The sequence below is a fragment of the Dendropsophus ebraccatus genome, chromosome 2 (genome assembly GCF_027789765.1).
Source record: "Dendropsophus ebraccatus isolate aDenEbr1 chromosome 2, aDenEbr1.pat, whole genome shotgun sequence".
Classification (NCBI taxonomy): Eukaryota; Metazoa; Chordata; class Amphibia; order Anura; family Hylidae; genus Dendropsophus; species Dendropsophus ebraccatus.
The window spans coordinates 1,244,135-1,376,206 of NC_091455.1; the positions used below are offsets into that span (position 1 = coordinate 1,244,135).

The 132,072-nt window shown below is 54.5% G+C and overlaps 3 protein-coding genes across 7 annotated transcripts; 1 reads left to right on the forward strand and 2 right to left on the reverse strand.

Moving 5' to 3' along the window:
* Positions 1 to 41,155: 41,155 nt before the first annotated feature.
* Positions 41,156 to 60,912, reverse strand: HSF1 (heat shock transcription factor 1). Of its 4 annotated transcripts, none has more exons than XM_069956855.1 (15): positions 60,595 to 60,907; positions 59,387 to 59,531; positions 54,866 to 54,974; positions 53,701 to 53,837; positions 52,353 to 52,477; positions 51,793 to 51,868; positions 48,011 to 48,072; positions 47,469 to 47,565; positions 46,702 to 46,832; positions 46,379 to 46,642; positions 45,247 to 45,324; positions 42,767 to 42,872; positions 42,625 to 42,690; positions 42,451 to 42,520; positions 41,156 to 42,371 (listed from the first exon to the last, which is right to left on the reverse strand). In XM_069956855.1, exons 2-15 carry the CDS (start codon positions 59,492 to 59,494, stop codon positions 42,193 to 42,195), a joined length of 1,608 nt encoding a protein of 535 aa, XP_069812956.1. In that variant the 5' UTR covers positions 59,495 to 59,531; positions 60,595 to 60,907; the 3' UTR covers positions 41,156 to 42,192. The 4 variants fall into 4 exon arrangements, with proteins under 4 accessions (XP_069812956.1, XP_069812957.1, XP_069812958.1 ...); XM_069956856.1 differs by having other exon boundaries at positions 46,379 to 46,624; positions 60,595 to 60,903; XM_069956857.1 differs by lacking the exon at positions 45,247 to 45,324 and having other exon boundaries at positions 60,595 to 60,912.
* On the forward strand, positions 60,848 to 115,559 carry BOP1 (BOP1 ribosomal biogenesis factor). 2 transcript variants are annotated; one of them, XM_069956853.1, is made up of 16 exons: positions 60,848 to 61,044; positions 67,660 to 67,803; positions 69,485 to 69,550; positions 110,041 to 110,195; positions 110,320 to 110,437; positions 110,581 to 110,682; positions 110,773 to 110,985; positions 111,086 to 111,247; positions 111,322 to 111,402; positions 112,785 to 112,854; positions 113,007 to 113,139; positions 113,416 to 113,596; positions 113,670 to 113,958; positions 114,826 to 114,910; positions 115,038 to 115,145; positions 115,223 to 115,559. In XM_069956853.1, the coding sequence occupies exons 1-16, from the start codon at positions 61,012 to 61,014 to the stop codon at positions 115,374 to 115,376; spliced, it is 2,094 nt and encodes a 697-aa protein (XP_069812954.1). In that variant the 5' UTR covers positions 60,848 to 61,011; the 3' UTR covers positions 115,377 to 115,559. The 2 variants fall into 2 exon arrangements, with proteins under 2 accessions (XP_069812954.1, XP_069812955.1); XM_069956854.1 differs by lacking the exon at positions 60,848 to 61,044 and adding an exon at positions 61,583 to 61,604.
* SCX (scleraxis bHLH transcription factor) lies at positions 97,926 to 109,098 on the reverse strand. The gene is made up of 2 exons (XM_069956859.1): positions 106,694 to 109,098; positions 97,926 to 98,646 (listed from the first exon to the last, which is right to left on the reverse strand). Exons 1-2 carry the CDS (start codon positions 107,201 to 107,203, stop codon positions 98,608 to 98,610), a joined length of 549 nt encoding a protein of 182 aa, XP_069812960.1. The 5' UTR covers positions 107,204 to 109,098; the 3' UTR covers positions 97,926 to 98,607.
* Positions 115,560 to 132,072: the final 16,513 nt, after the last annotated feature.

The following is a 132,072-nucleotide window of genomic DNA, read 5'->3' on the forward strand; positions in this document are numbered from 1 at the left end:
ATGATACTGTGTAGAGGAGGTGGTGATACTGTGTAGAGGAGGCGGTGATACTGTGTAGAGGAGGCGGTGATACTGTGTAGAGGTGGCGGTGATACTGTGTAGAGGTAGCGGTGATACTGTGTAGAGGTGGCGGTGATACTGTGTAGAGGTGGCGGTGATACTGTGCAGCAGGTAGCGGTGATACTGTGTACAGGTGGCGGTGATACTGTGTAGAGGCAGCGGTGATACTGTGTAGAGGAGGCGGTGATACTGTGTAGAGGAGGCGGTGATATTGTGTAGAGGTGGCGGTGATACTGTGTAGAGGAGGTGGTGATACTGTGTAGAGGCGGCGGTGATACTGTGTAGAGGAGGTGGTGATACTGTGTAGAGGCGGCGGTGATACTGTGTAGAGGTGGCGGTGATACTGTGTAGAGGTGGCGGTGATACTGTGTAGAGGAGGCGGTGATACTGTGTAGAGGAGGCGGTGATACTGTGCAGCAGGTAGCGGTGATACTGTGTACAGGTGGCGGTGATACTGTGTAGAGGCAGCGGTGATACTGTGTAGAGGAGGCGGTGATACTGTGTAGAGGAGGCGGTGATATTGTGTAGAGGTGGCGGTGATACTGTGTAGAGGCGGCGGTGATACTGTGTAGAGGAGGTGGTGATACTGTGTAGAGGCGGCGGTGATACTGTGTAGAGGTGGCGGTGATACTGTGTAGAGGTGGCGGTGATACTGTGTAGAGGAGGCGGGGATACTGTGTAGAGGAGGCGGTGATACTGTGCAGCAGGTAGCGGTGATACTGTGTAGAGGAGGCGGTGATACTGTGTAGAGGAGGCGGTGATACTGTGTAGAGGTGGCAGTGATACTGTGTAGCAGGTAGTGATGATACTGTGTAGAGGTGGCGGTGATACTGTGTAGAGGTAGTGATGATACTGTGTAGAGGTGGCGGTGATACTGTGTAGAGGTGGCGGTGATACTGTGTAGCAGGTAGTGATGATACTGTGTAGAGGAGGTGGTGATACTGTGTAGAGGAGGCGGTGATACTGTGTAGAGGTGGTAGTGATACTGTGTAGAGGTGGTAGTGATGATACTGTGTAGAGGAGGCGGTGATACTGTGTAGAGGAGGCGGTGATACTGTGCAGCAGGTAGCGGTGATACTGTGTAGAGGTGGCAGTGATACTGTGTAGCAGGTAGTGATGATACTGTGTAGAGGTGGCGGTGATACTGTGTAGAGGTAGCGGTGATACTGTGTAGAGGTGGCGGTGATACTGTGCAGCAGGTAGCGGTGATACTGTGTACAGGTGGCGGTGATACTGTGTAGAGGCAGCGGTGATACTGTGTAGAGGAGGCGGTGATACTGTGTAGAGGAGGCGGTGATATTGTGTAGAGGTGGCGGTGATACTGTGTAGAGGCGGCGGTGATACTGTGTAGAGGAGGTGGTGATACTGTGTAGAGGCGGCGGTGATACTGTGTAGAGGTGGCGGTGATACTGTGTAGAGGTGGCGGTGATACTGTGTAGAGGAGGCGGTGATACTGTGTAGAGATGGCGGTGATACTGTGCAGCAGGTAGCGGTGATACTGTGTAGAGGAGGCGGTGATACTGTGTAGAGGAGGCGGTGATACTGTGTAGAGGAGGCGGTGATACTGTGTAGAGGAGGCGGTGATACTGTGTAGAGGAGGCGGTGATACTGTGTAGAGGTGGCAGTGATACTGTGTAGCAGGTAGTGATGATACTGTGTAGAGGTGGCGGTGATACTGTGTAGAGGTAGTGATGATACTGTGTAGAGGTGGCGGTGATACTGTGTAGAGGTGGCGGTGATACTGTGTAGCAGGTAGTGATGATACTGTGTAGAGGAGGTGGTGATACTGTGTAGAGGAGGCGGTGATACTGTGTAGAGGTGGTAGTGATGATACTGTGTAGAGGAGGCGGTGATACTGTGTAGCAGGTAGCGGTGATACTGTGTAGAGGAGATGGTGATACTGTGTAGAGGTGGCGATGATACTGTGTAGAGGTGGCGATGATACTGTGTAGAAGAGGCGGTGATACTGTGTAGAGGAGGCGGTGATACTGTGTAGAGGTGGCGGTGATACTGTGTAGAGGTGGCGGTGATACTGTGTAGAGGTAATGGTGATACTGTGTAGAGGAGGCGGTGATACTGTGTAGAGGAGGCGGTGATACTGCGTAGAGGTGGCAGTGATACTGTGTAGCAGGTAGTGATGATACTGTGTAGAGGTGGCGGTGATACTGTGTAGAGGTAGCGGTGATACTGTGTAGAGGTGGTAGTGATACTGTGTAGAGGTGGTAGTGATGATACTGTGTAGAGGAGGCGGTGATACTGTGTAGAGGTGGCGGTGATACTGTGTAGAGGTGGTAGTGATGATACTGTGTAGAGGAGGCGGTGATACTGTGTAGCAGGTAGCGGTGATACTGTGTAGAGGAGATGGTGATACTGTGCAGCAGGTAGTGCTGATACTGTGTAGAGGTGGCGATGATACTGTGTAGAGGAGGCGGTGATACTGTGTAGAGGAGATAGTGATACTGTGCAGCAGGTAGTGCTGATACTGTGTAGAGGAGGTGGTGATACTGTGTAGAGGTGGCGGTGATACTGTGTAGAGGTGGCGGTGATACTGTGTAGAGGTAATGGTGATACTGTGTAGAGGAGGCGGTGATACTGTGCAGCAGGTAGTGGTGATACTGTGTAGAGGTAGCGGTGATACTGTGTAGAGGTAGCGGTGATACTGTGTAGAGGAGGCGGTGATACTGTGTAAAGGTAGCGGTGATACTGTGTAGAGGTAGCGGTGATACTGTGTAAAGGTAGCGGTGATACTGTGTAGAGGTAGCGGTGATACTGTGTAGAGGTGGCGGTGATACTGTGTAGAGGTGGCGGTGATACTGTGTAGAGGTGGTGGTGATACTGTGTAGAGGAAGCGGTGATACTGTGTAGCAGGTAGCGGTGATACTGTGTAGAGGAGGTGGTGATACTGTGTAGAGGTGGCGGTGATACTGTGTAGAGGTAGCGGTGATACTGTGTAGAGGAGGCGGTGATACTGTGTAGAGGTGGCGGTGATACTGTGTAGAGGAGGTGGTGATACTGTGTAGAGGTGGCGGTGATACTGTGTAGAGGTAGCGGTGATACTGTGTAGAGGAGGCGGTGATACTGTGCAGCAGGTAGTGGTGATACTGTGTAGAGGTAGCGGTGATACTGTGTAGAGGTAGCGGTGATACTGTGTAGAGGAGGCGGTGATACTGTGTAAAGGTAGCGGTGATACTGTGTAGAGGTAGCGGTGATACTGTGTAAAGGTAGCGGTGATACTGTGTAGAGGTAGCGGTGATACTGTGTAGAGGTGGCGGTGATACTGTGTAGAGGTGGCGGTGATACTGTGTAGAGGTGGTGGTGATACTGTGTAGAGGAAGCGGTGATACTGTGTAGCAGGTAGCGGTGATACTGTGTAGAGGAGGTGGTGATACTGTGTAGAGGTGGCGGTGATACTGTGTAGAGGTAGCGGTGATACTGTGTAGAGGAGGCGGTGATACTGTGTAGAGGTGGCGGTGATACTGTGTAGAGGAGGTGGTGATACTGTGTAGATGTAGCGGTAATACTGTGTAGAGGTGGCAGTGATACTGTGTAGAGGAGGCGATGATACTGTGTAGAGGAGGCGGTGATACTGTGTAGAGGAGGCGGTGATACTGTGTAGAGGAGGCGGTGATACTGTGCAGCAGGTAGCGGTGATACTGTGTAGAGGAGGCGGTGATACTGTGTAGAGGAGATGGTGATACTGTGTAGAGGTGGCAGTGATACTGTGTAGAGGAGGCGGTGATACTGTGTAGAGGAGATGGTGATACTGTGTAGAGGTGGCAGTGATACTGTGTAGAGGTAGCGGTGATACTGTGTAGAGGTAGCGGTGATACTGTGTAGAGGAGATGGTGATACTGTGTAGAGGTGGCAGTGATACTGTGTAGAAGAGGCGGTGATACTGTGTAGAGGAGGCGGTGATACTGTGCAGCAGGTAGTGGTGATACTGTGTAGAGGCAGCGGTAATACTGTGTAGAGGAGGCGATGATACTGTGTAGAAGAGGCGGTGATACTGTGTAGAGGAGGCGGTGATACTGTGTAGAGGTGGCGGTGATACTGTGTAGAGGTGGCGGTGATACTGTGTAGAGGTAATGGTGATACTGTGTAGAGGAGGCGGTGATACTGTGTAGAGGAGGCAGTGATACTGCGTAGAGGTGGCAGTGATACTGTGTAGCAGGTAGTGATGATACTGTGTAGAGGTGGCGGTGATACTGTGTAGAGGTAGCGGTGATACTGTGTAGAGGTGGTAGTGATACTGTGTAGAGGTGGTAGTGATGATACTGTGTAGAGGAGGCGGTGATACTGTGTAGAGGTGGCGGTGATACTGTGTAGAGGTGGTAGTGATGATACTGTGTAGAGGAGGCGGTGATACTGTGTAGCAGGTAGCGGTGATACTGTGTAGAGGAGATGGTGATACTGTGCAGCAGGTAGTGCTGATACTGTGTAGAGGTGGCGATGATACTGTGTAGAGGTGGCGGTGATACTGTGTAGAGGTAATGGTGATACTGTGTAGAGGAGGCGGTGATACTGTGTAGAGGTGGCGGTGATACTGTGTAGAGGTAATGGTGATACTGTGTAGAGGAGGCGGTGATACTATGCAGCAGGTAGTGGTGATACTGTGTAGAGGTAGCGGTGATACTGTGTAGAGGTAGCGGTGATACTGTGTAGAGGAGGCGGTGATACTGTGTAAAGGTAGCGGTGATACTGTGTAGAGGTAGCGGTGATACTGTGTAAAGGTAGCGGTGATACTGTGTAGAGGTAGCGGTGATACTGTGTAGAGGTGGCGGTGATACTGTGTAGAGGTGGCGGTGATACTGTGTAGAGGTGGTGGTGATACTGTGTAGAGGAAGCGGTGATACTGTGTAGCAGGTAGCGGTGATACTGTGTAGAGGAGGTGGTGATACTGTGTAGAGGTGGCGGTGATACTGTGTAGAGGTAGCGGTGATACTGTGTAGAGGAGGCGGTGATACTGTGTAGAGGTGGCGGTGATACTGTGTAGAGGAGGTGGTGATACTGTGTAGAGGTAGCGGTGATACTGTGTAGAGGTGGCAGTGATACTGTGTAGAGGAGGCGATGATACTGTGTAGAGGTAGCGGTAATACTGTGTAGAGGAGGCGTTGATACTGTGTAGAGGAGGCGGTGATACTGTGTAGAGGAGGCGGTGATACTGTGTAGAGGAGGCGGTGATACTGTGCAGCAGGTAGTGGTGATACTGTGTAGAGGTAGCGGTGATACTGTGTAGAGGAGGCGGTGATACTGTGTAGAGGAGATGGTGATACTGTGTAGAGGTGGCAGTGATACTGTGTAGAGGAGGCGGTGATACTGTGTAGAGGAGATGGTGATACTGTGTAGAGGTGGCAGTGATACTGTGTAGAGGAGGCGGTGATACTGTGTAGAGGAGATGGTGATACTGTGTAGAGGTGGCAGTGATACTGTGTAGAGGTAGCGGTGATACTGTGTAGAGGTAGCGGTGATACTGTGTAGAGGCAGCGGTGATACTGTGTAGAGGAGATGGTGATACTGTGTAGAGGTGGCAGTGATACTGTGTAGAAGAGGCGGTGATACTGTGTAGAGGAGGCGGTGATACTGTGCAGCAGGTAGTGGTGATACTGTGTAGAGGCAGCGGTAATACTGTGTAGAGGAGGCGTTGATACTGTGTAGAGGAGGCGTTGATACTGTGTAGAGGAGGCGGTGATACTGTGTAGAGGAGGCGGTGATACTGTGTAGAGGAGGCGGTGATACTGTGTAGAGGTAGCGGTGATACTGTGTAGAGGAGGCGGTGATACTGTGTAGAGGTAGCGGTGATACTGTGTAGAGGTGGCGGTGATACTGTGTAGAGGCAGCGGTGATACTGTGTAGAGGAGATGGTGATACTGTGTAGAGGCGGCAGTGATACTGTGTAGAGGTGGCGATGATACTGTGTAGAGGAGGCGGTGATACTGTGTAGAGGTAGCGGTGATACTGTGCAGCAGGTAGCGGTGATACTGTGTAGAGGAGGCGGTGATACTGTGCAGCAGGTAGCGGTGATACTGTGTAGAGGAGGCGGTGATACTGTGTAGAGGAGGCGGTGATACTGTGTAGAGGTGGCGGTGATACTTTGTAGAGGAGGCGGTGATACTGTGCAGCAGGTAGTGGTGATACTGTGTAGAGGCAGCGGTAATACTGTGTAGAGGTGGCGGTGATACTGTGTAGAGGTAGCGGTCATACTGTGTACAAGAGGCGGTGATACTGTGTAGAGGTGGCGGTGATACTGTGTAGAGGCAGCGGTGATACTGTGTAGAGGTGGCGGTGATACTGTGTAGAGGTAGCGGTCATACTGTGTACAAGAGGCGGTGATACTGTGTAGAGGTGGCGGTGATACTGTGTAGAGGTAGCGGTGATACTGTGTATAGGAGGCGGTGATACTGTGTAGAGGTAGCGGTGATACTGTGTAGAGGTGGCGGTGATACTGTGTAGAGGTGGCGGTGATACTGTGTAGAGGAGGCGGTGATACTGTGTAGAGGCGGCGGTGATACTGTGTAGAGGAGGCGGTGATACTGTGTAGAGGTGGTAGTGATGATACTATGTAGAGGAGATGGTGATACTGTGTAGAGGAGGTGGTGATACTGTGTAGAGGCGGCGGTGATACTGTGCAGCAGGTAGTGGTGATACTGTGTAGAGGAGGCGGTGATACTGTGTAGAGGAGGCGGTGATACTGTGTAGAGGAGGCGGTGATACTGTGTAGAGGAGGCGGTGATACTGTGTAGAGGAGGCGGTGATACTGTGTAGCAGGTAGCGGTGATACTGTGTAGAGGAGATGGTGATACTGTGCAGCAGGTAGTGGTGATACTGTGTAGAGGTAGCGGTGATACTGTGTAGAGGTAACGGTGATACTGTGTAGAGGTAGCGGTGATACTGTGTAGAGGAGGCGGTGATACTGTGTAGAGGAGGCGGTGATACTGTGTAGAGGAGGCGGTGATACTGTGTAGAGGTAGCGGTAATACTGTGTAGAGGTGGTAGTGATGATACTGTGTAGAGGTGGCGGTGATACTGTGTAGAGGTGATGGTGATACTGTGTAGAGGTGATGGTGATACTGTGTAGAGGAGGCGGTGATACTGTGTAGCAGGTAGCGGTGATACTGTGTAGAGGAGGTGGTGATACTGTGTAGAGGAGGTGGTGATACTGTGTAGAGGAGGCGATGATACTGTGTAGAGGAGGCGGTGATACTGTGTAAAGGTAGCGGTGATACTGTGTAGAGGAGGCGGTGATACTGTGTAGAGGAGGCGGTGATACTGTGTAGAGGAGGCGGTGATACTGTGTAGAGGAGGCGGTGATACTGTGTAGAGGTAGCGGTGATACTGTGCAGCAGGTAGCGGTGATACTGTGTAGAGGTAGCGGTGATACTGTGTAGAGGAGGCAGTGATACTGTGTAGAGGAGGCGGTGATACTGTGTAGAGGTAGCGGTGATACTGTGTAGAGGTGGTGGTGATACTGTGTAGAGGTTGTAGTGATGATACTGTGTAGAGGTAGTGGTGATACTGTGTAGAGGAGGCGGTGATACTGTGTAGCAGGTAGCGGTGATACTGTGTAGAGGAGATGGTGATACTGTGTAGAGGAGGTGGTGATACTGTGTAGAGGTAATGGTGATACTGTGTAGAGGCGGCGGAGATACTGTGTAGAGGCGGCGGTGATACTGTGTAGAGGAGGAGATGATACTGTGTAGAGGAGGCGGTGATACTGTGTAGAGGTGGCGGTGATACTGTGTAGAGGAGGCGGTGATACTGTGTAGAGGAGGAGATGATACTGTGTAGAGGAGGCGGTGATACTGTGTAGAGGTGGCGGTGATACTGTGTAGAGGAGGCGGTGATACTGTGTAGAGGTAGCGGTGATACTGTGTAGAGGCTGCGGTGATACTGTGTAGAGGAGGCGGTGATACTGTGTAGAGGAGGCGGTGATACTGTGTAGAGGCGGCAGTGATACTGTGTAGAGGCGGCAGTGATACTGTGTAGAGGTAGCGGTGATACTGTGTAGAGGCGGCGGTGATACTGTGTAGAGGTGGCGGTGATACTGTGTAGAGGTAGCGGTGATACTGTGTTGAGGCGGCGGTGATACTGTATAGAGGTGGCGGTGATACTGTGTAGAGGCAGCGGTGATACTGTGTAGAAGAGGCGGTGATACTGTGTAGAGGAGGCGGTGATACTGTGTAGAAGAGGCGGTGATACTGTGTAGAGGAGGCGGTGATACTGTGTAGAGGTAGCGGTGATACTGTGTAGAGGAGGCGGTGATACTGTGCAGCAGGTAGTGGTGATACTGTGTAGAGGAGGCGGTGATACTGTGTAGAGGAGACGGTGATACTGTGTTGAGGCGGCAGTGATACTGTGTAGAGGCGGCGGTGATACTGTGTAGAGGTGGCGGTGATACTGTGTAGAGGAGGCGGTGATACTGTGTAGAGGAGGCGGTGATACTGTGTAGAGGAGGCGGTGATACTGTGTAGAGGTAGCGGTGATACTGTGTAGAGGAGGCGGTGATACTGTGTAGAGGTGGCGGTGATACTGTGTAGAGGAGGCGGTGATACTGTGCAGCAGGTAGTGATGATACTGTGTAGAGGAGGCGGTGATACTGTGCAGCAGGTAGCGGTGATACTGTGTAGAGGTAGCGGTGATACTGTGTAGAGGAGGCGGTGATACTGTGCAGCAGGTAGTGGTGATACTGTGTAGAGGAGGCGGTGATACTGTGCAGCAGGTAGCGGTGATACTGTGTAGAGGTAGCGGTGATACTGTGTAGAGGTGGCGGTGATACTGTGTAGAGGAGGCGGTGATACTGTGCAGCAGGTAGCGGTGATACTGTGTAGAGGAGGCGGTGATACTGTGTAGAGGAGGTGGTGATACTGTGTAGAGGAGGCGGTGATACTGTGTAGAGGAGGCGGTGATACTGTGTAGAGGTAGCGGTGATACTGTGTAGAGGAGGCGGTGATACTGTGTAGAGGAGGCGGTGATACTGTGTAGAGGTAGCGGTGATACTGTGTAGTGGAGGCGGTGATACTGTGCAGCAGGTAGTGGTGATACTGTGTAGAGGTAGCGGTGATACTGTGTAGAGGAGACAGTGATACTGTGTAGAGGCAGCAGTGATACTGTGTAGAGGTTGCGGTGATACTGTGTAGAGGTGGCGGTGATACTGTGTAGAGGAGGCGGTGATACTGTGTAGAGGTGGCGGTGATACTGTGTAGAGGAGACGGTGATACTGTGTAGAGGAGGCGGTGATACTGTGTAGAGGTAGCGGTGATACTGTGTAGAGGAGGCGGTGATACTGTGCAGCAGGTAGTGGTGATACTGTGTAGAGGTAGCGGTGATACTGTGTAGAGGTGGCGGTGATACTGTGTAGAGGAGACAGTGATACTGTGTAGAGGTGGCGGTGATACTGTGTAGAGGTGGCGGTGATACTGTGTAGAGGAGGCGGTGATACTGTGTAGAGGAGGCGGTGATACTGTGCAGCAGGTAGTGGTGATACTGTGTAGAGGTAGCGGTGATACTGTGTAGAGGAGGCGGTGATACTGTGCAGCACGGAGTGGTGATACTGTGTAGAGGTAGTGGTGATACTGTGTAGAGGTGGCGGTGATACTGTGTAGAGGAGGCGGTGATACTGTGCAGCAGATAGTGGTGATACTGTGTAGAGGTAGCGGTGATACTGTGTAGAGGAGGCGGTGATACTGTGTAGAGGTGGCGGTGATACTGTGTAGAGGAGACGGTGATACTGTGTAGAGGAGGCGGTGATACTGTGTACAGGTAGCGGTGATACTGTGTAGAGGAGGCGGTGATACTGTGTAGAGGTGGCGGTGATACTGTGTAGAGGCGGCGGTGATACTGTGCAGCAGGTAGTGATGATACTGTGTAGAGGAGACAGTGATACTGTGTAGAGGTGGCGGTGATACTGTGTAGAGGTAGCGGTGATACTGTGTAGAGGAGACAGTGATACTGTGTAGAGGTGGCGGTGATACTGTGTAGAGGTGGCGATGATACTGTGTAGAGGTAGCGGTGATACTGTGTAGAGGTAGCGGTGATACTGTGTAGAGGAGACAGTGATACTGTGTAGAGGTGGCGGTGATACTGTGTAGAGGTGGCGATGATACTGTGTAGAGGTAGCGGTGATACTGTGTAGAGGAGGCGGTGATACTGTGTAGAGGAGGCGGTGATACTGTGCAGCACGGAGTGGTGATACTGTGTAGAGGTAGTGGTGATACTGTGTAGAGGCAGCAGTGATACTGTGTAGAGGTAGCGGTGATACTGTGTAGAGGTGGCGGTGATACTGTGTAGAGGAGGCGGTGATACTGTGTAGAGGTGGCGGTGATACTGTGTAGAGGAGACGGTGATACTGTGTAGAGGAGGCGGTGATACTGTGTAGAGGTAGCGGTGATACTGTGTAGAGGAGGCGGTGATACTGTGTAGAGGTGGCGGTGATACTGTGTAGAGGCGGCGGTGATACTGTGCAGCAGGTAGTGATGATACTGTGTAGAGGAGACGGTGATACTGTGTAGAGGAGGCGGTGATACTGTGCAGCTGGTAGCGGTGATACTGTGTAGAGGTGGCGGTGATACTGTGTAGAGGAGACGGTGATACTGTGTAGAGGTGGCGGTGATACTGTGTAGAGGAGGCGGGGATACTGTGCAGCAGGTAGCGGTGATACTGTGTAAAGGAGGCGGTGATACTGTGCAGCAGGTAGTGGTGATACTGTGTAGAGGAGGCGGTGATACTGTGTAGAAGAGGCGGTGATACTGTGTAGAGGTAGCGGTGATACTGTGTAGAGGAGGCGGTGATACTGTGTAGAGGTAGCGGTGATACTGTGTAGAGGTAGCGGTGATACTGTGTAGAGGAGGCGGTGATACTGTGTAGAGGTGGCGGTGATACTGTGTAGAGGCGGCGGTGATACTGTGCAGCAGGTCGTGATGATACTGTGTAGAGGTAGCGGTGATACTGTGCAGCAGGTAGCGGTGATACTGTGTAGAGGTAGCGGTGATACGGTGTAGAGGAGGCGGTGATACTGTGTAGAGGAGACGGTGATACTGTGTAGAGGCGGCGGTGATACTGTGCAGCAGGTAGTGGTGATACTGTGTAGAGGAGGCGGGGATACTGTGCAGCAGGTAGCGGTGATACTGTGTAGAGGAGGCGGTGATACTGTGCAGCAGGTAGTGATGATACTGTGTAGAGGTGGCGGTGATACTGTGTAGAGGAGGTGGTGATACTGTGTAGAGGTAGCGGTGATACTGTGTAGAGGTGGCGGTGATACTGTGTAGAGGTAGCGGTGATACTGTGTAGAGGAGGCGGTAATACTGTGTAGAGGTGGCGATGATACTGTGTAGAGGAGGCGGTGATACTGTGTAGAGGAGGCGGTGATACTGTGCAGCAGGTAGTGGTGATACTGTGTAGAGGAGGCGGTGATACTGTGCAGCAGGTAGTGGTGATACTGTGTAGAGGTAGCGGTGATGCTGTGTAGAGGTAGCGGTGATACTGTGTAGAGGTGGCGGTGATACTGTGTAGAGGAGGCGGTGATACTGTGTAGCAGGTAGCGGTGATACTGTGTAGAGGAGGTGGTGATACTGTGTAGAGGTGGCGGTGATACTGTGTAGAGGAGGCGGTGATACTGTGCAGCAGGTAGCGGTGATACTGTGTAGAGGTGGCGCTGATACTGTGTAGAGGTGGCGGTGATACTGTGTAGAGGAGACGGTGATACTGTGTAGAGGAGGCGGTGATACTGTGTAGAGGTAGCGGTGATACTGTGTAGAGGAGGCGGTGATACTGTGTAGAGGTGGCGGTGATACTGTGTAGAGGCGGCGGTGATACTGTGCAGCAGGTAGTGATGATACTGTGTAGAGGAGACAGTGATACTGTGTAGAGGTGGCGGTGATACTGTGTAGAGGTAGCGGTGATACTGTGTAGAGGAGACAGTGATACTGTGTAGAGGTGGCGGTGATACTGTGTAGAGGTGGCGGTGATACTGTGTAGAGGAGGCGGTGATACTGTGTAGAGGAGGCGGTGATACTGTGCAGCAGGTAGTGGTGATACTGTGTAGAGGTAGCGGTGATACTGTGTAGAGGCAGCAGTGATACTGTGTAGAGGTAGCGGTCATACTGTGTAGAGGAGGTGGTGATACTGTGTAGAGGCGGCGGTGATACTGTGTAGAGGTGGCGGTGATACTGTGTAGAGGAGGCGGTGATACTGTGCAGCAGGTAGTGGTGATACTGTGTAGAGGTAGCGGTGATACTGTGTAGAGGAGGTGGTGATACTGTGTAGAGGTGGCGGTGATACTGTGTAGAGGAGACGGTGATACTGTGTAGAGGAGGCGGTGATACTGTGTAGAGGTAGCGGTGATACTGTGTAGAGGAGGCGGTGATACTGTGTAGAGGTGGCGGTGATACTGTGTAGAGGAGACGGTGATACTGTGTAGAGGAGGCGATACTGTGCAGCTGGTAGCGGTGATACTGTGTAGAGGTAGCGGTGATACTGTGTAGAGGAGGCGGTGATACTGTGTAGAGGTGGCGGTGATACTGTGTAGAGGAGACGGTGATACTGTGTAGAGGTGGCGGTGATACTGTGTAGAGGAGGCGGGGATACTGTGCAGCAGGTAGCGGTGATACTGTGTAAAGGAGGCGGTGATACTGTGTAGAGGAGGCGGGGATACTGTGCAGCAGGTAGCGGTGATACTGTGTAGAGGAGGCGGTGATACTGTGCAGCAGGTAGTGGTGATACTGTGTAGAGGAGGCGGTGATACTGTGTAGAAGAGGCGGTGATACTGTGTAGAGGTAGCGGTGATACTGTGTAGAGGAGGCGGTGATACTGTGTAGAGGTGGCGGTGATACTGTGTAAAGGTGGCGGTGATACTGTGTAGAGGAGGCGGTGATACTGTGCAGCAGGTAGCGGTGATACTGTGTAGAGGAGGCGGTGATACTGTGTAGAGGAGGCGGTGATACTGTGTAGAGGTGGCGGTGATACTGTGTAGAGGCGGCGGTGATACTGTGCAGCAGGTAGTGATGATACTGTGTAGAGGTAGCGGTGATACTGTGCAGCAGGTAGTGATGATACTGTGTAGAGGTAGCGGTGATACTGTGTAGAGGAGGCGGTGATACTGTGTAGAGGTGGCAGTGATACTGTGTAGCACGTAGTGATGATACTGTGTAGAGGTGGCGGTGATACTGTGTAGAGGAGGTGGTGATACTGTGTAGAGGTAGCGGTGATACTGTGTAGAGGTGGCGGTGATACTGTGTAGAGGTAGCGGTGATACTGTGTAGAGGAGGCGGTAATACTGTGTAGAGGTGGCGATGATACTGTGTAGAGGAGGCGGTGATACTGTGTAGAGGAGGCGGTGATACTGTGCAGCAGGTAGTGGTGATACTGTGTAGAGGAGGCGGTGATACTGTGCAGCAGGTAGTGGTGATACTGTGTAGAGGTAGCGGTGATACTGTGTAGAGGTAGCGGTGATACTGTGTAGAGGTGGCGGTGATACTGTGTAGAGGAGGCGGTGATACTGTGTAGCAGGTCGCGGTGATACTGTGTAGAGGAAGTGGTGATACTGTGTAGAGGTGGCGGTGATACTGTGTAGAGGAGGCGGTGATACTGTGCAGCAGGTAGCGGTGATACTGGGTAGAGGTAGCGGTGATACTGTGCAGCAGGTAGTGGTGATAGTGTAGAGGAGACGGTGATACTGTGCAGCAGGGTAGCGGTGATACTGTGTAGAGGAGACGGTTGCTACTGTGTCGAGGAAGCGGTGATCCTGTGCAGCAGGTAGCGGTGATACTGTGTAGAGGAGGCGTGATACTGCAGCAGGTAGCGGTTGATAACTGTGTAGAGGAGGCGGTGATACTGTGCAGCAGGTAGCGGTGATACTGTGTAGAGGAGGCGGTGATACTGTGTAGCAGGTAGTGATGATACTGTGTAGAGGAGGCGGTGATACTGTGTAGAGGTGGCGGTGATACTGTGTAGCAGGTAGTGATGATACTGTGTAGAGGAGGCGGTGATACTGTGTAGAGGAGGCGGTGATACTGTGTAGAGGCGGCGGTGATACTGTGCAGCAGGTAGTGATGATACTGTGTAGAGGAGACAGTGATACTGTGTAGAGGTGGCGGTGATACTGTGTAGAGGTAGCGGTGATACTGTGTAGAGGAGACAGTGATACTGTGTAGAGGTGGCGGTGATACTGTGTAGAGGTGGCGGTGATACTGTGTAGAGGAGGCGGTGATACTGTGTAGAGGAGGCGGTGATACTGTGCAGCAGGTAGTGGTGATACTGTGTAGAGGTAGCGGTGATACTGTGTAGAGGTAGCGGTGATACTGTGTAGAGGAGGCGGTGATACTGTGTAGAGGTAGCGGTGATACTGTGTAGAGGCGGCGGTGATACTGTGCAGCAGGTAGTGATGATACTGTGTAGAGGAGACAGTGATACTGTGTAGAGGTGGCGGTGATACTGTGTAGAGGTAGCGGTGATACTGTGTAGAGGAGACAGTGATACTGTGTAGAGGTGGCGGTGATACTGTGTAGAGGTGGCGGTGATACTGTGTAGAGGAGGCGGTGATACTGTGTAGAGGAGGCGGTGATACTGTGCAGCAGGTAGTGGTGATACTGTGTAGAGGTAGCGGTGATACTGTGTAGAGGCAGCAGTGATACTGTGTAGAGGTAGCGGTGATACTGTGTAGAGGTGGCGGTGATACTGTGTAGAGGAGGCGGTGATACTGTGCAGCAGGTAGTGGTGATACTGTGTAGAGGTAGCGGTGATACTGTGTAGAGGAGGCGGTGATACTGTGTAGAGGTGGCGGTGATACTGTGTAGAGGAGACGGTGATACTGTGTAGAGGAGGCGGTGATACTGTGTAGAGGTAGCGGTGATACTGTGTAGAGGAGGCGGTGATACTGTGTAGAGGTGGCGGTGATACTGTGTAGAGGAGACGGTGATACTGTGTAGAGGTGGCGGTGATACTGTGTAGAGGAGGCGGGGATACTGTGCAGCAGGTAGCGGTGATACTGTGTAAAGGAGGCGGTGATACTGTGTAGAGGAGGCGGGGATACTGTGCAGCAGGTAGCGGTGATACTGTGTAGAGGAGGCGGTGATACTGTGCAGCAGGTAGTGGTGATACTGTGTAGAGGAGGCGGTGATACTGTGTAGAAGAGGCGGTGATTCTGTGTAGAGGTAGCGGTGATACTGTGTAGAGGAGGCGGTGATACTGTGTAGAGGTGGCGGTGATACTGTGTAGAGGTGGCGGTGATACTGTGTAGAGGAGGCGGTGATACTGTGTAGAGGTGGCGGTGATACTGTGTAGAGGCGGCGGTGATACTGTGCAGCAGGTAGTGATGATACTGTGTAGAGGTAGCGGTGATACTGTGCAGCAGGTAGTGATGATACTGTGTAGAGGTAGCGGTGATACTGTGTAGAGGTAGCGGTGATACTGTGTAGAGGAGGCGGTGATACTGTGTAGAGGAGACGGTGATACTGTGTAGAGGCGGCGGTGATACTGTGCAGCAGGTAGTGGTGATACTGTGTAGAGGTGGCGGTGATACTGTGTAGAGGTGGCGGTGATACTGTGTAGAGGAGGCGGTGATACTGTGTAGAGGAGGCGGTGATACTGTGTAGAGGTAGCGGTGATACTGTGTAGAGTTGGCGGTGATACTGTGTAGCAGGTAGTGATGATACTGTGTAGAGGTAGCGGTGATACTGTGTAGAGGTTGCGGTGATACTGTGTAGAGGAGGCGGTGATACTGTGTAGAGGAGGCGGTGATACTGTGTAGAGGTGGCAGTGATACTGTGTAGCACGTAGTGATGATACTGTGTAGAGGTGGCGGTGATACTGTGTAGAGGAGGTGGTGATACTGTGTAGAGGTAGCGGTGATACTGTGTAGAGGTGGCGGTGATACTGTGTAGAGGTAGCGGTGATACTGTGTAGAGGAGGCGGTAATACTGTGTAGAGGTGGCGGTGATACTGTGTAGAGGTGGCGGTGATACTGTGTAGAGGAGGCGGTGATACTGTGTAGAGGAGGCGGTGATACTGTGTAGAGGAGGCGGTGATACTGTGCAGCAGGTAGTGGTGATACTGTGTAGAGGAGGCGGTGATACTGTGCAGCAGGTAGTGGTGATACTGTGTAGAGGTAGCGGTGATACTGTGTAGAGGTAGCGGTGATACTGTGTAGAGGTGGCGGTGATACTGTGTAGAGGAGGCGGTGATACTGTGTAGCAGGTAGCGGTGATACTGTGTAGAGGAGGTGGTGATACTGTGTAGAGGTGGCGGTGATACTGTGTAGAGGAGGCGGTGATACTGTGCAGCAGGTAGCGGTGATACTGTGTAGAGGTAGCGGTGATACTGTGCAGCAGGTAGTGGTGATACTGTGTAGAGGAGACGGTGATACTGTGCAGCAGGTAGCGGTGATACTGTGTAGAGGAGACGGTGATACTGTGTAGAGGAAGCGGTGATACTGTGCAGCAGGTAGTGATGATACTGTGTAGAGGAGGCGGTGATACTGTGTAGAGGTGGCGGTGATACTGTGTAGAGGTAGCGGTGATACTGTGTAGAGGTGGCGGTGATACTGTGTAGAGGTGGCGGTGATACTGTGTAGAGGAGGCGGTGATACTGCAGCAGGTAGCGGTGATACTGTGTAGAGGAGGCGGTGATACTGTGCAGCAGGTAGCGGTGATACTGTGTAGAGGAGGCGGTGATACTGTGTAGCAGGTAGTGATGATACTGTGTAGAGGAGGCGGTGATACTGTGTAGAGGTGGCGGTGATACTGTGTAGCAGGTAGTGATGATACTGTGTAGAGGAGGCGGTGATACTGTGTAGAGGAGGCGGTGATACTGTGTAGAGGAGGCGGTGATACTGTGTAGAGGAGGCGGTGATACTGTGCAGCAGGTAGCGGTGATACTGTGTAGAGGAGGCGGTGATACTGTGCAGCAGGTAGTGGTGATACTGTGTAGAGGAGGCGGTGATACTGTGTAGAGGAGGCGGTGATACTGTGTAGAGGTGGCAGTGATACTGTGTAGCAGGTAGTGATGATACTGTGTAGAGGTGGCGGTGATACTGTGCAGCAGGTAGCGGTGATACTGTGTAGAGGTGGCGGTGATACTGTGCAGCAGGTAGCGGTGATACTGTGTAGAGGTGGCGGTGATACTGTGCAGCAGGTAGCGGTGATACTGTGTAGAGGTGGCGGTGATACTGTGCAGCAGGTAGCGGTGATACTGTGTAGAGGTGGCGGTGATACTGTGCAGCAGGTAGCGGTGATACTGTGTGTAGAGGTGGCGGTGATACTGTGCAGCAGGTAGCGGTGATACTGTGTAGAGGTGGCGGTGATACTGTGCAGCAGGTAGCGGTGATACTGTGTAGAGGTGGCGGTGATACTGTGCAGCAGGTAGCGGTGATACTGTGTGTAGAGGTGGCGGTGATACTGTGCAGCAGGTAGCGGTGATACTGTGTAGAGGTGGCGGTGATACTGTGCAGCAGGTAGCGGTGATACTGTGTAGAGGTGGCGGTGATACTGTGCAGCAGGTAGCGGTGATACTGTGTAGAGGTGGCGGTGATACTGTGCAGCAGGTAGCGGTGATACTGTGTAGAGGTGGCGGTGATACTGTGCAGCAGGTAGCGGTGATACTGTGTAGAGGAGGCGGTGATACTGTGTAGAGGAGGCGGTGATACTGTGTAGAGGAGGCGGTGATACTGTGCAGCAGGTAGCGGTGATACTGTGTAGAGGTAGCGGTGATACTGTGTAGAGGTGGCGGTGATACTGTGCAGCAGGTAGCGGTGATACTGTGTAGAGGTGGCGGTGATACTGTGCAGCAGGTAGCGGTGATACTGTGTAGAGGTGGCGGTGATACTGTGCAGCAGGTAGCGGTGATACTGTGTAGAGGTGGCGGTGATACTGTGCAGCAGGTGCACACACTCAGACAAAGCCTCTTTCATGCAGACACAGCAGCCATTGTCCCCGCAGGGAATGTCAGGAATGTGTTACTGGGCCCCTCACCTGTCATTACTGGGAACCAGTCTGTGATTACTGGGAGCGACAGGACCGGGAGCCCCCCCCCCCCCATCTTGCCCCGGACAGGTTCACGGGCCGCAGGGACGAGCTTTCGCCATTTCCTATCAGTCTCGGGTAGGGTCGGTCTGGGGTACCTGCGGCCCACCAAATAATCCCTGGGGCCCACCAAATGATCCCTGGGGCCCACCAAATCATCCCTGGGGCCCACCAAATCATCCCTGGGGCCCACCAAATGATCCCTGGGGCCCACCAAATGATCCCTGGGGCCTACCAAATAATCCCTGGGGCCCACCAAATGATCCCTGGGGCCCACCAAATCATCCCTGGGGCCCACCAAATCATCCCTGGGGCCCACCAAATCATCCCTGGGGCCCACCAAATGATCCCTGGGGCCCACCAAATGATCCCTGGGGCCCACCAAATAATCTCTGGGGCCCACCAAATGATCCCTGGGGCCTACCAAATTATCCCTGGGGCCCACCAAATCATCCCTGGGGCCCACCAAATAATCCCTGGGGCCTCCCAAATAATCCCTGGGGCCCACCAAATGATCCCTGGGGCCCACCAAATGATCCCTGGGGCCCACCAAATAATCCCTGGGGCCTCCCAAATAATCCCTGGGGCCCACCAAAGAAGAATCGGTAAAAAGCGACATACTGACCCGGCCCACTATCAGTAAATGCTGGGAGTTGTAGTGCCTGCAGCTGTTGTACCTGGAGCATTCTTGGTGTTAATAGCTGAAGCTGTCTGATTGGTGGCACCAATAGACTGACCCCGCGATATTACTGCCCGGGAACAGGGGGGAGGCGGGCAACAGCAGTCCCTGCTCCGGAGCGGTAACAGGCTGGTGTTATTATGCCAGGGAGGGATAATAATAGACAAAGGGGTGGAGCTACAGCCTATAGGGTTCCCCCTCTTCTCCATAACCAGCCAGATAAAACAGCAATCAGCAGCAGCCTAGTAGTACCAGGATATGAAGTCCCCCCCAGCCTAGTAATACCAGCCTGCTGCCACCCAACACCAGTGTATCTGACAATCTGAGACTGCTGCTACCCCGCTCTTCCTACTACCCCAGTGGTGGTGGCTCCTGGGGTAACAATAACGGGGTGAAGCGTGTACAGTAAGCCCCAGCATAGTCATGGATGCCGTCTATCAATGTGGATCCCACCTGTAAAGTGTATAATAAACTAACTCCAGAATATATAAAGGTTTCCATCATGTCCTCCCTTTCCCTTCTTCCTCCTGTAACATATATAAAGGTTTCCATCATGTCCCCCTTTTCCCTTCTTCCTCCTGTAACATATATAAAGGTTTCCATCATGTCCCCCCTTTCCCTTCTTCCCCCTGTAACATATATAAAGGGTTCCATCATGTCCCCCTTTCCCTTCTTCCTCCTGTAACATATATAAAGGTTTCCATCATGTCCCCCCTTTCCCTTCTTCCTCCTGTAACATATATAAAGGTTTCCATCATGTCCCTCCTTTCCCTTCTTCCCCCTGTAACATATATAAAGGTTTCCATCATGTCCCCCTTTCCCTTCTTCCTCCTGTAACATATATAAAGGTTTCCATCATTGCCCCCCTTTCCCTTCTTCCTCCTGTAACATATATAAAGGTTTCCATCATGTCCCCCCTTTCCCTTCTTCCTCCTGTAACATATATAAAGGTTTCCATCATGTCCCCTCCCCTTTCCCTTCTTCCTCCTGTAACATATATAAAGGTTTCCATCATGTCCTCCCTTTCCCTTCTTCCTCCTGTAACATATATAAAGGTTTCCATCATGTCCTCCCTTTCCCTTCTTCCTCCTGTAACATATATAAAGGTTTCCATCATGTCCTCCCTTTCCCTTCTTCCTCCTGTAACATATATAAAGGTTTCCATCATGTCCTCCCTTTCCCTTCTTCCTCCTGTAACATATATAAAGGTTTCCATCATGTCCTCCCTTTCCCTTCTTCCTCCTGTAACATATATAAAGGTTTCCATCATGTCCTCCCTTTCCCTTCTTCCTCCTGTAACATATATAAAGGTTTCCATCATGTCCTCCCTTTCCCTTCTTCCTCCTGTAACATATTTAAAGGTTTCCATCATGTCCTCCCTTTCCCTTCTTCCTCCTGTTACATATATGTAAAGGTTTCCATCATGTCCTCCCCTTTCCCTTCTTCCTCCTGTAACATATATAAAGGTTTCCATCATGCCCCTCCTTTCCCTTCTTCCTCCTGTAACATATATAAAGGTTTCCATCATGCCCTCCCTTTCCCTTCTTCCTCCTGTAACATATATAAAGGTTTCCATCATGTTCCCCTTTCCCTTCTTTCTCCTGTAACATATATATAGGTTTCCATCATGTCCTCCCTTTCCCTTCTTCCTCCTGTAACATATATAAAGGTTTCCATCATGTCTCCTCCCTTTCCCTTCTTCCTCCTGTAACATATATAAAGGTTTCCATCATGTCCTCCCTTTCCCTTCTTCCCTGCTGTAACATATATAAAGGTTTCCATCATGTCCCCTCTTTCCCTTCTTCCTCCTGTAACATATATAAAGGTTTCCATCATGCCCCCCCTTTTCCCTTCTTCCCTCCTGTAACATATATGAAGGTTTCCATCATGTTCCTCCCTTTCCCTTCTTCCCTCCTGTAACATATATAAAGGTTTCCATCATGTCCTCCCTTTCCCTTCTTCCCTCCTGTAACATATATAAAGGTTTCCATCATGTCCTCCCTTTCCCTTCTTCCTCCTGTAACATATATAAAGGTTTCCATCATGTCCTCCCTTTCCCTTCTTCCTCCTGTAACATATATAAAGGTTTCCATCATGTCCCCCCTTTCCCTTCTTCCCTCCTGTAACATATATAAAGGTTTCCATCATGTCCTCCTTTCCCTTCTTCCTCCTGTAACATATATAAAGGTTTCCATCATGTCCTCCCCTTTCCCTTCTTCCTCCTGTAACATATATAAAGGTTTCCATCATGTCCTCCCTTTCCCTTCTTCCTCCTGTAACATATATAAAGGTTTCCATCATGTCCTCCCTTTCCCTTCTTCCTCCTGTAACATATATAAAGGTTTCCATCATGTCCTCCTTTCCCTTCTTCCTCCTGTAACATATATAAAGGTTTCCATCATGTCCTCCCCTTTCCCTTCTTCCTCCTGTAACATATATAAAGGTTTCCATCATGTCCTCCCTTTCCCTTCTTCCCTGCTGTAACATATATAAAGGTTTCCATCATGTCCCCTCTTTCCCTTCTTCCTCCTGTAACATATATAAAGGTTTCCATCATGCCCCCCCTTTTCCCTTCTTCCCTCCTGTAACATATATGAAGGTTTCCATCATGTTCCTCCCTTTCCCTTCTTCCCTCCTGTAACATATATAAAGGTTTCCATCATGTCCCCTCTTTCCCTTCTTCCTCCTGTAACATATATAAAGGTTTCCATCATGCCCCCCCTTTTCCCTTCTTCCCTCCTGTAACATATATGAAGGTTTCCATCATGTTCCTCCCTTTCCCTTCTTCCCTCCTGTAACATATATAAAGGTTTCCATCATGTCCTCCCTTTCCCTTCTTCCCTCCTGTAACATATATAAAGGTTTCCATCATGCCCTCCCTTTCCCTTCTTCCTCCTGTAACATATATAAAGGTTTCCATCATGTCCCCCCTTTCCCTTCTTCCCTCCTGTAACATATATAAAGGTTTCCATCATGTCCTCCTTTCCCTTCTTCCTCCTGTAACATATATAAAGGTTTCCATCATGTCCTCCCCTTTCCCTTCTTCCTCCTGTAACATATATAAAGGTTTCCATCATGTCCTCCCTTTCCCTTCTTCCTCCTGTAACATATATAAAGGTTTCCATCATGTCCTCCCTTTCCCTTCTTCCTCCTGTAACATATATAAAGGTTTCCATCATGTCCTCCCTTTCCCTTCTTCCTCCTGTAACATATATAAAGGTTTCCATCATGTTCCCCTTTCCCTTCTTCCTCCTGTAACATATATAAAGGTTTCCATCATGTCCCCCCTTTCCCTTCTTCCTCTGTAACATATATAAAGGTTTCCATCATGTCCTCCCTTTCCCTTCTTCCTCCTGTAACATATATAAAGGTTTCCATCATGTCCTCCCTTTCCCTTCTTCCTCCTGTAACATATATAAAGGTTTCCATCATGTCCCTCCTTTCCCTTCTTCCTCCTGTAACATATATAAAGGTTTCCATCATGTCCCCCTTTTCCCTTCTTCCTCCTGTAACATATATAAAGGTTTCCATCATGTCCCCCCTTTCCCTTCTTCCTCCTGTAACATATGTAAAGGTTTCCATCATGCCCCCCCCCCTTTCCCTTCTTCCTCCTGTAACATATATAAAGGTTTCCATTATGTCCTCCTTTCCCTTCTTCCCCCTGTAACATATATAAAGGTTTCCATCATGTCCCCCCTTTCCCTTCTTCCTCCTGTAACATATATAAAGGTTTCCATCATGTCCCCTCTTTCCCTTCTTCCCTCCTGTAACATATATAAAGGTTTCCATCATGTCCCCCCTTTCCCTTCTTCCTCCTATAATATATAAAGGTTTCCATCATGTCCACCCTTTCCCTTCTTCCTCCTGTAACATATATAAAGGTTTCCATCATGTCCTCCCTTTCCCTTCTTCCCCCTGTAACATATATAAAGGTTTCCATCATGTCCTCCCTTTTCCTTCTTCCTCCTGTAACATATATAAAGGTTTCCATCATGTCCCTCCTTTCCCTTCTTCCTCCTGTAACATATATAAAGGTTTCCATCATGTCCCCCCTTTCCCTTCTTCCTCCTATAGTATATAAAGGTTTCCATCATGTCCACCCTTTCCCTTCTTCCTCCTGTAACATATATAAAGGTTTCCATCATGTCCTCCCCTTTCCCTTCTTCCTCCTGTAACATATATAAAGGTTTCCATCATGTCCTCCCTTTCCCTTCTTCCCTCCTGTAACATATATAAAGGTTTCCATCATGTCCCTCCTTTCCCTTCTTCCCCCTGTAACATATATAAAGGTTTCCATCATGTCCTCCCTTTCCCTTCTTCCTCCTGTAACATATATAAAGGTTTCCATCATGTCCTCCCTTTCCCTTCTTCCTCCTGTAACATATATAAAGGTTTCCATCATGTCCCCCCCTTTCCCTTCTTCCCTCCTGTAACATATATAAAGGTTTCCATCATGTCCTCCCTTTCCCTTCTTCCTCCTGTAACATATATAAAGGTTTCCATCATGTCCTCCCTTTCCCTTCTTCCTCCTGTAACATATATAAAGGTTTCCATCATGTCCCCCCCTTTCCCTTCTTCCCTCCTGTAACATATATAAAGGTTTTCATCATGTCCTCCTTTCCCTTCTTCCTCCTGTAACATATATAAAGGTTTCCATCATGTCCCCCCTTTCCCTTCTTCCTCCTGTAACATATATAAAGGTTTCCATCATGTCCTCCTTTCCCTTCTTCCTCCTGTAACATATATAAAGGTTTCCATCATGTCCTCCCTTTCCCTTCTTCCCCCTGTAACATATATAAAGGTTTCCATCATGTCCCTCCTTTCCCTTCTTCCTCCTGTAACATATATAAAGGTTTCCATCCTGTCCTCCCTTTCCCTTCTTCCTCCTGTAACATATATAAAGGTTTCCATCATGTCCCTCCTTTCCCTTCTTCCTCCTGTAACATATATAAAGGTTTCCATCATGTCCTCCTTTCCCTTCTTCCCCCTGTAACATATATAAAGGTTTCCATCATGTCCCCCCTTTCCCTTCTTCCTCCTTTAGCATAAATAATAGAATTCATGGTACGTTATCCAGGTTTTGTGTACAGGTGAGGTAACAGTAGAGTAGTAGTCACGGCCCCGCCCCCTGTATGAATCAGTGATATAATAGATATGATCAGCCATGTGGTAGTCACAGCCCCGCCCCCTGCTATCTGATCCATGCTCCAGCAGTGATGGGTGTATCCGCAGGTATCTGAGCTCAGGGTCAGTCCTGCAGGTGACACCACACAGGAGACTATTGTCCATTCATCATAAATCACAGGGTGTATGGGAGGGACCCCCACTATCACCCCCTCCCTGCCGCCTAAGGGGGGGCTCCAACCTCATGGACTATATCCAAGAACTGGGCCTGACTGCTGTATCTAATCCTACAATGTGTGATACTGCCTGCCGAGCTGTGTATCTAATCCTACAATGTGTGATACTGTCTGTAGGATTAGATACACAGACAGTATCACACATTGTAGGATTAGATACAAAGACAGTATCACACATTATAGGATTAGATACAGCAGCTCAGCACATAGTATCACACATTGTAGGATTAGATACACAGACAGTATCACACATCGTAGGTTTAGATACACAATGCGTGAAACTATGTGCGGAGCTGCTGTATCTAATCCTATAATGTGTGATGCTGTCTGTGTATCTAATCCTACAATTTGTGATACTATGTGCTGAACTGCTGTATCTAATCCTATAATGTGTGATACTGTCTTTGTATCTAATCCTACAATGTGTGTTACTGCCTAACGAGCTGAGTATCTAATCCTACAATGTGTGATACTGTCTGCTGAGGTGTGTATCTAATCCTACAATGTGTAATACTGTCTTTTGAGGTGTGTATCTAATGCTATCATGTGTGATACAGTCTGCTGAGTCGTGTATCTAATCCTACAATGTGTGATACTGTCTCCGGAGCTGATGTATCTAATCCTACAATGTGTGATACTGCCTGCCGAGCTGTGTATCTAATCCTACAATGTGTAATACTGTCTTTTGAGGTGTGTATCTAATGCTATCGTGTGATACAGTCTGCTGAGTCGTGTATCTAATCCTACAATGTGTGATACTGTCTCCGGAGCTGATGTATCTAATCCTACAATGTGTGATACTGTCTGCCGAGCTGTGTATCTAATCCTACAATGTGTAATACTGTCTTTTGAGGTGTGTATCTAATGCTATCATGTGTGATACAGTCTGCTGAGTCGTGTATCTAATCCTACAATGTGTGATACTGTCTTCGGAGCTGATGTATCTAATCCTATCCCATGATACTGTGTGTTGAAGCAGTGTATCTAACCATCTTGCCGGCCTGTGTATCTAAGCTTATCCTGTTATGCTGTCCATTCAGCTGCTGTATCTAAGCTTATCCTGTGTACAGCCTTCTGCCTGTGACCGATGTATCTAAGCCCCTGATGTGATACTTGTCAGTCACATGGTGTTGGATGATCTGATGTACATTGGGAGGCGCAGTGTCTGATGCTGCGTTTACACCAAACGATAATTCGCCCGATCGCACGATTAACGATGTCGGAGTAACGATTTTTTTTCCATAATGATCAGCGTTAAGACGGTACGATATATTGTACTGAAATTCGTTTTGCGATCGCTTAATCCTATCTCACACATAGGTTAAATCAGCGAACGAATGTTTACACGGAACGATCGGCTAATTTTTTGCGAACGACCAACAACGATTTGAGAACATGTTCAAAGATCAAAATGAACGATTTCTCGCTCGTCGCTTGATTGTTCGCTGTGTTTACACGTACGATTATCGTTCAAATTCGATCATTATCGTGCAAATTCGCACGATAATCGTTCCGTGTAAACGCAGCATTATCCTCCCCCAGCCCGGCCATACACATCACTCATCATAGTCATCATCATCACTCATCATAGTCATCATCATCATCATCACTCATCATAGTCATCATCATCACTCATCATCATCATCACTCATCATCGTCAGCATCATCACTCAACATCATCATCTCATCATCATTCGTCATCATCAGCATCACTAATCATCATCACTTTCCATCATCACTCGTCATTATCACTCATCATCGTCAGCATCAGTCATTATCATCACTCATCATCACTCGTCATCGTCAGCATCAGTCATTATCATCACTCATCATCGTCAGCATCAGTCATTATCATCACTCATCATCTTCAGCATCAGTCATTATCATCACTCATCATCGTCAGCATCACTCATTGTCATCATCATCATCACTCATCATCGTCAGCATCATCACTCAACATCATCATCTCATCATCATTCGTCATCATCAGCATCACTAATCATCATCACTTTCCATCATCACTCGTCATCATCACTCATCATCGTCAGCATCAGTCATTATCATCACTCGTCATCACTCGTCATCGTCAGCATCAGTCATTATCATCACTCATCATCGTCAGCATCACTCGTCATCATCACTCATCACTCATCATCGTCAGCATCAGTCATTATCATCACTCATCATCATCACTCATCATCGTCAGCATCAGTCATTATCATCACTCATCATCGTCAGCATCAGTCATTATCATCACTCATCATCGTCAGCATCAGTCATTATCATCACTCATCATCATCAGTCATTATCATCACTCATCATCATCACTCATCATCGTCAGCGTCAGTCATTATCATCACTCATCATCGTCAGCATCACTCATCATCGTCAGCATCACTCATTATCATCACTCATCATCGTCATCATCACTCATCATCGTCAGCATCAGTCATTATCATCACTCATCATCGTCAGCATCAGTCATTATCATCACCCATCATCACTCATCATCGTCAGCATCAGTCATCATCACTCATCATCATCACTCATCATTGTCAGCATCAGTCATTATCATCACTCATCATCGTCAGCATCAGTCATTATCATCACTCATCATCGTCAGCATCAGTCATTATCATCACTCATCATCGTCAGCATCACTCATTATCATCACTCATCATCGTCAGCATCACTCGTCATCATCACTCATCATCGTCAGCATCAGTCATTATCATCACTCATCATCACTCATCATCGTCAGCATCAGTCATCATCACTCATCATCATCACTCATCATCGTCAGCGTCAGTCATTATCATCACTCATCATTGTCAGCATCACTCATTATCATCACTCTTTATCATCACTCATCATCACTCGTCATCATCACTCATCATCGTCAGCATCAGTCATTATCATCACTCATCATCGTCACTCATCATCGTCAGCATCACAAAAACATTGAATGTCACTTGATAAATGATCATTCTGCATTAGGTTTATATGAGGAGACACCTGGAGTTCCAGCTCTGGCAGCTTCAGGGTTAACAGGTGTGCACGGTGGGGGCAGTAGTGGGCGGCTGACCGCTGGGCTGTGTAGTTATTGGCTGCAGGAGTGCGGGGCGTCCCCTGTATATCCAGTAACCTCTGGGTGGTCTCCTCATACAGATCCTCACCACAGACACTGCACAATGAAGACCCTCACCAGGTACGCACCTCCTGTCCTCTCACCTGCTGAGCCTCCCGTCTCTCCCGCCCGTCCTCTCACCTGCTGAGCCTCCCGTCTCTCCCGTCCGTCCTCTCACCTGCTGGGCCTCCCGTCTGCCCCATCTGTCCTCTCACCTGCTGAGCCTCCCGTCTGCCCCTTATCTCCTCTCACCTGCTGAGCCTCCTGTATACCCCATCTGTCCTCTCACCTGCTGAGCCTCCCGTCTCTCCCCTCCGTCCTCTCACCTGCTGAGCCTCCTGTATACCCCATCTGTCCTCTCACCTGCTGAGCCTCCCGTCTCTCCCCTCCGTCCTCTCACCTGCTGAGCCTCCCGTCTTCCCCGTCAGTCCTCTCACCTGCTGAGCCTCCTGTATACCCCGTCTGTCCTCTCACCTGCTGAGCCTCCTGTATACCCCATCTGTCCTCTCACCTGCTGAGCCTCCTGTATACCCCATCTGTCCTCTCACCTGCTGAGCCTCTCGTCTGCCCCGTCCGTCCTCTCACCTGCTGAGCCTCCCAACTGCCCCGCCCGTCCTCTCACCTGCTGAGCCTCTCGTCTGCCCCGTCTGTCCTCTCACCTGCTGAGCCTCCCAACTGCCCCGCCCGTCCTCTCACCTGCTGAGCCTCTCGTCTGCCCCGTCTGTCCTCTCACCTGCTGAGCCTCCCAACTGCCCCGCCCGTCCTCTCACCTGCTGAGCCTCCCGTCTGTCCCTTATCTCCTCCTGTATGTCCCGCCCGTCCTCTCACCTGCTGAGCCTCCCGTCTGCCCCGTCAGTCCTCTCACCTGCTGAGCCTCCCGTCTGTCCCTTATCTCCTCCTGTATGTCCCGCCCGTCCTCTCACCTGCTGAGCCTCCTGTATGCCCCGCCCGTCCTCTCACCTGCTGAGCCTCCCGTCTGCCCCGTCAGTCCTCTCACCTGCTGAGCCTCCCGTCTGCCCCGTCCGTCCTCTCACCTGCTGAGCCTCCCGTCTACTCGTCAGTCGTCTCACCTGCTGAGCCTCCCGTCTGCCCCTTATCTCCTCCTGTATGTCCCGTCAGTCCTCTCACCTGCTGAGCCTCCCGTCTGCCCCTTATCTCCTCACCTGCTGAGCCTCCCGTCTGTCCTCTCACCTGCTGAGCCTCCCATCTGCCCCGTCTCTCCTCACCTGCTGAGCCTCCCGTCTGTCCTCTCACCTGCTGAGCCTCCCATCTGCCCCGTCTCTCCTCACCTGCTGAGCCTCCCGTCTGCCCCGTCAGTCCTCTCACCTGCTGAGCCTCCCGTCTGCCCCGTCTCTCCTCACCTGCTGAGCCTCCCATCTGCCCCGTCTCTCCTCACCTGCTGAGCCTCCCGTCTGTCCTCTCACCTGCTGAGCCTCCCATCTGCCCCGTCTCTCCTCACCTGCTGAGTCTCCTGTCTGTCCTCTCACCTGCTGAGCCTCCCGTCTGCTCGTCAGTCGTCTCACCTGCTGAGCCTCCAGTCTGCCCCTTATCTCCTCCTGTATGTCCCGTCAGTCCTCTCACCTGCTGAGCCTCCCGTCTGCCTGGCCTCTCACTTGCTGAGCCTCTCATCTGCCTGGCCTCTCACCTGCTGAGCCTCCTGTATACCCCGTCCATCCTCTCACCTGCTGAGCCTCCCGTCTGCCCCGTCTGTCCTCTCACCTGCTAAACCTCCTGTCTGTCCTCTCACCTGCTGAGCCTCCTGTATGCCCCGTCTGTCCTCTCACCTGCTGAGCCTCCTGTCTGCCCCGTCCGTCCTCTCACCTGCTGAGCCTCCCGTCTGCCCCGTCCCTCCTCTCACCTGCTGAGCCTCCCGTCTGCCCCGTCCCTCCTCTCACCTGCTGAGCCTCCCGTCTGCCTGGCCTCTCAACTGCTGAGCCTCCCGTCTGCACCGTCCGTCCTCTCACCTGCTGAGCCTCCTGTCTGCCTGGCCTCTCAACTGCTGAGCCTCCCGTCTGCCCCGTCCGTCTTCTCACCTGCTGAGCCTCCCGTCTGTCCTCTCACCTGCTGAGCCTCCTGTCTGCCCCGTCCGTCTTCTCACCTGCTCAGCCTCCTGTATGCCCCGTCAGTCCTCTCACCTGCTGACCCTCCAGTCTGTCCTCTCACCTGATGAGCCTCCAGTCTGCCCCGCCCGTCCTCTCAACTGCTGAGCCTCCCATCTGCCCCGCCCGTCCTCTCACCTGATGAGCCTCCCGTCTGCCCCGTCTGTCCTCTCACCTGCTGGGCCTCCCGTCTGCCCCGTCTGTCCTTTCACATGCTGAGCCTCCTGTATGCCCCGCCCGTCCTCTCACCTGCTGGGCCTCCCGTCTGCCCCGTCAGTCCTCTCACCTGCTGAGCCTCCCGTCTGCCCCGTCAGTCCTCTCACCTGATGAGCCTCCCGTCTGCCCCGCCCGTCCTCTCACCTGCCCCGCCCGTCCTCTCACACATGATATAGAGGCTGCTTCCTTTCTTACTGTATATTGACCTCTGTAATGTTTTGGGCTTCTATGAGCGTTCCCACATGGGGCTCTTCTCTCCGTAGGATTGCTTTGCTGTTTTTGGCCGCTCTTCTGCTCCTCTCCATCGTGGCCGCTCAGGGTGAGTCTGGATTGTGGGGGCACATTAGTCTGGGGGGGTGTTATCTGGGTGGGATCCCATTATCTTATTCCTTGTGTATGAACCCTGTGAGGTGGTGCCCCTTGGGGGTTAGAGGATCCCCCTGGGGCACCAGGCTATGACCCACCGTGACTGCCCCTCATGATGTGGACAGTACAGGGGTCTCACTCTATTGTTGGTGAGGGGCCTGTGTTTAGGGTTATTTTTTTCATTACTGATGACTGTAAAGTTGATGATCCTGATCCACGTGGATCGGCACCTGTTTTGTGCAGCTTGAGGGTTGGCCAGAATACTTGTCATAGTGTCCCAATCTTAGAGATGTCATACTTGGGGTGACAGACATTGCGGAAACCTTGGTCCTCAAAGGGGATGATTCCATGGGCCCACCTGCTGTTACCCAGGACAGTTCTGCTAGATCCCACTGTAGCCCGGACCCATTGCCCAGTGCTAGTATCTTCCGTCACTAGAGCAGTCCTCAGATCTCTCAGCCCGGTGTTTTACCATTGTCTCCTTGTATTTTCTGTAGAGGAAGCTGTGACTGTTGTGGACACGACGCCACCTATAGAGAGCTCCATTGCAGGTAAGCCGGACACTACAGTCACAGGGTGGATAGGACGCACCCAGTGATGGAACTTTGGAGACCATTCCAGTATGTAGAGGTGGACGCCAGTCTCACTCATCTGATCTTCATTAATGGGAGTGAATGAACTGTAATTATTGTCCTGACGTAAACAGAGCTGAGGCCATGAGGGTGAGCAGGACTGAGACCCCAATGTCCCAGAGTCTCCTGCCATACAGCACATTGGTTGCCTATGCTTACCTGTAAGGACATTGATACCGGCAGCCCAATATCCTTGTATCCATCAGTTCTGACCAGCCATGTCGGCAGCAGATGGGGTTCTTGGTTACGATGGGTACTGATTTTCTGTAGTGAAGACCCTATCAGGGTAAAGCGTCTCTATAGTGAATTGGGTCACTGGCTGGGAGGGTATGGAAGCTCCTGGTTGCCAACTCTGGGCATCCACATCATCCATCAGTGGTTTCTCCAATGGGATTTTTTTGGATTTTTTCCATTTACCTTCTTCTTCTTCTTTTCAGAGAATGAGGAAATAACAGACGCCCCACAACAAAGTGAGACAACAATGTCACTGACACGTATTGCCATGTGCATGGACGGTAGACGGGGGGTCTGCGTGGTTGGGGCTGGTCCTGGGAGTGATATAATGGAACAGCCCCTAACATTGGGGGTGGTCATGCTGGGACGGGGGTTGCAATACTTGGTTCTTAATGGTTGCTTACTACTCTCGTAAAGAATACAGATTCTTCCTTCTTGTCTCTTCTTGTAGCGGAATCTACAACGAGCGAGACAACGGCGCCTCCTGCAGGTAAGTAGAATTGTGTAGCACTTGTCCAATTCCTATTAACCCTTTAAAAAAATACGTATCAAAATTCAGATTTTTATTTTTTTTAACGGGAAGTTTGCAGCTTCAGCCATGTTTGTATTCATGGGCACCGCAAGGGATTGTCCTATCTTTACGGACTATCCAAGAATTTACATTGGCGACCCTGTGATAGAGTAGTTGCAGCTGAAGAACAGAGTCCATGGCAGATCTAACTTTTATTTTCTACAGAGGATCCTGTTAGTTTCCAGGGAGGCCAGAGGCTGCAGACAGATGGGGCTGCCGAAAGTGCATCATCCAACAGCAACAGCGAGTCCGTCAACAGCGAGAACAATGACAGCATAAATGTGGAAACCATGCAAGGAGGTGAGGACGAAAAGATAGCGTGGGAGACTGGTGGTCTTCATCTTCGTTGTTACCCACCACTCATCTTCTATCAATCCCACATTGTTTAGTAGCTGGTCTCCTCTGTAGATGGGGTTATGTATCTGGGGGGCTTGTCCTTTGTTTTTATGGCATCTGTAGACCTCCTCCTGGGCCCCTTTATGGCATCTGTAGACCTCCTCCTGGGCCCCTTTATGGTATCTGTGGACCTTCTCCTGTGCCCCTTTATGGCATCTTTTGACCTCCTGGGCTCCTTTATGGCATCTATGGACCTCCTGGGCCCCTTTATGGCATCTGTGGACCTCCTGGGCCCCTTTATGGCATCTGTGGACCTCCTGGGCCTCTTTATGGCATCTGTGGACATCCTGGGCCACTTTATGGCATTTGTGGACCTTCTCATGTACTCTAGTCAGTGTTTTTCAAGTGTCTAGTCTTCGGGAGCATCTGGCTCTTCTGTGTGTCCTTCCCGTCTGTGGTGTTCCTCTGTGGCTTTGCCGCGCTTGTGGTTCTCCTCAGTGTGCCTTGCCTGTCTGGGGTTTTCTAAAGTGCAGATGTGGTTTAGCTTCTTTTTCCCACCTGTGGCCCCCTCAGTCTCTTGATATTCACCTCAATGTCTTTAGTACATGTGACACAAAAAGCAAACAAATAGCCAGCACTCCACTCACACTTGTTCACACTATGCAGGTTGCACGCTATCTTCTGTATTTTTTTTGGCGTCTGTGGTTCTGCTCTGTATCTTTTCGGCATTTAAGGTTATCGTCTGTATTTTTTTTTGGTGTCTGTGGTTGTCTTCTGTCTTTTCGCTGTTTGAGGTTTTGCTCTGTATCACTTCGGCGTTAGTGGTTCTTCTGTGTCTCCGGCATCTGTGGTTCTCTGTATCTTTTCGGTGTCAGCGGTTCTTCTGTGTCTCCGGCATCTGTGGTTCTCCTCTGTATCTTTTCGGCGTCAGCGGTTCTTCTGTGTCTCCAGCGTCTGTGGTTCTCCTCTGTATCTTTTCGGCGTCAGCGGTTCTTCTGTGTCTCCGGCATCTGTGGTTCTCCTCTGTATCTTTTCGGCGTCAGCGGTTCTTCTGTGTCTCCGGCGTCTGTGGTTCTCCTCTGTATCTTTTTGGCGTCAACAGTTCTTCTGTGTCTCCGGCATCTGTGGTTCTTCTCTGTATCTTTTCGGTATCAGTGGTTCTCCTCTGTATCTTTTTGCGTCAGAGGTTTTTCTGTGTCTCCAGCGTCTGTGGTTCTCCTCTGTAACTTTTCAATGTCAGAGGTTTTTCTGTGTCTCCAGCGTCTGTGGTTCTCCTCTGTAACTTTTCAATGTCAGAGGTTCTTCTGTGTCTCCGGCATCTGTGGTTCTCCTCTGTATCTTTTTGGTGTCAGCAGTTCTTCTGTGTCTCCGGCGTCTGTGGTTCTCCTCTGTATCTTTTTAATGTCAGAGGTTCTTCTGTGTCTTTGGCGTCAGTGGTTCTTCTGTGTCTCCGGCATCTGTGGTTCTCCTCTGTATCTTTTCGGCGTCAGCGGTTCTTCTGTGTCTCCGGCGTCTGTGGTTCTCCTCTGTATCTTTTTGGCGTCAACAGTTCTTCTGTGTCTCTGGCGTCAGTGGTTCTTCTGTGTCTCCGGCGTCTGTGGTTCTCCTCTGTATCTTTTTAATGTCAGAGGTTTTTCTGTGTCTCCGGCATCTGTGGTTCTTCTCTGTATCTTTTTAATGTCAGAGGTTCTTCTGTGTCTCCGGCATCTGTGGTTCTCCTCTGTATCTTTTTGGCGTCAACAGTTCTTCTGTGTCTCCGGCGTCTGTGGTTCTCCTCTGTATCTTTTTAATGTCAGAGGTTCTTCTGTGTCTCCGGCATCTGTGGTTCTCCTCTGTATCTTTTTGGCGTCAACAGTTCTTCTGTGTCTCTGGCGTCAGTGGTTCTTCTGTGTCTCCGGCGTCTGTGGTTCTCCTCTGTATCTTTTTAATGTCAGCAGTTCTTCTGTGTCTCCGGCGTCTGTGGTTCTGCTATGTATCTTTTCTTCTATATTTTTTCGGGATCTGTTGTTCTTCTGTATCTCAAGAGACTGTGGTTCCCTCCTTGGTATCTTTCCCACGTCATGGTCTCCTGCTGCTCCTGGCCATCACAAGTGGATGTGGGTCAATCTTGCTTTAATATAGTCTCTAAATTTTGGTGCCAGAAGATGTGGCCTTGTCACCAACGGTCACCCTGCTCCTCTTCCACTTTCCAGGCTACAGTCCTCCAGCACTGATGCTTTACGATGGTGGGAACTCTTCTTTATTGTTGGTCTACTCTTATCTAATCTTATTGGCATTAGATTTCTGGTGATAGCTGCCTCCTAGCTGCTTCGTGTGACCGTGGCCTTCACCGCATCTGGCTCTTCTGCATTAGCACATTTTTTACACTTGGTGGCACTATTCTCATATAACACACATCATTGTAGAAAGTAATAACTACCGTCTAAGAATGAGGAGATAAAATAAAACTGAACTCAAAAAGAAGAGGAGACAGTGAGAGGTTAGTTGGGGGAAAGATTAAAAGCAACAGGAGAAAATATAACTTTACTGAAAGAGTAGTAGATGTTTAGAACAAACTTCCAGCAGATGTGGTTGGTAAATGTACAATAACAGAATGTAACCTGCCTGGTATATAAGGTAATAAGAGGGGAAATATTAATAGGGGCACAATCTTCTGTTTGTGATATAATCATTGTATTAACTATAACCTCCCTGTCTATATTGGATGGTTTATATTAACCCTCAGCTCTGTGGGGACCAGGTCAGGAAAGCTTCTGGGTGTGAATGTTCCTTTTCCCTGACAGTGAGCGTTGAGATCCCCTCTGCCCATGGATGACCTTTCCTGGTTACCTTCACACTCTATTCTCCTCTCTCCAAGGTCCCGTCCTCGACATCCCGGCAGAGTCTGTGGAGTCCAAAGAAAGTAAGACCCATAGGGAGGTGACACATGGTGCAGGTCACTACTCCAGATCTACTAACCTCTATTTTCTTTCCAGATCAGGATGCAGAGTCGGAGGAAGCCTTCACATTGCCAGGTAACACTCACTCCTCCACCATGGAGGACCACTGCAGGCGCCAGCGATCATAGGCACCTGCCCCCTAATATATCTGCCCCAGCCTGACCAATGTCCAGACATGGAGCTCAGTCATCAGATCTCATCGTTCCTGTGCTTGACTCTGGTATTACAGCTCAACCTTACATTGTATATACTTCTATATAAAACACTGATGCTGTAATTCTCCTATACAGTGCTGGCCAAAAGTATTGGCCCCCCTGCAATTCTGTCAGATAATACGCAGTTTCTTCCAGAAAATGACTGCAATTACAGATGCTTTGGTAATAAGATATTCATTTTTGCTTGCAATAAAAAAACAGAAAAGAAAAAAAGTCAAATCATTGATCATTTTACACAAAACTCCAAAAATGGGCCGTACAGAAGTATTGGCGCCCTCAGCCTAATACTTGGTAGCACAACATTTAGACAAAATAACTGCAGCTTCTGGGAACCATCAATGAGTTTCTTACAATGCTCGGCTGGGATCTTACACCGTTCTTCTTTGGCAAATTGCTGGCGGTCCCTGAGATTTGAAGGCGCCTTCTCCAAACGGCCATTGTGAGATCTCTCTACAGGTGTCTATGGGATTCAGGTCTGGACTCATTGCTGCCACTTTACAAGTGTCCAGTGCTTTCTCTCACCGCCATTTCTAGGGCTTTTTGAAGTGTGTTTTGGGTCATTGTCCTGCTAGAAAAGCCATGACCTCTGAGGGAGACCCCTGACCTCTGAGGGAGACCCAGCTTTCTCACACTGGGCCCCACATTATGCTGCACAATGTGTTGGTGGTCTTCAGACTTCATAATGCCATGCACACGGTCAAGCAGTCCAGTGCCAGAGGCAGCAAAGCCACCCCAAACCATCAGAGAACCTCCGCCATGTCTGACTGTAGGGACCGGGTTCTTTTCTTTGAAGGCCTCTTTTCTTCCTGTAAACTCTATGTTGATGCCTTTTCCCAATAAGCTCCACTTTTCTCTCATCTGACCAGAGAACATTCTTCCAAAAAGTTTTTGGCTTTCTCAGGTAAGTTTTTGGCAAACTCTAGCCTGGCTTTTTTCTGTCTCTGGGTCAGAAGTGGGGTCTTCCTGGGTCTCCTACCATAAAGTCCCTTCTCATTCAGACGCTGATGGATAGTACGGGTTGACACTGTTGTATCCTTGGACTGCAGGGCAGCTAGAACTTGTTTGGATGTTAGTCAAGGTACTTTAGCCTCCATACGCACAATCTTTCGTTGAAATCTCGTCAATGTTTCTTTTCGGCCACATCTCGGGAGGTTAGCCGCAGTGCCCGCATCTAGGGAGGTTAGCCGCAGTGCCCGCATCTCGGGAGGTTAGCCGCAGCGCCCGCATCTCGGGAGGTGAGCCGCAGCGCCCGCATCTCGGGAGGTGAGCCGCAGCGCCCGCATCTCGGGAGGTGAGCCGCAGCGCCCGCATCTAGGGAGGTGAGCCGCAGCGCCCGCATCTAGGGAGGTGAGCCGCAGCACCCGCATCTAGGGAGGTGAGCCGCAGTGCCCGCATCTAGGGAGGTGAGCCGCAGTGCCCGCATCTAGGGAGGTTAGCCGCAGTGCCCGCATCTCGGGAGGTGAGCCGCAGTGCCCGCATCTAGGGAGGTTAGCCACAGTGCCATTGGCTTTACACTTCTTGATGACATTGCGCACAGTGGACACAGGAACATTAAGGTCTTTAGAGATGGACTAGTAGCCTTAACCTGCTTCCTCACAATTTAGCTTTTCGTATCCTCAGACAGTTCTTTGGTCTTCTTTCTTTTCTCCGTGCTCCATGTGGTCACACAGACAGAGGACAGAGGTTGCCACAACTATAATCCATTTCCACTGGCTGCAGGTGTGATGTAGTTATTGGCACCACCTGTTATGTGCCACAGGTAAGTGACAGCTGCCGGGAATTACACAAATTACAAAAGCATCACAGGATTTTTGAAGGGTGCCAATACTTTTGTCCACCCACTTTTTATGGTTGGTGTGGAATTATATCCAATTTGGCTTTTTGACAATTCTTTATGTGTTTTTTACCAAAGCATTTGTGATTGAAATCACTTTCTGGAAGAAATTGAGTATTATCTGACAGAATTGCAAGGGTGCCAATACTTTTGTCCAGCACTGTAGATACACATGGCTGGCCCCAGGCTGACCAATCTCCAGACATGGAAGGTGAAGAGCTCAGTCATGAGATCCATCAGATTTCATCGTCCCTGTGGTCATGTCTGGTATTACAGCTCAACCCTATATAAAACACTGATGCATACTACGATGCACCTATATATATATATATATATATGTATCCTGGTATTTACTAAATCGTTCTCTCCTGTAGCTGGAAAATGAGCCTTCAAGAACCTCACCCCCATCTCATGTGTACCTCATGCCTCCATGTCTGACTCCTGCACAGAGGCGACATAACCTCCAGTTGGGATCCCTGACCATAATGTTTACATCAGCAAACACCATTCACTACAGCTGGAAAGTGGCCACCATTGACCTCCTGATCTTCCCATCACGCTAGGACCTGACCCTCGCTGGGGAACTGCCACCATTGACCTCCTGATCTTTCCATCACGCTAGAACCTGACCACAGCTGGGGAACTGCCACCATTGACCTTCTGTTCTTCCCATCATGCTAGGACCTGACCACAGCTGGGGAACTGACACCATTGACCGCCTAATCTTCCCATCATGCTAGGACCTGACCACAGCTGGGGAACTGCCACCATTGACCTCCTAATCTTCCCATCATGCTAGGACCTGACCCCAGCTGGGGAACTGCCACCATTGACCTCCTAATCTTCCCATCACGCTAGGACCTGACCCCAGCTGGGGAACTGCCACCATTGACCGCCTAATCTTCCCATCATGCTAGGACCTGACCACAGCTGGGGAACTGCCACCATTGACCTCCTAATCTTCCCATCATGCTAGGACCTGACCCCAGCTGGTGCAAGTGTGGTCACATCTGAGAATAACACAAGGTCTATGAGCCACCAGGTCCCTCAGTGAGAAGCTTCTAGACACATCCAACACCACAAAGAATATGTATCGAGACCCTGAGACTTCTGTAGATTTCCTGCCAATAAGTGTAATGCCTGTGTCCTTTTCAAATTTCTCCCCTTCGGAGGGGCACTTGCTCGTTTTAGTAGGATATGTATGGATGTGACATCACTGGAGTTGACCACATCGCCAGACATTTAGATCGTCCATATGCAGCAGTTCTAGAGAAGGTCGTGGTACAGGTTCTTGCCAAAGACGCCAATGCAACCTTTGAGGCAGATCAGTTGTACGGACCTAAAATTGAGCCACAGCCATGACTTATAGAGCTACGGGCTGACTGTCCGCACCAAGCGTCTTCTCTACACCACTTCTCCATAACCCAGTCCACTGAGGAGGCCATGTCAGTGCTAATACAGTTGCCACCTCCTGTCCATCCCACTGATGCCCAGGGCTGACCAATAATCTGGGGTCTTATCCTGTGTGAGGTTGGGGGTCATCACTGTCCTCTGTAGATTATCATAGACTAAGCTTTGTCTTTTCTACTAATAAATGTTCTATCACAGCATCTTCCACATGACTGGTGACTTCTTAGGGGAAGGGGTGGGGGAGCTGACGTTATACCCGTGGCTGTCAGGATATGATGGTTATAATTTCCCAACAACTGGAAACCACTACAATGCACTGCTATAATACGGTCTCCATAGTATAGTATTTCCACAACGTTTACCTGGTGTTTATTTCAAATGTATGCAGAGGCCAAAAAGGTCCGAGCTGTAGACCTGGAGTCCTCGTGGCCTCCAGTTACCAAAGATCCAGACTCTCCAGTGCATAAAACTGTATTATCTGCAATACCAGAAATAGCCACAGGGGCCGCGCTCTGCTGAATACTGAGGTGAAGAGGCCGCTGAATACCAGTAAGCTTTCCCCGGCAGTCAGATCCCTCCCATACTCACCTCTCCCCAGCAGTCAGACCCCTCCCATGCTCACCTCTCCCCAGCAGTCAGACCCCTCCCATGCTCACCTCTCCCCAGCAGTCAGACCCCTCCCATGCTCACCTCTCCCCAGCAGTCAGACCCCTCCCATGCTCACCTCTCCCCAGCAGTCAGACCCCTCCCATGCTCACCTCTCCCCAGCAGTCAGACCCCTCCCATGCTCACCTCTCCCCGGCAGTCAGACCCCTCGCATGCTCACCTCTCCCCGGCAGTCAGACCCCTCCCATGCTCACCTCTCCCCGGCAGTCAGACCCCTCCCATGCTCACCTCTCCCCGGCAGTCAGACCCCTCCCATGCTCACCTCTCCCCAGCAGTCAGACCCCTCGCATGCTCACCTCTCCCCAGCAGTCAGACCCCCTCGCTCACCTCTCCCCAGCAGTCAGACCCCTCCCATGCTCACCTCTCCCCGGCAGTCAGACCCCTCCCATGCTCACCTCTCCCCGGCAGTCAGACCCCTCCCATGCTCACCTCTCCCCGGCAGTCAGACCCCTCGCATGCTCACCTCTCCCCAGCAGTCAGACCCCCTCGCTCACCTCTCCCCAGCAGTCAGACCCCTCCCATGCTCACCTCTCCCCAGCAGTCAGACCCCTCCCATGCTCACCTCTCCCCAGCAGTCAGACCCCTCCCATGCTCACCTCTCCCCAGCAGTCAGACCCCTCCCATGCTCACCTCTCCCCAGCAGTCAGACCCCTCCCATGCTCACCTCTCCCCAGCAGTCAGACCCCTCCCATGCTCACCTCTCCCCAGCAGTCAGACCCCTCCCATGCTCACCTCTCCCCAGCAGTCAGACCCCTCCCATGCTCACCTCTCCCCAGCAGTCAGACCCCTCCCATGCTCACCTCTCCCCAGCAGTCAGACCCCTCGCTCACCTCTCCCCAGCAGTCAGACCCCCTTGCCCACCTCTCCCCAGCAGTCAAACCCCTCGCTCATTCAGCTTACCCCGGCAGTCAGACCCCTCGCTCACCTCTCCCCAGCAGTCAGACCCCTCGCTCATTCAGCTTACCCCGGCAGTCAGACCCCTCGCTCACCTCTCCCCAGCAGTCAGACCCCTCGCTCATTCAGCTTACCCCGGCAGTCAGACCCCTCGCTCACCTCTCCCCAGCAGTCAGACCCCCTCGCCCACCTCTCCCCAGCAGTCAAACCCCTCGCTCATTCAGCTTACCCCAGCAGTCAGACCCCTCGCTCATTCAGCTTACCCCGGCAGTCAGACCCCTCGCTCATTCAGCTTACCCCGGCAGTCACATCCCTCGCTCATTCAGCTTACCCTGGTAGTCAGACCCCTCGCTCATTCAGCTTACCCTGGCAGTAAGACCCTTCTCTCTCAGCTTACCCTGGCAGTCAGACCCCTCGCTCATTCAGCTTACCCTGGCAGTCAGACCCCTCGCTCATTTAGCTTACCCTGGCAGTCAGACCCTTCTCTCTCAGCTGTCCATTGCAGTCAGTCCCTGGCGGATCCCTCGCTCATTCAGCTTACCCTAGCAGTCAGACCCCTCGCTCATTCAGCTTGCCCTGGCAGTCAGACCCCTCGCATGCTCACCTCTCCCCAGCAGTCAGACCCCTCGCATGCTCACCTCTCCCCAGCAGTCAGACCCCTCGCATGCTTACCTCTCCCCAGCAGTCAGACCCCTCGCATGCTCACCTCTCCACTGCAGTCAGACCCCTCGCATGCTCACCTCTCCCCAGCAGTCAGACCCCTCGCATGCTCACCTCTCCCCAGCAGTCAGACCCCTCGCATGCTTACCTCTCCCCAGCAGTCAGACCCCTCGCATGCTCACCTCTCCACAGCAGTCAGACCCCTCGCATGCTCACCTCTCCCCAGCAGTCAGACCCCTCGCATGCTCACCTCTCCCCAGCAGTCAGACCCCTCGCATGCTCACCTCTCCCCAGCAGTCAGACCCCTCGCTCATTCAGCTTACCCTAGCAGTCAGACCCCTCGCTCATTCAGCTTGCCCTGGCAGTCATTAAAACCCTTTGCTCATTCAGCTTACCCTGGCAGTCAGATCCCTCGCTCATTCAGCTTACCCCGGCAGTCAGACCCCTCGCTCATTCAGCTTGCCCTGGCAGTCACATCCCTCGCTCATTCAGCTTACCCTGGCAGTCAGACCCCTCGCTCATTCAGCTTACCCTGGCAGTCAGACCCCTCCCTTATTCAGCTTACCCTGGCAGTCAGACCCCTCGCTCATTCAGCTTACCCTGGCAGTCAGACCCCTCCCTTATTCAGCTTACCCTGGCAGTCAGACCCTTCTCTCTCAGCTCTCCATTGCAGTCGGTCTCTGGCGGACCCCTCGCTCTCTCTTGTATTGTCCAGGAAGATTTGCGGGTCTGAATCTTGTACTATGGCATGATACTTGGGGGCCCCCTCTACTTATTACAGGGATCCTGGGCCTGGTCATCACCCCACTTCCCACAGATGCCCCTAGTAAAGAGTCAGCACAGCAAGGGTTACTTTATACACTGCTTAATATATTTATAACAGAGAAGATTATACAGAAAGAATCAGCATAAAAATTCGAGAAAACAACTCACTATAAACAAGTCAAAGTGTCATATAGAAATCTCCGGGCTGGCCCCTTCTGTCTGCGCTGGGCCAATGATGCCCACCCTGCGGGATCTCACAGACCCCTTACTACACCACACTGCCCCCTGTGGGGTAACATATGACATGACAACCAAGCAGAGGAGTGTGGCCCTGGAGCAGGGTTCTATGTAGTGTTGGCCCCTAACTTTTCAATGACCCTCTGCAACACAAACTTCTAGTGACCCTCTAGTCAGCAACGTTAAAGACGCCACCCGGCAATGATCCCAGCGCGCTGCCAGCTTATTGCTTTGTACCTATCACTGCCTTAACCCCCCATATACATGGGCAACCCCAATGCTACGTAACCACTGCTCCCCAACCATTCCTTTACCAATGCCAAGGGCCAATGACTATCGCCAGCCACACTGGGTGGTGACGGTGGGAAGTGAAGCAATGACATCACACAATAAGATGAAGCGGGAAGAAGCAAACACATGACGTGCGCTCACAGCCGTCTACTCGATGCCCGTTCTAACAGAAAGACTTTCTGCCTGATGGAGAAGATGGCAAAAAGGAAAGGCAGCGCTGAGCGGCCCGTCACTGTATTATAGCCAATGAACAACCTGCAATCAAATCGGTGTCAAACAAGGTCTACCAGGAAATTAACATCATCATCCTCACCACCAAATCGGAAGGGGGCGGAAAGCAGGACTGGCCACCCCAAATCACCCGCATTGCAGACAAGCATCTGCCGGACCACCGGCCCCACCAGAGACAGAAGCCAGGGGTCTCTGGCTGGAGATGTACGGAGGTTACATGGGATTAGTATAGAACCCGCGGAGCCCCTAGAAGCAAGTTCAGAGCCATCTTTGGCGCTCACTCAGAAGAAAAGATCTGCGGGGAGATGGGTGTGGGCCGCCTCTCACGATTGTGATGTCACTGGTCCGAGAAAACCTCTCATCTACGAGATCCCAGGATCCCTGGACTTGTTCTGAGCGTCCCAAGACAGAAGAGAGAGGGATGGGTCATCGGGCTGATCGCCCATCTCATCCCCGGCCAGCTCCAGCAGGATGGGGAGGTCCGAGCCGGGAGAGTTCATCAGGATCAGCGGCTGCGCCGTGTACTGGACCAGCTGCTTCCCTGCAGACGAGACAACAGAGGTCAAAGAGCAAGCGGAAAACAAGCTAAGGCACGAAGCAGCGGATAGCCAAGACCTTACCTGCACCCGCAGCACCACCGCCCTCTGTCTCTGAAGACTTCTGATCCTGCGAGGATAACAACTCCTGGATCTGCAGCATATAAGAGAGGACATGATGCCTGGCCGTACACCCCGATACCCCTACAGCTATAAGAGGGACCCCGCAGAGCGGGCAGTGAGCCTGGACATACTCACACTGGCCAGGCTGGAGTCCAGGTCAGAGAGGGGAAGGTCCGGGACCGTCAGGGACGGGCTGAAGAACTGGAAGAGAAGAAGCTGGGAGTCAGCGGGATAGTGTGTGGGGGAGGGGTATGCAAATATGAGGGGCGGGGCTTACATCCAGGAAGCTTCCGGAGTCCATGCTGAAATTGTGGCCGCTGAACATGTTCTGCAGATTATCCAGACCGGAGTCAATGATGTCCACGTGGTCATTCAGCTCATTCCTAATGGCAACAGAGCAGAATAGTAAAACGACGGCATACAGGGGAGGGGCCCCGGGGGAGAGAGCATAATACAGGGGAGGGGCCCCGGGGGAGAGAGAGCATAATACAGGGGAGGGGCCCCGGGGGAGAGAGAGCATAATACAGGGGAGGGGCCCGGGGGAGAGAGAGCATAATACAGGGGAGGGGCCCGGGGGAGAGAGAGCATAATACAGGGGAGGGGCCCGGGGGAGAGAGAGCATAATACAGGGGAGGGGCCCCGGGGGAGAGAGAGCATAATACAGGGGAGGGGCCCGGGGCAGAGAGCATAATACAGGGGAGGGGCCCCGGGGGAGAGAGCATAATACAGGGGAGGGGCCCGGGGCAGAGAGAGCATAATACAGGGGAGGGGCCCGGGGGGAAGAGAGCATAATACAGGGGAGGGGCCCGGGGGGAAGAGAGCATAATACAGGGGAGGGGCCCGGGGGGGAAGAGAGCATAACACAGGGGAGGGGCCCGGGGGGCAGAGAGCATAATACAGGGGAGGGGCCCGGGGGGAGAGAGCATAATACAGAGGAGGGGCCCGGGGGAGAGAGAGCATAATACAGGGGAGGGGCCCGGGGGGCAGAGAGCATAACACAGGGGAGGGGCCCGGGGGGGGAAGAGAGAATAATTCCGGTCGAGGGGCCCGGGGGGAAGAGAGCATAATACAGGGGAGGGGCCCGGGGGGGAAGAGAGAATAATTCCGGTCGAGGGGCCCGGGGGAGAGAGCATAATACAGAGGAGGGGCCCGGGGAGAGAGAGCATAATACAGAGGAGGGGCCCGGGGGAGAGAGCATAATACAGAGGAGGGGCCCGGGGGAGAGAGCATAATACAGAGGAGGGGCCCGGGGGGGGGGGGGAGAGCATAATACAGGGGAGGGGCCCGGGGGGAGAGAGCATAATATAGAGGAGGGGCCGAGGGACAGAGCATAATATAGAGGAGGGGCCCGGGGGAGAGAGCATAATACAGAGGAGGGGCCCGGGGGAGAGAGCATAATACAGAGGAGGGGCCCGGGGGAGAGAGCATAATACAGGGGAGGGGCCCGGGGCAGAGAGCATAATACAGGGGAGGGGCCCGGGGGAGAGAGCATAATACAGGGGAGGGGCCCGGGGGGAGAGAGCATAATATAGAGGAGGGGCCGAGGGACAGAGCATAATACAGAGGAGGGGCCCGGGGGAGAGAGCATAATACAGAGGAGGGGCCCGGGGGAGAGAGAGCATAATACAGAGGAGGGGCCCGGGGGAGAGAGAGCATAATACAGAGGAGGGGCCCGGGGGAGAGAGCATAATACAGAGGAGGGGCCCGGGGGAGAGAGCATAATACAGGGGAGGGGCCCGGGGCAGAGAGCATAATACAGGGGAGGGGCCCGGGGGAGAGAGCATAATACAGAGGAGGGGCCCGGGGGAGAGAGAGCATAATACAGGGGAGGGGCCCGGGGCAGAGAGCATAATACAGGGGAGGGGCCCGGGGCAGAGAGCATAATACAGGGGAGGGGCCCGGGGCAGAGAGCATAATACAGGGGAGGGGCCCGGGGGGAGAGAGCATAATACAGGGGAGGGGCCCGGGGCAGAGAGCATAATACAGGGGAGGGGCCCGGGGCAGAGAGCATAATACAGGGGAGGGGCCCGGGGGAGAGAGCATAATACAGAGGAGGGGCCCGGGGGAGAGAGCATAATACAGAGGAGGGGCCCGGGGGAGAGAGCATAATACAGGGGAGGGGCCCGGGGCAGAGAGCATAATACAGGGGAGGGGCCCGGGGCAGAGAGCATAATACAGGGGAGGGGCCCGGGGCAGAGAGCATAATACAGGGGAGGGGCCCGGGGCAGAGAGCATAATACAGGGGAGGGGCCCGGGGCAGAGAGCATAATACAGGGGAGGGGCCCGGGGGAGAGAGCATAATACAGAGGAGGGGCCCGGGGGAGAGAGCATAATATAGAGGAGGGGCCCGGGGGAGAGAGCATAATATAGAGGAGGGGCCCGGGGGAGAGAGCATAATACAGAGGAGGGGCCCGGGGAGAGAGCATGGGTGTGACTGCCCTGAGTGTGCGGGTGGGGGGGGGGGGATGGAGGAGGAGGCCATGAGTGTGACTTCCCTGAGTATGCGGGGGAGGAGGCGGTCTGATCTGTGTGTATTGCACTACTACCCAGCAGGTGACCCGGTGGGGGGGTTATGAGTGTGACTTCTATGAGCGTGCGGGAGAGGAGGAGGCCATGAGTGTGACTGCCCTGAGCGTGCGGGGGAGGAGGGGGTCTGATCTGAGTGTACTGCACTGAGTGTACTGCACTACTACCCAGCAGGTGACCCGGCGGGGGGGGGGGGGGGAGCGGTCAAAGACACAAACAAACACATCTGACCCTAGATCTGGTCGGCTCTGCAGGGAGGGGGAGGAGCAGAGGCGAGACATCTCAGACATCGGGCGACTGCTAGAGACGCTGAAAGAGACAAACACAAGAGCATGGAACCAGAGATGAGATGGGGGGCTGCAGAGAGCACTGAGAGATACACAGATGGGGGGCCGCAGACAGACAGACAGAGAGACAGAGAGAGAGAGAGAGAGAGAGATGAAAGACAGACGGGGACAGAGAGACAGACGGGGGTCCGCAGAGAGCGACAGAGAGACAGACGGGGGTCCGCAGAGAGCGACAGAGAGACAGACGGGGGTCCGCAGAGAGCCACAGAGACAGACGGGGGTCCGCAGAGAGCGACAGAGAGACAGACGGGGGTCCGCAGAGAGCGACAGAGAGACAGACGGGGGTCCGCAGAGAGCCACAGAGAGACAGACGGGGGTCCGCAGAGAGCCACAGAGACAGACGGGGGTCCGCAGAGAGCCACAGAGACAGACGGGGGTCCGCAGAGAGCCACAGAGACAGACGGGGGTCCGCAGAGAGCCACAGAGACAGACGGGGGTCCGCAGAGAGCCACAGAGACAGACGGGGGTCCGCAGGAGAGCCACAGAGACAGACGGGGGGGGGGGGGGGGGGGGGGGGGGGGGGGGGGGGGGGGGGGGGGGGGGGGGGGGGGGGGGGGGGGGGGGGGGGAAGAGGGAGCGACAGACGGGGGGGGGGGGGGGGGGGGGGGGGGGGGGGGGGGGGTGGGGGGGGGGGGGGGGGGGGGGGGGGGGGGGGTGAGGGGGGGGGGGGGGACCACAGAGAGCAACAGAAAGACGGGGGGGGCCGCAGAGAGCGACAGACATATAGGGGCCACATAGATCGATGAGAGAGACAGGAATTAGAGATTAGAGAGCAATGAGAGAGACTTACGGGTGGCCGCAGAGAGACGGGGGGGGGGGGGGGGGGGGGGGGGGGGGGGGGGGGGGGTCACAGAGAGCGATGAAAGACTGACGGGCGGCCGCAGAGAGAGACAGACAGAGTGTTCAACGAGAGAAATGGGGGCAAAGATTGTGAGTACTAAGAATAGAGCGTTGGCTGGGAGAGATGTGGGGGAGCAGACTGTGAGGTCTCTGTACTCAGGCAAGTGTGCACTCACTTGTCCAGGCAGGCCACACTCAGGCAGGGTTCCTGCTCGGCGGGCTCTGGGTGGCCGTCATCCTGGGCCGTGGCAGCCGCTTCCTCTTCCTCCTCGCTGGGGCCGTTCTCCTGCAGGATGGAGTCGATGAAGGTGCTAGGGGACAGGGGGCTCTCGGCGGGGTCGGCAGGGAGGGGGCTCTGCTCTGGGGTCTCCTGGCTGTCGGGGGTCAGCGGCTCTTCTTTGATCAGGATGACTGGACTGAATCTGAAAGACATGGGGGGGCTACATGTTACCCAGAGTGCAGCTCGGCCCAGGATGGGTACGACTACAACTACACTCACCTCCCTCCCAGACTGGAGCTAGGAGAGGCCGGGGGGCTGGAGACCGTCACCTCCGTCACATCAGAGATGATTGGCCCCTCACCGGGCTCTGGGGAGTAACGTCCCGAGGCCGAGAACTCAGAGAAGGGGGCCTGCAAGAGAGAGAGAGAGAATAAAGGGGGGAATCCCCCAAACTACCCTGGACAGAGGCGCAACCCCCAAATCTACCCTAGACAAAGAGATACAACCCCCCAAACTACCCCGTCGGACATAGAGATACAACCCCCCAAACTACCCCGTCGGACATCGAGATACAACCCCCCAAACTACCCCGCCAGACAGAGATACAACCCCCCAAACTACCCCGCCAGACAGAGATACAACCCCCCAATCTACCCCGCCAGACAGAGATACAACCCCCCAATCTACCCCGCCAGACAGAGATACAACCCCCCAATCTACCCCGCCAGACAGAGATACAACCCCCCAATGTACCCCGCCAGACAAAGAGATACAACCCCTCAAACTACCCCGGACATAGAGACACCCCCCTCCACCAAACTACCCTGGACATAGAGGCACAACCCTCAAAACTACCCTGGACATAGAGGCAGGGCCCTAAGAGCTCCCCCCCCCCCCCAAACAGAGACACGGGCCTAAGCCCATCCCCCTTGAAGTACCCCATACAGAAAGGCACCACCTCCTGAACTACCCCAGGCAAAGAGGCAGAACAGGAAGCCCCCACAACACAAAAACGCGCAGAGCGGTAGTAGAGAAGTGTGTGGTACCGGATAGGCGGTGGCTCCGTGCAGCGGCTCCAGGGAGTACGGGCGGCTGTACTTTGGTAGTGAATGGGTGGGGCTGCTGTCATTCAGCATGAGGGGGCTGTAAGAGGAGCACAAGGGGTTAATGTTCGGGACACACACACACACACACACCCCTAAACCCACCACACACACGCATCCACACATCTACCCGCCACGTACACCCGCACAGGCATCCATCCACCCTCCCTCACACACGCACACATCCACCCACCCACACATTCACCCGCCCCCACCACACCCGCCCGCATCCATCCACCCACCAAGCGCGCATCCTCCCTCACACACGCACCCACCCGACCTCACACATCCACCCGCCCCCACCACACCCCCCCCCGCCACCCCACACATCCATCTCCCCGCCCTCACACACACATCCACCCGCCCACACACACACACACGCATCCCCCCGCTCTCACACACACCACACAGCCCCGCCGCAATCCCCTGCCACACACACAAATTTACGCGCCAAACACCCCCCCCCCCCGCCGCGCTCCACTCACATTTTCCGTTTCACCCCCAGAATCCGATTGGACTGAACAAGAGAAATGAGGAACTGGATGAGCTGGAAAGAGAAAGGAGAAGGTTATGTCTGCTGCATCCTGACCCCTCCCCCCATATCAGCATCCGGCAGATGTGTCCTCCCCTCCCCCCCCCATATCAGCATCCGGCAGATGTGTCCTCCCCTCCCCCCATATCAGCATCCGGCAGATGTGTCCTCCCCTCCCCCCCCCATATCAGCATCCGGCAGATGTGTCCTCCCCTCCCCCCCATATCAGCATCCGGCAGATGTGTCCTCCCCTCCCCCCATATCAGCATCCGGCAGATGTGTCCTCCCCTCCCCCATATCAGCATCCGGCAGATGTGTCCTCCCCTCCCCCCCATATCAGCATCCGGCAGATGTGTCCTCCCCTCCCCCCATATCAGCATCCGGCAGATGTGTCCCCCCATATCAGCATCCGGCAGATGTGTCCTCCCCTCCCCCCCATATCAGCATCCGGCAGATGTGTCCTCCCCCCCCCCCCATATCCGCATCCGGCAGATGTGTCTTCCCCTCCCCCCCATATCAGCATCCGGCAGATGTGTCCTCCCCTCCCCCCATATCAGCATCCGGCAGATGTGTCCTCCCCCCCCCCCATATCAGCATCCGGCAGATGTGTCCCCCCATATCAGCATCCGGCAGATGTGTCCTCCCCTCCCCCCCCTATCAGCATCCGGCAGATGTGTCCTCCCCTCCCCCCCCTATCAGCATCCGGCAGATGTGTCCTCCCCTCCCCCCATATCAGCATCCGGCAGATGTGTCCTCCCCTCCCCCCCATATCAGCATCCGGCAAATGTGTCCTCCCCTCCCCCCATATCAGCATCCGGCAGATGTGTCCTCCCCTCCCCCCCCTATCAGCATCCGGGCGATGTGTCCTCCCCTCCCCCCCATATCAGCATCCGGCAAATGTGTCCTCCCCTCCCCCCCCTATCAGCATCCGGGCGATGTGTCCTCCCCTCCCCCCCATATCAGCATCCGGCAAATGTGTCCTCCCCTCCCCCCCATATCAGCATCCGGCAGATGTGTCCCCCCCCCCCCCCCCCTATCAGCATCCGGGCGATGTGTCCTCCCCTCCCCCCCATATCAGCATCCGGCAAATGTGTCCTCCCCTCCCCCCCCATATCAGCATCCGGCAGATGTGTCCTCCCCCCCCCATATCAGCATCCGGCAGATTGTGTCCTCCCCTCCCCCCCTATCAGCATCCGGCAGATGTGTCCTCCCCTCCCCCCCATATCAGCATCCGGCAGATGTGTCCTCCCCTCCCCCCATATCAGCATCCGGCAGATGTGTCCTCCCCTCCCCCCCATATCAGCATCCGCAGATGTGTCTTCCCCTCCCCCCATATCAGCATCCGGCAGATGTGTCCTCCCCTCCCCCCATATCAGCATCCGGCAGATGTGTCCTCCCCCCCCCCCCATATCAGCATCCGGCAGATGTGTCCTCCCCTCCCCCCCCCATATCAGCATCCGGCAGATGTGTCCTCCCCTCCCCCCCATATCAGCATCCGGCAGATGTGTCCTCCCCTCCCCCCATATCAGCATCCGGCAGATGTGTCCTCCCCTCCCCCCCCATATCAGCATCCGGCAGATGTGTCCTCCCCTCCCCCCCCCATATCAGCATCCGGCAGATGTGTCCTCCCCCTCCCCCCATATCAGCATCCGGCAGATGTGTCCTCCCCTCCCCCCATATCAGCATCCGGCAGATGTGTCCTCCCCTCCCCCCATATCAGCATCCGGCAAATGTGTCCTCCCCCCCCCCCCATATCAGCATCCGGCAGATGTGTCCTCCCCTCCCCCCCATATCAGCATCCGGCAGATGTGTCCTCCCCTCCCCTCCCCTCCCCCCCATATCAGCATCCGGCAGATGTGTCCTCCCCTCCCCCCATATCAGCATCCGGCAGATGTGTCCTCCCCTCCCCCCATATCAGCATCCGGCAAATGTGTCCTCCCCTCCCCCCCATATCAGCATCCGGCAAATGTGTCCTCCCCTCCCCCCCCATATCAGCATCCGGCAAATGTGTCCTCCCCTCCCCCCCCATATCAGCATCCGGCAGATGTGTCCTCCCCTCCCCCCCCATATCAGCATCCGGCAGATGTGTCCCTCCCCTCCCCCCCCATATCAGCATCCGGCAGATGTGTCCTCCCCTCCCCCCCATATCAGCATCCGGCAAATGTGTCCTCCCCTCCCCCCCCATATCAGCATCCGGCAGATGTGTCCTCCCCCCCCCATATCAGCATCCGGCAGATGTGTCCTCCCCTCCCCCCCATATCAGCATCCGGCAGATGTGTCCTCCCCTCCCCCCCATATCAGCATCCGGCAGATGTGTCCTCCCCTCCCCCATATCAGCATCCGGCAGATGTGTCCTCCCCTCCCCCCCCCATATCAGCATCCGGCAGATGTGTCCTCTCCTCCCCTCCCCCCCATATCAGCATCCGGCAGATGTGTCCTCCCCTCCCCCCCCATATCAGCATCCGCAGATGTGTCCTCCCCTCCCCCCCCCATATCAGCATCCGGCAGATGTGTCCTCCCCTCCCCCCCCTATCAGCATCCAGCAGATGTGTCCTCCCCTCCCCCCCCTATCAGCATCCGGCAGATGTGTCCTCCCCTCCCCCCCATATCAGCATCCGGCAGATGTGTCCTCCCCTCCCCCCATATCAGCATCCGGCAGATGTGTCCTCCCCTCCCCCCCATATCAGCATCCGGCAGATGTGTCCTCCCCTCCCCCCCCCCATATCAGCATCCGGCAGATGTGTCCTCCCCTCCCCCATATCAGCATCCGGCAGATGTGTCCTCCCCTCCCCCATATCAGCATCCGGCAGATGTGTCCTCCCCTCCCCTCCCCTCCCCCCCATATCAGCATCCGGCAGATGTGTCCTCCCCTCCCCCCCATATCAGCATCCGGCAGATGTGTCCTCCCCTCCCCCCATATCAGCATCCGGCAAATGTGTCCTCCCCTCCCCCCCCCATATTAGCATCCGGCAGATGTGTCCTCCCCTCCCCCCCATATCAGCATCCGGCAAATGTGTCCTCCCCTCCCCCCCCTATCAGCATCCGGGCGATGTGTCCTCCCCTCCCCCCCCATATCAGCATCCGGCAAATGTGTCCTCCCCTCCCCCCCCATATCAGCATCCGGCAGATGTGTCCTCCCCGCCCCCCCATATCAGCATCCGGCAGATGTGTCCTCCCTCCCCCCATATCAGCATCCGGCAGATGTGTCCTCCCCTCCCCCCCATATCAGCATCCGGCAGATGTGTCCTCCCCTCCCCCCCATATCAGCATCCGCAGATGTGTCCTCCCCTCCCCCCCATATCAGCATCCGGCAGATGTGTCCCCCCCCCTCCCCCCATATCAGCATCCGGCAGATGTGTCCTCCCCTCCCCCCCCTATCAGCATCCGGCAGATGTGTCCTCCCCTCCCCCCCATATCAGCATCCGGCAGATGTGTCCTCCCCTCCCCCCCATATCAGCATCCGGCAGATGTGTCCTCCCCTCCCCCCCATATCAGCATCCGGCAGATGTGTCCCCCCCCCATATCAGCATCCGGCAGATGTGTCCCCCCCCATATCAGCATCCGGCAGATGTGTCCCCCCCCATATCAGCATCCGGCAGATGTGTCCCCCCCCATATCAGCATCCGGCAGATGTGTCCCCCCCCATATCAGCATCCGGCAGATAGGTCCTCCCCATCAGTAATACAGTGCACAGGCTGTCAGGGCATGCTGAGAGTTGTAGTGTTATGCAGTCACCTTGTTCACCACCTTCTGCTGCTGGGCATGTTTCTGGCGCAGGCTGGCCACCTCCCTCCAGAGCGCTTCATTCTCACTGTGAGAGGAACAGGAGAGGTTACCAGGGACAGCGGGGTGACAGCCCCGGGGACAGGTGGGGGGGAGACAGGGACAGCCGGGTGACAGCCCCGGGGGCAGGTGGGGGGGAGACAGGGACAGCCGGGTGACAGCCCCGGGGGCAGGTGGGGGGGAGACAGGGACAGCCGGGTGACAGCCCCGGGGGCAGGTGGGGGGGAGACAGGGACAGCCGGGTGACAGCCCCGGGGGGGGGGAACGGGACAGCCAGGTGACAGCCCCGGGGGGGGGGGGGGGGGAGCCGGGTGATAGCCCTGGGGCGGGGGGGAGACAGGGACAGCCGGGTGACAGCCCCGGGGGCAGGTGGGGGGGAGGGGGAGAGAGACAGGGACAGCCGGGTGACAGCCCCGGGGCGGGGGGGGGGGGGGGAGACAGGGACATCCGGGTGACACTTTCCCATAAGTAAGAAAATAATTTGGCAGTCGGCGAGGGCGCAGGTCACTCACTGTTTCATGGCCAGGAGGCGGCAGTCGATGCCATCTTGTTTCCCCTTCATGACTTGCACATCTGTGAGCAGCTTACTGACATTGTCCTGATGAACTTTCACCTCCACCGTTTTGGTTCCCGACAGCTGAAGACAGAAATGATGATCAGGAGGTGAACACGCCGCCCCCTGACCCCGATCACCTTCCCTTACCCTATCCTCCGGCCCTGCTCCCCCTCACCCCGTTTCCTTTCCGCCTGCCAGCTCCCTGTTGGCCCCCACTACCCTACCAGTTCTCACACCTGCTCCCCGCCAAGCTCCTTCCCCCGTCCTCGCTCCTCGCCAAGCTCCTTCCCCCGTCCTCGCTCCCCGCCAAGCTCCTTCCCCCGTCCTCGCTCCCCGCCAAGCTCCTTCCCCCGTCCTCGCTCCCCGCCAAGCTCCTTCCCCCGTCCTCGCTCCCGCCAAGCTCCTTCCCCCGTCCTCGCTCCCCGCCAAGCTCCTTCCCCCGTCCTCGCTCCCCGCCAAGCTCCTTCCCCCGTCCTCGCTCCCCGCCAAGCTCCTTCCCCCGTCCTCGCTCCCCGCCAAAGCTCCTTCCCCCGTCCTCGCTCCCCGCCAAGCTCCTTCCCCCGTCCTCGCTCCCCGCCAAGCTCCTTCCCCCGTCCTCGCTCCCCGCCAAGCTCCTTCCCCCGTCCTCGCTCCCCGCCAAGCTCCTTCCCCCGTCCTCGCTCCCCGCCAAGCTCCTTCCCCCGTCCTCGCTCCCCGCCAAGCTCCTTCCCCCGTCCTCGCTCCCCGCCAAGCTCCTTCCCCCGTCCTCGCTCCCCGCCAAGCTCCTTCCCCCGTCCTCGCTCCCCGCCAAGCTCCTTCCCCCGTCCTCGCTCCCCGCCAAGCTCCTTCCCCGTCCTCGCTCCCCGCCAAGCTCCTTCCCCCGTCCTCGCTCCCCGCCAAGCTCCTTCCCCCGTCCTCGCTCCCCGCCAAGCTCCTTCCCCCGTCCTCGCTCCCGCCAAGCTCCTTCCCCCGTCCTCGCTCCCCGCCAAGCTCCTTCCCCCGTCCTCGCTCCCCGCCAAGCTCCTTCCCCCGTCCTCGCTCCCCGCCAAGCTCCTTCCCCCGTCCTCGCTCCCCGCCAAGCTCCTTCCCCCGTCCTCGCTCCCCGCCAAGCTTCTTCCCCCCGTCCTCAGGCTCCTCATCCCCTGCTCCCCGCCAAGCTTCTTCCCCCCGTCCTCAGGCTCCTCATCCCCTGCTCCCGTGTCCCCCCCCCGCTCCCCATCCCACTCCCCATGCCCTGCTCCCGTGCCCCCGCCCGCTCCCCATCTTCTGTCCCGTGCTCCCCTTCTTCCGTCCCCCATCCCCCGCTCCCCTCCCTGCACACGCACATTGTTAACCTTCCTCTTGATGTTCTCCAGTAAATGCTCGTGGCCCCGAATAAAGTAGGGGTGCTGGAATTCTGTGTCATCCTTCTCTGGTTTCACGAGCCCCCCCTGCTCGATATGGACCACCTTACGGAAGCCATCTGAGGAGAAAGGGGGATATTACATTCAGAAGACAGAGCCCAGGACAGTGCCCCCCCAGGGAAGGAGGCCGACCAGTATTCCAGGACAGTGCCCCCCCAGGGAAGGAGGCCGACCAGTATTCCAGGACAGTGCCCCCCCAGGGAAGGAGGCCGACCAGTATTCCAGGACAGTGCCCCCCCAGGGAAGGAGGCCGACCAGTATTCCAGGACAGTGCCCCCCCAGGGAAGGAGGCCGACCAGTATTCCAGGACAGGGCCCCCCAGGGAAGGAGGCCGACCAGTATTCCAGGAGAGGGCCCCCCCCAGGGAAGGAGGCCGACCAGTATTCCAGGAGAGGGCCCCCCAGGGAAGGAGGCCGACCAGTATTCCAGGAGAGGGCCCCCCCCCAGGGAAGGAGGCCGAGCAGTATTCCAGGAGAGGGCCCCCCCCAGGGAAGGAGGCCGACCAGTATTCCAGGAGAGGGCCCCCCCAGGGAAGGAGGCCGACCAGTATTCCAGGAGAGGGCCCCCCCAGGGAAGGAGGCCGACCAGTATTCCAGGAGAGGGCCCCCCCAGGGAAGGAGGCCGACCAGTATTCCAGGACAGTGCCACCCCCAGGGAAGGAGGCCGACCAGTATTCCAGGACAGTGCCCCCCAGGGAAGGAGGCCGAGCAGTATTCCAGGACAGGGCCCCCCAGGGAAGGAGGCCGAGCAGTATTCCAGGACAGTGCCCCCCAGGGAAGGAGGCCGACCAGTATTCCAGGACAGCTCCCCCCCCCAGGGAAGGAGGCCGAGCAGTATTCCAGGACAGTGCCCCCCAGGGAAGGAGGCCGACCAGTATTCCAGGACAGTGCCCCCCAGGGAAGGAGGCCGACCAGTATTCCAGGACAGCTCCCCCCCCCAGGGAAGGAGGCCGACCAGTATTCCAGGAGAGGGCCCCCCAGGGAAGGAGGCCGACCAGTATTCCAGGACAGCGCCCCCCCAGGGAAGGAGGCCGACCAGTATTCCAGGGGGTGTCCCCAGATGGGCCGTATCTCTGGAGGATACTCACACATATTGAGCTGACGCACGAAGCTCGCCATGTTGTTGTGCTTGAAGTATTTTGGAAGAACTTCTTTGGCAAAACATCCCTGATCAAAGACATGAAAACTGCTCCCCTCCTGAGGAGAGAGAAGAGAGGCATGAGGAACAGCGGGGGTGGGGGATCAGCAGGATGCTGGGGGGTGAGGGATCAGCAGGATGCTGGGGGGGGAGGGATCAGCAGGATGCTGGGGGGGGAGGGATCAGCAGGATGCTGGGGGGTGAGGGATCAGCAGGATGCTGGGGGGTGAGGGATCAGCAGGATGGAGGGGGGTGAGGGATCAGCAGGATGCTGGGGGGTGAGGGATCAGCAGGATGCTGGGGGGTGAGGGATCAGCAGGATGATGGGGGGGGGGTGAGGGATCAGCAGGATGCTGGGGGGTGAGGGATCAGCAGGATGCTTGGGGGGGTGAGGGATCAGCAGGATGCTGGGGGGTGAGGGATCAGCAGGATGCTGGGGGGTGAGGGATCAGCAGGATGCTGGGGGGTGAGGGATCAGCAGGATGCTGGGGGGTGAGGGATCAGCAGGATGCTGGGGGGTGAGGGATCAGCAGGATGGAGGGGGGTGAGGGATCAGCAGGATGCTGGGGGGTGAGGGATCAGCAGGATGCTGGGGGGTGAGGGATCAGCAGGATGCTGGGGGGTGAGGGATCAGCAGGATGCTGGGGGGTGAGGGATCAGCAGGATGATGGGGGGGGGGTGAGGGATCAGCAGGATGCTGGGGGGTGAGGGATCAGCAGGATGCTGGGGGGGTGAGGGATCAGCAGGATGCTGGGGGGTGAGGGATCAGCAGGATGCTGGGGGGTGAGGGGATCAGCAGGATGCTGGGGGGTGAGGGATCAGCAGGATGCTGGGGGGTGAGGGATCAGCAGGATGGAGGGGGGTGAGGGATCAGCAGGATGCTGGGGGGTGAGGGATCAGCAGGATGCTGGGGGGAGGGATCGTCCTTCCTCCATGTCACCTGGTATCCTTCCTCCTCCTCCTCCTCCATGTGTCCCGGTCACCCCCCTCCCTCCTCCTCCTCCTCCATGTGTCCCGGTCACCCCCCTCCTCCTCCTCCTTCTCCATGTGTCCCGGTCCACCCCCCCCCCCCCTCCTCCTCCTCCATGTGTCCCGGTCACCCCCCCCCCCCTCCTCCTCCTCCTCCATGTGTCCCGGTCACCCCCTCCCTCCTCCTCCTCCTCCTCCATGTGTCCCGGTCACCCCCCTCCCTCCTCCTCCTCCTCCTCCTCCTCCTCCTCCATGTGTCCCGGTCACCCCCCTCCCTCCTCCTCCTCCTCCATGTGTCCCGGTCACCCCCCCCCCCTCCTCCTCCTCCATGTGTCCCGGTCACCCCCCCCCCCCTCCTCCATGTGTCCCGGTCACCCCCCCCCCTCCTCCTCCATGTGTCCCGGTCACCCCCCTCCCTCCTCCTCCTCCATGTGTCCCGGTCACCCCCCTCCCTCCTCCTCCATGTGTCCCAGTCACCCCCCCCCCTCCTCCTCCATGTGTCCCGGTCACCCCCCTCCCTCCTCCTCCTCCTCCTCCTCCATGTGTCCCGGTCACCCCCCCCCTCCTCCTCCTCCTTCTCCATGTGTCCCGGTCACCCCCCTCCCTCCTCCTCCTCCTCCATGTGTCCCGGTCACCCCCTCCCTCCTCCTCCTCCTCCATGTGTCCCGGTCACCCCCCTCCCTCCTCCTCCATGTGTCCCGGTCACCCCCCTCCCTCCTCCTCCTCCATGTGTCCCGGTCACCCCCCCTCCCTCCTCCTCCATGTGTCCCAGTCACCCCCCCCCCCTCCTCCTCCATGTGTCCCGGTCACCCCCCTCCCTCCTCCTCCTCCTCCTCCTCCTCCATGTGTCCCGGTCACCCCCCCCCCTCCTCCTCCTCCTTCTCCATGTGTCCCGGTCACCCCCCTCCCTCCTCCTCCTCCTCCATGTGTCCCGGTCACCCCCCTCCCTCCTCCTCCTCCATGTGTCCCGGTCACCCCCTCCCTCCTCCTCCTCCTCCATGTGTCCCGGTCACCCCCCTCCCTCCTCCTCCATGTGTCCCGGTCACCCCCTCCCTCCTCCTCCTCCATGTGTCCCGGTCACCCCCTCCCTCCTCCTCCTCCTCCTCCATGTGTCCCGGTCACCCCCTCCCTCCTCCTCCTCCTCCTCCATGTGTCCCGGTCACCCCCTCCCTCCTCCTCCTCCTCCATGTGTCCCGGTCACCCCCTCCCTCCTCCTCCTCCTCCATGTGTCCCGGTCACCCCCCTCCCTCCTCCTCCTCCTCCATGTGTCCCGGTCACCCCCCCCCCTCCTCCTCCATGTGTCCCGGTCACCCCCCTCCCTCCTCCTCCTCCTCCATGTGTCCCGGTCACCCCCCCCCCTCCTCCTCCATGTGTCCCGGTCACCACCCCCCCTCCTCCATGTGTCCCGGTCACCCCCCTCCTCCTCCTCCTCCATGTGTCCCGGTCACCCCCCTCCCTCCTCCATGTGTCCCGGTCACCCCCCTCCCTCCTCCATGTGTCCCGGTCACCCCCCCCTCCTCCATGTGTCCCGGTCACCCCCTCCCTGTCCCGGTCACCCCCCTCCCTCCTCCTCCTCCATGTGTCCCGGTCACCCCCCTCCCTCCTCCATGTGTCCCGGTCACCCCCCTCCCTCCTCCTCCTCCATGTGTCCCGGTCACCCCCTCCCTCCTCCTCCTCCTCCATGTGTCCCGGTCACCCCCCTCCCTCCTCCTCCTCCATGTGTCCCAGTCACCCCCCCCCTCCTCCTCCTCCTCCATGTGTCCCGGTCACCCCCCCCTCCTCCATGTGTCCCGGTCACCCCCCCCCCTCCTCCATGTGTCCCGTCACCCCCTCCCTCCTCCTCCTCCATGTGTCCCCGTCACCCCCCTCCATCCTCATCCTCCTCCATGTGTCCCGGTCACCCCCCCTCCCTCCTCCTCCTCCATGGTCCCCGGTCACCCCCCTCCTCCTCCTCCTCCATCTCCTCCATGTGTCCCGGTCACCCCCCTCCCTCCTCCTCCTCCATGTGTCCCGGTCACCCCCTCCCTCCTCCTCCTCCATCTCCTCCATGTGTCCCGGTCACCCCCCCCCCCTCCTCCATGTGTCCCGGTCACCCCCTCCCTCCTCCTCCTCCATGTGTCCCAGTCACCCCCCTCCCTCCTCCTCCTCCTCCTCCATGTGTCCCGGTCACCCCCCCCCCTCCTCCTCCTCCTCCATGTGTCCCGGTCACCCCCCTCCCTCCTCCTCCTCCTCCATCTCCTCCATGTGTCCCGGTCACCCCCCCCCCCCTCCTCCTCCTCCTCCATGTGTCCCGGTCACCCCCCTCCCTCCTCCTCCTCCATGTGTCCCGGTCACCCCCTCCCTCCTCCTCCTCCTCCTCCATGTGTCCCGGTCACCCCCCTCCCTCCTCCTCCTCCACGTGTCCCGGTCACCCCCCCCTCCTCCTCCATGTGTCCCGGTCACCCCCCCCTCCTCCTCCATGTGTCCCGGTCACCCCCCTCCCTCCTCCTCCTCCATGTGTCCCGGTCACCCCCTCCCTCCTCCTCCTCCTCCTCCATGTGTCCCGGTCACCCCCTCCCTCCTCCTCCTCCTCCTCCATGTGTCCCGGTCACCCCCCTCCCTCCTCCTCCTCCACGTGTCCCGGTCACCCCCCCCCTCCTCCTCCATGTGTCCCGGTCACCCCCCCCCTCCTCCTCCATGTGTCCCGGTCACCCCCCTCCCTCCTCCTCCTCCATGTGTCCCGGTCACCCCCTCCCTCCTCCTCCTCCTCCTCCATGTGTCCCGGTCACCCCCCTCCCTCCTCCTCCTCCACGTGTCCCGGTCACCCCCCTCCCTCCTCCTCCTCCACGTGTCCCGGTCACCCCCCTCCCTCCTCCTCCTCCTCCACGTGTCCCGGTCACCCCCCTCCCTCCTCCTCCTCCATGTGTCCCGGTCACCCCCCTCCCTCCTCCTCCTCCATGTGTCCCGGTCACCCCCCCCCCTCCTCCCCCTCCTCCTCCTCCATGTGTCCCGGTCACCCCCCCCCCTCCTCCTCCATGTGTCCCGGTCACCCCCCCTCCTCCTCCTCCTCCATGTGTCCCGGTCACCCCCCCTCCTCCTCCTCCTCCATGTGTCCCGGTCACCCCCCCTCCTCCTCCATGTGTCCCGGTCACCCCCCCTCCTCCTCCTCCTCCATGTGTCCCGGTCACCCCCTCCCTCCTCCTCCTCCTCCATGTGTCCCGGTCACCCCCCCTCCTCCTCCATGTGTCCCGGTCACCCCCCCTCCTCCTCCTCCTCCATGTGTCCCGGTCACCCCCCCTCCTCCTCCTCCTCCATGTGAGCCGGTATCCTCCCTCCTGTCACGAGACCCGTTGTCGTCCAGCACCAGAGATCCCTCCCCCTCGGGGGCCACATGTCGGGGTTATACCATAATCCTATACGAAATACTGGGGGAGGGGAGACAGCACAGGGGGATACCCTACACGTCTGGGGGGGGTTACTCTTCTAAGCCAAGTTCCGCCCAGGGTCACGTTTTACGTCTTACCGGACTCCAGCATATCAGAGGGTCCGTCTCCGGGTCCTCCACCAGAGTCCATAACTTAGCCAGGAATGCCGGGACGTTGCTTCCCCCGCTGGCAGCTTGAGCCTCCATGGTCCTCAGAGCAGACAGGATGCCGAAAGAGAAGACTCTGTGCAGGGAAGAGACAGCGTCAGCAACGTACACACCTGCAGGGGGGGCCACTGGGGACCGGGGGGGGGGGGGGCACACACCTACACCTGCAGGGGGGGCTACTGGGGACCGGGGGGGGCACACACCTACACCTGCAGGGGGGGCTACTGGGGACCGGGGGGGGCACACACCTACACCTGCAGGGGGGGCTACTGGGGACCGGGGGGGGGCACACACCTACACCTGCAGGGGGGGCTACTGGGGACCGGGGGGGCACACACCTACACCTGCAGGGGGGGCTACTGGGGACCAGGGGGGGCACACACCTACACCTGCAGGGGGGGCTACTGGGGACCGGGGGGGGGGGCTACTGGGGACCGGGGGGCACACATCTACACCCAATACACTTGCAGGGGGGGCTACTGGGGACCGGGGGGGGGGGCACACACCTACACCTGCAGGGGGGGGGCTACTGGGGACCGGGGGGGGGGCTACTGGGGACCGGGGGGGGGGCACACATCTACACCCAATACACCTGCAGGGGGGGCTACTGGGGACCGGAGGGGGCACACATCTACACCCAATGCACCTGCAGGGGGGGCTACTGGGGACCGGGGGGGGGGGGGTACACATCTACACCCAATACACCTGCAGGGGGGGCTACTGGGGACCGGGGGGGGGGGGGCACACATCTACACCCAATACACCTGCAGGGGGGGCTACTGGGGACCGGGGGGCACACATCTACACCCAATACACCTGCAGGGGGGGCTACTGGGGACCGGAGTATACAGTTTGAGGGGGTAATTAGAGGGATCTGTGGGGCAGGTACCGGGGTATACAGTTAGAAGGGGTAATTAGAGGGATCTATGGGGCAGGTACCAGGGTATACAGCATGAAGGGGTAATTAGAGGGATCAGTGGGGCAGGTACCGGGGTATACAGCAGGAAGGGGTAATTAGAGGGATCTGAGGGGCAGGTACCAGGGTATACAGTTTGAGGGGGTAATTAGAGGGATCTGAGGGGCAGGTACCAGGGTATACAGTTTGAGGGGGTAATTAGAGGGATCTGTGGGGCAGGTACCGGGGTATACGGTATCAGTGGGCTGTAGTCGGGATGTCGGGTCTCTCGGTTCTTGTAGTCCTCACGGGCCCCGGGTAATCTGCGCACAGGGTCGGGCCCACACTGCTCTGGTCGCCGCCATCTTGCTGTGACGTCACGCTCTGCGCATGTATTTTGCACCATGTCCGCGCAGCCGCCTCACCTCTCCGAATTCCTCGCCTTATACAGCCTGCACCGCCGCCATCTTGCTCCTCTCACGCCACCAGCAAGATGGAGGCGGGTGACTTCCGGCGGGACAGGGGGCGGTTGTTTCCGGTTATCCGGCTGCTGAGAAACGTGTTCACGGCGCTGTGCCCGTAGCTGTCTCCACACGTGACTAGAATCGGGAACCACGTGACTTACCGGACGGCTCGTGCACTGTGACGTCCGCCACACATCATGAAGAGGCGGAACGTGGAGAACCAGGAGCCGGTGAGGAAGGCGACAGGACCCGGTACCGAGGAGAGGAGGAGGATAGAGGGGCCCCGCTACCGAGGAGGAGGATAGAGGAGCCCGGTACTGAGGAGAGGAGGAGGATAGAGGAGCCCCGGTACTGAGGAGAGGAGGAGGATAGAGGAGCCCCGGTACTGAGGAGAGGAGGAGGATAGAGGGGCCCCGGTACTGAGGAGAGGAGGAGGATAGAGGGGCCCCGGTACTGAGGAGAGGAGGAGGATAGAGGGGCCCCGGTACTGAGGAGAGGAGGAGGAAGATAGGGGGGCCCGGTACCGAGGAGAGGAGGAGGATAGAGGAGCCCCGGTACTGAGGAGGGGAGGAGGATAGAGGAGCCCCGGTACTGAGGAGAGGAGAGGAGGAGGATAGGGGGGCCCGGTACCGAGGAGAGGAGGAGGATAGAGGGGCCCCGCTACCGAGGAGGAGGATAGAGGAGCCCCGGTACTGAGGAGAGGAGAGGAGGAAGATAGGGGGGCCCGGTACCGAGGAGAGGAGGAGGATAGAGGGGCCCCGCTACCGAGGAGGAGGATAGAGGAGCCCCGGTACCGAGGAGAGGAGGAGGATAGAGGAGCCCCGGTACTGAGGAGAGGAGGAGGATAGAGGAGCCCCGGTACTGAGGAGAGGAGGATAGAGGAGCCCCGGTACCGAGGAGAGGAGGAGGATAGAGGAGCCCCGGTACCGAGGAGAGGAGGAGGATAGAGGAGCCCCGGTACCGAGGAGAGGAGGAGGATAGAGGAGCCCCGGTACCGAGGAGAGGAGGAGGATAGAGGAGCCCCGGTACTGAGGAGGCGGATAGAGGAGCCCCGGTACTGAGGAGGCGGATAGAGGAGCCCCGGTACTGAGGAGGCGGATAGAGGGCCCCGGTACTGAGGAGGAGGATAGAGGAGCCCCGGTACTGAGGAGAGGAGGAGGAGGATAGAGGAGCCCCGGTACTGAGGAGAGGAGGAGGATAGAGGAGCCCCGGTACCGAGGAGAGGAGGAGGATAGAGGAGCCCCGGTACCGAGGAGAGGAGGAGGATAGAGGAGCCCCGGTACTGAGGAGAGGAGGATAGAGGAGCCCCGGTACTGAGGAGAGGAGGAGGATAGAGGAGCCCCGGTACCGAGGAGAGGAGGAGGATAGAGGAGCCCCGGTACTGAGGAGAGGAGGAGGATAGAGGAGCCCCGGTACTGAGGAGAGGAGGAGGATAGAGGAGCCCCGGTACTGAGGAGAGGAGGATAGAGGAGCCCCGGTACCGAGGAGAGGAGGAGGATAGAGGAGCCCCGATACCGAGGAGAGGAGGAGGATAGAGGAGACCCGATACCGAGGAGAGGAGGAGGATAGAGGAGCCCCGGTACTGAGGAGGCGGATAGAGGGGCCCCGGTACCGAGGAGAGGAGGAGGATAGAGGAGCCCCGGTACCGAGGAGAGGAGGAGGATAGAGGGGCCCCGGTACCGAGGAGAGGAGGAGGATAGAGGAGCCCCGGTACCGAGGAGAGGAGGAGGATAGAGGGGCCCCGGTACCGAGGAGGAGGATAGAGGGGCCCCGGTACCAAGGAGAGGAGGAGGATAGAGGAGCCCCGGTACTGAGGAGAGGAGGAGGATAGAGGAGCCCCGGTACTGAGGAGAGGAGGAGGATAGAGGAGCCCCGGTACTGAGGAGAGGAGGAGGATAGAGGAGCCCCGCTACTGAGGAGAGGAGGAGGAAGATAGGGGGGCCCGGTACCGAGGAGAGGAGGAAGATAGGGGGGCCCGGTACTGAGGAGGCGGATAGAGGGCCCCGATACCGAGGAGAGGAGGAGGATAGAGGGCCCCGGTACCGAGGAGAGGAGGAGGATAGAGGAGCCCCGGTACTGAGGAAAGGAGGAGGAGGATAGGGGGGCCCCGGTACTGAGGAGAGGAGGAGGAGGATAGAGGGGCCCCGGTACTGAGGAGAGGAGGAGGAGGATAGAGGAGCCCCGGTACTGAGGAGAGGAGGAGGATAGAGGGGCCCCGATACTGAGGAGAGGAGGAGGATAGAGGGGCCCCGGTACTGAGGAGAGGAGGAGGATAGAGGAGCCCCGGTACTGAGGAGAGGAGGAGGATAGAGGGGCCCCGGTACTGAGGAGAGGAGGAAGATAGGGGGCCCCGGTACTGAGGAGAGGAGGAGGATAGAGTGGCCCCGGTACTGAGGAGAGGAGGAGGATAGAGGGGCCCCGGTACCGAGGAGAGGAGAAGGATAGAGGGGCCCCGGTACTGAGGAGAGGAGGAAGATAGGGGGCCCCGGTACTGAGGAGAGGAGGAGGATAGAGGGGCCCCGGTACTGAGGAGAGGAGGAGGATAGAGGGGCCCCGGTACTGAGGAGGAGGATAGAGGGGCCCGGTACTGAGGAGAGGAGGAGGATAGAGGAGCCCCGGTACCGAGGAGAGGAGGAAGATAGGGGGGCCCGGTACTGAGGAGGAGGATAGAGGGGCCCCGGTACCGAGGAGAGGAGGAGGATAGAGGGGCCCCCGGTACTGAGGAGAGGAGGAGGATGATAGAGGGGCCCTGGTACCGAGGAGAGGAGGAGGAGGATAGAGGGGCCCCGGTACCGAGGAGAGGAGGATGATAGAGGGGCCCCGGTACTGAGGAGAGGAGGAGGATAGAGGGGCCCCGGTACTGAGGAGAGGAGGAGGATGATAGAGGGGCCCTGGTACTGAGGAGAGGAGAAGGAGGATAGAGGAGCCCCGGTACTGAGGAGAGGAGGAGGATAGAGGGGCCCCGGTACTGAGGAGAGGAGAAGGAGGATAGAGGGCCCCGGTACTGAGGAGAGGAGGAAGATAGAGGGGCCCGATACTGAGGAGAGGATAGGGGGGCCCCGGTACTGAGGAGGATAGGGGGGCCCCGGTACTGAGGAGGCGGATAGAGGGCCCGGTACTGAGGAGAGGAGGAGGATAGAGGGGCCCCGGTACCGAGGAGAGGAGGAGGAAGATAGGGGGCCCCGGTACCGAGGAGAGGAGGAGGAGGATAGAGGGGCCCCGGTACCGAGGAGAGGAGGAGGATAGAGGAGCCCTGGTACCGAGGAGAGGAGAAGGATAGAGGGGCCCCGGTACTGAGGAGAGGAGGAGGATAGAGGGGCCCCGGTACTGAGGAGAGGAGGAGGATAGAGGAGCCCCGGTACCGAGGAGAGGAGGAGGATAGAGGGGCCCCGGTACTGAGGAGGATAGAGGGGGGAGGATAGAGGGGCCCCGGTACTGAGGAGGATAGAGGGGCCCCGGTAGTGAGGAGAGGAGAAGGATAGAGGGGCCCCGGTACTGAGGAGAGGAGGAGGATAGAGGGGCCCCGGTACTGAGGAGAGGAAGAGGATAGAGGGGTACCGAGGAGAGGAAGAGGATAGAGGGCCCCGGTACTGAGGAGGATAGGGGGGCCCCGGTACTGAGGAGAGGAGGAGGATAGAGGAGCCCCGGTACCGAGGAGAGGAGGAGGATAGAGGGGCCCCGGTACTGAGTAGGATAGGGGGGCCCCGGTACTGAGGGGGCGGATAGAGGGCCCCGGTACTGAGGAGAGGAGGAGGATAGAGGGGCCCCGGTACCGAGGAGAGGAGGAGGATAGAGGGGCCCCGGTACCGAGGAGAGGAGGAGGATAGAGGGGCCCCGGTACCGAGGAGAGGAGGAGGAAGATAGGGGGCCCCGGTACCGAGGAGAGGAGGAGGAGGATAGAGGGGCCCCGGTACCGAGGAGAGGAGGAGGATAGAGGGGCCCCGGTACCGAGGAGAGGAGGAGGATAGAGGGGCCCCGGTACCGAGGAGAGGAGGAGGATAGAGGGGCCCCGGTACCGAGGAGAGGAGGATGATAGAGGAGCCCTGGTACCGAGGAGAGGAGAAGGATAGAGGGGCCCCGGTACTGAGGAGAGGAGGAGGATAGAGGGGCCCCGGTACTGAGGAGAGGAGGAGGATAGAGGAGCCCCGGTACCGAGGAGAGGAGGAGGATAGAGGGGCCCCGGTACTGAGGAGGATAGAGGGGGGAGGATAGAGGGGCCCCGGTACTGAGGAGGATAGAGGAGGATAGAGGGGCCCCGGTAGTGAGGAGAGGAGATGGATAGAGGGGCCCCGGTACTGAGGAGAGGAGGAGGATAGAGGGGCCCCGGTACTGAGGAGGATAGAGGGGGGAGGATAGAGGGGCCCCGGTACTGAGGAGGATAGAGGGGCCCCGGTAGTGAGGAGAGGAGAAGGATAGAGGGGCCCCGGTACCGAGGAGAGGAGGAGGATAGAGGGGCCCCGGTACTGAGTAGGATAGGGGGGCCCCGGTACTGAGGAGGCGGATAGAGGGCCCCGGTACTGAGGAGAGGAGGAGGATAGAGGGGCCCCGGTACCGAGGAGAGGAGGAGGATAGAGGGGCCCCGGTACCGAGGAGAGGAGGAGGAAGATAGGGGGCCCCGGTACCGAGGAGAGGAGGAGGAGGATAGAGGGGCCCCGGTACCGAGGAGGAGGAGGATAGAGGGGCCCCGGTACTGAGGAGAGGAGGAGGATAGAGGGGCCCCGGTACCGAGGAGAGGAGGAGGAGGATAGAGGGGCCCCGGTACCGAGGAGAGGAGGATGATAGAGGGGCCCCGGTACTGAGGAGAGGAGGAAGATAGAGGGGCCCCGGTACTGAGGAGAGGAGGAAGATAGAGGGGCCCCGGTACTGAGGAGAGGGGAAGGATAGAGGGGCCCCGGTACTGAGGAGGAGGATAGAGGGGCCCCGGTACTGAGGAGAGGAGGAGGATAGAGGGGCCCCGGTACTGAGGAGGAGGATAGAGGGGCCCGGTACTGAGGAGGAGGATAGAGGGGCCCCGGTACTGAGGAGGAGGATAGAGGGGCCCCGGTACTGAGGAGGAGGATAGAGGGGCCCCGGTACTGAGGAGGAGGATAGAGGGGCCCCGGTACTGAGGAGGAGGATAGAGGGGCCCCGGTACTGAGGAGGAGGATAGAGGGGCCCCGGTACTGAGGAGGAGGAGGAGGAGGATAGAGGGGCCCCGGTACTGAGGAGAGGAGGAGGATAGAGGGGCCCCGGTACTGAGGAGAGGAGGAGGATAGAGGGGCCCTGGTACTGAGGAGAGGAGGAGGATAGAGGGGCCCCGGTACTGAGGAGAGGAGGAGGATAGAGGGGCCCCGGTACTGAGGAGAGGAGGAGGATAGAGGGGCCCCGGTACTGAGGAGGATCATAGAGGGGCCCCGGTACTGAGGAGAGGAGGAGGATAGAGGGGCCCCGGTACTGAGGAGAGGAGGAGGATAGAGGGGCCCCGGTACTGAGGAGAGGAGGAGGATAGAGGGGCCCCGGTACTGAGGAGAGGAGGATGATAGAGGGGCCCCGGTACTGAGGAGGATCATAGAGGGGCCCCGGTACTGAGGAGAGGAGGAGGATAGAGGGGCCCCGGTACTGAGGAGGATGATAGAGGGGCCCCGGTACTGAGGAGAGGAGGAGGATAGAGGGGCCCAGGTACCGAGGAGAGGAGAAGGAGGATAGAGGAGCCCCGGTACCGAGGAGAGGAGGAGGATAGAGGAGCCCCGGTACTGAGGAGAGGAGAAGGATAGAGGGGCCCCGGTACTGAGGAGAGGAGGAGGAAGATAGGGGGCCCCGGTACCGAGGAGAGGAGGAGGATAGAGGAGCCCCGGTACCGAGGAGAGGAGAAGGATAGAGGGGCCCCGGTACTGAAGAGAGGAGGAGGATAGAGGGGCCCCGGTACCGAGGAGGATAGAGGGGTACCGAGGAGAGGAGGAGGATAGAGGGGCCCCGGTACCGAGGAGAGGAGGAGAATAAAGGGGCCCCGCTACCGAGGAGAGGAGGAGGATAGAGGAGCCCTGGTACTGAGGAGAGGAGGAGGATAGAGGGACCCCGGTACTGAGGAGGATAGAGGGGCCCCCGTACTGAGGAGAGGAGGAGGATAGGGGGGCCCCCGTACTGAGGAGAGGAGGAGGATAGGGGGGCCCGGTACTGAGGAGGATAGAGGGGCCCCGGTACCGAGGAGAGGAGGAGGATAGAGGGGCCCTGGTACCGAGGAGAGGAGGAGGATAGAGGGGCCCCGGTACCGAGGAGGATAGAGGAGCCCCGGTACTGAGGAGGAGGATAGAGGGGCCCCGGTACTGAGGAGAGGAGGAGGATAGAGGGGCCCCGGTACTGAGGAGAGGAGGAGGATAGAGGGGCCCCGGTACTGAGGAGAGGAGGAGGATAGAGGGGCCCCGGTACCGAGGAGAGGAGGAGGATAGAGGGGCCCCGGTACCGAGGAGAGTAGGAGGATAGAGGGGCCCCGCTACCGAGGAGAGGAGGATGATAGAGGGGCCCCGCTACCGAGGAGAGGAGGATGATAGAGGGGCCCCGGTACTGAGGAGGATGATAGAGGGGCCCCGGTACTGAGGAGAGGAGGAGGATAGAGGGGCCCCGGTACTGAGGAGGAGGATAGAGGGGCCCCGGTACTGAGGAGGAGGATAGAGGGGCCCCGGTACTGAGGAGAGGAGGAGGATAATAGAGTTGCCCCGGTACCGAGGAGAGGAGGAGGATAGAGGGGCCCCGGGTACAGAGGAGGATAGAGGGGCCCCGGTTACAGAGGAGAGGAGGGAACAGATAGGCCCCGGGGAACAGAGGTGTACTGGTATAGCAGTAATGGCGGCGCTGTTGTTTTCCTGCAGGAGGCGCTGCTGGGAGGAGACGGTGTGATGAGTGACGGGGAGGACACAGATGTCAGTGACAGCGAGGAGAGTCATTTCTCCGGGTTGGAGGATTCGGGGAGTGACAGCAGCGATGAGGAGGAAGGAGCCGACCCGGAGGACTCAGTAAGTGAGGCTGAGAGTTGGATGACTTCCTGAATCTATCACAAGATGGGGGGACGCGGAGGAGGGGGGATGGAGGGGTGTGCGGGAGGAGCGGGCGATGGAGGGGTGTGCTGGAGGAGGGGGGGATGGAGGGGTGTGCGGGAGGAGCTGGCGACGGAGGGGGCGATGGAGGGGTGTGCTGGAGGAGGGGGCGATGGAGGGGTGTGCGGGAGGAGGGGGCGATGGAGGGGTGTGCGGGAGGAGGGGGCGATGGAGGGGTGTGCGGGAGGAGGGGGCGATGGAGGGGTGTGCGGGAGGAGCGGGCGACGGAGGGGGCGATGGAGGGGTGTGCTGGAGGAGGGGGGGGGATGAAGGGGTGTGCGGGAGGAGGGGGCGATGGAGGGGTGTGCTGGAGGAGGGGGGGGGATGAAGGGGTGTGCGGGAGGAGGGGGCGATGGAGGGGTGTGCGGGAGGAGCGGGCGACGGAGGGGGCGATGGAGGGGTGTGCTGGAGGAGGGGGGATGGAGGGGTGTGCTGGAGGAGGGGCGATGGAGGGTTGTGCTGGAGGAGGGGGGATGGAGGGGTGTGCTGGAGGAGGGGCGATGGAGGGTTGTGCTGGAGGAGGGGCGATGGAGGGTTGTGCTGGAGGAGGGGCGATAGAGGGTTGTGCTGGAGGAGGGGCGATGGAGGGTTGTGCTGGAGGAGGGGGGATGGAGGGGTGTGCTGGAGGAGGGGGGATGGAGGGGTGTGCTGGAGGAGGGGCGATGGAGGGTTGTGCTGGAGGAGGGGGGATGGAGGGGTGTGCTGGAGGAGGGGCGATAGAGGGTTGTGCTGGAGGAGGGGGGATGGAGGGTTGTGCTGGAGGAGGGGCGATGGAGGGGTGTGCTGGAGGAGGGGCGATGGAGGGGTGTGCTGGAGGAGGGGCGATGGAGGGGTGTGTGGGAGGAGGGGCGATGGAGGGTTGTGCTGGAGGAGGGGCGATGGAGGGTTGTGCTGGAGGAGGGGGGATGGAGGGGTGTGCTGGAGGAGGGGGGATGGAGGGGTGTGCTGGAGGAGGGGCGATGGAGGGTTGTGCGGGAGGAGGGGGGATGGAGGGGTGTGCGGGAGGAGGGGGGATGGAGGGGTGTGCGGGAGGAGGGGGGATGGAGGGGTGTGCTGGAGGAGGGGGGATGGAGGGGTGTGCTGGAGGAGGGGCGATGGAGGGTTGTGCTGGAGGAGGGGCGATGGAGGGTTGTGCTGGAGGAGGGGGGATGGAGGGGTGTGCTGGAGGAGGGGGGATGGAGGGGTGTGCTGGAGGAGGGGCGATGGGAGGGTTGTGCTGGAGGAGGGGGGATGGAGGGGTGTGCTGGAGGAGGGGGGATGGAGGGGTGTGCTGGAGGAGGGGCGATAGAGGGTTGTGCTGGAGGAGGGGGGGATGGAGGGTTGTGCTGGAGGAGGGGCGATGGAGGGTTGTGCTGGAGGAGGGGCGATGGAGGGGTGTGCTGGAGGAGGGGCGATGGAGGGGTGTGTGGGAGGAGGGGCGATGGAGGGTTGTGCTGGAGGAGGGGCGATGGAGGGGTGTGCTGGAGGAGGGGCGATGGAGGGGTGTGCTGGAGGAGGGGCGATGGAGGGGTGTGCGGGTGGAGGGCATGTGGGGGCAGGGACACCATGATGCCCTGAGTATGGCCGCCCTCACACACTGTTGCTGCCTTGCTTTTTTTAGGGGCCACAGACTGGTAAGGAGACTGGAGGGAGCAATGAATATGAGCAGGATTCTTCTGATGAAGAGGTAAGAAAGCAGCTGCAGCCCGCAGTGTATACAGACACCCGCACTGTATATAGACCCCCCTGCACCGTGTATATAACCCACCGCAAAGTGTTTATATCAGCAGAACTCTTACTAAATCCCTCAAAGAATTTTGGGGGTCATTCACACGCTGCGTGATTTATGGCCCCTGTAGAGTGTGAACTAGCAGCCCTCCCGGTAGTATCAGTTGTTGGGAGAGCCGACCGCCTGTCACTCGCCCCTTGCAGAGTTGTCATGTTTCTGAGTGTTATCTGTATGTTTTGCCTGTCTTTATACTGATCGCAGTCCTGCGCAGTTATTTTATCCTGTGTCCTGAGGGTCGGTCGCACCCCAGCTGCTCCTTATGGGTCGGAGACTTCACCACCTTCCAAATTATTATGCAGATTGGGTTTAAGTGTCATAAAGATAGAATTTTCTGTTTTTCAATGAACCTCATGGACGGTATTGTGTCTCACGGCTCTGAAACCTGTGTTAGGCCGCCTGTACACACAAATTGGTGATTGGTGTCAGGGACTGGGACTGGTAGGAGGTGATGGATAGATGTCAGGGACTGGGCCTGGTAGGAGGTGATGGATAGATGTCAGGGACTGGGCCTGGTAGGACGTTCTGGATAGATGTCAGGGACTGGGCCTGGTAGGACGTTCTGGATAGATGTCAGGGACTGGGATTGGTAGGAGGTGCTGGATAGATGTCAGGGACTGGGCCTGGTAGGACGTTCTGCATAGATGTCAGGGACTGGGCCTGGTAGGACGTTCTGGATAGAAGTCAGGGACTGGGACTGGTAGGAGGTGCTGGATAGATGTCAGGGACTGGGACTGGTAGGAGGTGCTGGATAGATGTCAGGGACTGGGACTGGTAGGAGGTGCTGGATAGATGTCAGGGACTGGGACTGGTAGGAGGTGCTGGATAGATGTCAGGGACTGGGACTGGTAGGAGGTGCTGGATAGATGTCAGGGACTGGGACTGGTATTTGGTGCTGGATAGATGTCAGGGACTGGGACTGGTAGGAAGTGATGGATAGATGTCAGGGACTGGGACTGGTAGGACGTTCTGGATAGATGTCAGGGACTGGGACTGGTAGGATGTTCTGGATAGATGTCAGGGACTGGGACTGGTAGGAGGTGCTGGATAGATGACTGGGACTGGTAGGATGTGCTGGATAGATGTCAGGGACTGGGACTGGTAGGAAGTGATGGATAGATGTCAGGGACTGGTAGGATGTGCTGGATAGATGTCAGTGACTGGGACTGGTAGGACGTTCTGGATAGATGTCAGTGACTGGGACTGGTAGGACGTTCTGGATAGATGTCAGTGACTGGGACTGGTAGGACGTTCTGGATAGATGTCAGGGACTGGGACTGGTAGGAGGTGCTGGATAGATGTCAGGGACTGGGACTGGTAGGAGGTTCTGGATAGATATCAGGGACTGGGACTGGTAGGACGTTCTGGATAGATGACTGGGACTGGTAGGAGGTGCTGGATAGATGTCGGACTGGGACTGGTAGGACGTTCTGGATAGATGACTGGGACTGGTAGGACGTTCTGGATAGATGTCAGGGACTGGGACTGGTAGGAGGTGCTGGATAGATGTCGGACTGGGACTGGTAGGACGTTCTGGATAGATGACTGGGACTGGTAGGACGTTCTGGATAGATGTCAGGGACTGGGACTGGTAGGAGGTGCTGGATAGATGTCGGACTGGGACTGGTAGGATGTGCTTGATAGATGTCAGGGACTGGGCCTGGTAGGAGGTTCTGGATAGATGTCAGGGACTGGGACTGGTAGGAAGTGATGGATAGATGTCAGGGACTGGGACTGGTAGGAGGTTCTGGATAGATGTCAGGGACTGGTAGGAGGTGCTGGATAGATGTCAGTGACTGGTAGGACGTTCTGGATAGATGTCAGGGACTGGGCCTGGTAGGAGGTGCTGGATAGATGTCAGGGACTGGGCCTGGTAGGAGGTGCTGGATAGATGTCGGGGACTGGGCCTGGTAGGAGGTGCTGGATAGATGTCAGGGACTGGGCCTGGTAGGAGGTGCTGGATAGATGTCAGGGACTGGGCCTGGTAGGAGGTGCTGGATAGATGTCGGGGACTGGGCCTGGTAGGAGGTGCTGGATAGATGTCAGGGACTGGGACTGGTGTTAGTGTTTTTTTCTAACTAAATATTCACCACACACACAGAAACACTGCTAACAATGCCAGATCACTGTAATACAGAGGTCAGACATAGTGATATAGAGAGAGGTCACACATAGTGATATAGAGGGGTCACACATAGTGATATAGAGAGGTCACACATAGTGATATAGAGAGGTCACACATAGTGATATAGAGAGGTCACACATAGTGATATAGAGAGGGGTCACACATAGTGATATAGAGAGAGGTCACACATAGTGATATAGAGAGGGGTCACACATAGTGATATAGAGAGGGGTCACACATAGTGATATAGAGAGGGGTCACACATAGTGATATAGAGAGGGGTCACACACAGTGATATAGAGAGAGGGGTCACACATAGTGATATAGAGAGGTCACACATAGTGATATAGAGAGGGGTCACACACAGTGATATAGAGAGGTCACACATAGTGATATAGAGAGGGGTCACACATAGTGATATAGAGAGGTCACACATAGTGATATAGAGAGGGGTCACACCAAGTGATATAGAGAGAGGTCACACATAGTGATATAGAGAGGGGTCACACATAGTGATATAGAGAGGTCACACATAGTGATATAGAGAGGGGTCACACATAGTGATATAGAGAGGTCACACATAGTGATATAGAGAGGTGACACATAGTGATATAGAGAGAGGTCACACATAGTGATATAGAGAGGTCACACATAGTGATATAGAGAGGTCACACATAGTGATATAGAGAGGTCACACATAGTGATATAGAGAGGTCACACATAGTGATATAGAGAGGTCACACATAGTGATATAGAGAGGTCACACATAGTGATATAGAGAGGTCACACATAGTGATATAGAGAGGGGTCACACATAGTGATATAGAGAGGTCACACATAGTGATATAGAGAGGGGTCACACATAGTGATATAGAGAGGTCACACATAGTGATATAGAGAGGTCACACATAGTGATATAGAGAGGGGTCACACATAGTGATATAGAGAGGTCACACATAGTGATATAGAGAGGTCACACATAGTGATATAGAGAGGTCACACATAGTGATATAGAGAGGTCACACATAGTGATATAGAGAGGGGTCACACATAGTGATATAGAGAGGGGTCACACATAGTGATAGAGAGGGGTCACACATAGTGATATAGAGAGGGGTCACACATAGTGATATAGAGGGGGGTCACACATAGTGATATAGAGGGGGGTCACACATAGTGATATAGAGAGGTCACACATAGTGATATAGAGAGGGGTCACACATAGTGATATACAGGGGTCACACATAGTGATATAGAGAGGGGTCACACATAGTGATATAGAGAGGGGTCACACATAGTGATATAGAGAGGGGTCACACATAGTGATATAGAGAGGGGTCACACATAGTGATATAGAGAGGGGTCACACATAGTGATATAGAGAGGGGTCACACATAGTGATATAGAGAGGGGTCACACATAGTGATATAGAGAGGGGTCACACATAGTGATATAGAGGGGTCACACAGTGATATAGAGAGAGGTCACACATAGTGATATAGAGAGAGGTCACACATAGTGATATAGAGAGAGGTCACACATAGTGATATAGAGAGAGGTCACACATAGTGATATAGAGAGAGGTCACACATAGTGATATAGAGAGGGGTCACACATAGTGATATAGAGAGAGGTCACACATAGTGATATAGAGAGAGGTCACACATAGTGATATAGAGAGAGGTCACACATAGTGATATAGAGAGAGGTCACACATAGTGATATAGAGGGGGGTCACACATAGTGATATAGAGGGGGGTCACACATAGTGATATAGAGAGGGGTCACACATAGTGATATAGAGAGGGGTCACACATAGTGATATAGAGAGAGGTCACACATAGTGATATAGAGAGGGGTCACACATAGTGATATAGAGAGAGGTCACACATAGTGATATAGAGAGAGGTCACACATAGTGATATAGAGAGGGGTCACACATAGTGATATAGAGAGGGGTCACACATAGTGATATAGAGAGGGGTCACACATAGTGATATAGAGGGGTCACACATAGTGATATAGAGAGGTCACACATAGTGATATAGAGAGGGGTCACACATAGTGATATAGAGGGGTCACACATAGTGATATATAGAGAGGTCACACATAGTGATATAGAGGGGTCACACATAGTGATATAGAGGGGTCACACATAGTGATATAGAGAGGGGTCACACATAGTGATATAGAGAGGTCACACATAGTGATATAGAGGGGTCACACATAGTGATATAGAGAGGGGTCACACATAGTGATATAGAGAGGGGTCACACATAGTGATATAGAGAGGGGTCACACATAGTGATATAGAGAGGGGTCACACATAGTGATATAGAGAGGGGTCACACATAGTGATATAGAGAGGGGTCACACATAGTGATATAGAGGGGTCACACATAGTGATATAGAGGGGTCACACATAGTGATATAGAGAGGGGCTACACTACTTATGTCTCCTCCTCCTCCTCTATATTACACAGGATATCTCCATATTACACTGCTGCTCATATACAGTCATCAGCATCCAGGGAGAGACCAGCACAGATCTCCCCCCGCACAATGGACTCTTCCAGCTCAGGAACAATCTGCCAAATAGTGACCAACAACCTCTCCCCGACCACCCTTATGTAATAGGGCCAGTGTCCTATTACTGATATATTCCCCGACCACCCTCATGTAATAGGGCCAGTGTCCTATTACTGATATATTCCCCGACCACCCTCATGTAATAGGGCCAGTGTCCTATTACTGATATATTCCCCGACCACCCTTATGTAATAGGGCCTGTGTCCTATTACTGATATATTCCCCGACCACCCTTATGTAATAGGGCCAGTGTCCTATTACTGATATATTCCCCGACCACCCTTATGTAATAGGGCCAGTGTCCTATTACTGATATATTCCCCGACCACCCTTATGTAATAGGGCCAGTGTCCTATTAGAACAGGCATGTCCAAAGTCCGGCCGGAGGGCCATTTGCGGCCCGCGTTCCGAACTTTTACGGCCCCCCAGGTATCCAGCTTGCTATTATCTGCCTGTGTTATAAAGCATATAGCATGTAGCATGTAAAATGGTCGGCCCTCGCACATGTTCACTTCATCAAATTTGGCACTCTTCGAAAAAAGTTTGGACATGCCTGTATTAGAATGTTGCTCATAAAATATATTGATGAGCAACACTTATAAAATTCATATCAAAACTCAATTCTAAATTTATTAAAGATTTTTTTTAAGGCTGGAGTCGGTTACATTTTTTCCCAACTCCAACTCCAGCCAAAACTAGCTCCGACTCCACGACTCCACCGCTCAGTGCATACCTGGTCACATGGAGGAGTATATACAGCTAGCGTGCTCGCTCCACCGCTCAGTGCATACCTGGTCACATGGAGGAGTATATACAGCTAGCGTGCTCGCTCCACCGCTCAGTGCATACCTGGTCACATGGAGGAGTATATACAGCTAGCGTGCTCGCTCCACCGCTCAGTGCATACCTGGTCACATGGGGGAGTATATACAGCTAGCGTGCTCGCTCCACCGCTCAGTGCATACCTGGTCACATGGAGGAGTATATACAGCTAGCGTGCTCGCTCCACCGCTCAGTGCATACCTGGTCACATGGAGAAGTATATACAGCCAGCGTGCTCGCTCCACCGCTCAGTGCATACCTGGTCACATGGAGGAGTATATACAGCTAGCGTGCTCGCTCCACCGCTCAGTGCATACCTGGTCACATGGAGGAGTATATACAGCTAGCGTGCTCGCTCCACCGCTCAGTGCATACCTGGTCACATGGAGGAGTATATACAGCTAGCGTGCTCGCTCCACCGCTCAGTGCATACCTGGTCACATGGAGGAGTATATACAGCCAGCGTGCTCGCTCCACCGCTCAGTGCATACCTGGTCACATGGAGGAGTATATACAGCTAGCGTGCTCGCTCCACCGCTCAGTGCATACCTGGTCACATGGAGGAGTATATACAGCTAGCGTGCTCGCTCCACCGCTCAGTGCATACCTGGTCACATGGAGGAGTATATACAGCCAGCGTGCTCGCTCCACCGCTCAGTGCATACCTGGTCACATGGAGGAGTATATACAGCCAGCGTGCTCGCTCCACCGCTCAGTGCATACCTGGTCACATGGAGGAGTATATACAGCCAGCGTGCTCGCTCCACCGCTCAGTGCATACCTGGTCACATGGAGGAGTATATACAGCCAGCGTGCTCGCTCCACCGCTCAGTGCATACCTGGTCACATGGAGGAGTATATACAGCCAGCGTGCTCGCATCCACCGCTCAGTGCATACCTGGTCACATGGAGGAGTATATACAGCTAGCGTGCTCGCTCCACCGCTCAGTGCATACCTGGTCACATGGAGGAGTATATACAGCCAGCGTGCTCGCTCCACCGCTCAGTGCATACCTGGTTACATGGAGGAGTATATACAGCCAGCGTGCTCGCTCCACCGCTCAGTGCATACCTGGTCACATGGAGGAGTATATACAGCCAGCGTGCTCGCTCCACCGCTCAGTGCATACCTGGTCACATGGAGGAGTATATACAGCTAGCGTGCTCGCTCCACCGCTCAGTGCATACCTGGTCACATGGAGGAGTATATACAGCCAGCGTGCTCGCTCCACCGCTCAGTGCATACCTGGTCACATGGAGGAGTATATACAGCCAGCGTGCTCGCTCCACCGCTCAGTGCATACCTGGTCACATGGAGGAGTATATACAGCCAGCGTGCTCGCTCCACCGCTCAGTGCATACCTGGTCACATGGAGGAGTATATACAGCCAGCGTGCTCGCTCCACCGCTCAGTGCATACCTGGTCACATGAAGGAGTATATACAGCTAGCGTGCTCGCTCCACCGCTCAGTGCATACCTGGTCACATGGAGGAGTATATACAGCTAGCGTGCTCGCTCCACCGCTCAGTGCATACCTGGTCACATGGAGGAGTATATACAGCCAGCGTGCTCGCTCCACCGCTCAGTGCATACCTGGTCACATGGAGGAGTATATACAGCTAGCGTGCTCGCTCCACCGCTCAGTGCATACCTGGTCACATGGAGGAGTATATACAGCTAGCGTGCTCGCTCCACCGCTCAGTGCATACCTGGTCACATGGAGGAGTATATACAGCTAGCGTGCTCGCTCCACCGCTCAGTGCATACCTGGTCACATGGAGGAGTATATACAGCTAGCGTGCTCGCTCCACCGCTCAGTGCATACCTGGTCACATGGAGGAGTATATACAGCCAGCGTGCTCGCTCCACCGCTCAGTGCATACCTGGTCACATGGAGGAGTATATACAGCTAGCGTGCTCGCTCCACCGCTCAGTGCATACCTGGTCACATGGAGGAGTATATACAGCCAGCGTGCTCGCTCCACCGCTCAGTGCATACCTGGTCACATGGAGGAGTATATACAGCTAGCGTGCTCGCTCCACCGCTCAGTGCATACCTGGTCACATGGAGGAGTATATACAGCCAGCGTGCTCGCTCCACCGCTCAGTGCATACCTGGTCACATGGAGGAGTATATGCAGCCAGCGTGCTCGCTCCACCGCTCAGTGCATACCTGGTCACATGGAGGAGTATATACAGCTAGCGTGCTCGCTCCACCGCTCAGTGCATACCTGGTCACATGGAGGAGTATATACAGCCAGCGTGCTCGCTCCACCGCTCAGTGCATACCTGGTCACATTGAGGAGTATATGCAGCCAGCGTGCTCGCTCCACCACTCAGTGTTTCCCGAATTCATTGTGTGAGCATTACTCTGAAGCAATTGCCAAATACATCTTCGTGCTTTTATCTTCTCAATAAAAGGGCAAATGTTGAGAAAATATAGAAATTTTCCTGACCTAATGTTATTAAAGGGATTATCCAGCGCTACAAAAACATGGCCACTTTTCCCCCTACTGTTGTTTCCAGTTCAGGTGCAGTTTGCAATTAAGCTCCATTTACTTCAATGGAACTGAGTTTCAAAACCCCACCCAACCTGGAGACAACAGTAGGGGGAAAGTGGCCATGTTTTTGTGGCGCTGGATAACCCCTTTAATTCTCCGCAAACACTTGTGGCGTCTAAACCAAAGCTGTGTAGTCGAAGTCCGAACTAGTATTGTCTGGAGTTGGAAAAAATGTTCTGACTCCAGCTTTAAAAAAATCTTAGAACAATTTAAAATTCAGTTTTGATATGAATTTTATAGGTTTTGCTCATCAATATATATTATGAGCCACAGTCTAATAGGACACTGGCCCTATTACATAAGGGTGGTCGGGGAATATATCAGTAATAGGACACTGGCCCTATTACATAAGGGTGGTCGGGGAATATATCAGTAATAGGACACTGGCCCTATTACATAAGGGTGGTCGGGGGATATATCAGTAATAGGACACTGGCCCTATTAGATAAGGGTGGTCGGGAAAAAAACAGTAATAGGACACTGGCCCTATTACATAAGGGTGGTCGGGGAATATATCAGTAATAGGACACTGGCCCTATTACATAAGGGTGGTCTGGGAATATATCAGTAATAGGACACTGGCCCTATTACATAAGGGTGGTCGGGGGATATATCAGTAATAGGACACTGGCCCTATTACATAAGGGTGGTCGGGGAATATATCAGTAATAGGACACTGGCCCTATTAGATAAGGGTGGTCGGGGAATATATCCGTCACTCTTCCCCCCCCCCCCCTTTCGTCACTCTCCTGCCCCCCCTTCCGTCACTCTCCTCTCTCCCCCCCCCCTTCCGTCACTCTCCTCTCTCCCCCCCCCCCCCTCCGTCACTCTCCTCTCTCCCCCCCCACCCCTCCGTCACTCTTCCCCCCTTCCGTCACTCTCCTGCCCCCCCTTCCGTCACTCTCCTGCCCCCCTTCTGTCACTCTCCTGCCCCCCCTTCCGTCACTCTCCTGCCCCCCCTTCCGTCACTCTCCTGCCCCCCCTTCCGTCACTCTCCTGCCCCCCCTTCCGTCACTCTCCTGCCCCCCCTTCCGTCACTCTCCTGCCCCCCCCTTCCGTCTCTTTTGCCCCCCTCCGTCTCTCTCCTCCCCCCCTCCGTCTCTCTCCTCCCCCCCTTACGTCACTCTCCTCCCCCCCTTACGTCTCCCCTGCCCCCCCTCCGTCACTCTCCTCCGCCACCCCCCCTTCCGTCACTCTCCCCCCCTTCCGTCTCTCCTGCCCCCCCTTCCGTCTCTCCTGCCCCCCCCTTCCGTCTCTCCTGCACCCCTCCGTCTCTCTCCTCCCCCCCCTTCCGTCACTTTCCTCCCCCCCTCCGTCACGCTCCCCCCCCTTCCATCACTCTCCTGCCCCCCTTCTGTCACTCTCCTCCCCCCCTTCTGTCACTCTCCTCCCCCCCTTCCGTCTCTTTTGCCCCCCTCCGTCTCTCTCCTCCCCCCCTCCGTCTCTCTCCTCCCCCCTTCCGTCACTCTCCTCCCCCCTTCCGTCACTCTCCTCCCCCCTTCCGTCACTCTCCTCCCCCCCTTACGTCTCTCCTGCCCCCCCCCCCTTCCGTCTCTCCTGCCCCCCCTTCCGTCTCTCCTGCACCCCTCCGTCTCTCTCCTCCCCCCCCTTCCGTCACTTTCCTCCCCCCCCCTTCCGTCACTCTCCTCCCACCCTCCCTTCCGTCACTCTCCTCCCACCCTCCCTTCCGTCACTCTCCTCCCACCCTCCCTTCCGTCACTCTCCTCTCTCCCCCCCTTCCGTCACTCTCCTCCCCCCCCCTTCCGTCACTCTCCTCCCACCCCCCTTCCGTCACTCTCCTCCCACCCCCCTTACGTCACTCTCCTCCCACCCCCTTACGTCACTCTCCTCCCCCCCCTCCGTCACTCTCCCCCCGTCACTCTCCTCCCCCCCCTTCCGTCACTCTCCCCCCCCCCGTCACTCTCCCCCCCCCCTTCCGTCACTCTCCTCCCACCCCCCCTTCCGTCACTCTCCTCCCCCCCCCCCCGTCACTCTCCTCCCCCCCCCGTCACTCTCCTCCCCCCCGTCACTCTCCTCCCCCCCCGTCACTCTCCTCCCCCCCCCCCGTCACTCTCCTCCCCCCCCCCGTCACTCTCCTCCCCCCCGTCACTCTCCTCCCCCCCGTCACTCTCCTCCCCCCCGTCACTCTCCTCCCCCCCGTCACTCTCCTCCCCCCCGTCACTCTCCTCCCCCGTCACTCTCCTCCCCCCCGTCACTCTCCTCCCCCCCGTCACTCTCCTCCCCCCCGTCACTCTCCTCCCCCCCGTCACTCTCCTCCCCCCCGTCACTCTCCTCCCCCCCGTCACTCTCCTCCCCCCCGTCACTCTCCTCCCCCCCGTCACTCTCCTCCCCCCCCGTCACTCTCCCCCCCCCCGTCACTCCCCCCCCCCCGTCACTCTCCTCCCCCCCGTCACTCTCCTCCCCCCCGTCACTCTCCTCCCCCCCCCCGTCACTCTCCTCCCCCCCCCCCCGTCACTCTCCTCCCACCCCCGTCACTCTCCTCCCACCCCCGTCACTCTCCTCCCACCCCCGTCACTCTCCTCCCCCCCCCTCCGTCTCTCCTCCCCCCTCTCCGTCTCTCCTCCCCCCCTCCGTCTCTCCTCCCCCCCCTCCGTCTCTCTCCTCCCCCCCCCTCCGTCTCTCCTCCCCCCCCCCTTCCGTCACTCTCCTCCCCCCCCCCTTCCGTCACTCTCCCCCCCCCCCCTTCCGTCACTCTCCTCCCCCCCCCCTTCCGTCACTCTCCTCCCCCCCCCTTCCGTCACTCTCCTCCCCCCCCCTTTTCCGTCACTCTCCTCCCCCCCCCTTTTCCGTCACTCTCCTCCCCCCCTCCGTCTCTCCTCCCCCCCCCTTCCGTCACTCTCCTCCCCCCCCCCCCTCCGTCTCTCCTCCCCCCCCCTTCCGTCACTCTCCTCCCCCCCCCGTCTCTCCTCCCCCCCCTTCCGTCACTCTCCTCCTCCCCCCCCCTCTCCTCCCCCCCCTTTCCGTCACTCTCCTCCCCCCCCTTCGTCACTCTCCTCCCCCCCCTTCCGTCACTCTCCTCCCCCCCCTTCCGTCTCTCCCCCCCCTCCCGTCTCTCCCCCCCCCCCCTTCCGTCACTCTCCTCCCCCCCCCCCCTTCCGTCACTCTCCTCCCCCCCTTCCGTCACTCTCCTCCCCCCCCTTTCCGTCACTCTCCTCCCCCCCCCTTCCGTCACTCTCCTCCCCCCCCTTTCCGTCACTCTCCTCCCCCCCCTTTCCGTCACTCTCCTCCCCCCCCTTCGTCACTCTCCTCCCCCCCCTTCCGTCACTCTCCTCCCCCCCCCTCTTCCGTCACTCTCCTGTCCCCCCCCCTTAATTCACTCTTCTCCCCCCCTTCGTCCCTCCTCCCCCCCCTCCGTCTCTCCTCCCCCCCTTCCGTCACTCTCCTCCCCCCCCCTCCGTCTCTCCTCCACCCCCGTCACTCTCCTCCCCCCTCCGTCTCTCCTCCCCCCCCTTCCGTCACTCTCCTCCCCCCCTTCCGTCTCTCCTCCCCCCCCCCTTCCGTCACTCTCCTCCCCCCCTCCGTCTCTCCTCCCACCCCTTCCGTCACTCTCCTCCCCCCCCTTCCGTCACTCTCCTCCCCCCCCTTCCGTCACTCTCCTCCCCCCCTTCCGTCACTCTCCTCCCCCCCCTTCCGTCACTCTCCTCCCCCCCCCTTCCGTCACTCTCCTCCCCCCCCTTCCGTCACTCTCCTCCCCCCCCCTTCCGTCACTCTCCTCCCCCCCCCCCCTTCGGTCACTCTCTCCCCCCCCCTTCCGTCACTCTCCTCCCCCCCCTTCCGTCACTCTCCTCCCCCCCTTCCGTCACTCTCCCCCCCCCTTCCGTCACTCTCCCCCCCCCCTTCCGTCACTCTCCTCCCCCCCCCTTCCGTCACTCTCCCCCCCCCCCCTTCCGTCACTCTCCTCCCCCCCCCTTCCGTCACTCTCCTCCCCCCCCTTCCGTCACTCTCCTCCCCCCCCTTTCCGTCACTCTCCTCCCCCCCCTTCCGTCACTCTCCTCCCCCCCCTTCCGTCACTCTCCCCCCCCCCCCTTCCGTCACTCTCCTCCCCCCCCCCTTCCGTCACTCTCCTCCCCCACCCTTCCGTCACTCTCCTCCCCCCCCCTTCCGTCACTCTCCTCCCTCCCTCCTCCCCCCCCCTTCCGTCACTCTCCTCCCCCCCCCTTCCGTCACTCTCCTCCCCCCCCTTCCGTCTCTCCTCCCCCCCCCTCCGTCTCTCTCCTCCCCCCCTTCCGTCACTCTCCTCCCCCCCCCTCCGTCTCTCCTCCCCCCCCCTCCGTCACTCTCCTCCCCCCCTTCCGTCACTCTCCTCCCCCCCCTTCCGTCACTCCCCCCCCCCCCCTTCCGTCACTCTCCTCCCCCCCCTTCCGTCACTCTCCTCCCCCCCCCCTTCCGTCACTCTCCTCCCCCCCCCTGTCACTCTCCTCCCCCCCCTTCCGTCACTCTCCTCCCCCCCTTCCGTCACTCTCCCCCCCCTTCCGTCACTCTCCCCCCCCCCCCTTCCGTCACTCTCCTCCCCCCCCTTCCGTCTCTCCTCCCCCCCCTTCCGTCACTCTCCTCCCCCCCCCTTCCGTCTCTCCTCCCCCCCCCCTCCGTCTCTCTCCTCCCCCCTTCCGTCACTCTCCTCCCCCCCCCTCCGTCTCTCCTCCCCCCCTTCCGTCAACTCTCCTCCCCCCTTCCGTCACTCTCCTCCCCCCCTTCCGTCACTCTCCCCCCCCCCTTCCGTCACTCTCCCCCCCCCCCTTCCGTCACTCTCCTCCCCCCCCTTCCGTCACTCTCCTCCCCCCCTTCCGTCACTCTCCTCCCCCCCCTTCCGTCACTCTCCTCCCCCCCTGTCACTCTCCTCCCCCCCCTTCCGTCACTCTCCTCCCCCCTGTCACTCTCCTCCCCCCCCTTCCCGTCACTCTCCTCCCCCCCCTGTCACTCTTCCTCCCCCCCCTCCGTCACTCTCCTCCCCCCCCCTCCGTCTCTCCTCCCCCCTCTCCGTCTCTCCTCCCCCCCTCCGTCTCTCCTCCCCCCCCTCCGTCTCTCTCCTCCCCCCCCCTCCGTCCTCTCCTCCCCCCCTTCCGTCACTCTCCTCCCCCCCCTTCCGTCACTCTCCTCCCCCCTTCCGTCACTCTCCTCCCCCCCCCCTTCCGTCACTCTCCTCCCCCCCCCTTCCGTCACTCTCCTCCCCACCCCTTCCGTCACTCTCCTCCCCCCCCCTTCCGTCACTCTCCTCCCCCCCCCTTTCCGTCACTCTCCTCCCCCCCCTTTCCGTCACTCTCCTCCCCCCCTCCGTCTCTCCCCCCCCCCCCTTCCGTCACTCTCCTCCCCCCCCCCCTCCGTCTCTCCTCCCCCCCCCTTCCGTCACTCTCCTCCCCCCCCCGTCTCTCCTCCCCCCCCTTCCGTCACTCTCCTCCTCCCCCCCCCTCTCCTCCCCCCCCTTTCCGTCACTCTCCTCCCCCCCCTCCGTCACTCTCCTCCCCCCCCCTTCCGTCACTCTCCTCCCCCCCCCTTCCGTCTCTCCCCCCCCCCCCTCTCTCCCCCCCCCCCTTCCGTCACTCTCCTCCCCCCCTTCCGTCACTCTCCTCCCCCCTTCCGTCACTCTCCTCCCCCCCCTTTCCGTCACTCTCCTCCCCCCCCCTTCCGTCACTCTCCTCCCCCCCCTTTCCGTCACTCTCCTCCCCCCCCCTTTCCGTCACTCTCCTCCCCCCCCTTCGTCACTCTCCCCCCCCCCCTTCCGTCACTCTCCTCCCCCCCCCTCTTCCGTCACTCTCCTGTCCCCCCCCCTTAATTCCACTCTTCTCCCCCCCTTCGTCCCTCCTCCCCCCCCTCCGTCTCTCCTCCCCCCCTTCCGTCACTCTCCTCCCCCCCCCCCTCCGTCTCTCCTCCACCCCCGTCACTCTCCTCCCCCTTCCGTCACTCTCCTCCCCCCCTCCGTCTCTCCTCCCACCCCTTCCGTCACTCTCCTCCCCCCCCTTCCGTCACTCTCCTCCCCCCCTTCCGTCACTCTCCTCCCCCCTTCCGTCACTCTCCTCCCCCCCCTTCCGTCACTCTCCTCCCCCCCCCCCTTCCGTCACTCTCCTCCCCCCCCTTCCGTCACTCTCCCCCCCCCTTCCGTCACTCTCCTCCCCCCCCCCCCCTTCGGTCACTCTCCTCCCCCCCCCCTTCCGTCACTCTCCTCCCCCCCTTCCGTCACTCTCCTCCCCCCCTTCCGTCACTCTCCCCCCCCCTTCCGTCACTCTCCTCCCCCCCCCTTCCGTCACTCTCCTCCCCCCCCTTCCGTCACTCTCCTCCCCCCCCCTTCCGTCACTCTCCTCCCCCCCCCTTCCGTCACTCTCCTCCCCCCCCTTCCGTCACTCTCCTCCCCCCCCCTTTTCCGTCACTCTCCTCCCCCCCCCCCTTCCGTCACTCTCCTCCCCCCCCCTTCCGTCACTCTCCTCCCCCCCCTTCCGTCACTCTCCCCCCCCCCCCTTCCGTCACTCTCCTCCCCCCCCCTTCCGTCACTCTCCTCCCCCCCCTTCCGTCACTCTCCTCCCCCCCCCTTCCGTCACTCTCCTCCCCCCCTTCCGTCTCTCCTCCCCCCCCCCTCCGTCTCTCTCCTCCCCCCCTTCCGTCACTCTCCTCCCCCCCCTCCGTCTCTCCTCCCCCCCTTCCGTCACTCTCCTCCCCCCCTTCCGTCACTCTCCTCCCCCCCCTTCCGTCACTCTCCCCCCCCCCCTTCCGTCACTCTCCTCCCCCCCTTCCGTCACTCTCCTCCCCCCCCCCCTTCCGTCACTCTCCTCCCCCCCCTGTCACTCTCCTCCCCCCCCTTCCGTCACTCTCCTCCCCCCCTTCCGTCACTCCTCCCCCCCCTTCCGTCACTCTCCCCCCCTTCCGTCACTCATCCTCCCCCCCCCTTCCGTCACTCTCCTCCCCCCCCTTCCGTCACTCTCCTCCCCCCCCTTCCCGTCACTCTCCTCCCCCCCCCCTTCCGCCCTCTCCTCCCCCCCCCCCTCCGTCTCTCTCCTCCCCCCCTTCCGTCACTCTCCTCCCCCCCCCTCCGTCTCTCCTCCCCCCCTTCCGTCACTCTCCTCCCCCCCTTCCGTCACTCTCCTCCCCCCCTTCCGTCACTCTCCCCCCCCCCTTCCGTCACTCTCACCCCCCCTTCCGTCACTCTCCTCCCCCCCCTTCCGTCACTCCTCCTCCCCCCTTCCGTCACTCTCCTCCCCCCCCTTCCGTCACTCTCCTCCCCCCCTGTCAACTCTCCTCCCCCCCCTTTCCGTCACTCTCCTCCCCCCCTGTCACTCATCTCCCCCCCCCCTTCCGTCACTCTCCTCCCCCCCTTCCGTCACTCTCCTCCCCCCCCTTCCGTCACTCTCCTCCCCCCCTTCCGTCACTCTCCCCCCCCCTTCCGTCACTCTCCCCCCCCCCTTCCGTCACTCTCCCCCCCCCCCTTCCGTCACTCTCCTCCCCCCCTTCCGTCACTCTCCTCCCCCCCCCCTTCCATCACTCTCCTCCCGCCCTTCCGTCACTCTCCTCCCGCCCTTCCGTCACTCTCCTCCCCCCCTTCCGTCACTCTCCTCCCCCCCCCTCCGTCTCTCCTCCCCCCCCTCCGTCTCTCTCCTCCCCCCCTTCCGTCACTCTCCTCCCCCCCCTCCGTCTCTCCTCCCCCCCTTCCGTCACTCTCCTCCCCCCCTTCCGTCACTCTCCTCCCCCCCCTTCCGTCACTCTCCTCCCCCCCTTCCGTCACTCTCCTCCCCCCCCTTCCGTCACTCTCCCCCCCCCTTCCGTCACTCTCCTCCCCCCCCTTCCGTCACTCTCCTCCCCCCCCCCTTCCGTCACTCTCCTCCCCCCCCTTCCGTCACTCTCCTCCCCCCCCTTCCGTCACTCTCCTCCCCCCCCTGTCCACTCTCCTCCCCCCCCCTTCCGTCACTCTCCTCCCCCCTTTCCGTCACTCTCCCCCCCCCTTCCGTCACTCTCCTCCCCCCCCCCCCTTCCGTCACTCTCCCCCCCCCCTTCCGTCACTCTCCTCCCCCCCCCTTCCGTCACTCTCCTTCCCCCCTTCCGTCACTCTCCTCCCCCCCTTCCGTCACTCTCCTCCCCCCCCCTCCGTCTCTCCTCCCCCCCCTTCCGTCCTCTCCTCCCCCCCTTCCGTCACTCGCCTCCCCCCCCTTCCGTCACTCTCTCTCCCCCCCCCCTTCCGTCACTCTCCTCCCCCCCTTCCGTCACTCTCCTCCCCCCCCTTCGTCACTCTCCTCCCCCCCCTGTCACTCTCCTCCCCCCCTTCCTTCACTCTCCTCCTCCCCCCCTTCCGTCACTCTCCCCCCCCCTTCCGTCACTCTCCCCCCCCCCTTCCGTCACTCTCTCCCCACCCCCTTCCGTCACTCTCCACCCCCCCCCTTCCGTCACTCTCCTCCCCCCCCTTCCGTCACTCTCCTCCCCCCCCCCTTCCGTCACTCTCCTCCCCCCCCCCTTCCGTCACTCTCCTCCCGCCCTTCCGTCACTCTCCTCCCCCCCTTCCGTCACTCTCCTCCCCCCCCCCCTTCCGTCACTCTCCTTCCCCCCCCCGTCCGTCCTTCTCTTCCCGCCCTTCCGTCACTCTCCTCCCCCCCTTCCGTCACTCTCCTCCCCCCCCCTTCCGTCACTCTCCTTCCCCCCCCCCTTCCGTCACTCTCCTCCCCCCCTCCGTCACTCTCCTCCCGCCCTTCCGTCACTCTCCTCCCGCCCTTCCGTCACTCTCCTCCCCCCCTTCCGTCACTCTCCTCCCCCCCCTTCCGTCACTCTCCCCCCCCCTTCCGTCACTCTCCTCCCCCCCCTTCCGTCACTCTCCTCCCCCCCCCTTCCGTCACTCTCCTCCCCCCCCCTTCCGTCATTCTCCTCCCCCCCCCTTCCGTCACTCTCCTCCCCCCCCCCTTCCGTCACTCTCCTCCCCCCCCCTTCCGTCACTCTCCTCCCCCCCCCTTCCGTCACTCTCCTCCCCCCCCCCTTCCGTCACTCTCCTCCCCCCCCCCTTCCGTCACTCTCCTCCCCCCCCTTCCGTCACTCTCCTCCCCCCCCTTCCGTCACTCTTCTCCCCCCCTCCGTCTCTCTCCTCCCCCCCCCCTTCCGTCACTCTCCTCCCCCCCCCTCCGTCTCTCCTCCCCCCCCTTCCGTCACTCTCCTCCCCCCCCCTCCGTCTCTCCTCCCCCCCTTCCGTCACTCTCCTCCCCCCCCCCTTCTGTCACTCTCCTCCCCCCCCCTTCTGTCACTCTCCTCCCCCCCCCTTCTGTCACTCTCCTCCCCCCCCCCTTCCGTCACTCTTCTCCCCCCCCCCCCCTTCCGTCACTCTCCTCCCCCCCCCCGTCTCTCCCCCCCCCCCCCCCTCTTCCGTCACTCTCCTGTCCCCCCTCCTATCTCCTCTGGAGCCGTCTCCCCCTCCCTCTCTGGGGTAGGAAGTATTTAGTGAGCGCACAATGGCTTTTCCAGCTGTTCTCAGGTAATGAATGAGGCTGTGGGCTGCTGGCGCGCTCTCTCCGTTACTCTTCTCGCTCCCCCCTCCTTGCTGCGGAGCTGAGTGTGACCCTGGGGGGGGGTTGGGCGTTCAGTAGCTGCTCCTTGTGAGGTGCCCCCCCTCCCCTCCAGCACTTGGCAGGCTCCTCGCCCCATCCCTGCAGCTTCTAATAAAACTGGACAGAATTCTGGGCAGGCTGCACATGAGCCGGTCCAGCGTGTTAACCCCCGGGCTGCCAGCTCGAATGATGATAGCCATGTCCCCTACTGTGTCCCCATGTCCCCTCATAGCTGCCACCTACAGGAGGGGAGAAGGTACTGCAGCTGCTGACTGACGGGGGGGTCCTCAGCCAGTCCTCTGCTATAAGGGTAGGAAGGCCTGGCGCCCCCTGTAGTCAAACTCTGAGGCAGCAATGGTCAGGAAAATTGTGTATTCAACAGATATAGAGGAGTGCAACCACTGGCGGCACAGATTGCTAAAGGTGTCTAGTGGTGGTGTTAGTGTACAGGACGAGTGTGTCTAGTGGTGGTAATGTATGGGGCAGATGTGTCTAGTGGTGGTGTTAGTGTACAGGACAGGTGTGTCTTGTGGTTGTAGTGTACAGGACAGGTGTGTCTATTGGTTGTAGTGTACAGGGTAGTTGTGTCTAGTGGTGGTGTTAGTGTACAGGACAGGTGTGTCTATTGGTTGTAGTGTACAGGGTAGTTGTGTCTAGTGGTGGGATGCTATGCCTCAGCAGATAACAAGGAGACCTGTGACCGGCAGGAGGCGTCGTTGTCCAGCTGTAATTGATGCTCAGGGACACAGGAGATAGTGACTTGTTGTTGTGGTGTACCGACTACCGCGGCGGCTTTTGTCTCAATAAATTGTATGGCATGAGGAAATCGCCATAGCTGATTGTACATACGGGGGGGGGGGGGTCTATAAGTATCTGATCCGCTGCCGACCACCTACACAGAATGGAGAGGGGGGTAAATAGTTCTGGTTGGCAACTTAACCTGTGGGAGACAGAATCTATGGAACATTCCAGATAATCACATTGTAGGATTTATAACTATAAAGGTCTGAGGGTGTCGGGGTGAGTCAGGTGCTTCCCTCTCTCCAGGAGCTCTGCCCGGAGAGCAGTGTATGGTGGCTGGAGCACGCACGACATTTCCCTGCGGGGATACAGATTTCTGACCCAACAGACCTGACGTCCATCTTGTTGTTGTATTTCCCAGCTTTATCGCCCCCTTCTGGCTAATGACACAGATCTTACCCTATCTTGTGTCTGGAGTTGGGGGTTACATTCTCCGAGCCCGAGTTGTGCAAGATCTTTCTGCTCGCGCATAAGCTGCCAATGGCGTGCCACGCTCAGGAAAAAAAGGTGCCCTCAGACTCTCCACCAATATAACCCTGAGCTCTCCCATTAGTGTTGGCCATGTGATACGGATGTGCGACCTGTGCTCCCCATCAGGTGGGACTGCTCGGCTTTACAGCCCTTCTGGCAGGCTATCTTTGAGTTATATGTTCAGGTGGCCGATAAGGACGTTACCCCTTCGCCATGGTCGAAGCAAGAAGGTGGACCTGGCACCTGGCTCCCCTGGACCACGTTTAAGGCAGGTCTCCTCGCTATCGGTATATGGGTCTGGCCTACCAACCCTCTACCCCCCCCCCCCTCCCCCTATTTTTCTTTGTTCTCTCTTTTTTCTCTCCCTTCTCTGTTATGCTCTCTTTTTTTTGTTCCTCTCTTTTCCCGACTTCGGTTCTTCTACTCTGGTTGAAACTGTTTGGGCATGTTAGGTGTTTATGTGACAGATTGGTTATTGCTCACAGTCCTCTTTCTTTCGGCTGCAAGGCCCTTGCTGTGTGCCCTTGTTTTCTCTATGATGTACCTAAGCGTAGCTTTCTTCCAATATGTTCAGAATTGAATGTTCCTGACTGTCATTTCTATTGTAAAATTTTCTAATGAAGTCTTGATTTACAAAAAAATTCACCATTTTATTACATGAAATAAGGATTTGATCACTGACCGACCATCAGGACTTCTGCCTCTCATAGAGCTGTCAGTGTCTCTATAAGAAGCTCCTCCCACTCTGCCCTCATTACCTGGATTACCTGAATAATAATCACCTGCCACACACTCATCACACTCCAACCTCTCCACCATGGCTGAGACCAAAGAGCTGTCTAATGACACAGGTACGAAATTGTCCTGTAGCCCATCAAAGCCTTGTGCAGGTCTACAATAGCCAAGTATCTTGGTGAGAAGGCAATAGATGTTAGTGCAATTATTACAGTATGAAGGAAACACAAGATGGCTGTTAGTCTTAGTCTTCCCCAGTCCTGGGCTCCATGTAAGATCTCCCCTCGTGGGGTAAGTATGATTGTGATAAAGGTCAGGAATCAGCCCAGAACTACATAGGAGGACCTGGTCACTGACCTGAAGAGAGCCGGGACCACAGTCTCATAGATTACTGTTACTAACACTACACCCTCATGGATTATAATCCTGCAGGACACACAAGGTCCCCCTGCTCACACCTTCCCATGTCCAGGCCCACGTGACGTCACCAATGACCATGGCTGCTCCAGAGGAGACATGGGAGAAGGTCATGTGATCAGATGAGACCAAAATACAACTTTCTGGTATCAACCCCACTCACTAGAGGAAGAAGGATGAGGACAACCCCAAGGGCACAGTCCCAGCCGTGAAGCATGGGGGGGGGGGGGACACACAAGATCAGTGCAGCGTATACGAGAGAGGATGGATGGGGCCATATATCACCACATACAACAGCCTCCTTCTTTAGAGCAGTGAAGATTCGTGATGGCTGGGTCTTCCAGCGGACACTGACCCCAAACCCCCAGCGGGGACACCCAAGGAGGAGACCCCCAGCGGGGACCCCCAAGGAGGGGACACCCAAGGAGGAGACCCCCAGCGGGGACACCCAAGGAGGAGACCCCCAGCGGGGACACCCAAGGAGGAGACCCCCAGCGGGGACACCCAAGGAGGAGACCCCAGCGGGGACACCCAAGGAGGAGACCCCCAGCGGGGACACCCAAGGAGGAGACCCCCAGCGGGGACACCCAAGGAGGAGACCCCCAGCGGGGACACCCAAGGAGGAGACCCCCAGCGGGGACACCCAAGGAGGAGACCCCCAGCGGGGACACCCAAGGAGGAGACCCCCAGCGGGGACACCCAAGGAGGAGACACAAGGAGCAGCTCGGTAAGAAGCATTTCAATTTCCTGGAGTAGCCACCAGTCTCCACACCTGATCCCAGCCAGAGCCCCGAAACATAAAAGCTGTAGAGATGTGTATGGGGGAGGGGGACACAATTCCTGCTGCAGGGTCTGCAATCCTGGTCAGGACCTCCAGGAAACATCCGACCTCTGTAACTGCACACACTGCACCAAATAGGAACTTCTCTTCTATTGTATCACATCCTTATTACATGGAATAAGATGGTGACTGATTCTTTATAAATCCTACAATGTGATTATCTAGAAAGTTCTATAGATTCCGACCAGAAATATTACTCCCCTCTCCATTCTGTGTAGGTGGCAAAACTGGCAAAATAGGCAGCGTGTGAAATTGTCATGAGTGTTATTTTCCCCAGTGTGGGGGTGTGTGTTGTTTTCCTGTTTTCCCCAGTGTGTGTTGTTTTCTTCAGTGTGTGTGTGTGTGTGTGTGTGTGTGTGTGTGTGTTGTTTTCCTCCTCCTCAGGTAGTGTTATCTGGGGTTAGATGAACTTGTTTTTCTTCCATCTTGTGATATTACACCTTGGCTCTTTCTTTCAATGGAACAGAGTTGCAGTACCACTTACACACTGAAGACAGGGCTGGCACTCTCACTGAGATGTGGCAGCCATGTTTTTGCTAATGATAGTATAGATGAGGAAATATACAGTAAGGGAAGCTTCACACGTACCGGACCGCTGCAGACTATGCCATTCCCTTCTTGTCATATAGTAAAGGTTTAAACACAGCAGAATTTTTATTCCCCTGCGAGCATGTGCACCCTGCCCCCTTAAAGGAGAAGTCTGGTGAAAATTTTATTAAAGTATGGTATTGCCCCCCCGAAGTTAAACAAATCACCAATATACACTTATAACAGGAAATGCCCATAAAGCTTTTTTCCCTGCACTTACTACAGCATCAAGGCTTCACTTCCTGGATAAACATGGTGATGTCACTTCCTGGATAACACGCTGATGTCACTTCCTGGATAACACGCTGATGTCACTTCCTGGATAACACGCTGATGTCACTTCCTGGATAACGTGGTGATGTCACTTCCTGGATAACAAGGTGATGTCACTTCCTGGATAACAAGGCGATGTCACTTCCTGGATAACATGGCGATGTCACTTCCTGGATAACACGGCGATGTCACTTCCTGGATAACACGGCGATGTCACTTCCTGGATAACATGGCGATGTCACTTCCTGGATAACACGGTGATGTCACTTCCTGGATAACACGGCGATGTCACTTCCTGGATAACGTGGCGATGTCACTTCCTGGATAACACGGTGATGTCACTTCCAGGAAAACACGGTGATGTCACTTCCTGGATAATGTGGCGATGTCCCGACTCCCAGAGCTGTGCGGACTGTGACTGCTGGAGAGGAGGATAGCAGGGGGACACAGGACACTGGAGGGACACTGAGCATCCCTCTGCCATCATCCTCTGCAGCAGCCACAGCCCGCTCTGGGAGTTGTGACATCACCAGGTTATCCAGGAAGTGACGTTGCCAGGTTATCCAGGAAGTGACGTCGCCAGGTTATCCAGGAAGTGACATCACCATGTTATCCAGGGAGTGACGTCGCCGTGTTATCCAGGAAGTGACGTCACCATGTTATCCAGGAAGTGACGTCACCGTGTTATCCAGGAAGTGACGTCGCCAGGTTATCCAGGAAGTGACGTCGCCAGGTTATCCAGGAAGTGACGTCACCATGTTATCCAGGAAGTGACGTCACCATGTTATCCAGGAAGTGACGTCACCATGTTATCCAGGGAGTGACATCACCGTGTTATCCAGGAAGTGACGTCACCATGTTACCCAGGAAGTGACGTCACCATGTTATCCAGGGAGTGACATCACCGTGTTATCCAGGAAGTGACGTCACCATGTTACCCAGGAAGTGAAGCCTTGATGCAGTAGTAAGTGCAGGAGGAAAAAAGGCACTTTATAAGCATTTCCTGTAATAACTGTATATTGGGGATTGGTATAACTTTTGGGGACAGTATAATACTTAAATGTTTTCGCCGGACTTCTCCTTTAACCCGACGCTAAGCCGCTTTGATAGCTCGGCAGTCGTCTCATCCGCTGCTGCCGCTGGATCCAGCTTTTCCAGGCTCGCGGAGAGGAGCGACACAGTTATTCCTGTGTATTGGCTCATCTCTAATGGATAGCCCCTTGTAATGTTTCAGCCGCTCTGGTACAGCTGTTTGGCCTCCTGTCTGATGGCGGATACACTGTAACAAACCCTCAGCAGTGTGCAGGGCTGAGTAAAGGCCCTGTTACATGAAGCGATTATCAGCCGATATTGGCTGTTACAGCCGATAATTGTCTTGTGTAAAAGAAGACAACAATCGGCAAACATGCACAATGTCGGCAGATCTTTCAACATGTTGGAAAATCAGAGCTCACGATAGCGATCTGCTGCCATTGCCCCGTGTAGCAGGAGCGGCAGCAGCAGGCCGCCGCTATCTCCTGTGGGCTGCCCGGACAATCCAGCCATGGCCCCCCAGCTCTTACCCGCTCACTGCCAACGTGTAATATCACCAGCAGCGAGCGTTGCTGACAGCTCCTCTGCATGGCCCGTATAATAGGGGACGTCCTGTCACACTTCTGACTAGATAAAGAGCTGTAATAACCTGCAGGGGATGAGATAGCTGTAGAGTTAATGGTCAGGGTGCTCCAGCGGCTGCGGAGATCCTATATTATAATACATGGGGCTTGGCGGCGGGCAGCTGTGTCAGCATGGTCCTCCTGCCTGGGTGTATGCAGGATGTGAGGGGTTAATGTTTTCCAGCTGCCGCTGTCTCCCTCTGTGAGCAGTCAGGGGGTTAAAGAGTCACCTGCAGCGGGGGAGGCGGCTGCTCTCTTGTAAAGTGATCCGGAGGCTCAGGAAGGAGGAGAGTGGGGGGATTATTGTCCCGTGGGGGGGGAGATGAGGAGAGACTGAAGTGTTCCAGAGGTGATCCGCTTCCTCCATCCCAGACAGGCACAGGGGATCCCCCCGCCTGCCCGCCCTCACCTGCCGCCTCCCCCACAGCTGCAGCCGCCTAACCTCAGACAGACGGCTGGAGAGCCTGGGCTTACCCTCCGTGCTGTCACTGGCCGTCCCTCTGCCCCCGCCGCGGTCACTGGCCGTCCCTCTGCCCCCGCCGCTGTCACTGGCCGTCCCGCTGCCCCCGCCGCTGTCACTGGCCGTCCCGCTGCCCCCGCCGCGGTCACTGGGGGTCCCTCTGCCCCCGCCGCTGTCACTGGCCGTCCCGCTGCCCCCGCCGCTGTCACTGGCCGTCCCGCTGCCCCCGCCGCTGTCACTGGCCGTCCCGCTGCCCCCGCCGCTGTCACTGGCCGTCCCGCTGCCCCCGCCGCTGTCACTGGCCGTCCCGCTGCCCCCCGCCGCTGTCACCCTCCTTCTCCCGCCCCTGTCAGCCTCTGTAATGGCCAGAGGCGTCCATGAGAAGCTTCTGTCTCCCTGACTGCTCAGGGGGTTAATATCCGTCTTGTCCTGGGATGACATCATCCCGTATGATTAACCCCTGCAGGCCCGCTCTGTCCCCGCCGCCGCCGTGTGAGACGCTCCACGGGTCTGCTTGGCTGCGTTCCGGGGTGGAATCATGCGAAACCTGCCAAACCCCAGCGGATCTGAGGGAGATTTTCCTATAACCCATCTCCTCCGAAACTCAACACCCGGAGACGTTAACCCTCACCGCTCTGCTGCCTCAGCTAACGCACTGCAGGCAGGGTTACCCTCTGGTGGGCGGAGCCATTGACATATTTAAAAGGAATCTTATTTCCTTTTTTTTTTTTTTTTTTTTTTTTTTTTTTTTTCAAGAGCTTAAAAATTTTTTGCTGCTCATTTTTGCTGTAATATTCTTCATGCCTACAGGAGCGGTGACGGGTGTATACATGTAGACATGCCTATAATATACACATGGAGCTGTGGGGGATCCCCTCCCTCACACAGCTCACAGGGCATGCCCACTACACTCTCCCATAGAAGGCAATGGGTTAAAACAAAATTAATTAATATCTGGTTTTAGTTAGTTTAAAAAAAATTCCAGGCACCGGGTCCTTACAGTCTAGAACATATATTGGTACTGTAACGTTATAAGAGGAGCGGCTGATATCAGTCACATATGATGTAATGTCTGGAGGTTTTATCAGTGCTGGAGCGTTATAAGTGGAGCTAATATAGGATACTGGATATATAAAATATAAAGCTGTGATCATGGAGGAACGTTTCTCCACAGTACAGTCACCCCCCCCCCCCCCAGCCTGACATGGCTGATACCAGAGAGTAATAGATTGTATATACCTGTCCTACCCCCCCCCCCCCCCCCCCCCCAGCCTGACATGGCTGATACCAGAGAGTAATAGATTGTATATACCTGTCCTACAGTCACCTCCCCCCAGCCTGACGTGGCTGATACCAGAGAGTAATAGATTGTATATACCTGTCCTACACACACCCCCAGCCTGACATGGCTGATACCAGAGAGTAATAGATTGTATATACCTGTCCTACAGTCACCTCCCCCCCCCCCCCCCCCAGCCTGACATGGCTGATACCAGAGAGTAATAGATTGTATATACCTGTCCCTACAGTCACCCCCCCCCCCCCCCAAGCCTGACATGGCTGATACCAGAGAGTAGTAGATTGTATATACCTGTCCTACACCCCCCCCCAGCCTGAGATGGCTGATACCAGAGAGTAATAGATTGTATATACCTGTCCTACACCCCCCCCCCCAGCCTGACATGGCTGATACCAGAGAGTAATAGATTGTATATACCTGTCCTACACCCCCCCCCCCACCCCCAGCCTGACATGGCTGATACCAGAGAGTAATAGATTGTATATACCTGTCCTATAGTCACCCCCCCCAAGCCTGACATGGCTGATACCAGAGAGTAATAGATTGTATATACCTGTCCTACAGTCACCCCCCCCCCAGCCTGACATGGCTGATACCAGAGAGTAATAGATTGTATATACCTGTCCTACAGTCACCTCCCCCCAGCCTGACGTGGCTGATACCAGAGAGTAATAGATTGTATATACCTGTCCTACACACACCCCCAGCCTGACATGGCTGATACCAGAGAGTAATAGATTGTATATACCTGTCCTACAGTCACCTCCCCCCCCCCCCCCCAGCCTGACATGGCTGATACCAGAGAGTAATAGATTGTATATACCTGTCCTACAGTCACCCCCCCCCCCCCCCCCCAAGCCTGACATGGCTGATACCAGAGAGTAGTAGATTGTATATACCTGTCCTACACCCCCCCCCAGCCTGAGATGGCTGATACCAGAGAGTAATAGATTGTATATACCTGTCCTACACCCCCCCCCCCCCAGCCTGACATGGCTGATACCAGAGAGTAATAGATTGTATATACCTGTCCTACACCCCCCCCCCCCACCCCCAGCCTGACATGGCTGATACCAGAGAGTAATAGATTGTATATACCTGTCCTACACCCCCCCCCCCCAGCCTGACATGGCTGATACCAGAGAGTAATAGATTGTATATACCTGTCCTACAGTCACCCCCCCCCCCCCCCCCCAGCCTGACATGGCTGATACCTGAGAGTAATAGATTGTATATACTTGTCCTACATTCACCTCCCCCCCAGCCTGACATGGCTGATACCAGAGAGTAATAGATTGTATATACCTGTCCTACAGTCACCCCCCCCCCCCCAAGCCTGACATGGCTGATACCAGAGAGTAGTAGATTGTATGTACCTGTCCTACACCCCCCCCCCCCCCAGCCTGAGATGGCTGATACCAGAGAGTAATAGATTGTATATACCTGTCCTACAGTCACCTCCACCCCAGCCTGACATGGCTGATACCAGAGAGTAATAGATTGTATATACCTGTCCTACAGTCACCCCCCCCCCCAGCCTGACATGGCTGATACCAGAGAGTAATAGATTGTATATACCTGTCCTACAGTCACCCCCCCCCCCCCCCCCAGCCTGACATGGCTGATACCAGAGAGTAATAGATTGTATATACCTGTCCTACAGTCACCTCCTCCCCCCAGCCTGACATGGCTGATACCAGAGAGTAATAGATTGTATATACCTGTCCTACAGTCACCTCCCCCCCCCCCCCAGCCTGACATGGCTGATACCAGAGAGTAATAGATTGTATATACCTGTCCTACACCCCCCCCCCCAGCCTGACATGGCTGATACCGGAGAGTAATAGATTGTATATACCTGTCCTACAGTCACCTCCCCAGTCTGAAATGGCTGATACCAGAGAGTAATAGATTGTATATACCTGTCCTACACCCCCCCCAGCCTAACATGGCTGATACCAGAGAGTAATAGATTGTATATACCTGTCCTACACCCCCCCCCCCCAGCCTGACATGGCTGATACCAGCGAGTAATAGATTGTATATACCTGTCCTACAGTCACCCCCCCCCCAGCCTGACATGGCTGATACCAGAGAGTAATAGATTGTATATACCTGTCCTACAGTCACCCCCCCCCCCCCCCAGCCTGACATGGCTGATACCAGAGAGTAATAGATTGTATATACCTGTCCTACACCCCCCCCCCCCCCCAGCCTGACATGGCTGATACCAGAGTGTATATGTGTGTCGCGGTGGACAGCCCCCCGATGTAGGGGGCTGCTGCCTGCACCTGTGTTAGTCCCCCACCCCACCCCACATCCTCCTGTACGACTCTCTACTCGTTGTATAAATAGACAACATCTCTTTATTGAAGTGACTGACATGACAGATACACGCGGAGTGTTCATTCCTGTGCTGCATGGAGACTCCTCCACGGAAGAGGCTGGAGCCAGAGTCCTTCAACATCTCCGATGGGCGACCACCATAGACATTCCGTCTGGGGGGGGCGATGGGCGACCACCATAGACATTCCGTCTGGGGGGGGCGATGGGCGACCACCATAGACATTCCGTCTGGGGGGGGCGATGGGCGACCACCATAGACATTCCGTCTGGGGGGGGGCGATGGGCGACCACCATAGACATTCCCTATTGGGGGGGGGGGTGATGGGTGAACACCATAGACATTCCCTATGGGGGGGGGGGGCGATGGGTGACCACCATAGACATTCCCTATGGGGGGGGGCGATGGGTGACCACTATGGACATTCCCTATGGGGGGGGCGATGGGTGACCACCATAGACATTCCGTCTGGGGGGGGCGATGGGCGACCACCATAGACATCCCGCTTGGGGGGGTGATGGGCGACCACCATAGACATTCCCTATTGAGGGGGGGGTGATGGGTGACCACCATAGACATTCCCTATGGGGGGGGGCGATGGGTGACCACCATAGACATTCCCTATTGAGGGGGGGGTGATGGGTGACCACCATAGACATTCCCTATGGGGGGGCGATGGGTGACCACCATAGACATTCCCTATGGGGGGGGGGCGATGGGTGACCACCATAGACATTCCCTATGGGGGGGGGGGGGGGGGGGGGCGATGGGTGACCACCATAGACATTCCCTATGGGGGGGCGATGGGTGACCACTATGGACATTTCGTCTGGGGGGGGGGGGTGATGGGTGACCACCACAGACATTCCGTCTGGGGGGGGGGGGGTGATGGGCGACCACCATAGACATCCCGCTTGGGGGGGTGATGGGCGACCACCATAGACATTCCCTATTGAGGGGGGGGGTGATGGGTGACCACCATAGACATTCCCTATGGGGGGGGGGCGATGGGTGACCACCATAGACATTCCCTCTGGGGGGGGGGCGATGGGTGACCACCATAGACATTCCCTATGGGGGGGCGATGGGTGACCACTATGGACATTTCGTCTGGGGGGGGGGTGATGGGTGACCACCATAGACATTCCGTCTGGGGGGGGGGGGGTGATGGGTGACCACCATAGACATTCCGTCTGGGGGGGGGGGGGTGATGGGTGACCACCATAGACATCCACTGCTCGGTGTAGATGCGGCAGCCTTTCTCTGGGTGGTGATGCTCACCAGTCCTGGGGACCCCCATAGGGGAGGCCCACTCTCTCATCTTTGGGGGTGCACGTGTCCCTCGGCTTTGGCTTTGTCGTCCTGGCTTTCCTCCTGACAATACTAGTCTTGTACCTGTTGTGTGACTTTTGTGGTGTCATGGGGGTCGGGGCTCCCCGCAGCCATCACTAGGTTCTGATGGTCGTCTTCCTCTCTCGATCTTTTCCCTGTAAGGTAAAGTGTAAGGTTAGTGTTAGGTGACATGGTGGCTGTCCTCCCCGTACCTGTGTGCACCCCTCAGCGGCCTGTAGGGGGTGCCGGCCTCCCAATAGATCACCAGATCGCTCTTTGTTTAGCGAAGGGGAATACGTTATTTTGAAAGAATTTAGTTTCCATGTCTGTAACCGTGAAATAATATCTGCTGCCGCATCCAGAGGAGATTTATTACAGCCGGGAGCGCGTGAGGCGAAGGGGGGGGGGGGGGCGCTGGATCCTGATAGAGGCGTAATATGACCACACACAATATTACACCATCCACTGTATAGAGCAGGGACCCCGACTAACCCGGAGCGTCCAAAGAAAGCTGCTGCAGCCAACTGCCCTGGTATAGGATGAGCTAGTGCTGCCGCTCGCTCCGGTATAGTCCGCGCTAGTGCTGCCGCTCGCTCCGGTATAGTCCGCGCTAGTGCTGCCGCTCGCTCCGGTATAGACCGCGCTAGTGCTGCCGCTCGCTCCGGTATAGTCCGCGCTAGTGCTGCCGCTCGCTCCGGTATAGACCGCGCTAGTGCTGCCGCTCGCTCCGGTATAGTCCGCGCTAGTGCTGCCCCTCGCTCCGGTATAGTCCGCGCTAGTGCTGCCCCTCGCTCCGGTATAGTCCGCGCTAGTGCTGCCCCTCGCTCCGGTATAGTCCGCGCTAGTGCTGCCCCTCGCTCCGGTATAGTCCGCGCTAGTGCTGCCCCTCGCTCCGGTATAGTCCGCGCTAGTGCTGCCCCTCGCTCCGGTATAGTCCGCGCTAGTGCTGCCCCTCGCTCCGGTATAGTCCGCGCTAGTGCTGCCCCTCGCTCCGGTATAGTCCGCGCTAGTGCTGCCCCTCGCTCCGGTATAGTCCGCGCTAGTGCTGCCCCTCGCTCCGGTATAGTCCGCGCTAGTGCTGCCCCTCGCTCCGGTATAGTCCGCGCTAGTGCTGCCCCTCGCTCCGGTATAGTCCGCGCTATTGCTGCCGCTCGCTCCGGTATAGTCCGCGCTATTGCTGCCCCTCGCTCCGGTATAGTCCGCGCTAGTGCTGCCGCTCGCTCCGGTATAGTCCGCGCTAGTGCTGCCGCTGGCTCCGGTATAGTCCGCGCTAGTGCTGCCGCTCGCTCCGGTATAGTCCGCGCTAGTGCAGCCGCTCGCTCCGGTATAGTCCGCGCTAGTGCTGCCGCTCGCTCCGGTATAGTCCGCGCTAGTGCTGCCGCTCGCTCCGGTATAGTCCGCGCTAGTGCTGCCGCTCGCTCCGGTATAGTCCGCGCTAGTGCTGCCGCTCGCTCCGGTATAGTCCGCGCTAGCCCATCGTATAAACGAGCACTTGGCAGCAGTAGCTCATACTATACCGGAGCAAGCGGCAGCACTAGCCCCAGTATAGACATACAGGCATGTTTATTAACCCCTCAGTGTCTGCAGACGAAACCTGTCATATAACCCCCCCCCCCCCCCCCCCATATTGCCTATTGCCATCATAATAAGTTTACTGGCTGGGTCCATCACACTAGGAGGCCTGTGGTTGGTGGAGGCCACGGCCTCATCCTCTGCATTATGTACTTTACACTGAGGTCTATGGTGTTTAAAGGGCCGGCGCAGCTGCTGTTTGTGGTTCCTGACATTCCTGTTGACGTGACCACTCTGGTATTCTGTGTGTTTCCACATTTTACAATCCACTCAAAAATGGAAAATTTGGGCAAAGCCTTTTGACGTTTACAAAGTGTTTCTGTGTGCGGATGGCGGTGCGGGCACGCTGCCGCGTGTGAGGTGTCTCCAGAGATGTGGACCCCAGCCCGCTGCCAGCGTTCTCCGCTGTATTCTAAATCATTTTCGGCAATAGACGAAAAGAAAAGTGGTAAAATGACGGACGTCGAGCGCAAATATTGCAGCAAGATGCAATCTGGAGGAGAGGAGCAGGACTGACATGGGTGATATGAGAGACCCTGGACCACTGGGTGCCCACCTAATCCTCACAGAGCAGGTATCGGGCACTACTCCAGCTTAATCAGTAGATCCCAGAAAGGCTTCTTTATAGAGGGAAGAGATCTATCTGGGGACTGAGGGAGTGTTGAAGGAGCTGAGAGACTGTGATCAGGGCTGAGTAGTGATGACACCAGGGTCGGAGCATCTTCAGGATGGCCCGTCTTGTGGGATGTTTATGATAAATAGTGGTCAGTACTGACCAAAAGTACCGCAAGGCTAGACAACCAGTCATCGGGGTCCAAGAGTAATGGAGCCCAAATAAGGACGACTGGGGACAGGGTTATGGAGGTCCAAGGAAGGACAACGGGGACGAGACAAGTTCATGGAGGTCCAAGGAAGGACAACGGGGACGAGACAAGTTCATGGAGGTCCAAGGAAGGACAACTGGGACGAGACAAGTTCATGGAGGTCCAAGGAAGGACAACTGGGAAGAGACAAGTTCATGGAGGTCCAAGGAAGGACAACGGGGACGAGACAAGTTCATGGAGGTCCAAGGAAGGACAACCAGGACAAGACAAGTTCATGGAGGTCCAAGGAAGGACAACCAGGACAAGAGAAAAGTTCATGGGGGACTAAAGGCCCTATTACACGAGACGATTATCATCCGTTACGGCCGATAATCGTCCTGTGTAATAGAAGACAACGATCAGACGACATGAACAATGTTGGCTGATCGTTGCAGTTGTTTGTCTTTAAACATGTTGAAAGACAAACGACTATGATAGCAGCGATCTGCTGCTATTGCTCTGTGGAATAGGAGCAGTGGCAGCAGACCGTTGCTATCCTCTATGGGCTGTCCCCAGACTTACCCACTGGCTGCTGGTGCATGTAATAGCGTTTGCAGCAAGTGTGGAATGAGGAGCAACGAGCGCTAAAAGCGCTTGTTTGCTCCTCTCAGTTGCCTCGTGTAATAGGGGCTTAAGGAGGGATATCCTAGACAAGAGACAGGTACATGGATGTCCAAGGAAGGATAACCTGGACAAGAGACAGGTACATGGATGTCCAAGGAAGGATAACCTGGACAAGAGACAGGTACATGGATGTCCAAGGAAGGATAACCTGGACAAGAGACAGGTACATGGATGTCCAAGGAAGGATAACCTGGACAAGAGACAGGTACATGGATGTCCAAGGAAGGATAACCTGGACAAGAGACAGGTACATGGATGTCCAAGGAAGGATAACCTGGACAAGAGACAGGTACATGGATGTCCAAGGAAGGATAACCTGGACAAGAGACAGGTACATGGATGTCCAAGGAAGGATAACCTGGACAAGAGACAGGTAGATGGATGTCCAAGGAAGGATAACCTGGACAAGAGACCTTTACATGGATGTCCAAGGAAGGATAACCTGGACAAGAGACAGGTTTATGGGGGGGGGGCTAAGAAAGGATAACCTAGCAAAGGGGGACAAGAAAGGGCAACCTGGATTAAAGAAAGTTGTGGGGGTCTAAGTACAATGGGAGCCAAAGAAAGACTCTTAGGATTGGTGCAGGATCGTTGTCAGAGCCCTTGTGACCCCTCTTCACCCCTGGTAGTGTCAATATATGATCGTGGGGGTGCATTACTTACCTAGGGAAGAGTTGGCACCAGGATGCACTATGAGAAGAAGACAAGATGGCGGGGCCGTGTGGTGGGCAATGTTCTGCTGGGTACTTGAGGCCTGGCAACAAGTGGATGTTACTGGGATGCCGACCACCTACCAAGCCATTCTACAAATCAAGTTCCCAGCAGAACTGAGGTCAGATCTCCAGGAGGAGGAGGAGACTGCTCCTCGCCTATAGTAATGTGTATAGTACTGAGGTCACATCTCCAGGAGGAAGAGGAGGAGACTGGTCCTCACCTATAGTAGTGTGTATAGTACTGAGGTCACATCTCCAGGAGGAAGAGGAGGAGACTGGTCCTCACCTATAGTAATGTGTATAGTACTGAGGTCACATCTCCAGGAGGAGGAGGCTGGTCCTCACCTATAGTAATATGTATAGTACTGAGGTCACATCTCCAGGAGGAGGAGGCTGGTCCGCACCTATAGTAATGTGTATAGTACTGAGGTCACATCTCCAGGAGGAGGAGGCTGGTCCGCACCTATAGTAATGTGTATAGTACTGAGGTCACATCTCCAGGAGGAAGAGGAAGAGACTGGTCCTCACCTATAGTACTGAGGTCACATCTCCAGGAGGAAGAGGAAGAGACTGGTCCGCACCTATAGTAATGTGTATAGTACTGAGGTCACATCTCCAGGAGGAAGAGACTGGTCCTCACCTATAGTAATGTGTATAGTACTGAGGTCACATCTCCAGGAGGAGGAGGCTGGTCCTCACCTATAGTAATGTGTATAGTACTGAGGTCACATCTCCAGGAGGAAGAGACTGGTCCTCACCTATAGTAATGTGTATAGTACTGAGGTCACATCTCCAGGAGGAGGAGGCTGGTCCTCACCTATAGTAATGTGTATAGTACTGAGGTCACATCTCCAGGAGGAGGAGGCTGGTCCTCACCTATAGTAATATGTATAGTACTGAGGTCACATCTCCAGGAGGAAGAGGAAGAGACTGGTCCTCACCTATAGTACTGAGGTCACATCTCCAGGAGGAAGAGGAAGAGACTGGTCCGCACCTATAGTAATGTGTATAGTACTGAGGTCACATCTCCAGGAGGAGGAGGAGGCTGGTCCTCACCTATAGTAATGTGTATAGTACTGAGGTCACATCTCCAGGAGGAGGAGGAGACTGGTCCTCACCTATAATAATGTGTATAGTACTGAGGTCACATCTCCAGGAGGAAGAGACAGAGACTGGTCCTCACCTATAGTAATGTGTATAGTACTGAGGTCACATCTCCAGGAGGAGGAGGCTGGTCCTCACCTATAGTAATATGTATAGTACTGAGGTCACATCTCCAGGAGGAGGAGGAGGCTGGTCCTCACCTATAGTAATATGTATAGTACTGAGGTCACATCTCCAGGAGGAAGAGGAAGAGACTCCTCCTCACCTATAGTACTGAGGTCACATATCCAGGAGGAGGAGACTGGTCCTCACCTATAGTAATGTGTATAGTACTGAGGTCACATCTCCAGGAGGAAGAGACTGGTCCTCACCTATAGTAATGCGTATAGTACTGAGGTCGCGTCTCCAGGAGGAGGAGGAGACTGGTCCTCACCTATAGTAATGTGTATAGTACTGAGGTCACATCTCCAGGAGGAAGAGACTGGTCCTCACCTATAGTAATGTGTATAGTACTGAGGTCACATCTCCAGGAGGAAGAGGAAGAGACTGGTTCTCACCTATAGTAATGTGTATAGTACTGAGGTCACATCTCCAGGAGGAGGAGGCTGGTCCTCACCTATAGTAATATGTATAGTACTGAGGTCACATCTCCAGGAGGAGGAGGAGGCTGGTCCTCACCTATAGTAATATGTATAGTACTGAGGTCACATCTCCAAGAGGAAGAGACTCCTCCTCACCTATAGTACTGAGGTCACATATCCAGGAGGAGGAGACTGGTCCTCACCTATAGTAATGTGTATAGTACTGAGGTCACATCTCCAGGAGGAAGAGGAAGAGACTGGTCCTCACCTATAGTAATATGTATAGTACTGAGGTCACATCTCCAGGAGGAGGAGACTGGTCCTCACCTATAGTAATGTGTATAGTACTGAGGTCACATCTCCAGGAGGAAGAGGAAGAGACTGGTCCTCACCTATAGTAATATGTATAGTACTGAGGTCACATCTCCAGGAGGAGGAGGAGACTGGTCCGCACCTATAGTAATGTGTATAGTACTGAGGTCACATCTCCAGGAGGAAGAGGAAGAGACTGGTCCTCACCTATAGTAATGTGTATAGTACTGAGGTCACATCTCCAGGAGGAAGAGACTGGTCCTCACCTATAGTAATGTGTATAGTACTGAGGTCACATCTCCAGGAGGAAGAGACTGGTCCTCACCTATAGTAATATGTATAGTACTGAGGTCACATCTCCAGGAGGAAGAGGAAGAGACTGGTCCTCACCTATAGTAATATGTATAGTACTGAGGTCACATCTCCAGGAGGAGGAGGAGACTGGTCCGCACCTATAGTAATGTGTATAGTACTGAGGTCACATCTCCAGGAGGAAGAGGAAGAGACTGGTCCTCACCTATAGTAATGTGTATAGTACTGAGGTCACATCTCCAGGAGGAAGAGACTGGTCCTCACCTATAGTAATATGTATAGTACTGAGGTCACATCTCCAGGAGGAAGAGACTGGTCCTCACCTATAGTAATGTGTATAGTACTGAGGTCACATCTCCAGGAGGAGGAGGAGACTGGTCCTCACCTATAGTAATGTGTATAGTACTGAGGTCACATCTCCAGGAGGAAGAGGAAGAGGCTGGTCCTCACCTATAGTAATGTGTATAGTACTGAGGTCACATCTCCAGGAGGAAGAGACTGGTCCTCACCTATAGTAATGTGTATAGTACTGAGGTCACATCTCCAGGAGGAAGAGACTGGTCCTCACCTATAGTAATGTGTATAGTACTGAGGTCACATCTCCAGGAGGAAGAGGAAGAGACTGGTCCTCACCTATAGTAATGTGTATAGTACTGAGGTCACATCTCCAGGAGGAAGAGGAAGAGACTGGTCCTCACCTATAGTAATGTGTATAGTACTGAGGTCACATCTCCAGGAGGAAGAGGAAGAGACTGGTCCTCACCTATAGTAATGTGTATAGTACTGAGGTCACATCTCCAGGAGGAGGAGGAGACTGGTCCTCACCTATAGTAATGTGTATAGTACTGAGGTCACATATCCAGGAGGAAGAGACTGGTCCTCACCTATAGTAATGTGTATAGTACTGAGGTCACATCTCCAGGAGGAAGAGACTGGTCCTCACCTATAGTAATGTGTATAGTACTGAGGTCACATCTCCAGGAGGAAGAGGAAGAGACTGGTCCTCACCTATAGTAATGTGTATAGTACTGAGGTCACATCTCCAGGAGGAGGAGGAGACTGGTCCTCACCTATAGTAATGTGTATAGTACTGAGGTCACATCTCCAGGAGGAAGAGACTGGTCCTCACCTATAGTAATGTGTATAGTACTGAGGTCACATCTCCAGGAGGAGGAGGAGACTGGTCCTCACCTATAGTAATGTGTATATTACTGAGGTCACATCTCCAGGAGGAGGAGGAGACTGGTCCTCACCTATAGTAATGTGTATAGTACTGAGGTCACATCTCCAGGAGGAGGAGGAGACTGGTCCTCACCTATAGTAATGCGTATAGTACTGAGGTCGCGTCTCCAGGAGGAAGAGGAAGAGACTGGTCCTCACCTATAGTAATGTGTATAGTACTGAGGTCACATCTCCAGGAGGAAGAGACTGGTCCTCACCTATAGTAATATGTATAGTACTGAGGTCACATCTCCAGGAGGAGGAGGAGACTGGTCCTCACCTATAGTAATGTGTATAGTACTGAGGTCACATCTCCAGGAGGAAGAGGAAGAGACTGGTCCTCACCTATAGTAATGTGTATAGTACTGAGGTCACATCTCCAGGAGGAGGAGGCTGGTCCTCACCTATAGTAATGTGTATAGTACTGAGGTCACATCTCCAGGAGGAAGAGGAAGAGACTGGTCCTCACCTATAGTAATGTGTATAGTACTGAGGTCAGGTGAGGACAAGTGTCTTCTCCTGCTTCCCATCTGTCGTGGTGAGTGGAGATCAGATGTCTAGAAGGTTGGTGAGTAGAGTACACGATCAGTCTTTGAATATGGGGTGATGGCTCTCACACACCTGTCTTCCCTTAGTTTTTGGACGTTGGAGCTCACTGGTGGAAAGCGTGAGGGAAATGGTCATACTAGACCTAGAAGTGGTCTGAACATGTCAGTGCTGAGGTTATGTGGTGAAGTATGGATTGGTCTGATCCTTGTATGAGCATTGACACTCGGTTCCTCCCAAGTCATCTATAGGTGTCCTGTCAGTCACTCTTATTCGGTGACTCCCCAAGGTGCGGCACCTGTACGTATGATGGCATCTATAACATTGGTTTAAGCTATTAGTATTGGTACTTACCAGCTTCCTTTGGTTGCTGAGGCAGAAGGTGCAGATCTGTTTGGGTTGGCCTTGATCGTGCTCCCTGTGCTTGGGACTGGCAGTGGTTGGGTGATGCTGGTAGTATGGTGCACTAGTGTGACAGGGTTGTCCATCTCCACAAGTGTCTCCAAGTAGTAGTACATTCCCAAGATGTGAGATGTAGCTGGATGCCAGACGTAGAGTCTCTATTTTGGAGAGTTTGCGGTCCGCGGGCTCCGTAGGGATGAGTGTGCGCAGGGCTGTGAAGGCGTTGTTGACGCTGTTGGTCCGGTCCCTCTCCCGGGCGTTGGCCGTATGTCGTTGACGTGGTTCTCTCTGCAGTTGTGAACACTTTTTATCTGCTCTCTTACCACCGCTACCTGAGTGATGGAAGCCTTTGTCACCACATCCCGAGCTGTCACTGCCGCTGTCCTCATCATCTGAAAGCATACTGATGTCCGGATAGAGGAAGCGGGCAGGAGGGGCATGGCGGAGCATTGCAAAAGACATGATAAGGCAGAGGGTGTCCGATATGTGAAGATGACAGTCCTTCTATAGACTCTAGTGAGGATCTCCACCTGTCAGCCAGGGTCTTGTGCTGTCACTGCCACCCGCTCTGTGTCTCTGCTGCTGGTGCTCTGTCCATCTCTTCCCTCCTGTATTTGCGTCCTGGTATCTCACACGTGTGGAGTGCAGCCGTCTGGCTGAGCTGCAGCTGTGATTGACTTTTTATAGTGACCCTTGAGAGTGAGTCTGGTTCCTCCCTCAGCCGGCAGCAGACACGAGTGAGGGGGGCTCCATCGGAAGCTGGATGAGGGGGGAAGGGAGTCCCCAGACGGCTGTGGGATTTAACAGCCTAGACTGGCCTGTGCTTCTTAACCAGGCGCAGCGTTAACCCCTATCGCTCCCTCGGATGGTTCATCCCGTCCATCAGGACATGTAATTCGATGGCCATGATAAATATTCGATTTCTCACAGAGTAAAGAAAATAAAACTTTTTTTTTGCGAACTTTTTGTTCTTCTGTTTGTCATTGTAATATGTATAATGACGTGTAATGATTCTCCCCCTGAACCTCCCGTATTAGAGTCCGTCAGTATTGAACATGGTTGTTACGGTGTAGGCAGAACTGGCCAAGCGCAGAAGATATTCATCTATATTAAGACTCTGTTAATCTCCACACCTGCACACCTACAAAGCTAATGGGCCGCACCAGCTCTGGTGTCATGTGATATCCATCCAATGTTCACTGCTAGTCTATACCTGTGTCCTCAGGCCGCAGATCCAGGTGGTACTTTGTTTCTTTGTATTTGGTTGCCCACATATTGGCAGCTGTAGATCAACATGGTACATCATTGGCACCTGGTATGCCAGAGTGATTTCTACTGTGTGGCTGGTGGCAAAAAAGGTGTGTTGTTTTTTTTTTGTTTTTTTTCCCCGACCAAAATGCATCATCATTGCTCATAAGAATGGCACCTAACATGGTCTAGCTGAGATATAAGACCTGTATATTTACTAAAATCTATTGGAGATAACACACATCACAGTCTAGGTCTCTGCCACGCTGCTCATATCCCTCCTGTCAGATCATTGTCTTGATGGTCTACAGTGCTGGGTCAGTGATTGGTCTCCTTCTGGCTCTTGTCATGGTATATATCATGGTGGTCTACACAGCTAGGTCTCCTTCTGGCTCTTGTCATGGTATAAATCATGGTGGTCTACAGAGCTGGGTCCTCCTCTGCCTCTTGTCATGATATATATATCATGGTGGTCTACTCAGCTAGGTCTCCTCCTGGCTCTTGTCATGGTATATATCATGGTGGTCTACACAGCTAGGTCTCCTTCTGGCTTTTGTTATGGTATATATATCATGGTGGTCTACAATGCTGGGTCTCCTTTTGGCTCTTGTTATGGTATATATCATGGTGGTCTACAGAGCTGGGCCCTCCTCTTCCTCTTGTCATGGTGTATATATATCATGGTGGTCTACAGTGCTGGGTCTCCTTCTGGCTCTTGTTATGGTATATATATCATGGTGGTCTACAGTGCTGGGTCTCCTTCTGGCTCTTGTTATGGTATATATATCATGGTGGTCTACAATGCTGGGTCTCCTTTTGGCTCTTGTTATGGTATATATCATGGTGGTCTACAGAGCTGGGCCCTCCTCTTCCTCTTGTCATGGTATATCATGGTGGTCTACAGTGCTGGGTCTCCTTCTGGCTCTTGTTATGGTATATATATCATGGTGGTCTACAGCGCTGGGTCTCTTTCTGCCTCTTGTTATGGTATATATCATGGTGGTCTACAGCGCTGGGTCTCTTTCTGCCTCTTGTTATGGTATATCATGGTGGTCTACAGTGCTGGGTCTCCTTATGGCTCTTGTTATGGTATATATCATGGTGGTCTACAGTGCTTGGTCTCCTTCTGGCTCTTGTTATGGTATATATCATGGTGGTCTACAGTGCTGGGTCTCCTTCTGGCTCTTGTTATGGTATATATATCATGGTGGTCTACAGTGCTGGGTCTCCTTCTGGCTCTTGTTATGGTATATATATCATGGTGGTCTACAGTGCTGGGTCTCCTTCTGGCTCTTGTTATGGTATATATATCATGGTGGTCTACAGTGCTGGGTCTCCTTCTGGCTCTTGTTATGGTATATATATCATGGTGGTCTACAGTGCTGGGTCTCCTTCTGGCTCTTGTTATGGTATATATATCATGGTGGTCTACAGTGCTGGGTCTCCTTCTGGCTCTTGTTATGGTATATATATCATGGTGGTCTACAGTGCTCGGTCTCCTTCTGGCTCTTGTTATGGTATATATATCATGGTGGTCTACAGTGCTGGGTCTCCTTCTGGCTCTTGTTATGGTATATATATCATGGTGGTCTACAGTGCTTGGTCTCCTTCTGGCTCTTGTTATGGTATATATATCATGGTGGTCTACAGTGCTGGGTCTCCTTCTGGCTCTTGTTATGGTATATATATCATGGTGGTCTACAGTGCTCGGTCTCCTTCTGGCTCTTGTTATGGTATATATATCATGGTGGTCTACAGTGCTGGGTCTCCTTCTGGCTCTTGTTATGGTATATATATCATGGTGGTCTACAGTGCTTGGTCTCCTTCTGGCTCTTGTTATGGTATATATATCATGGTGGTCTACAGTGCTGGGTCTCCTTCTGGCTCTTGTTATGGTATATATATCATGGTGGTCTACAGTGCTGGGTCTCCTTCTGGCTCTTGTTATGGTATATATATCATGGTGGTCTGGCTCTTATGGTATTTGTGGGAGAGTACAGCGTGTAGACTTGGTCTTGGTGTAACCATCTCCTCACTTGTTCTCCGGACAGGACATCAGGAACACAGTGGGCAATATTCCTATGGAATGGTACAAGGATTTTCCTCACATAGGGTACGACCTGGATGGGAAGAAGATTTTTAAACCATTGAGGAATAAGGACCAGTTGGAGGAATTTCTGGATAAAATGGAGAATCCGGATTACTGGTGAGTGTGTGAGCTGTGATTCCTACTGCTGGTAGACCCTACAATCGGAGAGGTCGGAGTAGAGAGAGATGCCGGGCTGGAATGATCGGTCATAGAATCTCGGCTAATGTGCATCCATTTACAGGCGAACTGTCCATGATAAGAAAACCGGTCGGGACATAAAACTGACCGATGAGCAGGTGGATCTGGTTGACCGTCTACAACGAGGACAGTTTGGAGATGTGAATTTCGACCCGTACCAGGTAAGTTGAATTATGTCTCCCTGTGAAAATGTCTCCTTTAGTCACAGCAGTTCCCGTCTTCACTTTCCCAGCAGTGGGCAGAGCTGAACCTGATCAATATTTGCTTTAATTTTTGTTTTATTTTTGTTTTATTTTTTTTTTAGCCTTCAGTGGATTTCTTTACCCATGAGACCATGATTCATCCAGTCACCAATCGACCAGCAGACAAGAAGAGCTTCATTCCATCCCTTATTGAAAAAGAGAAGGTAATGTGGCCCCTTGTGTCATCTCGGTGGTCTAATGCCCCTGTGCCCCTCCCATTGTGGACAATATCTATCCATGTGTCCTGCCGTTAGGTTTCTAAGCTGGTTCACGCCATTAAGATGGGCTGGATACGACCCCGGAAGCCTCGAGATGACGCCCCAAGTTACTATGACCTGTGGGCCCAAGAGGATCCTAACGCCATACTGGGAAGGCACAAAATGCACGTTCCAGCTCCGAAACTGCCACTCCCGGGACATGAAGAATCTTACAACCCACCGCCGGAGTACCTGATGACCGAAGAAGAGGTATGAGGTGACAGCTATGGAGGTAGATGCCAGTCACGCTCTTCATAGTGTCCTACATACTACAAACTGAGACTTCTTTATGCCTATCCATCCCCCCTAGAAACTGGCTTGGGAGCAGCAGGACCCTGAAGACCGTAAGTTATCGTTCCTCCCCAAGCAGCACAGTTCCCTGCGAGCCGTTCCTGCTTACTCCCGCTTTATTCATGAGAGGTTTGAACGCTGCCTGGACTTGTACTTGTGTCCCCGCCAGAGAAAGATGAGGGTGAGTGGCCATCAGACCCCAGAGCCACACTTACAGCAATGTCAGGCTCTCATCTATGTTCTTGTATTAACCAGGTCAATGTAGATCCTGAGGATCTGATCCCCAAACTACCCAAACCTCGAGACCTGCAGCCGTTTCCCACCACACAGTCCATGGTGAGTCCTCTGTTACTCTTGTTCTTCTCGTTCTGGTACATGTTGAGTCCTCCTTCTCCCTATGGCGTGTTCCCTGCCTCCTCCCCGCTCCTTATGGCGTGTTCCCTGCCTCCTCCCCGCTCCTTATGGCGTGTTCCCTGCCTCCTCCGCGCTCCCTATGGCGTGTTCCCTGCCTCCTCCGCGCTCCCTATGGCGTGTTCCCTGCCTCCTCCCGCTCTCTTAGACGCGTTCCCTGCCTCCTCCCGCTCCCTTAGACGCGTTCCCTGCCTCCTCCCGCTCCCTTAGACGCGTTCCCTGCCTCCTCCCCGCTCCTTATGGCGCGTTCCCTGCCTCCTCGCGCTCCATTAGCATGTTCCCGGCCTCCTCCCGCTCCCTGTGGCTTGTTCCCTGCCTCCTCCCCGCTCCTTATGGCGCGTTCCCTGCCTCCTCCCGCTCCCTTAGCATGTTCCCTGCCTCCTCCCCGCTCCTTATGGCGTGTTCCCTGCCTCCTCCGCGCTCCTTATGGCGTGTTCCCTGCCTCCTCCCGCTCCCTATGGCGTGTTCCCTGCCTCCTCCCGCTCCCTTAGACGCGTTCCCTGCCTCCTCCCGCTCCCTGTGACGCGTTCCCGGCCTCCTCCCGCTCCCTGTGGCTTGTTCCCTGCCTCCTCCCCGCTCCTTATGGCGTGTTCCCTGCCTCCTCCCGCTCCCTATGGCGTGTTCCCTGCCTCCTCCCGCTCCCTTAGACGCGTTCCCTGCCTCCTCCCGCTCCCTGTGACGCGTTCCCGGCCTCCTCCCGCTCCCTGTGGCTTGTTCCCTGCCTCCTCCCCGCTCCTTATGGCGTGTTCCCTGCCTCCTCCCCGCTCCCTTAGCATGTTCCCTGCCTCCTCCCGCTCCCTGTGGCGCGTTCCCTGGCCTCCTCCCGCTCCCTGTGGCGTGTTCCCTGCCTCCTCCCGCTCCCTATGGCGTGTTCCCTGCCTCCTCCCGCTCCCTATGGCGTGTTCCCTGCCTCCTCCCGCTCCCTATGGCGTGTTCCCTGCCTCCTCCCGCTCCCTTAGACGCGTTCCCTGCCTCCTCCCGCTCCCTGTGACGCGTTCCCGGCCTCCTCCCGCTCCCTGTGGCTTGTTCCCTGCCTCCTCCCCGCTCCTTATGGTGTGTTCCCTGCCTCCTCCCCGCTCCCTTAGCATGTTCCCTGCCTCCTCCCGCTCCCTGTGACGCGTTCCCGGCCTCCTCCCGCTCCCTGTGGCTTGTTCCCTGCCTCCTCCCCGCTCCTTATGGTGTGTTCCCTGCCTCCTCCCCGCTCCCTTAGCATGTTCCCTGCCTCCTCCCGCTCCCTGTGGCGCGTTCCCTGGCCTCCTCCCGCTCCCTGCTTCCAGTCCCTATGATTCTCATCCTTGTTTCGTCAGGTTTATCGTGGGCACACGGACCTTGTGCGCTGCATCAGTGTTTCTCCTTCTGGTCAGTGGATTGTCTCAGGTGCGTAGAGCTCAGTATCTCACCAATCCCTGATGTTTTGGCATTAACCGCAGCCGACTAGAGACGGCACATGAACGGCTTATTCTTGTGAATAGCAGGGATCACCCTCTGTACAGCGGACCTCCCCAAAGACCATTCTTCTTTCCCCTTAGGCTCGGATGACTCCACATTCAGGTTCTGGGAAGTTTGTTCCGGTCGTTGTATGAAAACTGTTCATGTGGACGGGGCCATCAAAAGTGTGAGCTGGAACCCGAACCCGTCGATGGTGCTGGTGGCTGCTTGTGTGTGAGTATGTGCGGAGCCTCCACCACAGGAGGTCATACAGGTCACCTTATACCCAAGACTGCCTCATGCTGAAGCTTCAGTTCTTTGTCTCTTACTCCAGAGCTGTACTCACTATTCCGCTGCTTCTGATTATTAATAAAATCGCTCAGTAAGCAGTGACTCTCCCGCTGATGGAGATGATGGTGGACATTGACGTTACAGATTCGGCTTCAGACCGGTCTGACTGATGTCTTAGTGCTCTTATATTATCAATCACACGCTGATTGTTTCCTTAAGGGAGCGCTCCGTCATCATCCTGAACCCTGGCCTTGGAGACCGCCTTCTTTGCAGTTCCACAGATCAACATTTGGATGCGTACGAGGCACCGGAGGAGCAGAAGCAGCAGCCGGTGACCTGGGTGGCAGCAGAGGGGGCAGATTACGAGCAGGGAGTGCGGCTCCGGATCCACCATGAGAAGGTAGAAGTCTTCCCAGCGGGCGGATGTGCAGCCGCTGCCGTTCCCTTCGTTCACTGTTTGTCTCTCACCACAGGCTGTAAAGCAGGTGACGTGGCACGGTCGTGGGGACTATTTTGCAGTGGTTCTCCCTGATAATGGAAACGCTCAGGTTCTGATCCATCAACTTAACCGCAGGCGCAGCCAAAACCCATTCCGCAAAAACAAAGGTCAGGTCCAGCGGGTCCAGTTCCACCCCACTCGACCGTTTTTCTTTGTGGCCACACAGCGATACATTAGGGTATATAATCTGCTGAAACAGGAGCTGACCAAGAAGCTGCTCGCAAACTGCAAGTGGATCTCCAGCATCGCCATACACCCTGCAGGTAAGCGGGGAGGAGGATGGGGAACGGTCCTTGTGCCTAGTACTATAGCACAGGCCCGAGGGGGTGGAGCACAACATCTAGTGCATGTCCAAGGGGGTGGAGCACAACATGTAGTGCAGGCCCGAGGGGGTGGAGCACAACATCTAGTGCATGTCCAAGGGGGTGGAGCACAAAATCTAGTGCATGCCTGAAGGGGTGGAGCACAACATCTAGCGCAGGCCCAAGAGGGTGGAGCACAACATTTAGTGCAGGCTCGAGAGGGCGTGGAGGGCGACTTCTAATGTAGGCCTGAGGGGGTGGAGCACAACCTCTAGTGCAGGCCTGAGAGGTTGGAGCACAACCTCTAGTGCAGGCCCGAGGGGGTAGAGCGCAACGTCTAGTGCAGGCCCGAGGGGGTGGAGCGCAACGTCTAGTGCAGGCCCAAGGGGGTAGAGCGCAACGTCTAGTGCAGGCCCGAGGAGGTGGAGCGCAACGTCTAGTGCAGGCCCGAGGGGGTGGAGCGCAATGTCTAGTGCAGGCCCCAGGGGGTAGAGCGCAACGTCTAGTGCAGGCCCAAAGGGGGTGGAGCGCAATGTCTAGTGCAGGGGGTGGAGCGCAACGTCTAGTGCAGGCCCCAGAGGGTGGAGCGCAACGTCTAGTGCAGGCCCCAGGGGGTGGAGCATGACCTCTAGTGCCTCCTTAGATACGAGGCATCACACTGCACCCCTTTTCATTGGTGTATTCTTTAGTACGTAAGATATATGGGGTCCCACCACTTTAGAGCAGGGGTCCTGTATCCACCAGCTGCCATTTTGCCCTATTTTATAATATGGAGCGTGCAGGGTAATCTCCAGGGCGTTAGTCACACTAAGTCATGTCCTTTCCCAGGTGACAATCTGATCTATGGGAGTTACGACTCTAAGCTGGCCTGGTTCGATATGGATCTCTCCACAAAGCCTTACAAGGTCCTCCGGTAGGTGTTGTCGGGGTCTCTGGTGGGGGTGTTCATAATGTGGAGCTGCTGGTGAACCTTTTTCTTCTCTCTCCCCCCCCCCCCCCCCCCCCCCCCCCCCCCCCCCCCCCCCCCCCCCCCCCCCCAGACATCATAAGAAGGCGCTGAGGGCCGTGTCCTTCCACAGACAGTACCCGCTCTTTGCCTCTGGATCTGATGACGGCAGTGTCATTGTGTGTCATGGCATGGTCTACAAGTAAGTGTCACTCCTCGTCTTGTGTGTGGACGTGGTGTCGGTGGAGTCTCTGATGTGCTGTCGTCCTTTTCTTGCAGTGACCTCCTGCAGAATCCTCTCATTGTGCCTGTGAAAGTCCTGCGAGGACACCAGATCACCCGGGACCTGGGCGTCTTGGATGTCGTCTTCCACCCCACACAGCCTTGGGTCTTCTCTTCTGGAGCCGACTCTACTATACGACTGTTCACCTAACCAGAGACTGACCGACCTGTCAGAAGACCACAGAGAGAGAAGATTGGTGGAAGCAAGAAGGTGGCCGAGTGCTGCTCCTGATGTAAAGGCGTCATCCCTCCTGTATATACCCACCTGTACGTCCACATTAGCCCACAGGGCATGTTTTATAATAAAACGTATGGCTCCATGTTACCAACGGGACGCGCGTCTCCTGAGGGGTGATGGTTACTGTCTGCAGCAGCGCTCAGTGCTCCTGGGTGTGTGGGTGCCGGATGTGGCGCTCAGTGCTCCTGGGTGTGTGGGTGCCGGATGTGGCGCTCAGTGCTCCTGGGTGTGTGGGTGCCGGATGTGGCGCTCAGTGCTCCTGGGTGTGTGGGTGCCGGATGTGGCGCTCAGTGCTCCTGGGTGTGTGGGTGCCGGATGTGGCGCTCAGTGCTCCTGGGTGTGTGGGTGCCGGATGTGGCGCTCAGTGCTCCTGGGTGTGTGGGTGCCGGATGTGGCGCTCAGTGCTCCTGGGTGTGTGGGTGCCGGATGTGGCGCTCAGTGCTCCTGGGGGTGTGGGTGCCGGATGTGGCGCTCAGTGCTCCTGGGGGTGTGGGTGCCGGATGTGGCGCTCAGTGCTCCTGGGGGTGTGGGTGCCGGATGTGGCGCTCAGTGCTCCTGGGGGTGTGGGTGCCGGATGTGGCGCTCAGTGCTCCTGGGTGTGTGGGTGCAGCACCTGCTGATCGGACCCCAGGACAGAACCTGGATTGAAAGCAGCTATCTGACGGGATAAGTGGTTGGGGGGGGGGGGGGGCGCAGATTGTGGGTACAGAGTCACTTTAAGTCTTTTGGTGTGTGTGTGTGTGGGGGGGGGCTATACTGATTGTAATATGGCAGCGCCGCTCACACACACAACTTCTGATGTTGCTGCCCATGGTGAGACTAACAATTCCTTCCATACTTATTATTAGAGATGAGCGAACCGGGTTTGGGTTCGAGTCCATCCGAATCCGATCGATTAGCGGTGGCTGCTGAAGTTGGATAAAGCTCTAAGGTTGTCTGGAAAACATGGATATAGTCATTGGCTGTATCCATGTTTTCCACATAGCGTTAGGGCTTTATCCAACTTCAGCAGCCACCGCTAATCACATGGCAAACGCTCGGGTTCGGCTCGGCTCGAGCATGTTCAAGGTTCGTTCATCTCTACTTATTATCTATTCAGTCTCCTTCCCCCAGTTCTCAGCTGCTTTCTCCTGAAGACACACAAATCTGTGTGTGAGCTTTTCTCTCTGTCTCCCCCTCCCCAGCATTACAAAGAAGCTACAAAGTTGCAGATACAGCCAGCCAGGGTCATCAGCGGTCTCAGAAGGGAGGGGGAGACAGAAAGAAAAGCTCACACACAGATTATTGTGTATTTAGCAGAAAGCAGCAGCTGTGAACTGGGGGAAGGAGACTGAATAGATAACTATGGAGGAATTGTTACTCTCATCATGTGAGTGGATTACCCCTTTAATTAGCAATAAATAAATTAACCTGTTAGTGACCGCTGACACAGCTTTTCACTGTGATGGCTTAAAACAGTGCATCAGCGCTAGTAAGGCCCAGAGTCCCCTCCTCTCAGTGACCGCAGGGCAGAGTATGGGGTCCGTTTCGTCTACAACCCCCGGCAACAGTTCTGGAATCAGCGGCCTGGAGGACGTTCATTCAGTTGTAGAAAAAAAGAGCAGATGACAGATGGGACCCCAAACTAAAGTCATGTCAGATGGCAACTTTCTGGCTGTAAGAAACAGAAACCAAGAGATCATAATGTGGCAGAGGGAAAAAATTACGGAATCATTCCTACAACTAACACCTGCGTCAAATTAGATCTGCTGGGTAGTCTGCGTTTATAAAATGATCACACCTCGGAGATCTACTGCAGCGAGTGGAGCGACATGAAGCCTGGCTCCAACCCCAGAGGAAACAGGCGAGGGTAAATCCTCACACACGCGAACATACTGGTAGACTAAGGAAGACCTCAGCGTCAAGACACAAAACTGTCTACCATCCTGCTCTACACTCTGGCCCTCCATTCATCTCCACCTATCATCCTTCCCCCCCCTCTACCCCTCCATACATCTCCTCCCTCATCTCCACCTACCATCCTTCCCCTGCTCTACACTCTGTGGAGATGAGGGAGGAGATGTATGGAGGGCCAGAGCGTAGAGCTGGGGAAGGATGGTAGGTGGAGATAAGGGAGGAGATTATGGAGGAGCAGAGCGTAGAGCGTGGGAAGGATGGTAGGTGGAGATTATGGAGGAATAAAATATGACCAGATATTCATGGTGGAATACTCTATCCAAACTATTTAGAGAGTTAGAATCTGTATTACATAAGAGACTACGCCAACAATGGGAAATTAAAAGCCTGTCCCACTACATTGAGATAGACTTAATACCAAAAGGACTGACATTATACAAAATCCCAGCCACTGACCTAATCAATGAAGACTTTCTCAACAAATGGCAATCCTTTTTTAAAGTTCAATCCATTGCCCTTGTTCAGCTCATTATTGATAGAAGACATCAACTACTCACACAACTAGATAGCGAAATAGAAGGCATCAAGACAGAAATAGATAAATTTCCTATAAATGAAGAATTCTTAAAATATCAAGAGGCTGCATGCCGAAAATTAGACCAAGTTGAGTCAGAAATCATGCAACGCAAAGCTAAAAAGCTTAGATGGCAACAGAATATACATAAAGAACCCATACAATCAAATACATCTAACCAAGAACAACACCTGGACATAACCACTAAGAACAGACACAATCCAACACAACACCATACATCTCCCAGATACACAACCAACCATTTTTTAGAAGCTCGTCACAACAATCACCACTCCCCTTACCCACGTCAACACCAACAGCACAAATACCACACGACACAACGACCACACTATCACAGCACCAACTATCCAATCAACCACAGACAACATCCTACCTACTTCCACCCCACATCTCACAATCCATCCCCCAGACATTCACAGCAATTCAATCAGAGATCCCCAGTATCCGGCCCTTCCACCACCAACCACCATCATCCAGTTCACAGCAGAACCAACCCAACAACCAACACACCCCGGAAAAGACCCCACATAAGAGAATTAGGAGAAGACGATCACGAAAATCTACAACCAAAATTCAAACAGGGGAAAATATACTAGCAACCTCAATTATCAACCTCAGCTCTACTGAACTTACTATACCACAAAAATCCCTCCTTGAAAAGGGACTTAAATTCGCCCCAAGCAATTCTCTCAATAGATTTGACACCTATATAGGTCTAGAAAAATATGTCCGCAAACTATGTCTGTCTAAATATTTCTTGAAAAAGCCATTAGAGAGAACACAAACGTCTAAGGACCAATACCATCACACCAACTGTGCCCCTAAGTCCAAATTCTACCCACGTCATGAAGCAGGTCCTGACCTTACATCCTTCAAAAAATCTGTAGAAATAGACTTAAGGAAATTACAAACCGTAAAAAAACCCATCTATAATTTAACGAACAAAGAAAAAAACGCTATCAAACAACTACAAGACAACCTCGACATAACCATCCGTCCTGCAGACAAAGGGGGTGGCATTGTAGTTCAAGACACTTCCAAATACATTTTAGAATGCAATAAACAATTAGAAGACACGTCTACCTATATCAAACTTACATCTGACCCGGGAGAAAAATACGATAAAGAATTGAAACTCCTATGCGAACCAGCTTTAGAATCAGATATATTGAACACAAAAGAATATGAGTTTATTATGACCAACCAACGTAGACTTCCAGTATTTTATACCATTCCAAAAATCCACAAAGACTCAAAAAACCCACCAGGCCGTCCCATCATTTCCGGCATTGGATCCCTTACAGCCAATCTCTCACAATATATAGACAGAATTCTCCAACCCTTGGTTCAATCCACCCCCACCTACCTGAAAGATACCACCCAAGTTATTAAAGAATTAGAATTCTTCAGTTGGCAACCTGATTATCTCTTAGCCACACTAGATGTACAATCTTTATACACCATCATCGACCATCATCAAGGAGTAGAAGCCACTAAACACCACTTACAAAAAACTAACATTCCACCAAACCAAATCACATTCATAACCGAGGCCATTTCTTTCATCTTATCTCACAATTACTTTCACTTTCATGATACATATTACCAACAAATTACAGGGACTGCTATGGGAACTCGTTTTGCCCCGAGCTATGCCAATCTTTTTATGGCCCATTGGGAAGAATCAGCCATCATGCCACATATAGGGAACAACATCATTTTCTGGAAAAGATATATAGATGACATCATTTTAATTTGGAAAGGCACCCAAATCCAACTAGAACAGTTCCTTCTCCAACTCAACACCAATGACCGTAATCTTAAATTTACTCCACATATCAGCCAGCAACAAGTAGAATTTCTCGATCTTAATCTCACTGTTAGGGACAATAAATTAACATGCCAGACCTACACAAAACCCACTTCCAAGAACAGTTATATACTCTTTTCCAGCTGCCATCTCCCCAGGTGGCTCACCAACATACCCACTAGTCAATTCCGTAGATTAAAAAGAAACTGCACTTTCAATGACCAATTTCTCAGAGAAGCTGAAGATCTCTCTAACCAGTTCAGAGCTAAAAAATATCCTGAACCAATAATACAAAAATCCCTACAACTAGTCCAGCAATTAGACAGAACAGAATTTTTTCAACACACAGAGCGTACCATCCCCAACCATCACACTCCATCAGAAACATCCAAAATTATATTACCATTCAACACCCAACACAAACAAATAGAAAAAATTTTCACCAAACATTGGCCTCTGCTTCGTCAAGACAAAGTCTTAGCCCCCCTTCTGCCAGACAGACCCCCTATTGTATTTACAAAAGCTCCTAACTTAGCCATTAAAATAGCCCCCACAATCAGGAATCCCTCACACAAACAAGAAAAATCCACTTGGCTTACAACCAAGGGATTTTACCGTTGTGGGACTTGTTCTTGCTGTAAATGTACACAGTTCCCAAAAAAAACAACTGAAGTCCAATCAACAAGCAATAACTTCAAATGGGCAATTTCAGAATTATTGACCTGTCACACCAAAGGCGTTATCTACATCCTACAGTGCCCATGTAAAAAACAATATGTAGGTCGCACAAAGAGGGAACTAAAAACCAGAATCAATGAACATTTATACAACATCAGGAAGGGTAATGAGAACCATCCCCTATCCTTACACTTTAAAAATTTCCATAACATGAAAACGGAAGGTATCACATACGCAGCATTGCATACAGTCAAGGCCAACTGGAGGGGAGGAGACTTTATAGCAGCCATGTCAAGGGCGGAAGCAAGATTAATTTATGACTTTGAAACTATAGCACCAGCAGGGTTAAATGAAGAACTAGAAGTATTTGGTTTCATCTAGACACCAGCCTGGGTGGACCTTTTTCGCGGCCCGTCATGTGCCCGGCTGTTCATCAGCGCCATGACGGACCCCGAGATTTGTCTCCCCATGGCCTCCCAACATCTATCTCACAAAGGCAGTCCATAAAGAAAACCAAGCACACAACATAAAACATACTCAAATCACCATCTATCCATTGAAGAACAACTTTAGAAGTTATTTTGTAACATTTTGTAACATAAAACCAGTACTAATGAATATTAAAATATATGTATTCATTTGTATCTCTATTAGACTTTTTCCTATCGCATTTCTTGATGTTAAATAATCTATATATATATATATAGAATTTGTGTGAATATTTAGATCGCATACTTCCACGCCAGTTATATCTTTAAGTCCATTCCGGGGTTCAGTAACAACCCACTTACTAATTGATCAGCTGTACAATAGCCTATAAAAAACCTGGCCATATACAACATGGACATTCATTTTGCTGCTGAGGAAAAAACCAAGGAAGGTTTTGAAACGCGTCCAGCCATTTTAAAGAACTTTATTTTTTGTGCACATTACTTATTTTTACATTTTTACCATCCATCTGATCCAACCATCCAGTAAAGACTTCATTCTTCACTTGAACTTTGGCGCCAAGGACACACGAGGTCCCGCGGGCAACAAACCCATTTGCGCATGCGCAAACCAGCTCACTTATTTATCCAGCACTAAACAGCGCGTCTAGCGCTTGACAGCCGGACGCAAGAACCACTGCTGCCGGAGCGATCCCCTTCTCAACGACCGGGACCTAACCACTACAGGACGGGTGAGAAGTGTCGGACGACACAATATTGTCATATTTGCTGCATTTGCCAACTGATAACAATATAACTCTTGTGGCCACGGCTACCGGGCAACTTTGTAAAACATCAGAGGCACCGCTACTGGATACAGTCAGCGTCCATTGAGATATTGTATTACAACTACAAACTATATGCATATGTTTACCAAAGCATGCAATTCAGCACAACTATGCCTCAATAAGCCTAATTAATATACCATCTCCTATAAGTATGGTGAACTGAACTGTGAATGTACTAAATTATATACGGCAAAACAGCACCCCTAATTAAGCTCTGTAATAAAACTGTCCATACAGCAATTACGGGCTAATGACAACACAAATCAGTGCTACTTCACCGCTCACATAAACCTCCTATTAACGGGCATTATACCAATCATTGCTACCAATCAAGGATCATTAAAAAGGATCATTTGGATGAAATCAGCCATATTACATCATATGAACTAAGACCTTATTTTTATTTTTTATTTTTTATCTTTTACTTTTCATTATCCATAAGAGACTCTACTCTTATTTGTATGTATATTATTTTTTGATCTCTATTTTTATTAATTTTTTCTTCCTTCATAAACACCGCTATTCCATATATTATATGTTTTTAAATAATCTGTGTATACCATACGCTTTTATAATGTGTCATATTTATCTGATTAATTGATGAATATAATATTACCTGATTAATTTATGTGTCTTCATTTTAAAACATATTGACCAAACTAATAGGCCAATACATTACTGGGATAACACCTGAGGACCCCAACACCGATCTTTATCTTTCTGTACGAGATTATGGAGGAGCAGAGCGTAGAGCGTGGGAAGGATGGTAGGTGGAGATAAGGGAGGAGATTATGGAGGAGTAGAGCGTAGAGCGTGGGAAGGATGGTAGGTGGAGATAAGGGAGGAGATTATGGAGGAGTAGAGCGTAGAGCGTGGGAAGGATGGTAGGTGGAGATGAGGGAGATGTATGGAGGGGCAGAGCATAGAGAACGGGAAGGATAGTTTGTGGAGATGAGGGAGGAGATGTATGGAGGGCCAAACTATCCTTCCCATGCTCTATGCTCTGCCCCTCCATACATCTCCTCCCTCATCTCCACAAACTATCCTTCCCGTGCTCTATGCTCTGCCCCTTCATACATCTCCTCCCTCATCTCCTACCATCCTTCCCACGCTCTACCCCTCCTTACATCTCCATTTACCATCCTTCCCACGCTCTACGCTCTGGCCCCCCATACATCTCCTCTCTTATCTCCACCTACCATCCTTCCCCCGCTCTACCCCTCCATAATTTCCTCCCTCATCTCCACCTACCATCCTTCCCACGCTCTACGCTCTGGCCCCCCATACATCTCCTCCCTTATCTCCACCTACCATCCTTCCCCTGCTCTACGCTCTGGCCCCCCATACATCTCCTCCCTTATCTCCACCTACCATCCTTCCCACGCTCTACACTCTGTGGAGATGAGGGAGGAGATGTATGGAGGGCCAGAGCATAGAGCGTGGGAAGGATGGTAAATGGAGATGTAAGGAGGGGTAGAGCGTGGGAAGGATGGTAGGAGGAGATGAGGGAGGAGATGTATGGAGGGGCAGAGCATAGAGCACTGGAAGGATAGTTTGTGGAGATGAGGGAGGAGATGTATGGAGGGCCAAACTATCCTTCCCATGCTCTATGCTCTGCCCCTCCATACATCTCCTCCCTCATCTCCACAAACTATCCTTCCCATGCTCTATGCTCTGCCCCTTCATACATCTCCTCCCTCATCTCCTCCTACCATCCTTCCCACGCTCTACCCCTCCTTACATCTCCATTTACCATCCTTCCCCCGCTTTACGCTCTGGCCCTCCATACATCTCCTCCCTAATCTCCACCTACCATCCTTCCCATGCTCTGCCCCTCCATAATTTCCTCCCTCATCTCCACCTACCATCCTTCCCACGCTCTACGCTCTGGCCCCCCATACATCTCCTCTCTTATCTCCACCTACCATCCTTCCCACGCTCTACCCCTCCTTACATCTCCTCCCTCATCTCCACCTACCATCCTTCCCACGCTCTACGCTCTGGCCCTCCTTACATCTCCTCCCTTATCTCCTCCTACCATCCTTCCCCGCTCTACCCCTCCATAATTTCCTCCCTTATCTCCTCCTACCATCCTTCCTACGCTCTGGCCCCCCATACATCTCCTCTCTTATCTCCACCTACCATCTTTCCCACGCTCTACGCTCTGGCCCCCCATACATCTCCTCCCTTATCTCCACCTACCTATTATTAATTAATCACATTCCTGATCTCGCACGGTAAACGGCGTAAGCGCCAAAAAATCCCAAAGTGCAAAATTGTGTATTTTTGGTCGCATCAAATCCAGAAAAAAATTATAAAAAGCGTTAAAAAAGTCGCATATGCGCAATCAGGGTACCGATAGAAAGATCACATCATGGCGCAAAAAATGACACCTGACACAGCCCCATAGACCAAAGGATAAAAGCGCTATAAGCCGGGAATGGAGAGATTGTAAGGAACATATATTTGGTAACAATGGTGTGAATTTTTTACAGGCCATCAGATACAATATAAGTTATACATGTTATATATCGCTGTAATCGTAACCACCTGAGGAACATATATAACAAGTCAGTTTAACCCCAGGGCGAATGGCGTAAAAACAAATACCCCCCAAATAAACAAAATGTGTTTTTTTTTCTTTCAAGTTCACCACACTTTGAATTTTTTCCTGGTTTTGCAGTGTACTTGTTGCAAAAATTCAGCCGTCATTGGGAAGTACAATTAGTGGAGAAAAAATAAGGGCTCATGTGGGTTTCTAGGTGGAAAAATGCAAGTGCTATGTATGGCCTTATATACACAAGGAGGAAAAAACGAAAACCCAAAAATTGAAATTGGCCGGGTCCTCTAAGGGTTGAAGCGCTGCAGAATCTGTTGGGGCTGTACAAATAAATATTATTATTGCTAGAAAATGTACCTGGCACTGTTAATTTTTTTGTTTAAGGGGAAATCGCCAGGAGCCCTATATACCTGACAGTTCTGCACTGTTTATGTAAATTGTAGCTTATGCACATTAGAAATAACGTAATAACTTTAAACATCCTAAATACCTAATAGCCAAACTGAGATGTCATGTGATCAGACTGTATACAGAGCCTGGTTATATACAACATTGGCAGTGTTATATACAGCCTGGTTATATACAGCATTGGCAGTGTTATATAAAGCCTGGTTATATACAATATTAATATGCAAAAGAGGAGCCCGTGGAGCCTCATTGAAGAGTCTCAAAACACAGGACTAGCCAGATATCCCTCCGGGAAGGCTCCACGGGCTCCTCTTTTGCATATTCATGTTTCCCAGGGGGCAATGCACCTAGGACTTCACTGCATTGAGCGCTTTCACTAGCAGCCGGCAGTGTTGTCATTTGGCTGGTCTCCCTGAGTTCAGCAATCTGTTTCTCATATACAATATTGGCAGTGTTGTATACAGCCTGGTTATATACAATATTGGCAGTGTTGTATACAGCCTGGTTATATACAACATTGGCAATGTCAATGCACCTGGCAATAACACTAAGATTTTTACCTCATACAACTCTGGAGCAGCAACATACTATTGTCCATGTGGAAAACATGCAGAATCCAGTTTTATACCACCACCTGCAGTGATCGGCCTTGGGCCTTGTTTATTGTCATTGCAAATGGTGCTTAACCCCTTAAGGACCGGGCCAATTTCGATTTTTGCACTTCCGTTCTTTTCCTCCTTGTGCATAAAAGGCCATAGCACTTGCATTTTTTTTCACCTAGAAACCCACATGAGCCCTTATTTTTTGCGTCACTAATTGTACTTTGCAATAACAGGCTGAATTTTTTCATAAAGTACACTGCGAAACCAGGAAAAAATAAATGTGTGGTAAATTGAAAAAAAAAATCACGCATTTTATTTATTTTGGGGGTATTTGTTTTTACGCCATTCGCCCTGGGGTAAAACTGACTTGTAATTGTAACAACTTGAGGAACATATATGACAACGATATATAACATGTATAACTTTTATATTATCTGATGGCCTGTAAAAAATTAGAGCCCCCTATACTTACCTAATCCCGCCGGGTCCCGCTTCTGGAGGTGGTCAGGTGATGAAGATCTCAGCCGCTGCAGCCCGGCGCGCGCTGAGAGATGAGTCCAACGCTCATAGAGAATGACTGAGCGCTGGACTCTCCTGTCATTCTCTATGGGTGTTGGACTCATCTCTCAGCGCGCGATACCAAACACATTATTTTTATTTATAACATGGGAAAAGGGGTCTGATTTGGACTTTTATTAGGGGAGGGTTTTTTTTTTTAATCAATAATGACACTTTATTTATGTCATATACTAGAAGCCCCCCTGGAGTTAGGGATATTCCCCCCTGGGGTTAGGGTTATTCCCCCCCTGGGGTTGGGGTTATTCCCCCCCTGGGGTTAGGGTTATTCCCCCTGGGGGACTTCTAGTATAAGCACACTGATCTCTCATTGATCTATGCTGTATATAGATGCTGCAGCCGAAAACAACCAAGTGCCGAGCCAGGATCAGAGCCATTACGAGGTTTAGTGTAAAGTTTGGGGATCCTGTGTACCTGTAGTATATAGTTAGTGAAGGTGCTTTATACCTGTAGTATATAGTTTGGGGAGGTCCTGTATACCTGTAGTGTATAGTTTTGGGGATCCTGTATACCTGTAGAATATAGTTGGTGACGGTGCTACATACCTGTAGTATATACTGTAGTTGGTGGAGGTCCTGTATACCTGTAGTTTATAGTTTGAGCGTACTGGATAACTGTATTTTATAGTTCGGGGTTCCAGTATACCTGTATTGTATAGTTTTTGGGGGGCCTGTATACCTGTAGTGTATAGTTTGGGGGTCCTGTGTACCTTAAGTATATAGTTGGTGAAGGTGCTGTATACCTGTAGTGCATGGGTCTCCAAACTGCGGCCCTCCAGCTGTTATAAAACTACATTTCCCATCATGCCTGGACAGCCAAATCCAAAGCTTTATTTGGCCAGGCATGATGGAAGTTGTGGTTTCGCAACAGCTGGAGGGCCGCAGTTTGGAGACCCATGCTGTAGTGTATAGTTTGGGGATTCTGTATACTTGTAGTATATAGTTGGTGAAGGTGTTGTATACCTGTAGTGTAGAGTGTGTGTGTGGGGGGGGGGGGGGTCCTGTATATCAGCAGTCTATAGTTTGGGGGTCCTGAATACCTGTTATGTATAGTTGTTGAAGGTGCTGTATACCTGTAGTGCAGAGTTGGGTGGTTCAGTATACCTGTAGTATATAGTTTGGGGGGTCGTGTGTACCTGTAGTGTACAGTTTTTGGGGTCCTGTATGCCTGTAGTGTATAGTTTGGAGGGTCCTGTATGCCTGTAGTGTATAGTTCGGGGGGTCCTGTATACCTGTGGTATATAGTTGGAGTAGGGGGGTCTACCGTATATTTCTGTGGATCTGTTGTGAGGCAGCCACCCTAGCAGCTAATCAGATTCCAGCTCCCTGTGAAAATGAAAGTGGTAATCCTACTGGTTGCTGAGGCTACCAACTGCCATTTCTGCTGGGCAGCTGCAGCTAATTGTGTGTGCAGTGTGGAGATTCTCCCATTCATCTCTATGGGGCGCTCTTCCCCCTCCCCCTCCCGTACATCTGTCGGGGACGGGACCTTCGCTCTAACCTTCCCAGGCACCCAATGTATCTGTGCGGCAAATTTGGGGTCAAACGGTTCAGGCGTTTGGAAGTCTATATGGGACAGACGGAGAGACGGACAGACAGACAGACTTTCATTTTTATGATATAGATTATTATTATTAGTGCCTCGAGACTTTGAAATCCGTTCTGAGTAAATAAGTCAGAATCTACTCCTTTCCTTTATGAAGAAGTACAAAGGTAACAAGGTGTGGTGTCCCACTGCTAGTGTTTTCTCCTGTGCACCTGTCGTAAAGCTTTTCTCTCAGGTGAAGTGGTGGATGAAAAAGGAGTCTGTGGAACCTCAGTTGCGAGTCTCAAAACACGGGAATAGCCAGGTCTGGAGGCACCCCTTGGCAAAAGGCTAAGGATATCAGGCTATTCCCGTGGTTTGAGGCTCGCACCCGAGGCTCCACTGACTCCTTTTTTGCATATATAAATTTTTAGGTCACATCAGGCCGCTGTAGGAGGAGTTTTACTGGTGGGGGAAGTATAGTCAGTCTTATCCAGATTCTCAGTGAGAGAGGACACATAAGACAACCATTCTTGCAGAAGTTAACCAGGGCCTGGCTGGAGCCAGGACCCCTGTCAGGGACGCAATTGAGTTGAGTCTAGCCTCAAGTGTGAACAGATGCAGTTAAGAGACCAATGTTTCTTTTACTACAACCATTAAATCTACTATGCAGTGCTAAGCACACAACAGGAGAGTAGTTACCAAGGAACACCCTGACCCACGCCAGGAACACTTTTAAACAGAGCAGGGCTATATACTGAACAAGATAGGAACTAGCCTCAGAAGAACAAAGCAACCGGTATATAGAGGTCTACGTATCCTACTGCGCAACGCAGGTAACCGGGAAGACTTGGACACCTAGCTGCACCCAGATAACTACAGCTGGGGCTCGTACTAACCTACTAGGACGGATTCTAAGCTACCAGAGGGCCGTCAGATAGTGTCTATACGTGAGTACAAGTAACACTTAACTCAAGATATCTACTAAATGTTCCGGCAGAGTACAAGTTCCATGTCTTGTGAACTACAAAACATCCAGTAAAGCCGTTATATTTTTATACTACGCACAGGACACACAGGTCCGCTACACACCTCGGGTTATTTTTCCACTTTTCGTGGGTGGCAGTACCAATAGTCCGGGTGAGTCAGTTGCCACTCAGGGCTAACATGACAGGAGCCCAAGGGACCCACAACAACCCGGCAGGTCACCGACCATTGGGGAACAGTACTGGCCATAGAAAAATAACAGGTATTAACATTACACCTGTGTGCTGGACTAGCACTGGCGTCACAATACACAACATCCCTGGCCAAGTAGTAGATCAAGCCACCACAAAGGCCTCTAAGCCAACTGAGTGTATGTATAAGCCTATGTTATATAAGACCCTCCGGACTTTACTACAGCTCTCCCCCCCAGAGTGGTGGCTTCATCATCGGCAGAGGCCCTAATACCTTTGGATCAAATTTGCCAGTTGGCCTCTTGGTCTCCACCAAGAACCTTCTCTACTTATTCTAAACTTAGGAATCTAACGTCTAGCAGCATGGCCAGGTCTGTGCTAACGTCTGTTGTGCATGATGCCCCCTCCTATAGGGGGTTTGTATCAGCCAAATCACAGTTATTGTGCTGATGTGGGATTTAAGGGAAGATCACATTTAATTACATTTACTATGTTAATGTGCTTTCCCTTAGTCCCGTCAGCAGCACAAGCTTCTTGTTCTTACATAACATATACTTTATAATTAACTTACACTATATAGGATAATAAACACCCCCCCAGCAGTGTGTGCGGGGTCATCAGCATCCTATATTCTGTGTGTGTGTGTGGGGGGGGGGGGGACTATATAGGATGCTGACCATCGCCTCCCCAACACAGTGTCCTATATACTCTGTGTATGTGCCTGTCAGTGTCCTATATAGAAATTTTATGAAACGAAAGTAGGGGGATGTGGGAGCGCAATAAAGAATCCTTACCTGTCCCCCTGGGCCGCTGCCAGCTGTCATTTTCAGCCAGCATCTGGGTGTGTCATCTCTCCAGTTCTCACCCAGCCCCCTCCAGTTACTGATTGGCTGAGTGAGCGATCCGCCAGCCGGGTACATGGATGTTGCCACTGCAGGATGTCGGTGGCCGTCAGCTGGAGCCAGGCGCAGTGATATTACAGAGAAGGAGGAGGATATAATATTACAGAGGAGGAGGAGGATATAATATTACAGGGGAGGAGGGGGATATAATATTACAGAGGAGGAGGGGGATATAATATTACAGAGGAGGAGGATATAACACAGGGGAGGAGGAGGATATAATATTACAGAGGAGGAGGGGGATATAATATTACAGGGGAGGAGGGGGATGATATAATATTACAGTGGAGGAGGGGGATATAATATTACAGAGGAGGAGGATATAACACAGGGGAGGAGGAGGATATAATATTACAGGGGAGGAGGGGGATATAATATTACAGGGGAGGAGGGGGATATAATATTACAGGGGAGGAGGGGGATATAATATTACAGAGGAGGAGGGGGATATAACATTACAGAGGAGGAGGATATAATATTACAGGGGAGGAGGGGGATATAATATTACAGGGGAGGAGGGGGATATAATATTACAGAGGAGGAGGAGGATATAATATTACAGGGGAGGAGGGGGATATAATATTACAGGGGAGGAGGGGGATGATATAATATTACAGTGGAGGAGGGGGATATAATATTACAGAGGAGGAGGATATAACACAGGGGAGGAGGAGGATATAATATTACAGGGGAGGAGGGGGATATAATATTACAGGGGAGGAGGGGGGATATAATATTACAGGGGAGGAGGGGGATATAATATTACAGAGGAGGAGGGGGATATAACATTACAGAGGAGGAGGATATAATATTACAGGGGAGGAGGGGGATATAATATTACAGGGGAGGAGGGGGATATAATATTACAGAGGAGGAGGGGGATATAATATTACAGGGGAGGAGGGGGATATAATATTACAGGGGAGGAGGGGGATATAATATTACAGGGGAGGAGGGGGATATAATATTACAGGGGAGGAGGGGGATATAATATTACAGGGGAGGAGGGGGATATAATATTACAGAGGAGGAGGGGGATATAATATTACAGAGGAGGAGGGGGATATAATATTACAGAGGAGGAGGGGGATATAATATTACAGAGGAGGAGGAGGATATAATATTACAGAGGAGGATATAATATTACAGAGGAGGAGGGGGATATAATATTACAGGGGAGGAGGGGGAGGGGATATAATACAGAAGAGGATGGGGGGTATAATATTACAGGGGAGGAGGGGGATATAATATTACAGGGGAGGAGGAGGAGGACATAATATTACAGGGGAGGAGGGGGATATAATATTACAGGGGAGGAGGATATAATATTACAGAGGAGGAGGGGGATATAATATTACAGAGGAGGAGGGGGATATAATATTACAGAGGAGGAGGGGGATATAATATTACAGAGGAGGAGGGGGATATAATATTACAGGGGAGGAGGGGGGGGGGATATAATATTACAGGGGAGGAGGGGGGGATATAATATTACAGGGGAGGAGGGGGATGATATAATATTACAGTGGAGGAGGGGGATATAATATTACAGAGGAGGAGGATATAACACAGGGGAGGAGGAGGATATAATATTACAGGGGAGGAGGGGGATATAATATTACAGGGGAGGAGGGGGATATAATATTACAGGGGAGGAGGGGGATATAATATTACAGAGGAGGAGGGGGATATAACATTACAGAGGAGGAGGATATAATATTACAGGGGAGGAGGGGGATATAATATTACAGGGGAGGAGGGGGATATAATATTACAGAGGAGGAGGGGGATATAATATTACAGAGGAGGAGGGGGGATATAATATTACAGAGGAGGAGGGGGATATAATATTACAGAGGAGGAGGGGGATATAATATTACAGAGGAGGAGGGGGATATAATATTACAAAGGAGGAGGAGGATATAATATTACAGAGGAGGATATAATATTACAGAGGAGGAGGATATAATATTACAGAGGAGGAGGGGGATATAATATTACAGAGGAGGAGGGGGATATAATATTACAGGGGAGGAGGGGGAGGGGATATAATACAGAAGAGGATGGGGGTATAATATTACAGGGGAGGAGGGGGATATAATATTACAGGGGAGGAGGAGGAGGACATAATATTACAGGGGAGGAGGGGGATATAATATTACAGGGGAGGAGGATATAATATTACAGAGGAGGAGGGGGATATAATATTACAGAGGAGGAGGGGGATATAATATTACAGAGGAGGAGGGGGATATAATATTACAGAGGAGGAGGAGGATATAATATTACAGAGGAGGAGGGGGATATAATATTACAGGGGAGGAGGGGGATATAATATTACAGAGGAGGAGGGGGATATAATATTACAGAGGAGGAGGGGGGGGATATAATATTACAGGGGAGGAGGGGGGGGGATATAATACAGAAGAGGATGGGGGTATAATATTACAGGGGAGGAGGGGGATATAATATTACAGGGGAGGAGGATATAATATTACAGGGCAGGAGGGGGATATAATATTACAGAGGAGGAGGAGGATATAATATTACAGGGGAGGAGGGGGATATAATATTACAGAGGAGGAGGATATAATATTACAGGGG

Excerpts from the sequence above, each read along its gene's own strand:
- SCX (XM_069956859.1), bottom strand. The coding sequence starts at position 107,203 with ATGTCTTTTGCAATGCTCCGCCATGCCCCTCCTGCCCGCTTCCTCTAT. Across the intron at positions 98,647-106,693 it reads TCAGCAACCAAAGGAAGCTG|GGAAAAGATCGAGAGAGGAA; the intron begins GTAAGTACCAAT and ends TTTACCTTACAG.
- BOP1 (XM_069956853.1), top strand. The coding sequence starts at position 61,012 with ATGAAGAGGCGGAACGTGGAGAACCAGGAGCCG. Across the intron at positions 110,438-110,580 it reads TGAATTTCGACCCGTACCAG|CCTTCAGTGGATTTCTTTAC; the intron begins GTAAGTTGAATT and ends TTTTTTTTTTAG. Across the intron at positions 111,403-112,784 it reads TTCCCACCACACAGTCCATG|GTTTATCGTGGGCACACGGA; the intron begins GTGAGTCCTCTG and ends TTGTTTCGTCAG.
- HSF1 (XM_069956855.1), bottom strand. The coding sequence starts at position 59,494 with ATGGAGGCTCAAGCTGCCAGCGGGGGAAGCAACGTCCCGGCATTCCTG. Across the intron at positions 45,325-46,378 it reads AGTGTGGCCTGCCTGGACAA|CGTCTCTAGCAGTCGCCCGA; the intron begins GTGAGTGCACAC and ends TGTCTCTTTCAG. Across the intron at positions 42,873-45,246 it reads CAGAGCCGACCAGATCTAGG|GAATGAGCTGAATGACCACG; the intron begins GTCAGATGTGTT and ends TGTTGCCATTAG.